Source organism: Harmonia axyridis, chromosome 1 (genome assembly GCF_914767665.1).
Source record: "Harmonia axyridis chromosome 1, icHarAxyr1.1, whole genome shotgun sequence".
Classification (NCBI taxonomy): domain Eukaryota; kingdom Metazoa; phylum Arthropoda; class Insecta; order Coleoptera; family Coccinellidae; genus Harmonia; species Harmonia axyridis.
Window position 1 is genome coordinate 275,359 of NC_059501.1, and position 105,207 is coordinate 380,565.

At 35.2% G+C, this 105,207-nt stretch overlaps 14 protein-coding genes and 1 non-coding gene across 30 annotated transcripts; 7 read left to right on the plus strand and 8 right to left on the minus strand.

The window, feature by feature from the left end:
- Positions 1-211: 211 nt before the first annotated feature.
- On the minus strand, positions 212-39,079 carry LOC123683028 (immunoglobulin superfamily DCC subclass member 4-like). Of its 6 annotated transcripts, none has more exons than XM_045605097.1 (17): positions 38,834-39,079; positions 13,484-13,831; positions 12,927-13,065; positions 12,733-12,801; positions 12,472-12,674; positions 12,054-12,383; positions 11,213-11,431; positions 11,086-11,151; positions 9,624-9,764; positions 9,370-9,564; positions 8,654-8,969; positions 8,465-8,595; positions 8,219-8,406; positions 7,397-7,592; positions 5,912-6,204; positions 5,224-5,325; positions 212-4,441 (listed from the first exon to the last, which is right to left on the minus strand). In XM_045605097.1, exons 1-17 carry the CDS (start codon positions 38,898-38,900, stop codon positions 4,124-4,126), a joined length of 3,321 nt encoding a protein of 1,106 aa, XP_045461053.1. In that variant the 5' UTR covers positions 38,901-39,079; the 3' UTR covers positions 212-4,123. The 6 variants fall into 6 exon arrangements, with proteins under 6 accessions (XP_045461053.1, XP_045483502.1, XP_045460321.1 ...); XM_045627546.1 differs by having other exon boundaries at positions 212-4,483; XM_045604365.1 differs by having other exon boundaries at positions 11,086-11,154.
- A 1,115-nt stretch (positions 39,080-40,194) lies between these two features.
- Positions 40,195-41,229, plus strand: LOC123672844 (MICOS complex subunit MIC13 homolog QIL1). Its single transcript, XM_045607531.1, has 3 exons — positions 40,195-40,355; positions 40,602-40,758; positions 40,966-41,229. The coding sequence occupies exons 1-3, from the start codon at positions 40,342-40,344 to the stop codon at positions 41,173-41,175; spliced, it is 381 nt and encodes a 126-aa protein (XP_045463487.1). The 5' UTR covers positions 40,195-40,341; the 3' UTR covers positions 41,176-41,229.
- A 745-nt stretch (positions 41,230-41,974) lies between these two features.
- Positions 41,975-44,526, minus strand: LOC123688588 (proliferation-associated protein 2G4). Its single transcript, XM_045627174.1, has 5 exons — positions 44,365-44,526; positions 43,785-44,019; positions 43,366-43,708; positions 42,990-43,257; positions 41,975-42,578 (listed from the first exon to the last, which is right to left on the minus strand). Exons 1-5 carry the CDS (start codon positions 44,450-44,452, stop codon positions 42,352-42,354), a joined length of 1,161 nt encoding a protein of 386 aa, XP_045483130.1. The 5' UTR covers positions 44,453-44,526; the 3' UTR covers positions 41,975-42,351.
- An 858-nt stretch (positions 44,527-45,384) lies between these two features.
- Positions 45,385-46,226, plus strand: LOC123670996 (zinc finger CCHC domain-containing protein 10). The gene is made up of 2 exons (XM_045604619.1): positions 45,385-45,576; positions 45,631-46,226. Exons 1-2 carry the CDS (start codon positions 45,539-45,541, stop codon positions 45,950-45,952), a joined length of 360 nt encoding a protein of 119 aa, XP_045460575.1. The 5' UTR covers positions 45,385-45,538; the 3' UTR covers positions 45,953-46,226.
- Positions 46,227-46,609: 383 nt separating this feature from the next.
- LOC123670995 (eukaryotic translation initiation factor 4E type 2) lies at positions 46,610-47,850 on the minus strand. Its single transcript, XM_045604617.1, has 5 exons — positions 47,665-47,850; positions 47,253-47,601; positions 47,117-47,194; positions 46,882-47,063; positions 46,610-46,754 (listed from the first exon to the last, which is right to left on the minus strand). Exons 1-5 carry the CDS (start codon positions 47,682-47,684, stop codon positions 46,712-46,714), a joined length of 672 nt encoding a protein of 223 aa, XP_045460573.1. The 5' UTR covers positions 47,685-47,850; the 3' UTR covers positions 46,610-46,711.
- Positions 47,851-48,062: 212 nt separating this feature from the next.
- On the plus strand, positions 48,063-50,165 carry LOC123670990 (geranylgeranyl transferase type-1 subunit beta). Its single transcript, XM_045604610.1, has 5 exons — positions 48,063-48,266; positions 48,320-48,444; positions 48,503-48,670; positions 48,729-48,895; positions 48,949-50,165. Exons 1-5 carry the CDS (start codon positions 48,154-48,156, stop codon positions 49,426-49,428), a joined length of 1,053 nt encoding a protein of 350 aa, XP_045460566.1. The 5' UTR covers positions 48,063-48,153; the 3' UTR covers positions 49,429-50,165.
- A 101-nt stretch (positions 50,166-50,266) lies between these two features.
- Positions 50,267-50,479, minus strand: LOC123671760. Its single transcript, XR_006746178.1, has one exon. It is a non-coding gene; the product is annotated as a small nucleolar RNA U3 (small nucleolar RNA).
- Positions 50,480-50,919: 440 nt separating this feature from the next.
- LOC123670992 (tumor necrosis factor alpha-induced protein 8) lies at positions 50,920-56,895 on the plus strand. 4 transcript variants are annotated; one of them, XM_045604615.1, is made up of 5 exons: positions 50,925-51,132; positions 52,649-52,746; positions 53,323-53,410; positions 54,604-54,764; positions 55,195-56,895. In XM_045604615.1, the coding sequence occupies exons 3-5, from the start codon at positions 53,398-53,400 to the stop codon at positions 55,606-55,608; spliced, it is 588 nt and encodes a 195-aa protein (XP_045460571.1). In that variant the 5' UTR covers positions 50,925-51,132; positions 52,649-52,746; positions 53,323-53,397; the 3' UTR covers positions 55,609-56,895. The 4 variants fall into 4 exon arrangements, with proteins under 4 accessions (XP_045460569.1, XP_045460570.1, XP_045460571.1 ...); XM_045604613.1 differs by lacking the exon at positions 53,323-53,410 and having other exon boundaries at positions 50,920-51,095; XM_045604614.1 differs by lacking the exon at positions 53,323-53,410 and having other exon boundaries at positions 50,921-51,132.
- A 538-nt stretch (positions 56,896-57,433) lies between these two features.
- Positions 57,434-59,418, minus strand: LOC123670991. Of its 2 annotated transcripts, none has more exons than XM_045604611.1 (2): positions 59,268-59,418; positions 57,434-59,195 (listed from the first exon to the last, which is right to left on the minus strand). In XM_045604611.1, the coding sequence occupies exon 2, from the start codon at positions 59,171-59,173 to the stop codon at positions 58,307-58,309; it is 867 nt and encodes a 288-aa protein (XP_045460567.1). In that variant the 5' UTR covers positions 59,174-59,195; positions 59,268-59,418; the 3' UTR covers positions 57,434-58,306. The 2 variants fall into 2 exon arrangements, with proteins under 2 accessions (XP_045460567.1, XP_045460568.1); XM_045604612.1 differs by having other exon boundaries at positions 59,359-59,377.
- Positions 59,419-59,430: 12 nt separating this feature from the next.
- On the plus strand, positions 59,431-61,916 carry LOC123670989 (general transcription factor IIF subunit 1). The gene is made up of 7 exons (XM_045604609.1): positions 59,431-59,655; positions 59,712-59,884; positions 59,949-60,496; positions 60,558-60,899; positions 61,211-61,304; positions 61,368-61,487; positions 61,548-61,916. Exons 1-7 carry the CDS (start codon positions 59,635-59,637, stop codon positions 61,753-61,755), a joined length of 1,506 nt encoding a protein of 501 aa, XP_045460565.1. The 5' UTR covers positions 59,431-59,634; the 3' UTR covers positions 61,756-61,916.
- Positions 61,917-62,566: 650 nt separating this feature from the next.
- LOC123688762 (alkylglycerol monooxygenase-like) lies at positions 62,567-67,701 on the minus strand. The gene is made up of 8 exons (XM_045627418.1): positions 67,338-67,701; positions 66,132-66,259; positions 65,224-65,375; positions 64,894-64,994; positions 64,475-64,637; positions 64,236-64,387; positions 63,728-63,976; positions 62,567-63,265 (listed from the first exon to the last, which is right to left on the minus strand). Exons 1-8 carry the CDS (start codon positions 67,551-67,553, stop codon positions 62,987-62,989), a joined length of 1,440 nt encoding a protein of 479 aa, XP_045483374.1. The 5' UTR covers positions 67,554-67,701; the 3' UTR covers positions 62,567-62,986.
- Positions 67,702-76,738: 9,037 nt separating this feature from the next.
- Positions 76,739-89,133, plus strand: LOC123671097 (PDZ domain-containing protein 8). Of its 2 annotated transcripts, none has more exons than XM_045604780.1 (13): positions 76,739-77,472; positions 77,540-77,743; positions 77,805-77,997; positions 78,048-78,258; positions 78,315-78,469; positions 78,541-78,770; positions 79,334-79,559; positions 79,617-79,819; positions 80,189-80,556; positions 82,335-82,569; positions 82,780-83,026; positions 84,351-84,637; positions 86,501-89,133. In XM_045604780.1, exons 1-13 carry the CDS (start codon positions 77,314-77,316, stop codon positions 86,702-86,704), a joined length of 2,922 nt encoding a protein of 973 aa, XP_045460736.1. In that variant the 5' UTR covers positions 76,739-77,313; the 3' UTR covers positions 86,705-89,133. The 2 variants fall into 2 exon arrangements, with proteins under 2 accessions (XP_045460736.1, XP_045460737.1); XM_045604781.1 differs by having other exon boundaries at positions 76,746-77,472; positions 82,780-82,960.
- Positions 80,589-82,089, minus strand: LOC123671099 (venom allergen 3-like). The gene is made up of 2 exons (XM_045604783.1): positions 81,287-82,089; positions 80,589-81,117 (listed from the first exon to the last, which is right to left on the minus strand). The coding sequence occupies exons 1-2, from the start codon at positions 81,814-81,816 to the stop codon at positions 80,652-80,654; spliced, it is 996 nt and encodes a 331-aa protein (XP_045460739.1). The 5' UTR covers positions 81,817-82,089; the 3' UTR covers positions 80,589-80,651.
- On the minus strand, positions 89,124-92,169 carry LOC123671098 (histone-lysine N-methyltransferase SMYD3). The gene is made up of 7 exons (XM_045604782.1): positions 91,632-92,169; positions 91,319-91,572; positions 91,138-91,265; positions 90,886-91,062; positions 89,941-90,223; positions 89,703-89,865; positions 89,124-89,344 (listed from the first exon to the last, which is right to left on the minus strand). The coding sequence occupies exons 1-7, from the start codon at positions 91,745-91,747 to the stop codon at positions 89,146-89,148; spliced, it is 1,320 nt and encodes a 439-aa protein (XP_045460738.1). The 5' UTR covers positions 91,748-92,169; the 3' UTR covers positions 89,124-89,145.
- A 103-nt stretch (positions 92,170-92,272) lies between these two features.
- LOC123671096 (neuropathy target esterase sws) lies at positions 92,273-103,939 on the plus strand. Of its 6 annotated transcripts, XM_045604776.1 has the most exons (23): positions 92,274-92,470; positions 92,883-92,967; positions 93,043-93,239; positions 93,292-93,478; positions 93,535-93,680; positions 93,736-93,945; positions 94,084-94,275; positions 94,333-94,530; positions 94,791-94,996; positions 95,616-95,871; positions 96,108-96,264; positions 96,326-96,487; positions 96,563-96,975; positions 97,039-97,194; positions 97,451-97,570; positions 97,627-97,813; positions 99,176-99,292; positions 100,739-100,855; positions 101,815-102,026; positions 102,259-102,503; positions 103,199-103,298; positions 103,398-103,451; positions 103,622-103,824. In XM_045604776.1, exons 1-22 carry the CDS (start codon positions 92,369-92,371, stop codon positions 103,437-103,439), a joined length of 3,807 nt encoding a protein of 1,268 aa, XP_045460732.1. In that variant the 5' UTR covers positions 92,274-92,368; the 3' UTR covers positions 103,440-103,451; positions 103,622-103,824. The 6 variants fall into 6 exon arrangements, 5 of the variants coding, with proteins under 5 accessions (XP_045460732.1, XP_045460731.1, XP_045460734.1 ...); XM_045604775.1 differs by lacking the exon at positions 103,398-103,451 and having other exon boundaries at positions 103,622-103,939; XM_045604778.1 differs by lacking the exons at positions 99,176-99,292; positions 103,398-103,451 and having other exon boundaries at positions 103,622-103,939.
- Positions 103,940-105,207: the final 1,268 nt, after the last annotated feature.

The window sequence follows — 105,207 nt, forward strand, 5'->3', positions numbered from 1 at the left end:
GCAAAAAACTGATGGAGTTGGCAACCATTGTATTTCCCTGATATGACTATGTATAGTTGAACTTTGTTTACCACTTCAAAGCACCTGCTTTCAGTGAATTTAAGAAAAAATATAAAAATTGAAGTGAAAAATTGCAACTAGATTCAATTGAGTATTTATAATCGGATCTTAAAAAAAATATTCTGCTGAAGGGATAAAAAACAACTAAAAATAGATATTGAATTTTTTTTAATATTGTAATCATCCAAGCGTACAAAAATATATTATTACCACGTTTACACAATCCGCTTTAATATTTTAACCTACTATACATACATTACAACTGAATAACTAAAGTATTGCTTCAGAATTACACCTGTGCGAAGTAAAAATGTATTTAATAAAAATAAGTAAATCTGTTATCACATTTTATATTATAGACATCTGTTACATGTAGAATCGGGATTGAACAAGTGGGAAAGGGGCTTTATCTCACAGGTGGAATTCCACAACATTAATAAGAGTGCAATCCAAGTTTTCGAAACGTTTGTGGAACTTTTCTCTCATTGTTTTGCTCTTGGTGAATGAAAGAAGCTAATGTAAAATTTAGTATTGAATTTTTCAAACGGAACTATTTTTCAATCGTTGGCTACAAAATAAAACTAGCAGCCTCCTTGATCAGACTTTTCGTTAATTAGGAAGTAATTTTCCAAAGGTTTTTTTTACTGTTCAGAATGAAACTTCAGAGCACGAAACAAGTACCAAATCTTTCACCAGAAAACACCAAAAGAAAACGTCTCTAAATACATGCTACCAATAAATTTCATATAATTATCGAAATATACATCAATTCCTGATTTTTGTTGTATTTATGCGATAGGTCTTCAATAAAATTGTTTTCTCTGGAAACTGGTTGTACCCTGAGACACGAATGAATAAAATGATCGGAAATAATAATTTACTTAAAAGTAAAAATCTACATAATAAAAACGAAAAAATTTAAATGTAATGAGGTAGATATTAAAAATCCCTAAGAATACATATACGGTTAACTACCAACTGCTTAATCAAGTATCATCTATAAAAATGTACAAATATAATCACTAGTAAAAATAGAATAATATAATAATATAAACCAGAGCAGTTGCAGGGTGAAAACTTTAAGTCCTTATAAACAAAGAAATAAAACAAATTATTATTATCGATCGACAAACACCAACTTGAACCATCAAATATAAAATTAAAAATATTGATGAAAAATAAAATCATTTTACAGAAATAACGTTATTTTTACTTTCAATCAATATCAAAATGAAATTCCTGAAAAAACCAAATATAAAAATGAAAATTCATTCAAAAATAAATAATGGCAAAGTCTTTAAACAACTGAAAAGACTAAGTTGAACCATCAAAGATAAAAGTAAAAATATTGTGCAGAAATAATGCTTTTTCTACTTTTAATCAATTGCAAAAAGGAATTTTCTGTAACAATCGCAGATAAAAATGAAAATTTATTAAAAAATGAAAGATGGTCAAGTTTTTAAAGCTTCAACAAATAAAAAATATAGTAACAATACATGGAAAAATTTCCACTTTAATCTTGCATGAGTGTCTATCGATAATAAAACATTAAACATTAAAAATAAAACAGTAAACTGATAATATTGAAAGTACTAACTGCATGAGGTGTTTGAGGTCAAAAAAAGTTGGAATGTTATAAAATACAGAAGGTAACTAGAAATATTCAGAAAATGTAAATATAGAGGAATGTTAAACTGAGGTAGTTGAAGTTAAAAAATCGCCTTGAACAAAGACATTTTCAAGGAAATTCTTAATGAAAACAGCTTATCGTCATTGAGTATTACGGATATAATCTGAAGAAATGGAAATTGTATTTCTAAATATTTTGTTGAAGTAGATACTAGAGAACTTTCTCGAACTTCTCTGGTCTAAGAAAAGAATCAATTTTACATAAATATAACATTTAAGATTAAACGATTAGAATGTTTCGACTACTAAATTCAAAAATATACAAGAGCCGCAAAAGATTCTGGCAAAAAAATTACACACTTTGAATTGAGATTTCTACACAGACCTCAAAAATTGAAGAACTCTCATCCGATTTCAGAGGAATCCATGCAAGTACAGTAAAGTACGAGCATATTGTGTACTTCAAGAGGAATAAGTAACCTAGGAATGAGCAATGTGGAGTGTTCCCCCAAAAAATCGATATTTACAACAATTTTCCAAAAATCATCATTTTGTACAATGTAGTTAAGGCATAAGGCTTATAAGAAACGACCGCTGCATCATTAGGCTTACTACAACCACTGAGCCACTTTGGATTTTGCTTATCTCCAAACTTGCTCAACAGTTGCAGCTGTTGACTTAACTTTCTTCAAAGCTGAAGTAGCTACAATCTTGTCAATGGAATTATTTCAATCATTATAATCTCTCCGGTATAGACGTGTGGAGGTGTATAAGGCAGGGACCACTGAATCCTGAGCTAGAAACCCCTTAGACAAGAGTGTGGTCACTTCAGCTTTAAAGTTAGTAAGGATTCTGCAGAGAATCCGAATTATTTCATAATTAACTGTTGAATTATATAAAGATGTTTGTACCTTAATCCAATGTTTCTTTTTTCAACAGATCATTGTAATCTTTGGGTATACATATAAGTAAGTATTATAAATAAATATATTATGGTAACGTTGAATCATGAACAGTTAACATTTTTTTTCAACATCAAACATTTTCAACAATAATTATTATTTTCATGCATAGGTTTTTTTTTTGTTGTCAATACAATCTCACATACACCATATAGTTTTTACTGTACAGAATTAATATCTTACTTGAATGAACTAACTATAAATATATTACGTCATCAGGTACTGGTTACAATAGTGAAAAACAGATCACCAAAAGTTGGCGGCCAAAAATATGTATTCATCGAAAACTGCTAAAGAGTCCGCAGATGGTACTACTAAGAAGAAAACACCATCCGAAGGACGTCTTCAAGGCCAAATTTCGCAAGGCGGCAAAACCAACACGGAAAATGTGCTACTTGAGCAATTGCATCATGACCGATGAAATTAATCGTTGTACCATACACCGAAATATAAAAAACCAACAAGGTGCAAACAAACTATTTGAACTGAGAGGTTGAATGAGAGCGGAGGTGTTGAAACATCGAAATATCATCCTGAAGGAAAACAATATTGCCATGGATACATTTTTCAACTTATACGAAATATACAGAATAGCGAAATCAGTCTGTTCATCTTTAACGATTAGTCAATTAAAAGCTATTTTGATTCATTCGGATTGGTTTTGACGAGTTCTGGGATCGAATTCAATCGGAATCAATGCAAAAATGCATTAATTTTTTTTTATTTGCACTGGGGTTCATGGTTACCTAGCTACGCCACTGTTTAATGTGTTTTTTGTACTTTTCTTTAATTTTTCAGGTATAAAGAGATTAATTGATCGTTAATTAGAGTAATTAACATTCTATTATGTGTATGTTAGCTACTCGTTGATAAGAGTTGACGGAAAAATAATCTCTCTCTTGGATATGTTGAAATCTACAGGTAGCAACAGTAAATTTCATTATTTTGAGTTTTTCTATGAATTTGAGAATGTTTTATTCCAACAAAAAATTGACGAACACAAAAATTCGAAAATATTAAATTTATAGAAAATTTAAACACAAATTGAACATATTTCTATGTTGGCATCCATGATTTCCTCCATTCATTCATTTGTTAACAAATGTCAGTCACCCTGTCAATTTCTGTTCAAGATTATTAACCTTGATAAGATCTATCAAACTATACATCTATCATGAACAGAAAAATAAACAAAGACACAACAACTCACCGACGAAACCTTCAAACAATAGGCCAACTGACACTAAAGACAGATCTTCATAGATGCCAACGTAAGAAACACAAACATCCAACACTTTCTCGTTGGGGTCAACCACCAACGATAGACTTAAAAACAACAAAACAACTTAAAAGAGAAATCTATAACGTCAACAGCTCTCAGAACTCGCCAGAATCCGACAAAAACCCAACATTTCGCGTCCTTAAATACTAAAACAAACAAAAAAGACTCAAAATTCGAGGACCTGCGCAGGTCAGACGTTGGGCCCCAACAACGGTGATATTTTGCGGTGCTGACCTATGATGAAAGGGTCGTCGAACAGGCCTGATCCGATCTGCGTGGTCTCCAGATCTATTCCCTTGCCGGAATAGGGCGTGATCTCTTCGACTCCGCCCTTTAGGAGGCCGTTGCACTTGCCCCGCCTCTTTGGAGATAGGTCGATGTAGGGATTGTGCTTAGGCGCGGCGATCATCCTGTTGGAGTTGGCGTCGTCTTGGAACAAGGTGTATTGGGGCGTACGCCTGAAACCATTGGTGCGTGGCACCTCCCCATTCTTTTCTTTTTTCTCAAACTGAAACGGAGGATGATCGTTCAGTAGGTTATGCTTGTGAATCTGAAATTATTCGTTTTCAATTGGGAGCTATCTATTTTTAACAGTCCTTTAGTTTGAAAGGGTATCCCAAATTCGATGTGAAGCATAGAATTTGGGACACCCAGTACATATTTTGAAACAGAAAATCTAACACTCAAAACGGTGTGTAATTACTTGTTTAAAATTTCGTTTTTGTAATGAAGAAGTATTTTTTAAGTTTCCAATTTTGTTTTTATTTGTACAGAGTGTTTGATAGCAATGTTTTAAAACATGTTGCTTTTTAACCAAGTTTATGTTTTATATAACTATTTATAAATAAATTTGAGGGAGCAATTAGTCACTTGAAAACAATGAAAGCAACATTAGGACCAAGACATATATACAGATAGAAAATCCAGGCAATAGTGGAGGTAGACACAATGCTTATACTGAAGTGTATTGAAAGAATTCTGAAGTGAAGAATTATAGACTAGAAGGAGTGAACACAAGGCAAAGTCATAACTGTATAATACTAACCAAATTTAAATAAAAGTCCTGAATTTTTTTTTAATTTGACACTCTCAACTTAGTTTCGATAAATTATGTATAAATTTGGCTGATTATAACAGTTAACAAAAGTAAGAGGTGAAGATAAAGCATTTTTGCTAGATGACCAGTCAGATAGTTAGAACATTCGTTTGAAAAAATTTCAACTTTCCCCAACATAAAGGAGGAACTGATGAAATTACCCCAAACCATAGACTTCCACACATTTATCTCACCTGCGGGTTTTCAGTAATGTGGACAAGCCCATTTGACAAGTGACCATTCATCAAAGGTTTATCTAAACCATTTACTTTACCATTCGGGATTTCATCTTTTTCCTAAAGAAATTTCCAGTTGATCAACTAACCTCATTTTCAAAACGGACTATATGTAGAAATTATAAAATGATCCCTCCCAAATTCATAAGGTTCCTTCTGAAAGCGAATCTACAGCAAGTTTGTTACAGTTACCAACCCGCTTACAATTGGCATGTCTCAAATACAAATTATGATCGATTTCAAACTGTCTGTGAGAACAGAAAAGTCCTGACCGAACTGTTCAATTTTATTTTGAAACAAACCAGAAATTTTTTACTGATAACTAATCTTGAACTTGTTAGGACGAACCCTAAAGAGATTGAGTAAAAAATTTTCCAACAAAAGTTTTCAGAACCACCTGTACTTAGTCATAAAAAAATCATTAAAAACTGTTATAACGGGTGTTTTTTTTTCGAGGTTTATAACTTTAAGTTGGTATTACTGTTCAAGATGGCGACCGATTTAACAGCTGTCAAGTTCTATAGCTCTAAAAAAACACCCTTTATTTCCTTTTAAGAGCCGATCAAGTGAAAGAACAGAGGTTCTAAAAAAAATTGTTTTGCATGGCGCATCCGCCAAATAATTATCATTCAAAATTTTGTCTCACCTTCGGATCCAGATAAACAGGCTGCGGCGAGGCGTCGTTCCCGGCGTCGTCGTCGTCGACCACCAAGCTCTCCGTCTCCGCTCTGGCGTCGGCGGCGAGACAGGCGTTTTCCAGCCTCACCTGCACCGTACTGCCCTGGGTGGCGTAGTGCGCCGACGCAGGGTAGTAATTGTTGGAGGCGGCCAACCTGGCGTGGGCAAGATTGCGTCGCTTCACGCAACGCCGCCTCATTACGATGCAGCTCACGCAGCAGGCGATGCAAATCAGGGCCAGGATGCAGCCGACTACAACACCTGCAAATGGATTATTATTATTAATATTTGAACTGGGGTCGTTTTGGTTCGGTAAGCCTTCCGGGAACTGCGACCATGCAGATCTTTTGTTCTCTACCCTACTCATTCATAGAAACCCAAGAAGGCCGTCAATGACGTTAATAAAATTGACAACCTCCTTAGGGGCCTTGGCCTTTACCTCTCGGGTATCAAGGACGTGCTTACCCATGTGAATGGTTCTTAGGCCAGCCAGCTCTGGATACTTGCATACCATGTGTTCAGCTGCTTCTGCCTCACAAAGCCTGCAAATCTCATCTGCTGACTTTCCCATACGGTACAAATGATGTTTGTACCGACAGTGTCCCGTCAGCAGTCCCACCATCACCCGAAGCTCGGCTCGCGACAGCTTTAGGAGCTTTTTGGCGTAGGTAGGTGCAATCTTCACGAATTTCTTTGCCTGAACAAGTCTAGGGGTGTTAGTCCAGTGGATTGCCCTGCTGTTCAACTCCCATGGCAGACTGCATTTGGTCTTTTCCTAGCCCACAGAAAGACTCAGGTCCAGCAGGTGTTAACCTTTTTGCAAGTTCATCAGCTTTTTCATTTCCTTCAACCCCACAGTGCCCTGGTACCCATAATAGAGTCACCTCATTTCCTCTGGCCAGTTGCTTTATGGTGTTACGGCACTCCCAAGTCAGCAGAGACCCCTGGCAACACGATTCCAGGGATCTCAGCGTGGTTTGGCTGTCCGTGGTGATGTAGATATGCGCCCCCTTGAGGTTCATTTTGAGACACTCCTGAGCGCATACGTAAACAGCCATTATCTCGGTCTGTAGAATCAAATGGATACTTCAATGTAGATTTTTGAATAGAAGATCTACGCCTTAATTCACTCCGCTGGTGGTTTTTTTTTTTCGTTGAACAGGTTTCAAATCGAAAAAATGTTCCAGACGGCTAGTCCAATCACTGACACATTCATTTTAGATATGCAAAGGTCATGTTTCAATCACTGTGCAAGCATTATATTAAAATAAAAATTTGATCGATATTCTAAATGAAAGTGTGTTTTATTTACATTTACTTTCAACACCACAAAATGGATAACTCTGGACCTCTTTATCATATCGTTTTAATTGAGTATCAAATTATTTAGAGTTTGCATACGTTATTCTTAACTAAGATATTTTAGAATGAGGATATCCATAAGTACACTTACCCATTTTCTGCTTTCCAGAGATCACCTCCTGTCTTCCGGTCTTCATGCTGTAAGCAGTTCTCAACACAATGGGGAACGTAGGATTACTGAGCCCGTTGTCTGAAGCCGCCCGAACGATAACAGTATACGCTTCTGTCAGCTCCAGATCTTTCAACATCACGGAAATTGTACTCTTCTTTTTGTCCAACCAGCAGGCCTACAAAGAAGAAAAATAATTGTATCATCAGCGAAAAGAAGAAACTTACTATGCTTTAAAACTAGTAGACCTTACAGTTTAAGAAAAAACTGAACTCGAAGTTTGGGAAAAAAACAGTAAAAATCGAAAATCTATATCTCCTAAACTATTCGTCACAACCATTCAAATCAACGTTTTTTGAAGATCGAACTCCGATCTAAAACATAATGAGGTTTCAAGTTCGTATCTAACGTCCGGAAGTGGTGGCAGCCTCGAGAAAATTATCAAGTTTTTTTTGGAAAATTTTAGTTTATAACATATAATTTCTGAAATAATGGACTTATCGCCCAACTGCAAGAATTTTTGTAATCTACAGAATCAAAGCAATCGAAAGAAAGGTATGAACTTCTCATGAAGGAAGTTCATACCTTTCTTTTGATTGATTCTTGCGTAACACCTGAGAACGGGAATATAATAGGAGGAAACATTCTTGTACCTCACCGCCTGCAATCTACGTAAAACTGAGTTAAACAATTCATACAAAACACCATTTATGCTATTTATACTTGAGTACCAGCAAAGACTCAATAAAAGGTGGGTATGTGCATTTCGATATAAATTAGGACTATTTTCCGATGTGTACTCACCGAATCAGATGCTCTATTAGCAGGTACTGTAACGTAGGTCCATTCTTCAAGAGGCCTATTTGCGTTTGACGTATAAGTGACAATATAGTTCACGAGTCTACCGTGAGTATAAAGTGGGGGTAACCAGGCTAGGCAAGCCGTTGAATCGTTGATGATTTCATATTTTAAGTCTAATACTGTTGAAGGCACTGCAAAACAAACATCGATATGTAAGTGTTTCGAATCAGATTAGACGAACACACTCACCATCTGGATGGGTTTTAACTTGAATAGGAGCCGAAAAAGGCCCATGAAAGCCTTCGGCATTATGGGAACGTATCCTAAACTCGTACATTGTATTTGGTTTTAAGTCTTCAATGTGTTTCAGGTTGCTCGAACTGAGAAAAAAAATTATATCTAAGATCTTCGCTTAGAAGTGTAATGGGGTCTTACTACCTCTTGACAATATTTCCTGTCTCGCAGTCCTCAGTTCCCAGCTCAGCGTAACAGATGGCGTAGGACACTGCTTCCCTATCTGACGCCACCCAGTTCAGGGTGACCGACTTGGAGTGGATGTTGGTAGCCCTGAACCCCTCCGGATTGGTCGGCACGTTCTGGGCGATCGTCTTCTTGTCGAAGCTGATGTAGGTTTGGTTAGAGGCCATTTCTTCGGTGTCCATCTCGGGCAACTTCAGCAAAACCCAATTGGTATCACCATTTAGGTAGGAGGAAGACATTACGCGAATATGGTAATTGACTTCCGGGTTTAGGCCTAGAGAAGACGAATAAACATGTTCATTCCTAACTTACAATATAGTAAAATAATATTGGTACAGTCCATTCAACCTAACCTAACCTCCAATACCATAGTTGACATGCATTAGTTGAGAATAATGGTGGAATCTATTTAACCTATCCTAACCTCTGAAATAGTCTGGGTGGAGTCCATTTGACCTAACCTCGAAACAGTATGACATTACATACAGGGTTATTCATAACATAGTCCGGATTTCACAGCCTTATTTCAATTGTAACACTCTATATCCCAAAATAACTTCATGAATGAATGAACAATAACTCATATCTAAAGATCTCAATTCCTTAGGCAACAGGTTAGGTTAGGTTAGGTAAGAAATTTTATACAGACATATAAGATTCTTGTTTCAACTTACCGGTTAAATTGTACTTTAGGGTTTCGGTTTGCTCAGAATTGACCTTATGATCTAGATCTACCTCGTTCTTCCACTGAACAACGTAGGAAGTATTTGTACTACCGCAGGCAATGTCTGAGCTGATTTCAGACCACACCAACTCTATTGCCCCACGGTCCAATAATCTGAACCTGAGGTTTCTCTCTCCTTTAACAACTGAAAAATCAAAACGACTTTCAAAGTTACTACACCCAACCCATAAAGAGATCACATACCAGTTTCGCATGTAACCCAATTGGAGTCATCGCTGGCCCCCCTGGTGTACATTCTCACGTAAAATGTATAATTTGTACTACTGTTTAATCTATCTGCCAAAAAATAGGTACCGTTTGTGATCACATAGTCAAGTCCCGGCTCTGAAACAAAATTGTTGAGTTAACACATGTAGAATAGTCTAAATAAAAGAATGTACAGGGTATCCCAAATTCGACTGAAAGCATCTCGAGAACAAGACCGTATCAAGATATCCATGATCTGCTTTCTGATATCTTACTATAGGGTGTTCTTTTTTCGAGGTATATAACTTTAAGTTGGCATTACTATTCAAGATAGCGACCGATTTAACAGCTGTCAAGTGATTTATTCTCAGTTTGGTTTGGCAATTCTTCATGAATAGACTCACGCCTGAACAACGCTTGCAAATAGTGCAATTTTATTTCGAAAATAATGGTTCTGTGCGGAATACGTATCGCGCACTACGTCCATTTTATCGTCGACAAAATCGTCCATCAGAGCAGTTAATTCAAACAAAACTGCCGCATTTGGAGTGAAGCTAATCCTCAAGTGTATGTCGAAACACCGTTACATCCAGAAAAACTGACTGTTTGGTGTGCTTTATGAGCTGGTGGAATCATTGGTCCGTACTTCTTCAAAAACGATGATGGCCAGAACGTTACAGTCAATGGTGATCGGTATAGAGCCTTGATTACTAACTTTTTCATTCCTCAATTGAACAACCATGTTGTCCAGGAGCTGTGGCTCCAACAAGACGGTGCAACATATCACACAGCTCGCGCCACAATCGATTTATTGAAAGACACGTTTGGTGACCGCCTAATTTGAATTGGCCTCCAAGATTTTGTGATTCAACTCCGCTAGACTACTTTCTGTGGGGTTATGTAAAGTCATTGGTCTATGCGGATAAGCTACAAACCCTTGACCATTTGGAAGACAACATTCGCCGTGTTATTGCCGATAAACGGCCACAAATGTTGGAAAAAGTCAGCGAAAATTGGACGTCCAGATTGGACTACATCCGAGCCAGCCGTGGCGGTCATATGCCAGAAATCATATTTAAAATGTAATGCCACAAGATTATCTTGCGGATAAATAAAATTCATGTCAATCGAATAATCCATCATTGTTTTATTGCAATTTAAAGTTCTATAGCTCTAAAAAAAACACACCCTTTATATCGAAGAAAGAGATCGGGGTCCTTGAAGTCATAGCTCTAGAGATGCTTTCGGTGAACATCGAATTTGGACACCCTGTACCAACTCTTTCAAAGACCATAGATTGAACCAAGCCAAAGACCATATAAATGAGGTTAGAATTACTTTCCTGGTCGTATATTGAAATTTTTTTACATGGTCCATAACTTTTTGCAAGTGACAAAAAGTTCTACCATGTCCTTTATACAATGATAAACCGTAAGAAAACGAAAGAGCTTCTCCTTACCTTCATGAGAACCGTCTTCACAGCCTATAGTATTATTTGTACCTTGGCACTTTTCGCTTAAGCACTCTTCTGAAACAGATCCGGCGGTAACAAAATATAGAAGGAATCGTCGTTTGGGTCAACTTACGGCTAGTTTTGTAAAAGGAGAAGATGCTGTAGGCCAGTATGCTGTCGCCGCCCCTGATCTCCGGTTCCTTCCACGATATGCAGACGCTCTTGCTGTCGTACGAACGGCACTGGGCGTTCTGGGGCGGCGGTGGGGTTGTCGGGGTGTTCTCGTCTGCCACCAGTTGCGCAGGCGCCCAAATGGTGCCTGCAGAATTGGACGCAATGCATTGGTAGATGCCTGCAAAAAAATAACAGGTTCTTAGCAACGTTGGGGTATATTAGAAGGAGCCTAGCAAAGTACGCCACTGGTACTGCATAGACAAAAAAAAAGTCCTATAGACATGGGTCGCAAAGGCTTTGTTTTCGAGATACAGGGTTTTAAAATTAGATTTTTTTTGCAAGTTTTTTTTTCTTATAGCACTTTTCCTTCACAAGATATTCAACTTAAACACATAGTTGTGAATGTTCTAAATTTAATATACAAGAGCAAGAGATTGCTCAGTAGAACAACGACTGCTCATTTGGCGAAGTCACTACGGAGATGTGGAGAGGTGTATAAGGCAGGGCCTTACTAACGATTCCATCAGTTCACCTGGGATGAAAACCCGCAATATCCTATGATATTGGGGCGCTTAAAATATTGGCTCAAATGCCTCAAAATGCTTCGCCAAAAAAAGAATTAATCCTAAGAGATAAAATATAGTAATCTACTTGCATATTATGAATGCAGTTATTCACTCGGTGAATAATTAAGAGACGCCTTCGACTATTATTCCCTCTGGTGAATAATAATATAATATAATATATAATATTTCTTTATTTAGTAAAAATTACTAGTTATAATAACTTCGTTTTCTTACCAGCGTCATTCGTGAAGGTGTGCCTCATGACCAAAGTCCCGTTCGATATCTTGATCCTGGCCCCCAGTTCCACCTTCTCCCCGTCCTTCAGCCACTGTATACAGGGCGTCGGGATGCCGCCTGCCGCACACGCCAACTTCACTACCCCCGCCGTGACGTAGGAAAGTGATGTCGGAGTTTTGGTGAAGTACGGCTTCCTCTGCACCATCACCTTGTGGATCTGAGACGCTTCGTTCACCTCGTTGCGAGCCCTGCACTCGTACGTGATCTCCTCGTGCTGAGAGTCCGGCATGATGCTCAGGACGCTCTGGTTTGAGACGATCTTGCCATCTGGAAAAAAAAATTGTTATATTTTCGTCACAACCAAAGTGTTTACACATTGTGTATTATGAATCTTCATAGTTTTATAAGTCTTTACCTCTCAACCATTGTACAGAAGGCAGGGGCCAGCCTTGCGCAACACAGTAAAGAGAGGACCTTTGTCCCACTGTAACCGTAGTGTTTAGAGAATCAGGAAGAGGTAGGAAAGAAACCGGTTTCTTTTCTTCAAATCTTGGCACAACCACCAAAGTTACATCCTTGTACTTGGACTTCTTCATAACGGGATTGGTCACCGTACACCTGAAATAAGGGAAAGTTTAAAAGGTGTTCCTTCAAAAGATAAAACTTCTATACTTACTTAAATACACCATTGTCAGATTGCTGAGTCTTAAGGATCAGTAGGGCTCCAGAAGGGAGAGGAACATATCTGAAATTGACAGAATCTAATATGAAAATAACAGAAATATAGGGTTTTTAATATCTTAAAATATTCTTTTTTAGATCAAAATGAAACCTCTTATTGGAAACCCCTTTAGAAAGCATGGAACATACCTTGAATTATGAGGTAGAGGTCGTTTGTTGAATTCCCATCTGAGTTTCGCCTGTGGTACTGAGTGGGCTTGACACGGTAAGAGTACAGGCTGTTGTTCAGGTATCTCGATAAGGTAATTTGTGACATTGAAATCCAAGGCTGAAATCGGAGAGAGAGAAACAATAAGTTCGATGCTAATGCACTTTTACAAATAGAAAATATATTCATTTTGCTTTTATAAGATCATTTGGCGTCCGTGTATACCAAAAGGTAGAGGACTCATTGTGATCAAATTAAAGATTAAATTAACAGGAGAGTATTATTCGATGGACCCTTCAGGCCCTTCTCATTATATACTGAAATAATTCGTTTTCATTTTCACATAAAAAAAATTCTTAACATGCAAATATCAAGATTTAAGGCTCTTATAATATGGAAAAGAAAAATGAAAAAGAAAACGAGAATTAGACCGACTAACTTCCTCGATTCAACCCTAGGAGCGTCTCGGACTATCGCACCTAGTCCCGGACGATCGGAAGGCTGCATCAAGGTCAAGAGAGACAAGCACTGCACTCACAAGCGATCTGCACCTTGGCTTCACCGCTGAGCACGGCGCCGACGTCGTTGCGTACCCTGCACCTGTAGCTGCCAGTCAAAGGCCTCCTGCCGCCGGTGACCCTTGCTATGTGGAGACTACCATCCTTCTGGACCTTCCTCCTAGAATCGTCCTCCGGTATCGGCTGGTTCTGGTGTAGCCACGTCGTCGTCAGCCGCGAACCGTCGCCCCCTGGCGGCCTGATGTTGCAGCTCAGGGTGGCCGGCTGGCCCTTGAGCACCACCACATCCTCCGGATCCGTCACATTGTGGCTGTCGGCGATGTTCTTCACGCCGGACACGCTGTTTATGTTCGCTACCTGTGTCTTTGCTGCAAAACGAAGAGAAAACGGGGAATTAGTCGCTTTTCAAGCTGGTAGGTCAAACGAACCAGTAGTTCGTATGACCCGGTAGTTCTAATAAGCTAGTAGTTCCAATGAGCCTTGAGATCGATTACGTCAGTAGTTCAAACGAACCAGTAGTTCGATTGTAATGGTAGTTCAAATGATTCAGTAGCTCGATTGCACGGGTAATTCGATTGAATCAATAGTTCGAAGCAACAGTCGAGAAAATGTTGACCTTATGTGGAATTAAAACGAAAAAATGTATATTATCGATCACGCTTGACAGATGACATGGATTTGGTGAAATTATTACCTCAAGATGTTTACGAATCTCTTGTTGTATTCGAATTTAATTCCATAATCGAAGAACCAGTATTTATTATTTTCGTTCTTTTGCCGTCAGGATGTTTACAATTACTTCCTTTCCAATTCTTAAAGAATATTATTGAGGACCTTTGATTTCGTGTGAGTCAGTTCGTGAAAAAAAACGTCCAGGATTGTGGAAAACAATTTACATTACGATAACGCACAATCGCATACAGTCATCCTTGGTATTTAATCAAAAACTAGCACGTATTCGTCAGATCTAGTTCCTCATTTTTTACTTAAATATTCACTTCGGTTTAAAGAATCAATAGATTCAATTTAAAAAAAAGGCGACAATTTCGAACCTGCTAAATGAAATATAAATTTTCAGTAACGATTCTTGTTGTTCTAGGATTTAATAGATGGCGTTGTCAGGTAGCACTTTATGTTGACCAACTCCCCTATAGATCTGTCATAACATAATCAAGTGCCGTTACAAAAATCAGAAATTTGAGGAATCGATTCATTAAGAACGTCCAATCTCTGAATTCTGGATAGTAGATCATAAAATATGATAATTATTCTGCCCAACATATCTTATACAAATATTACCGAAATACCGGGTGTTAAAAGTTTATAAATGAATCTTGATGTTCGCCAATTATCGTGTTTACGACCGGCCAGAGTATTCTCTTCATACGTAACGTAAGATGCGTGCTTAGGTTCGTGGTTGGTACGATCTGGTCCCTTCGAGGCGGATAGCCGAAGTGAAGGAAGAAGAAGATCGGTGAAAGTCATCAACCCGAGCCGTTAGGAATGTCGGATCGGAATCGACATATCTGCCGGTATGACTGTTTCTTATCTCTCGGTTCCCTTCGCGGTCATGGGAAAGTCTCTCTAGGAATTTGTGGAAGGATGTTGTGTCCCCACCTCCGATCTCGGATGACAACGAAGTGGTCCAGGATTAACAGTCTCTTCCGGACGGACATGTTTCGACAGGCAGTAGAATTTTTCAGGTCAAAAAAGATGAAGACTAGGCTGGTTGATGGGCAAGACGATACCAAAGGTTTCAGAGTCATCGCCATCTTGAACTTTTATTCTGCATAATTTCGATATCTCAAAAATTTTATGTTTTAGTTGTACAACTTTCCTTTCGGCATTTTGCAATAGATGGCTCTAGCGTTAAGTAGTCGAAATGAATAGATCGTAGATGTCAGCTTAGGTATTTGTAAACATAATGCCAACAAAATATTAGTCGATTTGTATTTGTATCCTAAAGTAATTCTCGATTAAACATGTCAGCTTACGAGCCAAATTCTCATCATTTGTTGGAGGTTTCAATTTTCTGCTTTAATATGGAGAAATCTGCGGCTAAGGCTCATCGAATGCTCTCAAATACCTATGGTGAGGCCGCTATTACTGAAAGAATATGCCGAGAGTGGTTTCCACGATTGAAGAACGGTGATTTTGACGTTGAAGACCAGCATATTGGTGGAAGAGAGAAGGTTCTCGAAAATGCAGAATTGGAGGCATTACTTGATCAAGAATCGTGTCAAACGCAACAAGAATAGGCAGGATCATTGGGAGTGACCCATCAAAATATTTCAAAGCTCCTGGAAGTCATGGAAATGATCAGAAACAAGGAAATTAGGTGTCGTACGAGTTGAAGCCGAGAGATGTAGAACAGCGTTCGTTTGCTTGTGAACAGCTGCTTGCAATGCAAAGACGAAAAGGATTTCTGCATCGCATTGTGACTGGAGACAAAAAATGGGTTCATTACGATAATCCCAAGCGCAGAAAATCATGAGAATATCCTGGCCATTCTTCCATGTCGTCGGCCCAATTGAATGTTCACGGTTTGAAGGTCATTCTCAGTATTTGATGGGACTAGCTCGGCGTAGTGTATTATGAGTTGTTAAAACCGAGTGAAACAATCACAAGCGATCGTTATCGAACGCAATTAATGCGTTTGAGCCAAGCATTGAAAGAAAAACGGCCGCAATACAACGAGAGACATGATAAAATGATTTTACAGCATGACAATGCTGGACCCCATGTTGCGAAAATGGTCAAAACATCAAAACGTTGGAATGGGAAGTCCTACCCCACCCGCCGTATTCTGCAGACGTTACTCTCTCGGACTATCACTTGTTTCAATCAATGGCACACGGCCTGCCTGACCAGTACTTCCGGTCTTATGAAGAAGAAAAAAATTTGATCGATTCGTGGATCGCTTCAGAAGATGTCCAGTTTTTTCAACGCGGGATTCGCACGCTGCCCGAAAGATGGGAGAAAGTAGTGGCCAGCGATGAACAATACTTTGAATCATAAATGTATAACCAGTTTTTTACAATAAAGCCTCGAATTTCGGAAAAAAACGGCGGAAGCAAAGTTGTACGCCTATGTAGTTTCTGCATGTAATTTGGAAACATCATGAATGAAATCCGTAATATGTAACTAAATTTAAATTTTCATTCAAAACGGGTTTCATAAAACTTTGATTGACAGATGAACTCGTTGATTGTAGTTGGAAATCTATGGAAGTGTCAAAAATGAACTGGAATTGAACACAGAAATGATTTGATCGAGCAAAATCAACCACGATAAAATTCTGTGAAACCCACCATATGGCCAGTTGCACCATTTGCCTGAACATTGATAAAAATTTAAACATTGATTACTTTCTGATTTCCCTTAAGAAATTAGAAAATAATCAATGTTTACATTTTTAATCAATGTTTAGGCAAATGGTGCAACTGGCCCTGTGAATAATAACCCTAATCGAAGAAAATTATCAATTATTATTAGTAGAGCGCCTAAAAGCTTCCAATCCTTCATCAGTAGGTACTATTTTAAAGCATTTCCTTCAATATTCCACGCAATTTTTCCACCCGATTAACCATTATTAATATTTTGATCGATGAATCCCAACCCGTCTCAAAAACCGATCAGAGATCCGTTCACACACCGGTAAAAAAAAATCGCACCTGGCTGTGAGAAAATCGCGGTCGCCCAAGCGGGCCCCCCCGACCTTGGGGGGCCTGACGCACCGCCGAATTTAAAAAGTTTACGCACCAGCGTCTTCTTGCTGCACGAGCCGTGCGTTGTTTCTGCTAAACAGCTGACTGCCAGTTCATTCACAGGTTGTCGTCGTCGCCTACTTTTCGCACGCTCGCTATTTTCCCGACGTAATCGAGACGTCCAGATGAGCACTTGTTTCGGGGGGAGGAGGGGGAGCTTCATGTAGAAGCAGAGGCGTGCGTTCGATAAAAAGTATGATGATTAATATTTTTTTATTGAAATTTAATGACAGTTGTTCTTGTTCCGCTTTTCAATTATTTAAATAGCAGTTATTTCGTCTTTTCAATTATATAAATAACGGTTATTTCCAATATTCAATTATATAAATAACAGTTATTTCCACTATTCAATTATAATAAATAACAGTTATTTCCACTTTTTTGTTATATGAATAACAGTTATTTCCACTTTGAATGATATCAATAGCAGTTATTTCTACTGTTCAATTATATGAATGAAAGTTATTTCCTCTCGTCAATTATATCAATAACAGTTATTTCCTTTTTAATTATATAAATAAAAGTTATTTTTACGGTTCAATTTCATTTATACCAGTTATTCAATGGATTCGGTCCTCAATTGGATAGAAATTTATTACAAATTGAATAAAACTGATGTTTAGTTTCGCCAACACAGTGGCTTCCTCTGGTTAGTTTTACATTTCCACTGATACAAAACAGAGCTTGTAGAACCAAATGAAATTTGTATTTTCTATAAGTAAGATACATAATCTTCATTTATAATTAGTTTGGTCGATTCTGTTCCAGTAATTTCGATATCAAAGATGCACCTCGCACTGGAAGGCCAATTATCGAAAATGTCGATAAAATCATGGACATTTTTCGAGTCCGACTACCATGTTTTGATTGCCCAAGAGCTAAAGATTGCACAAGAATCCGTTTGGAACCATTAGATATGGCTGGTCTCAAGAAGATCGATTAATGGATACCATACGAGTTAACGCAAAAAAAAACCTAATGGACCGAATTTCCACCTGCGAATCGCTGCTGAAACGCCAAAAAATCGACCCATTTTTGAAGCTGTTGGAGACTGGTGACGAAAAGAGGATCACTAGCGACAACGTCAAGCGAAAACGGTCATGGTCGAAACGCGGTGAGCCGGTGGAAACGGTGGCCAAGCTAGGATTGACGGCCAGGAAGGTTTTGCTATCAGCAATTGGACAGTCTGAAGGAAGCAATTGCCCATAAGATGCCAGCTTTGGTCAATAGGAGAGGAATTGTTTTCCATCACTAGGCCACACACATCGATAGTGACTCGCTTCGGTATTTTGGTTGAGTCGTTCTTGTGCATCCACCTTATAGTCCAGACCTGACACCAAGTGATTAACATCTGTTCCTACCCATGGCAAAAAATTTTGCTGGTGTGAAACTCGATTCAACAGAGGCTTGTGAGAATCGACTGTCTAAATTTTTTGCCAATAGCGACGAGGGCTTTTAGAGGCTCTAGAGGCACAATGATATTAAGATGCAAATGGCAACAAGTTATCTAACAAAACGGCGCATATTCTACCCAAATCGAATCATTCTAACAATGGTAACTAAAGCCTTGTTTTTCATGCAAAAATATTGGATTTCTTTTAAGTACACCTCATATAATAAAGCATTGTTAGAAATTTGCAGTGTTTCTTCCAGGAAAGTGGATCGAAATTGTTCCGTCTAGAAAACGACAGCATGTCGCGTATATATATCTAGTTACATCTGACCGGATGTGACGGTTTGACGACCAACCGATCCTCAGTTCGAATTTCGCAACCGCTTTTTTTTTATTTGGTACGCACTTCCGCGGCAAACCTGGTGCTGCGAACGTTGCAACGGAAAACGAGTGACCCAGACGTTGCGGAGGTCAGAATCCCTTTGCAGCATCCCTTCGTTCCCGATTTATCAAGGATGGGTGAATCTCTAAGGAGATAAAAAAGATTCTTTTCAATTGATACTTGACAATTTCATTGTGGTTATTTTGGACAAAGGTAAAGTGCACCGAACGTTGAATGTTGTTAATGTTATATTTACTTCTTACAATTTCTTATTTCATATGATAAGAGGTTTCATTTTGAATAGCCCGCTATCTGGGTAGCTGTCACTCTTTGACATTCGACAAATAAAACTACGTCTCAGAGTAATAATCAATATCACTACCAAACTTTCTTTTAAAGCTAATTCGAGGGCGAGATTAAGAATATGTAATCCGATATTTTTTTAAAAATTTATATTCGAGCTATGGCGGTTTGAAAATACGAAAATTTGGATCTTCGCGGAAAAAATCATATTTTCCGAACTTTTCACAGTAAATAATTGAAAGTTACACCATTGTATTCGCAAAAGATCGATCTACTTGTGAAAAAATTAAAAATTGTCTTTTCAATGATATAAGTAACAGTTATTTCCACTATTCAATTATATGAATAACAGTTATTTCCATTTTTTAATTAGATGATTAAGAGTTATTTCCACTTTTTAATTATATAAATAACAGTTATTTCTACTGTTCAATTTTGCAAATAACAGTTATTTATACTGTTCAATTATATGAATAACAGTTATTTAATTGATTCTGTCCGTATTTGGACGGAAATTCATTATCAAATAATGACTATTGTATTCGCAGAAGATCGATCTACTTGTGAAAAAATCAAAAATTGTCTTTTCAATGATATAAATAACAGTTATTTCCACTATTCAATTATATAAATAACAGTTATTTCCACTTTTCAATTATATAAATAACAGTTATTTCTACTGTTCAATTTTGTAAATAACAGTTATTTATACTGTTCAATTATATAAATAACAGTTATTTAATTGATTCTGTCCGTACTTGGACGAAAGTTCATTATCAAATAATGACTATTTAATTCGCGAAAGATCGATCCACTTGTGAAAAAATTAAAAATTGTCTAGGATTGTTTTTTTCAGGAGATACAGCTGTTGAAAGTAGGGAAAATATTCGGAAATTTCCGAAAAATTAGGATTTGTCGAAGAAACTACGGACCATAGGACAAAATTAATTACATATTCGTAAACTACAACTTGGAATCTATAAGGAAACATAATTTAATAAAGATCTTATGAAGAAAAATAAAGTTGGATATCAAAATTTTACAAGTCCGAAACAAAACAAAAATTTCCATAGGATCTTTATCAAAGTCCGTTGATTAAAGGATTCGAGGTCGTAGATTACGAATATGTAATCAGTTTCTCCCTACGGTCCGTAGTTTGAAGACAATTTTTCGAAAATTTCCAAAAATTTTCCCCTACTTTGAACCGCTAAAAAAATAATCATAGAGAATTGTTGATTTTTTTTAAAGTAGATTGATCTTTTAAGAATAATGTAACCTTTACGTTACGTACCAACGTTGTGACGAAATGATTAAGCGATGGTTTCGAAGAACGAACGCTCCAAAAAAAAAAAATGTAATTTCGGCAAGCAACTGCCGACCGCATTGCAGAAGCAACGGCATCGAGAACGTGGAAAGTTTTCATCATTTATCGTTCTGGGTCAATAATTCCGCCCCCATTTGAGCGCCGCCCCCGAAGGGTTCGAAGCCTATTTACCCCCCCCCTTCTTTCCCTCTCTTTGCGTATGTTGTTTTATCTGTGTTTGTTCGATCACAGACGGATTCCGGCTGGTTCTCGTTTTACGAATCTAAATATTGGATTGATAATTTTCCCTCTCTGGTCTGCCCACCTACGAAAGTTCTGAACATCAATCGAAAATAACTAAATACGTACATTTTTTTTTGTGGTTGTGAGATTGTAACTGATAATATCCGATAAAAATAGACGGATGACGTAATTGGTTTTATTACGTTGGCACTATTGATTATCTGTCATTATGAACTGTCAGTTTACGTTTTTTGCAAGATGGTGGGTATTACAAAATTTTAGTCAACTGATTGATTCATTTGATAGTTGTATTGTAAGAAAACTATGATGAATTTGAAAATAAACTGAAGATTATTAACTCGGAGAAGTTCTATGAATTTTTTATTTGCTTGTAGGTACTATACATCATTATTGATTTAGGGAAAATGACGAATTAACCGACATAACATAAAGAGAAAGTTTTTGAAATAATTATTTAATACGTCAGACATTCGAACAATAAAAATATTTGTGAATTTTTTTTATTGTTTGAGTGTTTGATGAATCTTTCTGAAATGTTCAATTAAATGCCATCTGAAAGCGTTATAATACACCAAGTCAATTTTTGTACTTTCATTTATCACTAATAAAAAAATTTGAAAAATTAATTTTTGTAGATTTTCGTGGAAGTGTTTTGTACTCGATTATCTTGAAAATGGTATATTCTATGAAAATAATCCGAGAGACCTTTTTTTAGTGAAGCTCTGTTGATTTCAGAAATGGAATGATTATCTCGAAAAAAGACAGTGGTGTAGATTTTCGATAAGAAAAGGATCTTCGAACCCTATATCTACGCCAATGGATAAGTTTGGCAGGAGACACTTAGCTAATTCGAAATATTACACTATCAATACTAATATATAATACTAGAGTTATGATTGAAAAAACTGTTTTTTTTTTCAAACTTCAATACCCTGTATGTCGAGAAGTTATTGCACTAAAATCTGGAGCACCCTATGAAAAAAAAATTAAGTTCAACAGCCGTGATTCGTGATAAAAAAAGTACTTGGAAGAATTTCTTATTTTAACAAAACTCATAAAATTATGACCTGAACTTTTGATTCATCCTATATAACAAAAATACCAAGGCAAAAAATCAAATGTGCTTGCAAAATTTCCTGAATAAACTCCAACTCCTGATAGAGTTAGAATAGAGTAAACCCAAAAAGACTGCCAACATTCTGCCTGCAGGTACTTGGCAGTAGAGACAGATAGGTCAGTGATAATGGCCAGTTTACATGTTCGCGTGCATGAAACCAAGCGCCACGCCTACTTAGCGATTGATACGTGCGATACGTCTAGGGAAAATTCGAAAAAGTTCGCCTCGCGATTTCTGGGAAAACCGTCGTTTTAGGAAGAGGTCAAAGCAATTAGTGCCCGGCCGAGTGTCAACAGCAATAACAACAACAACAACAGTAATATCAGCGCGTTGGTAATTAGTTTCGATACGGTTGAACATCAATTCTTCATTCGAATGACTTAATCTCTCTCGGAGTGAAAGCAATTAAGATTATGTTTAATTGGTTGCGATAGAGAAAGAGAGTCGACAGCGGCACAAAATGACACACCGAAGGCGCGATGTTTTATTTTTATTTTATTTTTTTATTTACACTTCGCGGCTCTCACATCTAGAGAGCTCTGACTGACTTAGAAATCTGAATGTTGGAGGGAAAGAGGAAAACGCGGAGCTTTTTGCATTATCGATTTAGGAAAAATCCAGAAAGGCGGCGATGCCAGTCAGTTCGATGATTATTGAATAAATTGCACTGATTAAGTCGAAATTTTTTGCCAGAAGACATGGTCAATCTTTGTTTAGTGTTAAGGCTTATACAGGAAAAAGAAGAAAACCTCTGTGGTTCTACTGTGTGGTTAGGCGTACCATTCTACCTCCATCGAGTGCTCCCACAATATTATTATTCATTCAATTTATGTGTTCTCTCGCTTAACAAACTAAAATTAGACAAGTCACAATCATTTTCGTATTTTCTTTCATTTACAATAATACTTTGGGGTCTCGCGTTTTCGTAGGAATTATTAAAACACTAATGGACGACGGACGAGAACTTTATTGTGGTACAGCACTTGGAAACCTCCTTGAACACTCTACTAACTCAACTGGTCATCACCTCGTAACTCCCAGTTTTATACCTGGGTTAAAAACATAAAATAATATTGTACACCTTGAATTTCTTCTTCCTTTTCTTATTCTCTAAGTTGTATGCCTGATGCGCAATGGTATTGGTGCCTGCACACTAATTAGGGTAGGGAAAAGATATTATCTATTGTATCTTTCTGAGAACCTTATGAATGAGAAAGTTGTATGCACAAGTACCACGAAAGACCATTGTTACATTAATGCAGGTACATTTATATTAAGTATTGTGACGACAAATTCGGCTAGACACAGACATTATGTCTAATTGCTTTTTGTCGCTACAATACATTTATTTAGTCCTCCAAATAGGATAACCAACATTTTATAGTCCTTCGAACAAGAATCATCACTTTTGGTACTACAGAACAAGCATTTATTTAGATTCTTGATGTTTCTTACTCTTTGTTCATGTTAACTTTTCTTCGTAGGAACCATTCGTTCTCGAATTAAAAAAAAAAGTTTTTTTATTGTATTAAGGAAAATGTTTGGACTTTAAAGATTGTATTTGCCTTCAACAGCAATAAAAAGTTTTCGGAATGTACATGTTCGATTTGAACATCAATAAGAGTTTTTTTTGAAAAACGTATCACTAACTTGTCCTTACTACTCAAATTTTTCCACCAGTTTCTCTATAGCCGGCCGAGAAGGTTTTTCACAACGACCAAAAAGTGTTATAGTTAGCGAACTGAAACTATGAATTTTTCACAATTTTTTAAGAGAATATGAACAATATGATTGCATTGTTGAAGCATGTATCTTTTCATTTTCAGTAATGGCGTAGTTTTTACTTGTCAAATGTCAAAAGATGACAGGTCCAAAAGTGACAGCTGCCGATATATCGGGCTATTCAAAATGAAACCTCTTATTGAAAAACCTTTTATGAACAAACACTTTCAATTGTGTTTTTAATTTTCAAAGTATACTTAACAAGATTGACAGTTATCGACGTTTCAAATTCGGATACGATCCCTTCGGGGCCCAACCCCGTGCAAATAATTGCCCGATATGGTACAAACATTGTTCTTCCGGTTGAATTTACACCGAAGTTCCCCGTGTGTTGTTACTCGGATGAGTCAACAAGTTATTTCGTTGCGTACACGATAGATCTTGCGATACGGTGCTGCTATCTGGCGGCGTTCGATCGACGGTAATGAATAAGTAATTTCGACCGTGTAAATAACGACGGCTCGTGAATGAAATTGATTCAATTTTCTGATAACGCGAATTCAGAACTTTCGGTTTATTGTTTTTATTGGGGGTGAAGTCTGAAGCGTTTGAGTGCTTGTTCAAATTTCCATTTATGTAGTTTTTCTATGACTTTCTTGAAGAAGTCATGTTATGACTGAACAATTGTAGAAATTAAGATAGCACAAGTCAAATATTGTAGGATATAATGGTTGTTAACTTCTGTATCAATAATAATACATAAAGGGTGTTTTTTTTATAGAAATAGAACTTTAAATTGCAATAAAACAACGATGGATTATTCGATTGACATGAATTTTATTTATCCGCAAGATAATCTTGTGGCATTACATTTTAAATATGATTTCTGGCATATGACCGCCACGGTTGGCTCGGATGTAGTCCAATCTGGAACTCAAATTTTCGATTACTTTTTCCAACATTTGTGGACGTATATCGGCAATAACACGGCGAATGTTGTCTTCCAAATGGTCAAGGGTTTGTGGCTTATCCGCATAGACCAATGACTTTACATAGCCCCACAGAAAGTAGTCTAGCGGTGTTAAATCACAAGATCTTGGAGGCCAATTCACAGCTCCAAAACATGAAATTAGGCGGTCACCAAACGTGTCTTTCAATAAATCGATTATGGCACGAGCTGTGTGACATGTTGCGCCGTCTTGTTGGAACCACAGCTCCTGGATATCATGGTTGTTCTATTCGGGAATGAGAAATTTAGTAATAATGGCTCTATACCGATCACCATTGACTGTAACGTTCTGGCCATCATCGTTTTTGAAGAAGTACGGACCAATGATTCCACCAGCCCATAAAGCACACCAAACAGGCAGTTTTTCTGGATGTAACAGTGTTTCGACATACACTTGAGGATTAGCTTCACTCCAAATGCGGCAGTTTTGTTTGTTCACATAGCCATTCAACCAGCGCCAATTAGCGCTTCATCGCTAAACAAAATAAAATGGACGTAGTGCGCGATACGTATTCCGCACAGAACCATTATTTTCGAAATAAAATTGCACTATTTGCCAGCGTTGTTCAGGCGTGAGTCTATTCATGATGAATTGCCAAACCAAACTGAGAATAAATCACTTGACAGCTGTTAAATCGGTCGCCATCTTGAACAGTAATGCCAACTTAAAGTTATATACCTCGAAAAAAAACACCCTTTATATGACGGCATAGCAGACAATTCCGGAAAAAGTACCTCCTCGAACGGGACTCGAACCCACAACCTCCGAATAACTAGTTCAGTGCTCTCACCATATTGGTTAGTTTGAAATATTTTAAGCAGCTTGTTACTACAACCAGTATGTGAATAACAATAATATGAGTACTGCCCTGAAAATATTGAAATTACATTAATCGTTTTGAAGGGTTTCATAAAGTAAATAAATACACAAATTTCGAACAAAATTGGACTGCTGATTCCCAAGTTATGGAGATCAGAAATTTACACCAATTTTCATTAATCGTATCTCCGAAAGTAATAGTCTTAGGATACAAAACAAGTTACTTTTCTGAAGGTCTGAATGACTTGCATCCACCTATGCTATGGCCAGTCACTTATGTTACACCCCGTATATATGAACTTTTTTTCATGAGAAGAGTTGTTCTATCAGACGCCATAGTTATTGAACTAAAATCTGGACCACCCTGTAGAATTTCAGTCAAGAACCGAATCAATTAAACAAAAATCAACTCATCTTTTTTAATCTGTCCGCGTATTAACCCAATTGAAAAATTAACCAACACCCGAATTGCGCCATAAAACAATTCCCACATTATTTAAACGCCCGGAAACGCTGATTTACAAATAGGTCTAATCGCGGAATCTAAAACGCCATTACAAAACCCATATTTCACAGAACGACGATCTGTTCTTTTTTTTCTCTCAATCTTGACCCGTCTTTCCCTTGGAATTACCTGAAAATAACGCCGCTGTTCATAATTGCGGCACGCTTGGCAGCCCAACGGTGACCACCAAGAAAAAGAACTCGATGGCCGGCTGAGTTGTTATCGCGAGGGGGATTCTTGAAAAACGTCCGTTAAAACCGATCTCCAGTCCAGCTTGCAGCGCAAATCATGTCGAGGAGATTAGATATATTCCCCAATTAATAGAAATGAGATCGACTTATAACAAGCGGCGCGCTTGAAAAAAATTGTAATTGGAGCGATTATTATCATTTAATAATTCTATCCTCTGCAACAATTGACCGTGTCTGATTAGAAGAGAGAGGAGATTCTCGAAGACGTATTTCTCGTTGTTGCGTTGGTATCGATGAATAGCTGTCATCGTTGACAGTTTTAGTTCGTTTGAACTGTAGATAAGATGTCTGAAATAGTGGTGTGTCCACTGATTAGATATTGTTTAAGATAATTCTGTCGAGTAGGCTCGGCATGGATTCCTTTTCCCTTTTCTCCCTTAAGGTGGCGCTATACAAAGAATTAACCAATCAACGGCATAATTTCAAAATTTTCATTTGTTCTGTCAAAAGTACATAGGCGTAAAACTTGGCTTCCGCTGTTTTTTTTGGAATTTCGAGGCTTTATTGTAACAAACTGGTTATACATTTATGATTCAAAGTATTGTCCATCGCTGGCCACTATACTTTCTTCCATCTTTCGGGCAGCGTACGAATCCCATGTTGAAAAAACTGGTCATCTTTTGAATCGATCCACGAATCGTTCCAATTTTTTACTTCTTCATAAGACCGGAAGTACTGGTGAGTCAGGCCGTGTGTCATTGATCGAAACAAGTGATAGTCAGAAGGAGCAACGTCTGGAAATTACGGTGGCTGGAGTACGACTTCCCATTTCAACGCCTCCAAGTATGTCGCGATGTGTTGATATAGTTTCTTTCTTTTTTTAGACGGAAACTAATCCAACAAATAGAAAGAGCGTGAAAATCGGTCCAACCGTTCTCGAGTTGAAACGTTTCAATTCACAATGAAGAATAATCTAAGATATTTCCAAAACCAACAAAATTTCCTAGTCGTTATTCTAAAACATTTCTTGAATATTTCATAATCGATCGAATTCTCTGAAACATAACCTAGGTTAGCTAAAATGTACAAAGTTACTCCTGATGTAGTCTTCGTATTTGGTTTCAAAACGAATTTCGGAGGTGGTAAATCAACTGGGTTCGCTCTAATTTATGATACTCTGAATTTCGCTAAAAAATTTGAGCCAAAACATAGGTTAGCAAGGCATGGTTTGTATGAAAAGAAAACACAAACCAGGAAACAACGTAAAGAAAGAAAGAACAGAATGAAGAAAGTTAGGGGTACCAAAAAAACTAAAGTTGGTGCTGCAGCCAAGAAGTAATTTTATGGAGAACGTCGGAAAAATATGATTCTGTACAATATTTTAACAGCCAAGGACCTGAAGATATTGCACATATTGATGTTTTGATAATTTAATAAAAAATAAAAAAATATCAGCATTATTGGAAAAGCCATCCAACGGATCGATAACGAAGAAATGGCGAATTGTAAACGGCCATTTGGCATCGTTCTCGAAGATCGTTGCACGCGATGCTCGGAATGTTATCGTTTCCTGTCTCGGAAACTGTACAGAGAGAAGAATAATTACCTGGAAGAAATGCGCTAGAACGGAAAGTGAAGATATCACGTGCTCTAACCCACCACCACCTATCTCGTTTTTGGCGTTCCTAGAAAAAATTCCATCCGCGAATTGTTATCATCGTATTTCTCGATCTTAATATGCTTGAAAGGTGACATTTTGTTTGCAAATTTCCATATAAGCATTTCTTAAAGTTCTATGTTACATAAATTATATATCAAACATTCACGTCCATTTTTAGTCTTAAGTTTTATGGAAGTATTAAGTGTACAACCATAGTATAAGCAAAGGATAGTAAGCCAACCGCCGTTTGACGGCAAGGAAATAGTCACCAGGGGTCGCTACTGTAGTTGGATTTGGAGAAGTAACTCCATAATAGATGGCACTGAATCATGAGCTATAGATGGCGCAGAAATAATACGATAATTAATTCAGTGGCGTGGTTGAAAAGGGGTCGCATGACATTGCCAACAATTTTTATGTTATTATTAAGTTATCACAAATACACGCCACTGGCGTAAATGCTTATTACAGAGCTGAAGAAATATCGAAATATACAAATCTTCTGACCACTCTATTTCAAATATTTTAGTTCTTCAAAATAACACCGATTTTTTCAGAGGGCTCCACTTTACGGACCAATTTTTGACAGTAAAATTCGAGTAAAACGTGAGTACAACTAGATGGCGCTCAACATCAACAAAATCGAAAAAAGTCGGCTTACTATCCTTTCCTTATACTATGGTACAACTTTGCTTCCGCCGTTTTGCAATAGATGGCTGTAGCGGTAAGTGGTATTCGAAATAAATAGATCGTAGATGTCAAACAATAAGCTTGGGTATTTGTTAACATCATGTCATCGAAATATTAGTCGATTTGTGTCTGCATCATAAAGTTATACTCGATTGAAGATGTCTGCTTACGAGCTAAATTGTCGTAATTTGTGGAAGGTTTTAAGCGCCACCTTAAGGAAGAAAAGGGACCTGTGTCGAGCCGAGTCGCCAGAATGTTCTTAAACAAAATCTAATCAGTGAACACACCAGTATTTTAGACATCTTAGATTTGACTTCAGAAATTTTGGGAGACTCATGGAGAATTCAATAGGTATATTATGTTCTTTGGTCGGTCAAGTCTATGCTCCTATCACTTGACCTTGGAAATTTTGACAGGTTCATAGAGTTAACATACAAACCATCGAATTTAAAAAAATAGTTATCGAAAGTAAACGCAAAAAAAGATGGCGATCTCGTTAGAGCAGGAATTGCATCGGTCCTTTAAACTTCTGAGTCGTCCTCCTTGACCTCGGACCAATCTGAATTCGGACATTTTTCCAAAGTCGCGTAATGTGGCAATTGAAATTCGTCGAACGCCGACGCATTTCATAAATAATTTACGGCCCAACGAAATAAGAAACAAATCACGGCCGGCCGATTATGCCGATTTAAAGGGCCTCACATCAATTCGTCTGTAGAATCCCGAATTATTCCAAGAATAATCTCCATACCATCTGGCCACGGACCGATTTGCATCCGTCAGGTTGGTATCCCTTCTTATTCTTCTTCTTCTTCGTCTTAGTTGAAATTCCACGAGCTCGCGCTTCCTTCCGTCACGAGATCAAGATAGCTTATTTCGTTTTTTATGCCGAAAAAAAGTATGCCAATGTAATTCCTTCACTTTTAGTTCATATAAAAGACTTGAATATAAGAAAAATATTGATAATTCATTAAATGTCAAATCTAGTTATCGAAACATCGACTTTTATTTTCTTTCTATGTTTACGGGAGTCACAGACTTCTCCACACAGTTAGAAATTGCGGTTTTTTCTTATTTTTAGTTTTTCCTCGATAACTCTTGAAGTTTTCATTTTAGGTATAGAGTTTGCTCGAGTAAACCCCCTTTTTTCAAACGTAGAATTGACTGATATAATAAAAAAAATAGGTTCTCATTCGAAAATCTTGAATTTTGATGAATTTGAGTTGTCCAAGTTCATGATCTTCGTATAAACACCTTGTAGATTTTTGGTCCAAACTGCAAACAGTCTTATGTTACTACGTATTGACAGGATCGAGAATGAAAAAGATATTTCCTAAAAAAAACCTTTTCAGCAGAAATATTTAAAAAAATGTCTCTATCTCAACCATTTTTTTCATAGGAATCTCATTAATTCATGAACCGTTGAGTTTTTACCCAAGGTAAAATTTCAGCGATATGCCATTTGCGGAAATTGTCATCAAATAAGGTAACTGATTATGCAATAATACTACTTTTGAAAATTAGTCTGTTTCCGGTATAAACGGAAGTTGTATAGGTCTGAAAATATTTTAGGGAGAAACATCATTGTCTTAAATAACAGTATTCAAATTCTCAGCAAAAAATTATTATTAGTTTTTAGTTTAATAAGCCATCACAGTGAATCACCCTGTATAACAAAAAAAGGAAGTAACCGAGGTCGACATATGAAAAAGTATGTTACAATTTAAGAAAATAATAGCTAAGAGTTCAACAGAAAATGTGCTACAAACTTCGTTAAAATTTGGTCTAGATTTTCAATAAGAAAAGGAACATCGTACCCCTATATCTACGCCTCTGGATAAGTTTAGCAGGAGACACTTATCCGAAACATTACATTATCAAGACTTCAATACCTAAAAAGTAAAACAATGAAAGTTAAAATATTTACTTGAGTTAGGGTAAAATCTGATTTTTTCCTCAAACTTCAACAGCCTGTATCTTGAGAACGAAGCTTGATAGGATATATGTTTATAGGAATTTTTTTCATGAAAAAAGTTGTTCTATCCGACGCCAAAGTTATTACACTAAAATCTCTACAACGGCTGTATTATAGAAATTCAAAATAAAAATTTTGGCTTTTCATTGAAATATCAACATTTAGGGTATAATAGACTCCAATATTAAAATAATATTGCTCCGAAAAATGATCTACTACCTGATTCTAAGACGATAAATTTTCCATCGGGCATTATCTACACGTTATGCCTTATTTATCGGCTTGAGCCGTAAAGAAAATATCTGGTATCGGTTGTCGGTACAATCTGTTGGCATTTTTACGATGCAATTAAAACGGTATCGGAATATTTGCCCTCCCCGGTGTGAAACATCAATTATCTCATATAAAAGACTGCGAATGTCGTGCGCAGAACGTCTAAGCAGGTATTATGCGAACATAGAATTCGTTATCGGTGGTTTCACGCACGCTACCTCTCAAATATACGACTGTTCTGTAATAACGAGCCGGCTCAATGCGAGATTCATGCCCGCTTATACTCGGTTATGATGAATTATATGCTTCGAGATCGGGATTGTATGGAAAAATCACCGTTCCCACTGCCAGTTTCATGATAATGACGCTCTCAGGTTAAAAATCAACTTTATCTTCTATGATACATTGGACTCTATGATTCTATATTCACAGAAGTGTTTCGAGTCAGTCGTCTATGGTCAAAAGTTACACAGAATTGGGAACGAACACAAAATACGACTGTGACATTGACGATTTTAGGTTAATAATCAATTTTATCTTCTATGACCTATATTTGACTGTATGAAGAACTGTGATCACAGAAGATTGAGTCACTCATCTATGTTAAGTAACACAGAATTCGCATGGACACAAAGTACGATTGTGAAACTGGCATCAAATGAGCTTTGATCTGAAGGCAGGACCATAGAAATTTTAATGTAAATCAATTGCGCTTAGTTGGGACGATCAATTGAATAATCAGGGCAGTAATAAGATTAATTTGGAGAAATATACGAATTGAGACCTGAGGAACCTTGAAAACGCAAACGTTCTCCCCTGTTGTCCGTTGAATATGGCATGAATTATTCCAATTTTCGCTATGCCAGACTGAAACCGTAGACTTTGATTATGCGCATATTCACCGCGTGTTTCGGAGATGGGTGCAATCGTTATTTATCCCATTTCGGCTCATTATTCAAATTAAAAACCTCTGAATTGTTCGAGAAAAAAAAAGGATTCTATCCCGCCTGGAATTTTTCAATTCGGGATCATTTTTGTATGAAATACAACTAGAGATTAAATTTTATCTGCTAGAATTTAATCTGGAACATTATTCGACATGAGTATTTCAGTATTTCACGAAAAAATTAATCGAAAAGTGATATTATACTACTTTTATTTTAACTTATTTTTATTGTTTCCACGCCAAGATGTTTGAGAAACTCTTGTGTTCACTGATTAGAATTTTTTTAACATAATTCTGGCGACTCAGGCTTGACATGGGACCCTTTTCTTCCTCAAGGTGACGCTATACAAAGAATTCACCAATCTACGGCATCATTTTGAAATTTTAATTTTAATCTGTGGTTAAGTAAAAGTGCACACCAGTGTTTTCGACATCTTATTCTATGATATCCCATAACCTGTAGTTTCAGGTCATAGATCTGAAATGACCCTAGGCACTGGCAGGATCCACAGAGTTCAATCCAACTTCATAACCTAGTTCCAAACTCAAGTCAACTCTATGAACTGTCAGGATCCACAGAATTCAATTCAGCGCCATAAAATAGTTCTAAGATGTCAAAACTGATGAAAATCTATGAACTGTCTAATTCCACAGATTTCAATCCAACCCCATAACCTAGTTCCGAGTTGTCAGACCTGAAGAAACTCTATGAACCGTCCAAATCCACAGAATCCGACCAATCCCATAAGTTATAGTTTCAGGTTCACAGAGCTGAAAAACCAACTCGATGAAATTTTCCCGGATCAATTTTCTTGTTCGTCGAGGCCCGATTCGGAGAGCTTTCCCCTCCCCGCTGAGGAAATTGACCTGGATTCCGAGCTCTGGGGGTTATGACCCGAGGTTTTGGTGGAAAACAAGGCGATTAACCGAGCACAGAGTCACGAACATTTTCCTGTTGTGTGTCGCAACAATCCAGATCGAGTTATCCATCGGGAATGATCCCGATCGTCATCGTAAACGATACTATATTTAGGAAATGCGGAATAGGCGAATTTTATTACGTCGATCAACTACTCCGCAGTTGTTTGTAGGATCTACGCCCGATTACCGAATGTTTTCCAAACTCAAGGTTAGGTTAATGTCCCCGTTTCGTATTTTTATATTGATTTACGCTAGGCCGGCATTTAAACAAAGAAAAAAACCATAATATCAACGCCGGGCGACCTTCGGAGTATAGGAGATTCGAATTTACACGGAAGACAATGAAAATTGACGTTCGGGAATATTCGAACGTCGTCATTTTCGCATTTTTCAATTGTTCTTCTATGGTTTGCTAACAACTATCTGTGGTTCTGATGAATGTCTGTGGCGGGGTCATAGAGTTGGTGAGGAAGGGTAGTACGTGTTCTGTGGTTGAAAATCAATTCTTTGCTTTAAAAAAATCCAATTCTTCTTCAAGTTTAATAACTTGAAAAAGTCATCACGTTGTTTTCCCAATTTCTCGCAAGATGTAAAGATAAATCATTCCAAAATACTGCGACTTGACAATTAAGTCACTATATTCCAAAATAAATGCAATTGCAAAATCGGATCAGATTTATTTGGCTCATTGCATTTGTATTCGTTCCTTTTAAGCATCGGAAAAATTCCACTATCTGTCTATAGAACTATAGACAACTCCAGAAACCACAGAAATTATCATCAACATGGCCGACTATTTAAATAAATAAATAAATAATTTATTGAATCTCTTAGGACATAAGAAATTATGTATAAGATAAGTCAATTAAAAACAATATAATTTGACATATACTGGCACTAATAAAAAAAATATGTTTATTTGACAGTAAACGTGAAAATAGATATTTTCAAAGATTTTATGGTTTCAGTCCTTACTTGATATAAATTCATATTAATTTGATAAATATGAACACAGATTTGGAATTTGAGGAAATTAAAGGGTTCATTTTTATGCAAAAAATGCACCGACAATCACAGAGCTTGTCAGAAGAGAGCATAGAAAACTGCATGATTTTATAATCCCTTCTATGCCTCGACCATCGAATCCCGAATTCACGTCGATGGTTCTCACGTCGAATACCACAGAAGGTCATTCTATCGGCATAAAAAGATGATCAAATATTGATCTGGATGGGTGAAAAAAGTCAGGTGATAAGTAGCCGAGAGAGCGTGGAAAAAGAATAAAAGATCGTCATTTATTGTTCGATAGAAATAACAATAACCGAGAGATGGTAGAGGGGAGGGGAGAGTGAGAGATACGCGTGAATGTGTTTTAATACAAGAGGCGACTCGAAAAACCTGTTCATTCATTCAAGAATCGAGATCGGGACCAAATACGAAATATCCAAGCGCAATTAAAATATCTTTGGGACGGTTTGTATCGCGAAACGTTAGAAGGTAGTCAGGGAGACTGTACGTGAACTGGGCGAAACTATTTTTTTTTTTCAAATGCGTATGGCGATATGACTGTAACAATGAATTACTGAAAATCATTTCAAAATATCTTTCGTCTTTTTAGGTGGAAAATTATAACCTTTTTTCTTTTTGACATTGAACAACGTCGTCTGACGTTTTAAACCGAAGAGTAATAAACATAGAAAGAGGGAATATACGCAATTTTTATATGTCCCCAACATGGTTAGATAACGTTGTCGGATTTTATTATATTTTCAAATCCACAATTTTACTATATCGTTATGAATTTATATTATATTGAATGAAATATATTTATTTGAGTGATTCCCGATTAAAAATGCAAATTTGAATATTTGGAATCTGTTATTTTTCCTAATTGTCGAATTTATAGTATTAGGCAAAATATTTATTATTTTCTGTATCTACCTGCTGAAACTCAAGGTTTAGCAATTATTGCTATCCTAGTGTCACGTTCATTTGGCGCGCTTTAAGTTTGTTTTCAGAATTTCTGATATATTTGGGTTTTCATCTCAATATATTTTGAGTTGATATCAAACGTTGTTTGACTATGGGACAGAAGAAGTGCGTTCTTTGTGGATAAACTCGCGAATTCAGTGAAATATCGTAACACTGATATGTTTTTATTTCCGCGCGCTTCATGCCAAATTTTATAGTTCATGTTGGGAACAAAATTTGCTTACTGAAAATGACATATGCTACCTCTATGTTTAATACTCTGAGGGCGAAACAATTTTTTTAAATACTTATGGCATATGGCTGTTACAATGAATTACTGAAGATCATATCAAAATATCTTTCGTCTTCTTAAATGGAAAATTATAACATTTTCCTATTTGCATCGGACCTCATGGGGCGTTTCAAACCGATATATGTATGTATTTATGTTTGTGGAAAATGAAAAACCTGAAAAATGTATGTTGAATTTTCATTGGATAAATCGCAAATATTTTCACGCTATGTCAGTTTGAAAGTGGAAAATTGAGACCTTCACGGAAAAATTAATATTTTCCAAACCGTTCGGAACAGGTGATCCAAAATTACAATATTGTATTCGTAAAAGATCAATCTATGATGAAAAAATCGACATCTACCCAGGATAATTTTTTTGGCAGATACAGCAGTTGAAAGTTGAAAAAAATTCCAAAATTTTCCACAAAGAGTTTATTGTTTCTCAAACTACGGACTCTATGAAAAAACTATTTGTATATTCGTAATCTATGAACTCGAGTCAATAATATAGCGAACTTTGATCGAGCTCCTATCATAAGGACCTAATTCAATTTTGATCTCAAATTCTTAATTTTTCTCGAAAACAGTATTCTTAGCGGCATTCAATGTACCATTTTTGTGGATAAACGTCGGGAAACCAAGGAACTAGCTCTGAATAGGCACTATTCTCAATGACACTATAATTCCGAAAAAACTACGCCACTGAGGTATTGAAGGAACAAAAAAATGAAAATATTGGAAATCCCCTGAGTACAATTTCCAAAATTCAAACTCTTAAAAAAAAAATTCTTTTTTTTGCTAGAACCATCACATCCTAAAGTTATGACCTGATCTTTGGAATAGAATATATTGAATAACAATTTCTTGCTAAATTTTATCATAGCCGAGGGTACAATTGTTGCTTTCCTCATTTTTATCAGTACCATTTTTGCTCGTCAAATTCCTAGCGTAAATTATTGTACTTCAACGCATGAAAAAAAAAACACATTTTAGCGAACGTGTTCGCACCACGTATAGACATTGTACCAACAGCACGGAATAAAACATAGGTAAAATGAACCGGCTAGAAATTCCACAGTCGATTCCAGTTACACAATGGTGTATTAAGTGGTTTCTAGTAAGCAAACATTGAGGGCCCTGTGTTATGGTGCATGTTGAGCTCATACATGCAGGATCTGCGGAATCGTTGAACTATACGAGGTCAAGGCTGCTAAAAATGCATTCTGATGGAATACCTTTCTGTATCGAGAATACATCCGACGATTGCGCTGCGTCCTTTTCTCTCATTCCGACTCTTATCATCTCGACAATATTGTAATTTGACGAACCTAATGGAATTTGCTCATTTTGCGGAAAAACTCTATGAATCTGCCATAAATTCTATGATCTTTTCACACGTTAACGGAAATATCTATGAGCTTCACACAGATTTCAACTCTGTGATTCTTCTATGAAATTGACTGGCTGATTCATTAAAAAACTCTATGAATCTGCCGTATATTCTGAGCTTCTCACACGTTAACGGAAATATCTATGAAATTCACACAGTTTTCAACTCTATGAACTCGATTGAATTCATTGGATGCTTCTGAAAATTCTATTAAATTGACGGATTGATTCATCTAAAACTCTATGAATCTGCCGTACATCTATGATCTAGTCATACGATAACCGAAATATCTGTGAGCTTCCCGAGTTTTCAACCATAGAGTAATAAACATAGGGGGAGTATACGCAATTTTTACGTGTCCCAACATGGTTAAACCACGTTGTCGGATTGTGATATATTTTTCGGTATTACTATGAATGTATTTTACTCGGTATTTTATATTGAAATGAACTTATTTGAGTGATTCCCGATCAAATATGAAAACTTCAATAGTTTGAATCAATCTAAAACTATATGAACTGTTTTCAACTCTATATGAACTCAATACAATGGAATTCTTCTGATAATTCTATGATCCCATTTAAAATCGTCAGAGTTGAATATAGAACATAATATCAAGATTCTTCGAAATCTCTATGACAACAGTTTTTAAACCCATTGAAGAGATCAATGTACACAGAATTGGTACGATTCACAACTCTATGATCAAAATTGAAATAAGAATCGATATAGGTATATTCTGTTGTTCAACGGATCGAAAAAATTTAATTATTTTTTTGGATAGGACACAATATAATACCCAGAAACCAGAATTCCAGTGATATCTCACAGGTAGATTCTGAGTTATGGAAATTTAATTGATCGGATGGGATTTTCTCAATTATTGAGAAAATAAAATTTCATATGGATATAACAGAACATTGTGTATGACTCCGGAATCAGCGAACATATTTGCCAGATTAACAAACTTAACGAACCTTGAACCAACCCTGAAGATGTTAAGTCTCTAGAAAATTACGTTGTAAGTTATAGTGTACACGGCAGACGGACAAAATGAATTTTGGGCTCGAATTTTTCATCAATGAGTCAAAACCAATCATCTAATATCATTCTCGACTCAAAATTTGACAATTACAAACATTTGGACTAAATAATAGCTGTTAATTATTTTTTTATTATTGATATGTAGCTACATATTCTATGGTCTAGTCTAAAATTTCCAAAACCCCAGAGCCCACTCTGGAGGAACATAGAAGATAAATCAAAAGTTCTCCCAAAACTCTATGGACTTTTCGATTCTATGAAAGGATCCATGTTCACAGAAAGAGTCCTAATGATCTCTCTATGGTCAATATTAACATAGAATTTAGAATTGTTGAAAATTTGTGATCTTGACAAAATTGAAAATTTCTCAGGTCAATGGTAGATTCCATCATTACTTAGAACCGGTCACAACATAGGCAAGGTGAACCGTAAAGTTCGAAATTCGCAAGGTGATAAATTAATAAAAAATTCGGAAGTTTGGACAGAAACGGCAACGTCGGTCGGGGGGCCAGGAATTCCGTGGTCTTCCGGAAAGATTGAAAGTAAGCACGAAATGATATCGAAGATTGAATCAGCTGGGCGTGGAAGGCTGGTACGTTCAATGGTTCTTCACTTGACCCCCTCATCCTCTTGTTACGGCATTAATTTGGAAGTTTATTCAGTGAGGCCGCAATCGCAAATAAAATAGAAAATTCACACAAGATAATAGTATTTTTCGAATCAAAGTTTTCTCCTTCTCAAATATCTTAATAATCCCACCAAATGAATACAAAAATATTTCCCAAATAGAATCAAATCTATAAATTATAAACGACAGAATCCAACGGTGTAGAGTCAAAAAAAACAACAATCACAACATATGTGTTGCTTTTTGATCCTCAAAACTTCCCAGCCTTCTTTTCTGAATTGACAATCAAAGCCAAAAAATTTATGAAAATAAGTCAACCAGAAAAACCCATTTTGACACCACAGAAAAAATCACATCGTAAATAACAAACAAAAAATGTTTCAACAACCTGCGATTACCCCTAAATTAAAACCGTGAGCCTACCTGGTCTCGACCCTGCATTATATTGTTACAAAAACAAACTAGATTCTCCCCAAAAACACCCCCTCGAACCCTAAAACACCCTCCTAAACCAGATAGAAAAGAATGCACCCACATACACATCTCGGTTTGACAGATCAACTGCGTCATGTTTTCAGATTGACAGCAAATACGAGAATGTTTTCGCGGAAGAAAACTATCGGAAACGAAAGTACACATCATAGCGAATCCCAACAATTCATCTACCGTTGCTCGAACGTAGGAAAACACGTAATTATTGGTAATTTAGGATTGTAAACTAAACAACCGCCATATTGGCATTCAGAAAGCAGTCAAGGGAATGATGTGTTGTTTCTCATAATTTACTGGATTTCAATCTTACTTTTGGCCGGACAGACGGACAATATTACTGCACACACAAAGAAGACTCGAAGAAATAGCATAGCCATAAAGGAGAAGTCATTTGGACACTGTTTAACACGGAAAACACTCTTGTCCTACCGCAATGTTCACACGCGGACTAGCTGGTGGAACTGACTGAAGGCTATCGCGACGCTTTTTGTTAGGCGGCTGACTTCGCTCGCTCGCTCGCTCGGTTCCTGTTTGCTTTGCCTGCTTCACTCGACCATTTGGAATTTAGCATGAAAATAAGGTAACGACATGCGCAAATAAGATATATAGTTACTTTAACGAGTTTAATTGGATTATGAGATTACCTGCTTCCTGAAATATGGAATTGCGAATTTTCTGTGGCCGCCGCGCCGCGAAACACCTGAATTCTATGCAACCTGTCAAACAGGTAGAAATCGCATTGCAACACATGTTATTCCAAAAATTTGAAAATAATTCGATACAGGCCACCTGAACAAATATCGCAGTGTATTCAGACTCATTCAAATCGAATTACGCATTATCTTAACTCTTATATTAAATTACGTATGAGGAAGGTCAGTATCTAAATGAAATTCACTCTACCTATTTTGAATTAATTATTGAAATTATTAAGTTGGCTTGAAAGTTAAAGATTTGAAAACATTCTCCTTTGAAAACCGTAACATTTGAGAGAGTGAATAAGAATGAAATGCAATCAGAAAATTAAATCTCGAAGTAGAAAATAAATTGCTATTTCCCACCAACAAACAATTTAGATAAAAACTGTTTATTTCTGTAATCTTTACGTGCCATCATCTGAAATCGTATTTGTTGCTTGCTAAGGTTCAGGCTAGACACCGTACATCCTGAAGACACGTCTTGAATTAACAATTAGCCTCTTTACTATGTACTATGTAAAGCATCAATTCTTAAATGGATACTTCCTCTTGACTATCGGTTAGATGGTCGATGTCTAGGCTAGATGAGCTTGGAGTGAGTGCCCTTCAATAGAAGGCACGAAAAACAGACAAGGCGGCTCTGAAGAAAGTAAAAATCCGGCAAGTTGACTGGAATAAGAATGGTCGGTTCTCAGAATCGAACTAATTCAATAGAATTACCTATCAATAACAGGATGTACCTGTCGAATTTATGTATTTGCTTTCAAAGTATCGTAATAAATATTTGGATGCTCCTAAGAATTTCAAATGAGAGTCAAAAATCCAATGAATGAATGATTTGTCAACCTACCTCACCTCATAATTATTATCTTATCAGAAATATTTCCTCATATGCGAATAAAATTGCTTGAATTATCTACAGTCTTTTTGCCTTCCATTTTAGATTATATTGAATTGAATTAAGCGAAATATCATGTTATAAAATTAAAATTGAATTTTAAATGTTCTATGATTGTTAGTTCCTTATGATGTAACATCTAACCTCGAATTTTGACTTTTATTCAGAGTTCATCTGTTTGAAAGTCCTATATTTTGATAAGTAGAATAAAATAACAATAATATGGGTCTCATCAGGTAGGACGGATATTCCTTCAAGCCCTCAATTTATTAACAACCACTCTATAATTGAGAGTAAATATCGAAAGTAATAATAATTGACTATTTATTAATTTACCATGACAACAAAGTCTTCTGTATAGAACATTTCTCCTTTCATTCTGTATGTTCAGATAAAATGAATTATTCCTATCGAAATTTACTGAGTGCGATTCAAATTCAACTGGGAACTGAAAATACTAAAAGTGCTCTTGAATATTGCAGTTTTGCTGTCAAACTTGGTGTAGCAGGCACCGCTATTTATTATATGAAGAAAGAGGGACTATGGGATGATAGTGAAGTCTCCCTAAAAGCTTTGGATAGGTTGAAAGAGGTTTCTCAACCACATTTGGAACAAATCAAAGCACAGGTTCCCTTAGATGTGAGTCATACCTACATACAATTTGTCTCATTCGAAAAAGACATACTAACAGATATTGCAAAAATTTGGAATCTTTTAGTCATTCAAATTGTAGAAATCTTGAAAGATTTTTAATTCAATTTGTTTCATAGCTCATGAAATTCAATAAAAAAATTATAGGAAGAATGTCAATAATCAGCTTATATCATAATAAATTTTTAATTATAGTTACCAAAGCTACCAGAGACTGAACAAATGCATCAAATGGTTGGAGTGTACTGGAATAGAGGCATTCTAGCCACTTTCGACTTTTTACAGCATCTTCCTACACATGTTTCAAATTGGACAGACAAAGGAATGGATATGGCCCTAAAAAATGAGGAAGTTAAAAAGCTTATCGAAAATTTTAAATTGAGTGAAGCTCCCAAACAACAGTAAAAAAAATTTGATAGTATTGTACATAGATAATTGCAATAAATTTTGATTCAGTGATTCAACTGTTTTGATTTCAGGTCAAATTCTTGAAATTTCAATAATAAACTGTGAAAGTTTGAACAGAAAATGGTCATAAACGATTAAGTTTGACTTGGTAATGAAGAATCAATGTCAAAATCAGTTCTGTCCAGCTGATATGACGATATGTACATATTACTCCTTGAAACTTTCAGGATCCAAATATCTTGATTCAGTTCGTTGATAGGCCCTTTGATCTTTTCGGAGTTATACCAATATGAAATTTATCATCTCAATAATTGAAAAAGTACCAATACAGTTGAAATTTAGATATTAGTTGCAAAATGATAGAATGATTGTGTAAAATTTTATGAGGATTGTATCATTGGAAGATCTAAAAACTTTTTTGTGAAAATTTTAGTATATCAGAATCTACCTGTCGAATTTCCTGAAAATTAGTGTGTATATGAAGTTCCAGGATAAAGTGCGTTATTCAAAAATTCAGCTATGCAAGTTTTACACCCATAGAAATAATAATTTTTTTTTATCTGAACCACAGAATCATAGTGTTGAAAATATCACATTGATATAATTCTATACTTTTATAATATTTTGGAGGTTAGTTGAGTCATAGAATGTCACTAAAATATATTTTTTCAGATGAAAAATTTTAGAGCCAATTTCTATAAAATATTTGCGTGAATTCCAATTAAAAATGTCAGATGTATTAAAAATTTTATTCCTATGAGGACTTCTACTAGGATAGATCATTCAAAAAAGAAAGAAAAATACCAAATATTTTATTTGCTATCTCTACACAACAATCTTAACTTTTTCGTGTCCTTATGCATTATGTCCTTATCATGTAAAATAAACAATTACTGGTTTCAACAATTTGCACTATATGAAAAATTCTGGCGCTTGACAATTAAGAAAATTTTAAAAGAAAAAAAAATTACAATTTTTTATTATGAAAAAGTAGACTTATTGTGGATGAACAATGATGGAAACAAGGATCAGATTTGACTAAATGGAGAAGTTGGCTATAAAATCAGAGATTTGTCTTCCGGCGCCAAATAACTCTGTTTTCTGTACAGGATTGTTTCATTATTTTCTTCTTCCACTTGTCGCCAAATGGACCCTTTAATGCAATCCAAACACTCATGCAGAAGCATCAACATCGCCTTGCTGTTCAGTCGTTTCGGTTTTCTTCTTCTTTTTCTTGGCAGACTTGGGATTTGCGGAACTATTCAGGATCGTTTTGAGTTCAGGGGATGTTATCGAATTTTCAGATTGGAACAGTTCTGTCTCAAACGGCAGACCGGTTATCTTATGGGGCCCATTGGGCATAAGCAACACAGTGAACTTGAACTGGGCCACAAATTCTCCTGAAAATAAAAACATAAAAATAAAACAAACATCTAAGCCGTTTAAGATATAAATGCGCAAATTGGTTAAATCAGCACAATGGTTTCCGTGTTTTAATAAGTTTAAATTTGTATTACCAACATGGAATTTGTAAAAAGCTGATTCCACAAGGTTGAAAATATTCGTTTTGAAAATATATATCTCAGAAATTGTTTCCTGAAATGTTATGATCACAAAGAGGGCATCAAAAAAATGGGCGATATAAATATACAGCTTCATATCTTTTATTAATAAAAGGAAAATAGGATTTGAAAACAACTGCACCACGGCTAAAAATCCTGGAATTTTTCAATTCTGTTAATAACACTATTAATGACCCATCATGCAAAAGCTCCTGACCCGTTATTTTCTGGGAAGAAATTCAATCTCACCTGACTTTTCATACAAGACTTGGAAAGGCTCGATCAGCTTGTTCTTCACGCATTCAACAACACCCATCTTGGCTTTGGTCTCGTCTTGGAAAGACCTCAGATTGAAAGGCATGTTGCCATGCTTCTGTCTCACTTCACTGAAGAACGTCCTCGAAGCCTTCAGTTTGAGCTGATATTGTTCTTCCGTCTTCTTGTAGATAGAAACTCTAGTTTCCGTTTCTTTACCTACACCCTCACCTGTACTGATTAGTACGTCCATGGCATACACCTGAAAAACGACAAAACTGTCAATTACGTTTTCTCTTGTTTCTCTTCTTTTAATTGATTCTTGATTAATTGATCTGATTTGTTTTCAGTGTGAAATTTTCTGTCCTACCTCATATTTGTCAAATTCAAATTTTTCGTGTTCCTTTTTCTGTGCGTCATTGGGATTTTGAATCACTGTCTTTTCACCATCGATCTTGAACTGTTTCAGCTGGTGGCTCAACATGCCTTCTACCGGTTTGCACTTGTAGGACTCTGCCACCTTTTGCACTGCATCGGTGACAGCGTAAGTTTCATTTCCAGCTTTCATCAGCCTAAGCGCTGCTTGTGATGCGTAATGGGCAGCCAATACGACATCAGCACGTCTTCCAGTCACTTTATTTTCACTGGAGGCGCCTATTACAATGGTATGTGCAACGACAGCGATAAATCCATCTATATGGGCTCCCAAATCACTATATGAATGAAATTATTACAGAATATTCGAGAGAAGACAGAAAGAAGTGTAATAATTGTGAAATATTGACTTACACCTTAGTGACATCTTCATCTTTGAGAGTATAGTCGGGTTCTGTAGGGACTGGGGAATAATGGCAGATACAATTGTTTACGGATATGCAAGTGGGAAAAGCAATGCCCTTTTTGAGTTCCTTCTCCTTCTTGAACACTTTGCTGGTTTCGTCTGTTAAAAGCTGGTCACCATATTGACATATTTCTCTAACAGAAGCTCCAGAGACACACTTGTCTATTACTTGCTTCAAAACCCCTATGAAGGATATTATGTATTAGAAATTTCTTGACAATTTCAAATTATCATGCACTGCTCATAGATTAATTCATTGAACTTGTTTCAATATGAATAAATACAGGTTCCAAAATCCTAATGATATTTATAGAAATGGATAACAAGGATCTAATTTACTTCTACCAATTTCGAAGGGAGATCATTAAAAACTTGGTGATTTATAGATTAGTCTTTTGTTTACAACTATTTCAAGAGGTGCAGTGCACATGTTTCACATGAATACTGTCCATATGGGGTAAGCGTTTCCAATAGTATTTTGAAGATTGACTGTGGAATTTTTGCAAGCGTATTACTGTTTGAACTCACTGTTAACAATTTCTCCTGCCATTTTATACTTGGTAACAACCAAGTCCTCGGCAATAGTTTTTTCGACCACATCTTTGTCGTCCGCCATCGTCAAAAAAATACAAGTTATGCTTCTCCAGCACAGAACAAGACGCAAATTCGGAATTAAGTCAATTGTCAAAACTATAGAACTGGATAAGAACGCGGGAATTCATTTGATCTACCGATATATAAAACTTTTGCAACTTTCATCATTAATTGTAAAAAAAGTCAGATGATTTCACTTCGAAGGTAATGTAAATGTTTTGCTTTATTTTATCATTGTAAATATAAAAATATTTCGTACAATAAGTTCTTTATAAAAATTATTTCATCTTAAAAATATTGTTTTGTTTGAAATCTTCTAGATTTCACGTATTGATCCTCTGAGGAATTAGGAAGTCCATTTTTGCGCGCTTGTCCCAATAGTGGCATCTGGATCTGTCTGTAATTTCCGAATTTTGAGCAAAAAGTAGTTTTAAATTAATGAGTCGACTCACTGATGAAGAACTCGAGGTCAAAATCGAATCTATCCGTTCATGTATCGTGTAGGTACACGACGATAACTCGAACCAAATGTACTACACTTGAAATTTTCATAGTATGTTCAAGGCCCGAATATTTTGGTTGTGTTCGTTATAATTGGATAAGTCTGTTTGATGATTTCGGAGTTATAACCATGTCGCATATGAAATTTTTTTGAGTCATAAATTGAAAAATACCCATTTGATCAAATTGAAACAATAGAATTAATGAAACCATCATGCAATATTATTTCAATGATTGAAACAAATGTAGTCTTCTACATCTACACTTCTAGAATTACAGAGGTGAATGCTCTTAGCATAAAAACAAAATATTTTCTTATTAAGAAGGTGCATATGAATTCACTTCTTAGTTATAAATATAAATAAATATATGTGATATTTATTATTTCATTTATTATTAATTACGAGAATTCTTCCAAGAAGAAATATACGTTTATTCTATGGTTTCCGACTTTGATGTGATCTGTTGTCATCACTGCTTCTAATAATTGATATTTTCGTTTTTATGGATAGAATTCTACCGATAAAATAGTACTTACATTTTCTTGAACTCGTTAGTTTTATATCGAAAAACAGTTATTTCAATTTTCATCATATCTTCCAACGACATGACGATCGGTAAAGAAGTAAAACCTTCCAATGCTAAGTAAGTAAATTGTATAACCGTATTTTGAAATTTTCTAAATTATAAAAATTTCAGAAATAAAAATGGATATCCTCCTCAAGGTGTTCGTTGCCAAAAATGTCTGGAATATGGACATTGGACGTATGAATGTAAGGGTAAAAGGAAATATCTTCATAGAGAATCTAGAACTCAACAACTGAAGAAAAAGATCAAGATAATGGAAAACAGTGAAAATGGTGGGACAAATCAAGTTGAACACTCAGACAGCAGCAGTGATTCAGATAGTGAATCAGACTCAAACAGGAGCAGTTCAAGTGAGGATTCTGAAACTAGTGATACTGATGATAGTTCATGTAGTAGTTCTTCTGATGACGATGATGCCTTTGAGAAAGAGTGAATATGCTGGATAAGTTTATTATGCGATATTCTCCATGAATGTCAACTGTATAGTTAATCAATGGTTTTACAAAACAATTTATGAGTTATTCTAAGAATAATGTCATTTATAATTGAAGATTTGGATTGGAATATTTTGATTCCACGAAATTATATAAATAAGTAATTTTAATTTCATAATGATTATCTTATATTTATTGAAATACTGGTTAATGAACAAGGAGTTATTAATCTTTGTATTTTATTATACAAGTAATAAATAGTGTTGCTGTTTATCCTCTTTATTATGTTTATGTTTTAGCATACTTGACAATTCTCACCCAAATTGATGTGGAATTTGGTAAACATAGTTCTTTCAGGTATATTCTGAAAAATCTATTAGGTATGAAAGTGGAATGATATTTTTAGTTCTGCTTGTTATATACTTAGAAATTTTTATTTTATTGAATAAATACTATAATTCAAAATATATTTTTTTTTATGATGTCATATCTAAACACAATTGTATATCGTATATAACAAGTTTCTTTAACAAGAATATATATATGTCTATAAAAAGTATTTTTTCTTAACGGCATCATTTGGATCAGACTATATAATGAAACTAATTCAAGTTATTGCTGAATTATTCAATGAAATAGGGATATTAAGTAAAATGCATGTTTTCATCATATTTATTGGCAGAAATTATATTTACTTCAATCAGTATTAACGAAATTCCATCAATTCCTCTATCTTTCATTCAACAGCTGACTTCAAGTCAACTTTTAAACGCATTATTGGAAATAACTGTTTTTGAAGCTCTGAAACAAAAAAATATTTTACAGATTTTTCTTGTCAAGCAAGATCAAATATATTCAATGAAATGTGTCATTTCCAACATCCTACCCATTGATTTAAAACCTTCAATATGAATTTTAAGTTACTCACTTGAGACAATCACTATGTACTTTGTACTCCATTGTGGCACTTGCAGGCATATTTAACAATCGTTTTAAAGCGTCCCTTATTCTATTTGTTGTTACCATATCTGATGCTGTCCGATTCCAAATGTTCAGAAGACATTCTTGATACCTAGTGGATACAACCACCCCACAAATTTCATTACCAGCCTATTGAAATATTTAATTAAAAAAAAACAATTAAATATATTGAGAGCATTTACCATAAATTGTTCCCCCAACATGGCAAGGCAAAGGTTCTCCCAAGCTCTACTCCCATAGTCCTTCCTTAAGCGTATAACCTAAAAACGATCCACTTTAAAGAGCATGCCTTAACAAATACTCTCTATAATGTCTCACCCATTTACCCCCTTTTCTATTAGCAGGGTCTTCCCACATAGGCATAATACCTTTTTTAAAGAGATGTACATCCCTATGCGGGGCTATATCTTGTAATCTGACGATATGAGAATAGAGAGCCCACCATTGCTCAACGGTACCTACTTGCCCTACCAACCTCAAGGATTGACTGTAACCTTCTGTGCCTTGTTGTAATCTACTAGGCCTTCTAGAAAACCATAAACAATATGGATGTTGTAACCTATGTTCACCTGGTGGGTATTCCACCGGACCCAGATCTGTAATGTTGGGCCCCAATTCATCATCTCCACTATCGTTATCTGAATTTTCTGCTGGGTGGTGTTTGAGTCTAAAAACGAAAAGACAACATGCTGTAATAGATATTTATATTAGGAACAACATGGTAACATACGCTTCAAATTTGTTAGACATTTTATTAAGGTAAGTATTGTATTTATAAATTTATAAAATCAATATATCACAGCCGATCTCTCTTAGTAATACTTAATAAATAACTTTGTTTAACAATTATTATTTAAGTCGTCTCCAGTAGTCAAATGAGCTCAAATTTTTTTGTTTGGTTCGATGACATTCAGTTGACACTCGAATTGATAACCAGAAAATTTTACACTGAATAATGATTTCCTTCGAAGAAACATCATTTTATTTCAATTTAATTGCATTAAAAATTGATACATACCAATTTAAATTTGAAATCAGAATTGAATTACAAGCTTGATAACTTGTGAGTTAACTCTGATAATATAATATTTCTGTGGGTAACCACAGATAAGATCTATATCCTGTGGATTAACCTATATATCCCAAATTTATAAATATATTTTTGTTTACAATATTACACGCCCTTTTCCAAAAATAAATTTTTCAATACCTTTCAATCATGAACGAAGAGTACTTTAATTGTCCGGAATTTAAGCCAAAAATGCACAAAAAATTACTTAAATATATTTTGAGAGAAATTCCTAGAAATGATGGATCATCAGATGCTAACAGGTAGTTTCTATTATGTTCTGTGTCATTGTTACTAATCTCTTATTTATTTAAAGGGTTGTTATCGCTCATTTTGCCGTATTAGGATTAGGAATATTAGGAGAACTGGATAGTATAACTGAATATGAGAAGGAAAAATTAATTAAATGGATTTATTCATTACAAGTAGTTGATGACGAGGGCAAGTAAATATTTTAGAAACCTGATTAAAAAGAAATGACATATTTTCATATTTACAGAATTGGTTAGTGGTTTTCAAGGTAGTTCAATCATGAACACTAAAGATAATAAAAACAAGAATTCCCCATACAAATGGGGACACATTACAAATACATATTCTGCCCTAGCTATTTTATTATTGTTAGGAGACGATCTCTCTAAAGTAAATAAGAAATCAATCCTCTTGAGTAGGTGACAATTGATATTGAAAAATTTGAACTTTCAAACGAAGTTGCATTGTTTTAGGTTTACGAGCTCTACAGAATGATGATGGCTCGTTTACTGCTACTCGTCTTGGGGGTACTGAAAGTGATATGAGATTTGTGTTTTGTGCAGCCTCTATCAGCTACATTCTGAATGATTGGTCTGGCTTAGATATGAAACAAATGATTGAATATGTACATAATTGTATTGTATGTTTTTTTCAATGTTGGAGTGCATGTACTAATCAATTCAAATTTTGCAGTCTTATGAACAAGCTTTCGGCCAAGTACCTGGCTCAGAGAGTCATTCAGGATCAACTTTCTGCGCTCTAGCCTCTCTATACCTCAGTGAAAATATGGATAAACTTTCAGAGTGTCAGAAAGAAGGACTCGTAAGATGGCTTGTAAACAAGGTCGATTTTGGTTTTAGCGGCCGAACAAATAAACCAGTTGATACTTGTTATTCCTTTTGGACGGGGGGTTCTCTTCAACTCCTTGGGGCCTACAAGTTAATAGCTCCATACGAAAGACAGAGACACAAGTTGATGTTTGCACAACACAGAAATGGCGGTCTTTCCAAGTACGAGGACTTTCCTCCTGATCCGTTGCACACTTCTCTGGGACTTGCTGGGCTGAGCATGATGGGGATTGATCATTTAGAAGAGGTCCATGTTCCTTTGGTGATCACCAACAAGGCCCATGAACACTTGAAGTTCTTGCATAACCAATGGAGCCAATTTTAACGATATCGTCTTAGGAAATGAGCAAGTAAAAAGACAGTCAATATCAAAACGAGCAATTTAGGTGAGGTTGAATCTATCTGAAAAGTTATGTGGAGACATCATAAATATTTTATTCAATGACATCAGAAGCCTACTGTTAATTTATAGTGAATTATTTGATTCTTGCGGTCTTGGTTTGATGAAAACTATTTCAGAATTTCAACAATTTCTTAATTTTTTATTTATATTTGCATTTTAAATATTACATGTGAAAGATTAGATGCCATTTAAGATTTAAAAAAGAATTGCCATTATTAAACATCATTTTTAACTTAAGATAATAGGAATACAACTTATTTTAATTTGAAAAGTTAAAAAAGAAATCTAACCGGGAGGTTAATTTAGTCAATTTTATAGACCAATAATTATTATCAGATTCGAGTATTAATAATGACAATTTTCATTTATTGCAAAACCTCATAGAAAAAAAAAACTGAAACAAGGAATCACATAACTGGTGTTTTTGTTTTCACAAAAAATCTTGATTTTATCTAATGTGAATTTGAAAAATTTATGATATCAATGAAAAGAAAAATATTTAGGAATTCCGATGTATGTAATCTTTTCTGAAGACATATGAACAAGCACAAAGAAACCAGGAAGATAATTTATATTTATTTGGTAAATATGTAATATTCGTCAAGATATATATGTATGTAGATTTTTTATGAATTGAATAAAAATAATTTTTGCTTGAACACTTCTTTCATTAGAGATCAAGTTATGTAATTATCGTTATTTATCACATATCAGATGTGATTTACTTGAAATTTGATATTCATTATTATAAATATTTGCAACCTCTCAGAATGTTCCGTTTCCGTAACCTGGGATTTAATGCCAGGTGAACGATCATCGATGGCTATAGAGAACATTAAGAAAATATTCTGAAAGCCTGCCTCACGCTCAAGAAACGAAACTTCGCCTCATCGTCGAAGTTGCAACCACTCTCAATTTGAGTTGAGAATGTGTGAAGATATACTACAGAAATGATCCTGTGAAGTATGATCTTGAAGTTTCTTAAAAATTTTGAAGTTTTGTTAGGACTGAATGGTAAGTATTCAACAATATATAGCATTTAGCGCCATCTGAAGGTGAATTTGGCAAATTTTAAATCCATTTTTTATTTCAGACACTGAAGGGTGCTGAAAACTTTTAATTTATACAGTGACTTATAATGTCAAGCACAGACAATTGTGATAATTAGATTAGATAGCAGTATAGATGGCGACACGATTCATGCTGAGAACAAAGTTTTCTACCTTTATCTTAATCGATGCGTCGTTGTCACGTTTTCAGAACTTTTCCTTAGATGGGTGAAATGAAAGAGACGGAATATTCCGATTAGAATGAGCGAAAATATATTCTTCCGTAGATAACAAGAAATTCAAGAATCTGTGACGCAAGTAACTGAGGTTAAATTTTTCTAGAATATTTGACATGACAGCAGTTCGATTTTTTGTTGGATTCGCGTGTTTGTAAGCAGTCTGTGTGTTTTACGTCTTCGTGCTTCGAAACGTCAGATTAACTAATCAGATTCAAGGAGGTTCACTCGATTGAACGGTATCTGAAGGACATTGGCAAAAAACACTTTTTCACGTAATTTCGGACCAAAAAATGTGCCTAGTGTAAGTTGTCTTCAAGACTTCAAGATCAACAAGAAAGGTAGGTCTCCGATAACCTCCTTTCTGTAAGATCCGAGTAGTCTATTTTGTATTTACATTTTTGAATTTTAGCTCTAAATAATTATAGTTCATCTATCGTTTTCGTTATTGCAATAAATATATATGTAGTTGGAAAAGAACTGATAGGTTATTACTTATTGAATTTTGGGAAATAATAGTTTCAGATGATTCATAGAACTCGATAATCCATTCTTTTATAGATTTCATTCGATAGTAGCAAGAAAAGCGATATCGTAGCATTAACATACATAAGATCATATAAGGTTGTTAATGATATAATATATTTATATAAAAAAAATTAATGTTTTGAAATGAAACTTCGGTAAAATTGCATTTGTGCAGTGTGGATGTCCGATAAAATCCATAATTTCTGATGACTGACACTGAAATAGTTTCCCATTTATACTAATCTAATACATAGTAGAATTAGTCATAACTCTATGCAATAGAATTTCAATGCAGATTTCAGTAAAGAATTATAATTGCATAAGTATGTAGATAAGATTTATTTCGTTCACAATTCTTGTAGAAGCACCAAGTCCTAGAGAGACATCTGGCACGAAAACAAATCTTTATTTGAATAGACTTTGGCGGGAATGGTATAAAAGACAGGTGAGAAATATACGTTAAGAAAGAGACTTCTTGCCTGCTTAAAGATAAAGAACATCTGCAACGACAGCTGCTCAATAATATCTCCTAAAAATAAAAACAATAGGGGAATAGGTAGCAGATTTGTTGTTTGATATTTTCACATTTCGAAGCATAAATGAAACAGATATAAAATACATAGAACATGAGTTAAATATTCTGTGTAAAATTATCCTTCTCCTGTTTTAAGACTATTAATTCATAATTAAATAACTTTTGGTTCTTTGCGATTAATTACTTTAAATGCAACCCTGTTTTTTAATTTACTAAATTACAGTTTACTCAAATAGTTATGTTTTGCGATAAATATCGACGTTTCACTTTTCGCAAAAATTGGCTGTTACAATTCAATTTTCCGATCGCAATATCGATAATCTAGTTATGTCCGTTTAACGATATGTAGCTTCAAAGCTTGGCGGCCTTGACCCGACCTCGGAGCTTCCGAATCGACATAAATTTAATGGAACGTGCCCGTCGGATTGACAGAAGGTGAGACGGAGACAGACACAGAGGGTCTAGAACAGAGATCTACGTGTTTCGAATATTTCGCCGTCCCGAATTCCGAAATTATTCAATAAAGCGGAATATTTTCCACCAAATGGAATGCGTTTAATAACAGTGAACGGAGAGGATGTAAGGTTGTTCGCTAGACCGCTTTTGTTAACTGTTATTCCATTTTTTCGGCGGTTTTGTATCTACGTCCGTACATATTTTATGGTTGATACAAAGTTGCATAGAAATATATGATATCAATTTTTTTCTATGTGCGGAGAACCATAGATGAACGAAATTTGAAACAGGAAAATGATGAACCCCTAATATAATTTCTATTTGTACGATTTTTTCAGACCTGAAACAATTAGAAAATTCTTCAAGATGTCTATGATTGACTTGGAAGCCTGGGTTATTTATCAGTGCGTTTGTTCAGAATGCAGCGACTGTCTCTGTAAGTATTGAAAAAGGATTTAGCATGTTTTTTTGCATGTATTATATGGAGTTTTCGATTGTTACCTATCCTGCACTTTCGATGTTAATTTTTTTTAACATGCAATTTATTTTGAATTTTCTGTTTGCGTGAAGGAAAGTGAAGACTCTTTGAATCGAATAAGAAAAAACTAGGAAATGTCTTTTTAAAATTTTGTAGAAAAATTAAAGAATAAATTTGAAAAAAAATTGAGATTTGTATGAGAAACGAATCACCCCGGGTTCGATTTCTTACACTGATATTCATTAAACTATTTCCATATTGAAAGTTTGAAATTCTCAGTTTGTCTACGACTCGAACGGATCACCCAGTAGATATGTAATTCAACTCACATTTCCTATTCCCGTTATCGCTCGAATATTTACAAATCTACCACAATTATTTAATTGTCAGAGCGGCGAAACATGTCTATGTTATCGCTGTCGATTAATTTCATTCCATTCTAGACGTTGCAGAGTGCAACCTAAAAAAAAAGATCAGTTTTTGCACCGTATGTTTTGTTTTTTTCATTTCGAGTTTTGTTTTCTCTCGTTCTAGGATCTTATGCTTTCTTTTTGTTGTGTGACCCGCCAAGTTCTGTTAGTAGTTGTGCACTAAACTCCAAGAATTATCATGGGCGACAAAGGTAAGGATATTGTGATTTTTTTTTGTATTTTTTAGCTGCAGTGTTATTTTCTATGAATTTATGTTATTTTGTATGAATCGACCCTAACCCCGATTCGCTAAATTATCAAAATCGTGAAAATCATAGAGCAAATAAGTTTGCTTCAACTTTTAACTGAATCAAAAAAACTGGGTAGAAAATTTTTTTTTATTTGTCCTTAACGGGTTCAACGGCTTTGATAGAATTTTTGAGTATTAGTTTAATCTCTCATTGAGAGGAAGTCGATCTATTTGTTGTCTTTATATGAGTAATCTTACAAATAATGTGGGAGTCTCTGAGATAACACTATAGGATTAAATAAATCATTTGATGTTGGTAAATGCTGCAAATTTACGATTTAAGTAAATTATTGTTTTTTTCTAGATTCAAGATAATTTACAGAAAACCAAGGTCTTTAGTTTCATTTATCAAACAAAATATTGTTCTCAGTTAGAATATTCAAACTATGGTCTATAATCAATTAAAAATATCGCAGAAAATGTTTAATTACATAGTATTACAATTTCAATAATTTGAATTCCTGATTAATCTAGAGATTCATATACTTCAATTACCTTCATATTTGCGAAATTGATTCAATTGGACAGAGATCAATATCATGCGTCATTCTACAGAACTTTACTAAGTATAGGATTGATCTCACTCATTTATTGAACATTATTATAGTTATAATTGTTTAAAAATTGCTTAAATAGTAAAAGATCACTGATAACACAAAATGTCTAGAATAGCCATTTCCCTAATTGTGTAGCAAATTCGTTCATTCTACTGAATCTTGTAGAACGAAATCGTGCGGGAATATCTCACAAAACTCAACAATCTCTCAACAAAGATTTTTTTCATTATTATATGTTGGTACTCGGAACTCCCCTGTCGCAGATTTATTTATTTCATCTGTCAAATTTGTGATACAGACAACAGTTCTGCCAACCAACATTTTTCAATGCAAAAAACACTAAACGACATCTATGGAGAAATATTCCGTTTATTTCAATAAAACTTCAGTGTATTAGAGAAAATAATGTATAATACTAGTACTGAAGGTTCATTGTAACACTCATTCAATTTGAAATCGTATAAGAGCATCAATGCCTTCTCTACCTGTTTTATAAATAATAATTGTTATTGTTTCTTATTATTTGATATTTTTTCAGTTATAGCCGAGAGCACCACCACCTTCAAGGCTAAGGATTTCAGCCTAAGGGCCCAAAAGAAAATCTTATCAAAGATGTCTGGCATGACCGTCTCTAGGGTGTTCATAGATGACCAAACTTCGACTCTACTAGACCATTTGTACCTTCTCGTAAAAAGATACGTAAGTTGAGAATCAAAACTTTAAATGACGAATTTCCGAAATTGGTTATTTTTTTTTTATATCGATTGTTTTCATCTACGTTTTTGTTATTTGAAATAATCTACTTTAAATAGCAAAATCATAGATGATAACAGTTAATAGCAAACAAAACCTTGCTATTCATTGTTATCATCTATGTTTTTGCTATTTGAGGTAGTCTACTTTAAATAGCAAAATCATAGATGATAACCATTAATAGCAAACCAGATATGTTTTTGCTATTTCAAATAGATCACTAATATCAAAAACATAGGCTGTGAACTATTTGAAATACAAATCTATGTTACAGAGGTCATAGCAAACCTAAGCATTGATAGCAAACATTGCTATTCATTGTTATCATTCAAGTTTTTGCTACTCCAATTGTTAATCTTCCTCCTCGTTGTTCCAGTTGAACGATAAAAAAGAGTCCCAGCGGATAGTCAAGAACATTATAAAGACTGTCATCAAGTTCGCCATCCTCTTCAGAAACGACCAGTTCGACGAGAGCCAGAAGAGGATCATACTCAGGGTCAAGGCCAAGCTGAAGACCCTGGCGATGAACATCATGACCTTCTACGAGATGGACTTCACCTACGATAGGGCTTTCTTGTCGCGCAGCATCCGGGAGTGCCACGACGGCATCGTGCTAGTGGCGCGTGCGCACCTATCCCCGAAAAGTCTGACTCGCATCAACAGGGTCTTCGACTTCTTCTGTCAGGAGGACTTTCTGGACCAAGTGTTCAACGCCTCCGCCTACAAGCCAGACCTCAAATTGGTGGTTAAGGACCTGAACTTGGCCATCGACTCCCAGGTCTTGGGTTAGTTGGAAGATTCTTATTTATCGCTCAGAATACGGGTGGGGACAAAATATGGATGTGTTTATTAATTTTTTTTTTATTATTTATTTTTTTTTTTTCGGTCAGAGTTTGTGCCCCCCACGATGCAGCGTGGATTTAGAATGATTTATCGTGGTCCTTCTAGTGTTTTTTTATGATGGGAACGTATGATTTGTTGTCTCGCGAACGTCGTTTTAGATGAGGCTCAACTGTTCCCGATTATGCCTGGGTTTTTATAACTTCACCGTGACAAACCAGTCCGATGTGTTTTATGAGCCGTTGCCCAAACTGGAGTGTACAAGGTGTCCCAGATTCGATGCTCGCTGAAAGCAACTCGAGAACTATAAGATATCTAAGATCTGCTTCCTGATATCGTTTCAAAAAAGAGATCTTGAAGATTTTTCTCTGCGTCTTATAGCTCTCGAGATGCTCGCTCAGTGAGCATTGGGACTACCTGTACGGTGTTTTTATGCTCTCTTGGAGTTGCACTTGCCATTTTTATAGAGATGTAGCTATTTACAAGAACAAATCGTATTTTTGGTAATTCGCCTGTTGGGTCTTTTTTACTATAGCACTGCGCTAGTTGTCTATCACCAAAAACACACCCACTCACACAGGGAAATATTTTTAATCCTAGTCGTGTGCTCCACCATGCAAAATCACGATAAGCTGGATAGTTAGTAACTTGTAACTGCCATTTTGTCACGAATTCAATAATTTCGGCATATCAACGAGAAAGCAAGACCAATAATGTAACAATATCGGATGTCAATAAATGTAAGTCTACCTTGATTTTTATTCAGCTTGTCACAGTTTCCTACACTGAAGATCCTAATTTTTCTAATGTTGGCCGAAGTGGAATCAATGTAGATTGAATCGAATCTGTGTGATATCTTGATGAGGTTCAATGTAATTTTTTTTTAGCCTTTCGATAGCAACATAAAGTTCTTATCAGGTGAGACCAAAAGTAGTCAATAAGAGAGATTGTTGTATGTGAATGTTATGTGTTCGTATTTATATTAAATGAGAATATATAGTATGTCGTAATGAAAAATTGATGGATATACAAAGGTCTATTTGTTAATTTTATTTGCACTTGGAATTATTTCACTAGTCACGATTTTTTCAAGTTACACTTGCAATTATTGCCCAAGTCAATAATGTACTGTTAGCTTTGTTTATATTTTCTATCGTAATCCGAATGATATTCACCAACTCATATTTCGATATTTATTTTACTATTGTATAAAAGTAATAAATTTAAATAATTTGAATGTTTTTTATTTATTTCGCCCAAATGCATGTGATTTCTCAATTTTAAGCCATATTCCACTACCTGATGAATAAATCAAAGACAAAATCAATTGTCTCCGTTGTGAACTCAATATCCCTCAAAAGAAATGTGATAGAGACTTGAAATTTCCAAGGTAGGTTCTGGGTCCAAATATATCGGTTGAGTTTGTTAATGGGCAAAATCTGTTTGATGATTTCGGAGAATATGAAATTTGATTTCCCAATAATTGGAAAAAACACCCATCTGACTGAACTGAAAAATGTTTAAAAATCATGTAACGAATGTTCATATCATTGAAAGATGAAACATTTTTGGCATAACTTCCATTTTTCAAAAATTTTGTGTTTATTTGACTTTTGTTCACAAAACTGAATCGAGTATATTAATGTAAAAATCTAAATATGTAAAAAACTATTTTCTTTGAATACTGAAGATTGAATTTCAATTTCTTTGACTACAATCCATCATAGCATCTCAAACGAACGTAATAGGTAATAAAGAAAAATGAAGCACTTTAGTTCTTCAAGGTTATTTTAATATCAAAATTCCAGATCCCACATATTTATAATTTTTTTTTTCAAATTACAAAATATTGAGTAATGCTTACGCTATAAATGCTCAAATTTCATCGGTATATATGAACATATATTCTATCATAAAATGGAGAAAAAGTTGATCCATTTCATTGAAGAATGTTTCTTAAATCTATGACTTTGTAGGTTTTGGTTTCAATAATTTTTGGAAGTAAATCGGACCAAAATTAGAGCTGCAGTATTTAACAATTTCTTTCCTCAAAGAAAAATTCTGTGAACCGAGTCATGGAGGCTCTAAAAATTGCACAAAATGGTAATCTTAAGTATCACAGTCAAATTGAAAGTCATGAAGTTCATGAATTGAAAAAACGCACTTTTAGAACAGTCTGGCCACCATAGAATCTATAACGAATTATTTATAAAATTGTATTGTCAAATTGAACAATGTACTAAAAAAATTTGATGTATCATTACAACTGAAAACAGATAAATACAGTATGCAACTTTTCAGAAATGTATTTAATATCAACAAAAATACTTCTGAAATAAATAATGGAAATCACATTCAATAATTACAATTTCCTCACCTCCATTACCGTGAAAAATTAATTAAATTCTAAATCATGGTAATACTTGCAATACTAGGAACGATAATGGAACTTGTTCCAGTTTTTTCCTCGTATAAGTTAATTCTTGTGAAAAATATATATTAATAATACATTCATTTATGTTTGGAAGCAATTATCACCCAACTATCAAAGATTGTATATGTATGTACAAGAAATATCACTTTTCATAAATTCATCCAAAAAAAATAAATTCATTTAGGGGACGTAAAGCTTTGAAATGTCAGATAAATCATTCTTTCAACTCCGTGATTACCACTGAGCTTTTTTGTGGATAGGAAAGAGCTTTATATCTATTTTCATAGGGATATGCAGGTTGATAATATATTCTTTGTGTATTTCGAATATCATTAAATGAATATGGTCTTCTTTTAGACTCTCCACCATTCCACAAAAATGCTATCAAAAAACAAAGATAACCAAACATCTTACTAATTGTGTTGAAAAGTGCAATTATAATTGGCGTTAAGACTTCCAACAATTTCAATATATAGTCTAGTAGATACTTTATAATCTGTCCACTTCCCGTCACTAGAGTTAAAATTAGTAGAAAAATGAAAACTGAAGCATTTTTACAATTTTGCCATGTCAAAATCTGGCTCTCGATGTCTTCCATCAAACTTTCAGAATCATCAAGGTTAAGAGATCTTGACTTATTACAACTTAAATTTTCAGAGAGTTTTTGCTTACAAGGGCCGATTGTCTCAAGTTTCAAAAGAACTTGATCTTCGTTGAAAGAAACATCTGTTACACGAAATCTATATACACCAAAGATCTCTTCATCGATATTCACCCATATATTGAATCCTACAGGTGCTCCAGGAGTATCTGTGGTTATACCAATCCATTTTGAGTTCTGATAAAAATTTTCAAGTCTACGCTTGATAATCGATAAGTTCTCAATGAATATTTCATCATTTTTAGATATTTTAATAATTTTTTTGTAACAGTTCAAATGAGGCACATATCTCTTTTCTAGGTAAGAACCAATGAAATAATGATTCTTTATCATTTGCCTAACAAACCTCTTGAGAGCTTTCTCATCCGATAAATAGTTTTTGGGTGCTTTATCATCAATTGGATTAACCATTTTTTTCATTTATATACAAGAATAATTAGATCTGAAAGAAATGATTTTTAACATGAAAAAACACTGAATGTTCAATAATTAATGATAAAAATGAAAAGCTCACATTTGAACAGATATGCAATAAATTATTACGGTAATTATCATCACCAGTAGGATAATGGATAAAAACTACCATTAAATAATAAACATTGGACCTGACAATCCTGACATTCCTGACATTTCAAATCAGCCGGTGACATAACAGCGAACTAAAATAACAGCATGTCTGAACTGACAGTCAGCGAGTCAGCCAGTTTTCTGTCAAGTCTGTCATAGTGGTCTTGTCGCATCTGTTACGTTAATATTGAGTTGAGAGAAATTTTTTTAAGTTTTGAGAATTTATTTGTATAGGAAGTATCAGACCGCAAAAGTTTTATAATCTTATATCTCCTATTGGAAGCCATCTAAGTTAATCATTTTTAATCTGCAACATGGCTGCCGCCCAAGCAGCAGTGAGTGAGAAAATTATGAAAACATACGTTAGTAATTGAATATTGATAATTTTTAGGCACCCAGCGTGAGGGAGTATTCTATAAGGGTCCCAAAAAATTCTAAGAAACGTTATCATGTGATGAGGTTCAATGGAAATTTGGAAGTCGACATAGGAAAGTGGTCACAAGTGAAAATGGAAAGAGAAAACAATATGAGAGAGTATAAAGGAATTGATGAAGATCAGCCTAAGTATGTATCTATATAATTATTGATTCATAAAATGATAACTTTTTGAAAATTATTCTAATTAAAGATTTGGTGCGGGTTCTGAGTTTGGGAGAGAAGCCAAAGAAGAAGCCAGAAGGAAGAAACTAGGTATAATAGCTAAAAAATACAAGGTGGACGATCAACCTTGGATTCTTAAAACTTGTGGAAGCACAGTGAAGAAATTTAAAGGTATCAGGGAAGGTGGAGTTTCTGAAAATACCGCCTACTACGTTTTTACTCACGCTGAAGATGGGGCCATTGAAGCATTCCCTCTTCAAGAATGGTATAAATTCCAACCAATCCAGAGGTATAAATCTTTAACTGCTGAAGAGGCTGAACAAGAATACAGTAAAAGAAATAAGCATATGAACTTTTTCCAATTGATGTTGAGGAAGAGACTGAAGGGTGATGAAGACACAGAGATTGATGAAGAGGAAAAAGGAAAGAAACCTAGCAAATCCAAAGATCTGAAAATATCAGAAATGGATGAATGGATGAACAGTTCAGATGATGACTCTTCTGACAACGCTGAACCTAAAGAAGAGGAAGGTGAAGAAAAGAAAGACACTAAGAAGAAGGGAAAAGGCAAAAAGAGTAAGTTGATATATTATAGCTTTGGAAAAATGTAATGCGACTTTTTTTCTCATGATTTTAGATGCACCAAAGAAGAAAAAGCGGAACACTGATATTGAGGCGTTTGAAGACTCAGACGATGGAGATGGAGAAGGCAGAGAATTAGACTACATAAGCGACAGTACTGATAGTGAACCAGAAAACACAAATCTAGACAGTGTTGCCGAAGAGAAAGGTCTCAAAAAACTTCTGAATTCTGATGAAGAAGATGAAGATAGCGATAAATCAGACAAAGAGATGAGTAATGAGGATGAAGATAAGGAAAAGGAGGGAGAAAATCAAACTGAAGAGAAGGGAGATAAAGATAAGAAGAAAAGTAAAAAGAAGGTGAAGAAGGAAGGAAAGAAAGAGGTCAAAAAAGAGGGTAAGTAAAAGTGATTTGTCTTTGATCTTCTGAACATTTTATTCTGTGTTCTCATTTATTAATAACTTCTTTATTGACTGTTTCGGTAGTAAGGTGGACTGAAGAGTCTACTGTGGTGCCAAAGGTACCGGGTTCCAATCCTGGCTAGGTCATGGATGTTGTATATGTCTGGTGATGGCTAATGAATTTGAAAAGAGTCTAATATAAAAAAAAAAACTTCTATACCTGTGCTTTTCAGTAATTCTTTCATCTGTGATTTCTATTTGAATCTGTCAAAAAAAACATTAAATAGCCTTGAATCTTTCTTTCAGAGAGTTTGACTGACTTCAGTTCAGATAGTAGTTCAGAAGACGAATCAAAGAAAAAGCCTGGCGGAAAGAAAACAAAGAGAGAGGATGTTAATAGGTATTAGCTTGGTGCTTTTGTGAATTTGTGAAATAAAATATAAACTGTTCTGTTTTTCTGCAGTGAGAATAGTTCGAGATCAGCGACTCCTACAGATAATAAGAGGAAGATAATAAGTGACGCCTTGGCAGGACCATCCAATAAGAAAATGAAGCTCGATCTCAATGCAATTCCTGGCTCAAGGTATGATCTACATTCGATTTATTATTACAGGAACTGATTCAACTTTTTTTCATATTTTAGTGAATCGGGTATCACGGAAGAAGCTGTAAGGAAATATCTGATGAGAAAACCGATGACAACAACGGAACTACTTCAAAAATTCAAATCTAAAAAGACTGGTTTGTCCAGCGAGCAATTGGTCGCTATAATGACTCAAATCTTGAAACGGATAAACCCAGTGAAGCAGATGCTGAAAGGCAAGATGTATCTTTCTATAAAACCGAATTGAGGCAGTAATTATTGTTAATCATTTTTATTTTCTTTCTGAGTGGGACCGATGAGTGTGTCTTATTAGAAGGATCGCAACATCAATTTTAAATAATTATTTTATATGTTTGTAATTATGTTAGAATTGAAAAATTTACAGAAAAGTTAAATTATTCGAGTTTATTCAGTCTTTTTTTTATTAGTGACTAGTGGACCCAAAAAATCGATTTTCGTTGCGGTGCATAAGTGATTTAGAAAATATGGAGAACATATTGCATTTTTGAACTAATTATCATGTCTTTCTGTTTATGTTTGATTCCGATTTTGAATTCTGATGCATGCAACTTTCGAATGTGAAACTCATTATAATTCACACTTTTTCCAAATGTATAACAGTTTTTGTGGATCAATTTTCATCCCACACCATTCTATCAGGTAACATTGATTGTCAAAGTTCCATAATAAAGGTCAACAGAATAAAAAAAGCCACCAGGTTTTTTTCCTAAGCTCTAGTTTTTGAGACACTTTTTTTGATATTTGACAAGTAAAAACTACGCCATTACTAATAATGGAACGATACACGCGTCAACAACACATTGAAATTGTTAAAATTCACTACAAAATGGTGACAACTTTAAAGTCACAGTTCGCAAAACTAAAGCACTTTTGGGTCATCGTAAATCACCTTCTCGGCCGGCAATAGTGGAACTGATAGTGATGTGAAGAATCGAAACCGTGTGCATTGCTCAAGATACCGATAAGGTACAAGCTCTAATCTTCAGAGGTTTCATGGAAGTATAGGAGTGACAGGATAGAAATAATCGAACAATAAATAAGGTTTCTGAATTAAAGTCAAAATTTATTCAAATAAATTAAGTCTGACAGAATAAATATAAATAAATTATAGTATCACTTGCTACCTTTTAAGGTCGTCAATACGCAACCTTATTGAATATTTCAATATTGGAATAAATATTATTAATATTTTAATGAGATTTCATATAGACATTTTGAAAATTTTGTAAATAAAAACTTTCAACAGGGGCTAAACGATTGCTAATCTTCTGCACGTCATCAACCAATCATATATACTCATTATAACAATAAATAGTCAGATAACATAAAATCACAGATTAAAAATACCAGAACGGAAATTCTTAAAAAACTAAGATGCTGCAGTAAAACCCGCAGACTCCTATCATAAATAATTTTCTAATAAATATCTACACAGTCGATCAGTCTTCTCGTTCTCATCAGGGTGTGTTCTGCTTTTCGTGAGGATCTAGATGAAGCACATTCACAGTCTTCAAGAACCAGAAAACGCCTGAAAGTGAGAACAGCACTTCCATAGCTAGCAAGAAGTTCTGATCGAAGGCCAGAACTGGAACGTTCTGTATTGCTAGGACCAAGGACAAGCAACGAACTACTTCGAGGTTGCTGGCCAATGGATGGTTATCGAACAACATTCCTATTGAGGTTAAAGTGGCGAAAACTAGGATGATCGACGTGAAGATGAAAACTGGAGAAAGCTCCTGGAAAAAAAAAAGAGTTGGAACCATGATCTTGCTATTGTTACTCGAGTTCAGCTGCTTATAGGTTATGTAGCGCCTACTACCTTAGAGTATATATATATAGACTATATCTGTTAGTATGTCTATGCCTACTACCTCTTGCTTTCGAGTCTACTGAAGGTGGTGGCTTTGTGATCAATTTTTGTTGTCAGTATTAAAATTTTTACAAGGACAATGCATTTCAGGTCATTCTAATTATTATCTGTATGTCAGTCTGTGTGTCAGCAAAAACTTGGAACAGTCTCAACTTCCGATTTTAATGAAATTTGGTGTTTGGGTTATAGCATTGTATAATGTCCTATCTTCATACAATGGTTGTAGATGGTCCCATGCAAATTTAAGCTTCCAGATATATCGCAATATTTTGCGTATTCCTAAGACCAGTCTAGGCTAACTAAATATTAAGAAATCTAACCAACTCACCGAGTAAAGTGACATGACTGTATGATATCCGTAGAGTATAACGCAGAAGTGCACAAAAATGTACAGGTTGCACCACTGGGATATCTCCACATCGTACTTTTCTCTGGGACCGACCTTGATTTTTTCTTCGTCTAGTCCCAATCTAGGGCTACCAGGTCTCCAACTTGGGCCCATAAATAAAGCGCAAAGCTTGAGCCTCCAGTTATTCATCTCCCTGAACCTTTGCAACACATATGCTGTGTAGAATGTCTGTAAAGTAATTTTTCTAGATTAAAATCTTGAACCAATATACAACATGGAAAATTTCAGTCTTCCTAGATGTGTTCTAATTGGTTTTTCACAAGATGATTCGCCTGCAACTGTGGTAGGCATTTTCAACGCTTTCTAGATTGTAGATTGTTACTCTACAAGGTATTGGAATGCTTTTGATAGCTTTTTTTGTGGCAAAGTTAGTTGTAGACGAAACGTCAACTCAAAAACTATCTATAAGTTGAAAGAAAGTTCCTACCTGCAATCTGAGAGGATTGAAAGAAGGCTTGTTGACCACCAATCCATAAATTATTTCTTCGTCTTTCTTTTCCCCAGCGAAAGTGCCAAAGAGTCTGTCCCATATTATAAGAACACCCCCATAGTTTTTGTCCAAACACCATATATTACTTCCTGTGAGAAAAGAAAACAAAGATATAACACAAAAATCTCAAGAAAATAGAAGTGTTTCAGGCTGTAAGATTTTATCACTCAGCTTACCATGGTGTACCCTGTGGTGTTGAGGAGTGTTGAAAATGTATTCCAAAGGACCAAGAGTCCTTACAGCTTCTGTATGGATCCAGAACTGGTACAGCAGGTTGAACTGATGATGGGTTATGAACAGAGATGGAGGAATCACCAGAGCCATAGGGAGATAGAAGAACTGAAATAAATCTAAGTTTAGTATGCATTTATGCTGCATTAAATAACATATATCACTCAATAGTTATCACTTAACAAATAGCTAAAATTAGAGTGTGAATTTATGCAACCCTAAATAACAATTAATAAAAGTTTTTATGTAGCCAAATTATTATTTGTTTCATGATAACTGCTATTTGATTTAGCATAAATTCACACTTATTAAAGCGTATAGTTGTGTTGAGTATAGGATACAGTATCCTGCTGAGTATACTTACAAAGCTGAATCCCTGGAAAACAGACTGCCTTAGACCAACAGCTGTGTTGAATTCTTCAGAACTGTGATGCACTTGGTGTTGAGCCCACAAAATGTGTACTTCTGAAATTTCAAGCCTTGTAAAGAATTGTAATTTTGAATTATCATTTATTATTGGAAAGTTGCTCAACGTGGCATGCAGTAGGAGTAAACCTAACTTTTAAGGAACCGCTCTTCTTGAAGTAACGAAAATACACCAAAATAATCAATAGAAATCTACATATTAAATCAAGATTGGGGCTGACAAAATGACGTAAGGAATTGTGTAAAGGATGACTGGTTTTTTGCTTACCATGACTTGCCCTGTGGCCCCAGTAGTAGAAGAAATCCATCGATAAGGCTGCTAGATACCAAGTCATCTTATCGTTCCACTCCAAGTCAAAAAGCCTGAATTTGGTGTAGATTGAAATGTAACAATAGCTTTCCACAATTCTGAAGGCAAACCTGGAATGAAGAAAATCTTGGGGAAATTTGATATATATGCAATTCTATCAATCATTCTACGGCAAAGTCGCCACGCTCCGCTTTCGAGATGGTGGGTGTATAAGGCAGGGGCCATCACGATTCCATCAGTGGTTCCAGGTTGAATCACCAAAAGAAGAATCGTGATGCCAAACGTGGCTTTATTGGAAAAGTATGATAGTGTATCAAATTTAGGTCTAGAATTAGCTAATCGACCAATAGAGGAGTTCATAATTTTTTTGTTATCAATAATATGGTTGAAAAATGAGAAAAACACTGACCTATTAAGTCATGTTGGAAAAGTTTGTCAATTTTAATTCATGTGGAAAAGATTGAATTTATTGTCTTAGGAACACAAATGTTGAATGAAGGTTTGGGTTATTGATAGAAAAAGATTATTTATTTATTCTAAAAACTAACAAATAAATAATCGATATTCGATTGCTGACGTCAAATTTGAACAATGCAAAGATTGCTGCATTTAACACTTTCACAATAGGAAACAACAATCTTCAATAGTTATGAAGAAATAATTTTCGTGCACAAATATCAGTTCATTGAACTATTGGCTAAAATTGATTAAAAAAATTAAATTCCTGGTTTCATTCTACGCAAAGTAAAAATAATTATTAACTCGTAAAGTTGGCCACCAAATAGGGAATCTTGCGAATCTTGCATATCAGTAGCAATTCAAGTCAAGTTCAAGGTAAAGAACATAGTTGTAAAAAGGTCACTTACTTGGAGCACTCATGGGCAAGGCCATGGGACAAACTTGTGATACCGTCATTGAACCTCATCGTGGGTTTCTTCTCTAGCCATAGCACAACATTTTCTAGGATAATAAACATCAGGAAATAGGGCCATGCCTGAAAAAAGTTTACACTTATCAAGCTTTGATCTAGGAAATTAATTATAACAACAAATTTTTTTCGCAGGATATTTTAAAGAATGTGATGAATATTGAATTGTAATTTTTTTATTGTTTCCTTTTCACCTACATTTACTAAAAAGTTTTTACGTATTCAGTAAATATTGTAATGTTCGACGAAAAAAGTAATATCGATCTGCAATATTTTTTTCCATTCAAGATAAACTCACGAAAATTGAACGTTTAATGGCAAAATAATCTTAAAACCTTATATTAATTACCACGGAGACTTAATCCAAACGATTCTGTTGCAATAACATTTCGAATATTGACTTTTTTAATAGACTGCGATAAGAAAAATTTCAACTCCCTGGAATTTTAAAATATTTCTATTTTTAATCGGTGGAATCAGGAAATTCATGAAAAACGCACACGGTATTTCATTCTTCATTTTTGTTGCATGAAAAATTCCATCTTGTATAAAAAAAATCGAATAAAATTTGAAAAAAAATCGTAAATGCAAAACTTCAAACAGTAGGTAAAGGTCATTTAGGTGAAAAAATTATCAAATTTGGTATATAAATTAATTCAAATTGAGGATGATACGTTATCAATTATTAAGGAAAGTTTTTTTGAAAATTGATTGGTTACTCGATTTTTAGCCGTTAAATTAATTGATCAGCTTATGCAGCTGAAAAGGACCAACTCATTTTCCTATAAAATTTGTTGAAAATACACATGGTTGTATATGCATGATTCAATTTTTGGATTTAATACAATTCAAAACGTAAACTGTAAAACTTAGATCATTTAAAAAAATTTTTTCGATGTATTATTTCGAAAAAGTTAATAATTAGGAATAATAAACTAAAAACATAGTGGCGGTAATTTTGGGGAGCTTTTATAGCAGGAAATTCAGTTCAAAATTGAGTTCATATCCGGAATGGATCACCCTAAGGTGAAAATCGTATCGCAGATATTTAAGGTGTACGATTTTTCCTTATTCTTATGAAATCTGGACATTCAAACAATAAAATTTCCGAGGCGTCTTCGAATTTCCAAAAATAACAACTCACTTGGGCATAATAATTGGGCACTTCTTCCACAGTCTCGAAAGTGGTCTCGTCAGGGTTCACCATATAAAAAAACCTCCCCAACCCCTTGAAAAACATTCTAGCGTCAACTCCATCGAATTTTCCCTCATTTTCACCGGTTTTCGCAAATTTCCTCCAGTCCAAAATCAACGATCTTATCGAATCGTTCGCATTGAAAAAAATTTCGTCAGGATCCATTTTTTTTCGCAAACTATCAGAGGATATCGCACATACGTCCTATACGCAAATAGGTCGCACAAAAATATAAATAACAGATTAGACGTCCGTTTTAAAATAGCAGTAGTGTGTGAGCGCGTGGAGGTCTGTTGTGAATTTGTTATCAATTCAGAATGTTGCACCTTTTAAACGATCGCAAAGAGATGGAGGTGGGATTGTTGTTGTTTTGAGGAGGCAAAAACAAACGGGACGCACAAAATTTTGAGGGGGTTCTGTCAGAAATTACTTCAATTTCCATTATAGTAGTACAGGGTGGCCCAAACTCGATATTCACTGAAAGCATCTCGAGAACTATAAGACTTGGGGAAAAAATCTTCAAGGAACCTTGATCTCTTTTTTCGAAATAATGAGATATCAGAAAGCAGATTGAAAAAATATTTATTCGTACTCGAGTTACAGGGCGATTCTGAAAAATTACTGTTTCAAATATTTCGCTATATGTATATTAGTTTATATTCGAGATATTTGAAAAATTATTAAACGTTATTTTCCGTAATTTCTAAGGTTTATGATACCCATTAGGTAAGTGTCTCCTGCCAAATTTATCCAGTGGCGTAGATAAAGGGTGTGGTGATCCCTTTCTTAGTGATAATCTACACCACTGAATCTATCGCGAACTGATCTAGTACAAAGCAAATACTATAAAAATTAATTTTTCAAATATTCCCATTAGTGATGAATGCAAGTGAAAAAATTGACATAGTGTATTAAAACGCTTTCAGATTAAATTTGATTTCAGAAGGAATATGTATCAGACACGATAAAAAATATTCACAACATTTTTTTAATGTTTGAGTGTCCTTCAGAAATGTTGAATTAAATGCCGTCTGAAAACGTTAAAACACACCACGTCAATTTTTGTACTTTCATTTATCAGTAATGGGAAAATTTGAGAAATTAATTTCTGTAGATTTTTGTGGATAGTATTGGCTTTGTACTCGATTATTCTGAACTTGGTAGACTCTATGAAAATAATTCAAGATCCCTTTTTTAATGAATCTGTGTTGATTTCACGAATAAATCAATTTTTTCTAAAAAAAACACAGTAGGGTAGATTTTCAATAAGAAAAGGATCATCACACCCCTATATTTACGCTACTGGATATGTTTGGCAGGAGACACTTACCTTATTCGAAATATAACATTATCATGACTTCAGTATCTGAATTATAACAATGAATGTAATTAGAGTTATGAAGTTAAAAAACTGACATTTTCTTTCAAATCTCAACACCCTGTATCTATAAAATGAAGCTTGTTGGGATATACGTTTATGGGAATTTTTTTCATGAAAAGAGTTGTTCTATACGATGCCAAAGTTATCGCACTAAAATCTGGACCACAGTAATTATAATTTCTATGATCTGAACAGACATATTCATCTTAAAAAATCCATAAAAAATTTCATTTCAGCTTTTTTTCAAATGAGAAACATTTCATTGAATTGTTTTGTAATTTTCATTCAAATATTTAAACTGCCTGTAGTTTCATTTTATTCCATCTCTTTTCGTTGCCATCATCACGAGGTATATAATTGTAGTGTATTTATGTATTTTTTGCGTTTTTCCTTATCCCTTTAACAAACACGGCCAAATGAGGTTATCTGTATTAGAGTTCAAGTAAAACTTTTTTTCCCGCAAAATGTCGTAAAATTTTCCTTGTGGTTTAAAATATCTAGGGTCAGTATTTACGCTTTATCTTTTGAACTGGATGATTGTTGTAAATGAAAAATTTTTCGGCGATCTAAGAACAAATTATCATTTCATAAATTCCTTTAATTTTGTTTCAATAATTTTCCCCTCTCTTAACATTATTTTATACTCAAGAATCTTACGTTTTCCAAAAATGTCTAAACCGTCGAAATCTATAAAAAAATCAGTTAAATTTTTCCAAAGAGCCTTCAAAAGTATAGAGATACAGGGTGTTCCTTAATTGGAGGTACATATGAAAATGACATATTTCTCGGATCATTTTGACAGAAAAAACTTTTTTTCTCATAGCGCCTCCCATTCATAAGATATTCAACTTAAATTTGTTATAAATATTTCAATGATATTTTTTCTGGAGCAGTCTTCTTTTTTCCTCCAGGACTTTTTTTTGGTGGACTACTGGTAGTTTAGAAAAATGTAAAAGGGAACTTTGGTCCTGTATCACACTTTTTAGTTTCTTGTAGGTTTTTCGTATCTGCTTCCGATTTCGAGAAATAAATTTCAAATAATTCTCCAGTAATCCTCAGGAAAAACCAAATATTATGAAGATCCAGTTAGTAAGCTGTGATGAATAAATTAATTATAAGTTTTTGGTACTTATTTACCTAATCTGTAGCGAAGATTGAAAAAAATTCGATAAATTAGTATAATCATCACAAAAAAGCGGGACTACAAGAGACACCCTGTATCTTGAAAACAAAGTTTTTAAGAGTCCCTGTTTATGGGGCTTTTTTTCAAATTATCCAAAGAATCTCTCATTTTCCTTGGTACTTCTTTTTTCGAACACTCTGTATACAACATTTTTAGATATATTTCAGAATTCAAAATATTCCAAGAAAAAAATCTTCCAATAATAAAACTTTGCATGAACATTCGTTTCACTATTTTTCAACTTATGTTATTTGTAAATTTCAGTTCGATTGAATTGATATTTTTTAAACTACTGAGATCATTGAGAAAGCAAAGTTTAGTATTAAATTTGGAGAGAAAATAGATTTTTTCCATCTAATATTTTTTTTAATTCTAAACTCAATGCTTATAAATATTTGAAACGATTATTATCAACTGCTTTTTCCACCAATAGAATTCTTGTTTGCAAGTTCCCACCTATTCTGGTCGTTGAGTATATCTGAACATAATGAGATCAATTTTTTTGGCGTAACGTGTGTTTCACTATCGTATTCAGAAAAACAACGGTGAAAAAAAAACAAACAGTCTGCTATTCTCGCGAATAATGACTGTTTGAAATGGTGATTTTATTGCCATATCTGCGATAATTATTCATAAGAATATTGTGGCCCGAGGTGTCCACCTCTCTAAGAATATTACAATCATATCTTATTAATTTTGTTATGAAATCAGTTTTTGAATTCGGATTTCGTAACTTGATTTGGGCTTTGGACAGCGTTGACGAAATTCGACTGGAATGGGTCTAGGTTAAGGGCGGAATTTGCCCTGAATTGCTACATTCTGATCTAAAATCTAATGTACGAGGGTTGTCCATTAATTATTTTACCATAACAAGGTATTCCTAAATTAGAGGTACAAAGGAAAATGTTAGATTTATTGAATAAATGAAAAAAAATTCTTCAAACATGGGCCAGTAAACGTTTTGTTTTTTAGATACAGGGTGTTCCTTGTAGTCCTACTTTTTTGTTATGATTATTACATTTTATCGAGTCTCTATTAATCTTCGCTACAGATTTGGTAAATAAGTACCTACCAAAACTTATTATTTAATTTATTCATCACAGCTTACTAACTGGATTTTCATAATAATTTGGATTTTCCTGAGGATTATTAGAGAATTTTTTGACATTTTTTTCTTGAAATCGGTAGCAGGTACGTCAGAACTACTAGAAACGAAAAAGTGTAGTGTTGGACCAAAGTTTTTTTTTACATTTATCTAAATTACCATTTCTCAACCAAAAAAAGTTCTGGAGGAAAGACGCGGGCCCTATTCTAGAAAAAAATACCACTCTGTATATTTGCATTCAAAATTACCCTACCACATGATGAAATCTTTGAATTGGAATATCTTAAATTCCAAATTTAAGTTAAATACCTTGTGAATGTAGCGGAAGGAAAAAAAATGAAAGAAAGCACCCTGTATCTCGAAAACGAAGCGTTTGTGGCACTTTTTTCTCAAAATGATCCGAGGAATCTATCATTTTCGTTTGTACCACCAATTTAGGAAGACCCTGTATGATACTGTAGGGAATCTATTAGGACCACAACCCACAATACGAAGAATTATCTTACTATTTCTCTGTGAAATATAATTCAAAATATCTACGTGCTCGGTACTTAAAAGCTAGACCCCTTCGTTATACACCTCCATACATCATAGCGGAGCCTGGTAACTTTGCCAAACAACATTTTTTCCCAGAATCCCAGAAAATTTACCTGATAATTACCCAAAACTATTTCCATATTTGAAGTTTTAATATCCTGATGGAGATTTTCAACATTTTAAAGATCCAATTTTGATCCAATAGCTAAATTGAATCCATGTTTCGTAGATATTTTCATGTCGTATCTAAAAAATGATATTTTTAGCTCAAAATTACCAGTAAATTTCAAGATGCTTGCCTTTCTGAAGCATATGGAAAACTAAATCAATTTCTCAATTATTACATCAATAATATATCCACCCAAACATAAAATTCTAATTGGAAAAAGAAACAATTAACCGCAAAACATTCTTAGACCTTTCAATATCACATTCGAATGAAAAAATTGTATTTAACGTGTTTACAAAACCCATAACTACTGATATATACATATGCATTCACTATTCATTCAAATCAACTTCACACAAATTAACACAAAATTTCAGCATTTCGATCTATGATTCACAGAGCTTTCACTGAATAGAGACTATAGAAACAATAGCTGCAAACAATGGATTCAAACTTGCAATTGAAGAGAATTATTAAGTTAATCATAAAATATCAGGAATAGCCATAAATCAACTATACCCCTTCATAAAAAACAAAAAATTCATTTCTCTCTCGTACTTTGGTGAAAAAGTTGCTAATGGTCTTTCCAAATTAAATCTGAATATTGCCTTCAAACTAATAAATGAAATATCATCGTTATAAACAAATTCTCCACCTTTGCAACAAATTGCATAGATATTAATCACCTTTTTCACACAATATTGACAACATAAGAATCATACATATGCAATAAAAAGGCAAGATGAGACTTAATTATTTAGTTATGAATGAGTTAGTGAACAGAAATAGTCTCGAATATATGAATTAACAAACAGAACTTTATTATTCCGAAATATTCAACGTGTTCCAATAATACCTGAAAATCTAGACATTTGCATAAAGGTCAAAAATGTTTTCAACTTCTTTACCAACTTTTATAGCCCTCTTTGGTTTTTCTTATCACCTCTTTTCTACCTGAATTCGTATAAATAGTATATATTGTCAACGTCAATATCCAATTTTATTGACGGTAAAAACATCAAACTTGTCCTAATCATGATCAACTAGCAAAAAAAAGTTAGTGATGACTGAAGCCGAGGCTGCAACAGATCAATATTTAAAAAAGTTGATATATTTCGTTTTCTTCTGAAACTTTTTGGACAGCCCCGGTACCAGCACCACTAGAGAAAGGAACTAACGGTGATATAGAAATAGAAGACTTGCGAAAGAATACAAATCCGATTTTGAATCCCAAATGCATAAGTGCAAAGGTTAATGATCATAAATTGTCCTCCTTTCTTTTCAAGTTCAACTAGAAGATGTAGGTACTTAATTTAGTCGAAAATGAGTTTGCATCTTGTGCAAGCGCCAGTAGGTACAGGTTTTATCATTTTGAATAATTAATATTATGTTTCTCTAACTATTTATATTTTTTTCCTGAACTGAAGAACTGAAAGCGTAAAAAATTGTTGGAATTATATGTTTATCACCCTGTGTTGATTCTGTAAACCTGATATTCTTATTCATCAATACAGAGACTTAAAATTAAGGAATCCAATTCTAAAAAAAATGAAAAGTTCTTATAAGTTCTTTGGATAATTTTAAGAGAAAAAAAGTCCTATAAAGATAGGCCTGCAAACGCTTTGTTTTCGAGATACAAGGTGTTTCTTGTAAAGGGTGTTTTTTTTTAGAGCTATAGAACTTTAAATTGCAATAAAACAACGATGGATCATTCGATTGACATGAATTTTATTTATCCGCAAGATAATCTTGTGGCATTACATTTTAAATAATATGATTTCTGGCATATGACCGCCACGGCTGGCTCGGATGTAGTCCAATCTGGACGTCCAATTTTCGATGACTTTTTCCAACATTTGTGGCCGTATATCGGCAATAACACGGCGAATGTTGTCTTCCAAATGGTCAAGGGTTTGTGGCTCATCCGCATAGACCAATGACTTCACATAGCCCCACAGAAAGTAGTCTAGCGGTATTAAATCACAAGGTCTTGGAGGCCAATTCACAGGTCCTAAACGTGAAATTAGGCGGTCACCAAACGTGTCTTTCAATAAATCGATTGTGGCACGAGCTGTGTGACATGTTGCGCCGTCTTGTTGGAACCACAGCTCCTGGACATCATGGTTGTTCAATTCAGGAATGAAAAAGTTAGTAATCATGGCTCTATACCGATCAGTGATCACCATTTACTGTAACGTTCTGGCCATCATCGTTTTTGAAGAAGTACGGACTAATGATTCCACCAGCCCATAAAGCGCACCAAACAGTCAGTTTTTCTGGATGTAACGGTGTTTCGACATACACTTGAGGATTAGCTTCACTCCAAATGCGGCAGTTTATTTTCGAAATAAAATTGCACTATTTGAAAGCGTTGTTCAGACGTGAGTCTATCCATGATGAATTGCCAAACCAAACTGAAAATAAATCACTTGACAGCTGTTAAATCGGTCGCCATCTTGAACAGTAATGCCAACTTAAAGTTATATACCTCGAAAAAAAAACACCCTATAGTACTACTTTTTTGTGATGATCATACCTTTATGAATCTTCGCTACAGATTGGGTAAATGAGTACCAAAATTTATAATTAATTTATTCATCACGCGTTAAAAAGTGGATCTTTAGATTTTCCTGAGAATAACTAGGGAATTATTTGAAATTTATTCCTCGAAATCGGTAGCAGATACGACAAAACTACAAGAACAAAGCGTTTGCGAGCCCATGTTTATAAGATTTTTTTAATGATCCTAGAAATCTGTCATTTTCATTTGTACTTCCAAATTAGGAACACCTTGTGTATAGTACTGTGATCGGCGCATGCATCAATTAAGGAGCGCTCAAAAGCTCCTGACGCCAAGTCAACGCTCTCCGAGAGGTTTAATTTAGAAGAATGGATATCGAATTCTTCAATTAAATCAAGTTCACTGAACTATCATCGTTCAAAATCTTATATTCTGACGTCAATGCCTTCCGAGTATTTTTACAGAAAAAAGTCTATCAAACTTGTCACGAAATCCAAATATTACGCACAATACGAGGAAAAACGTTCAACATTGATTAATAATTCAACTTCTATCATCATTTACGTTTGATTCCTTACGTTTCCCTATTTTCAAACACGTGGATACATGGAATTGATTAAAATTATTCAAATCCAATCGGATAGATAATCGTGACTAAAAAGGCTTTAAAATTTCATCATAAGAGAAAAAAACGTAGTCTAGATCCTCACAACAGCTGAATATTCATAAGGTGTGGGATCTCTTGCAAGAACCAGGTGAGATTCCGTCAGAACTTCTTGTTGTTGTTCTGAGTCTCTGATTCAACAATAAATGATTATCATTATAATTTATAGACCTGTTTCTACCGGTCGTTTCTTTTCTTTCTTTTCTCGATTATTGGGTATATTTCCATTAGATTTTATTCGAAGTATTCAGCGCTTTGATTGGAATATTAAATGACATTATTAATTTTGGTTTTAATTTGTAGAATTTCGTTTTCTATTCGAACTCTTCAAGGCCTTTTTGTCTCTTGTTCTTGGAACTAGTTGTTTGTCCCGTGCAGTTTTTGTTACTGTGTAACCTAGCTACTTGAGATGCAACACTTTTAATTGTTTACCCAGCACCAAACATCAGCAAGAAAATTTCAACTTTGACACGGAGAGAAAAACCAGAAGCAAAGTAAGCATGTTTTGATGGAGTTATGTAGGTTGTAGCGCCATCTACCGATTAAAAAACACAAAGCCTGGTATACTTAGGACAGCACAATTTATTGATTTTATGAAGAATGTAGAAAAAGAATAAGCATAAGATGAAATAATGGAGGGATTTCCAATAAGGGGTTTCATCTTAAATAGATCGCTATCTGAGCAGCTGTCACTTTTGAAACTGTCATCTTGTGGCATTCGACAAGTAAAAACTACGCAATTATTGAAAATGGAACGATACTCGCTTCAAAAATGCACTAAAATTGTTAAAATTCACTACAAAAATGGTGAAAAGTTTGCAGTCATAGTTCGCTACCGCACTATTTTTGATTTGTTTAAAGCCGGAATTGAAAAATATTGATATAGACGGCTTTTGTATTCAACAAGACGGCGCTACCTGCGGGATTTTGGATTTTTGCAAGAAAAGTTTGCTGGCCGTATTATTTCTCGAAGATTGATCACAATTGGCCAACGGGATCTTGTGATTTAACACCTTTAGACTTTATTTGTGAGCCATGTGGGAGATATAAGATCATGCCAATGCTCCCAAAATCTACTCAAGACCTTAAAAACGGAATTCGTAAAATTCTTATTAGCAAACCCTTTATAAAGTAAGTTTGGCAGAAAATGATCCTATTTTGAGGTCTATATAATCAAGAATTCAGAGATAAGGCATTGTAAATGCATCACCCTGTATAATAGATGTCCTAATCAAACCTAAAATTCTGTATAAGAGGCTAGATTCTTATTTGTTAAATTGTGATTTCGAATGCTTTTCCCAACAGGAAACTGATAAGTTTGAGCTAATGCATTCTTTAAGATGATAAAAAGGTTGCACTTGAGGCCATCACCAACAAACAAGGAAGAATGAATTGAAAAGTTCATGAACTGAGCTATAAATTAACACGGTTATAACCGATTCAAGGTGCAGTATGTGATCGCTTTATGTTAATTCACACTGTTCTCTTCATGCTTCAATGCTTTCGACTAGCATTTCCTGAAAATAAAAGGGAAAATTATTGTTTTCTCCGAGGGAACGCAGAGATTTTGTCAAATCATATTACGTTTCATTTGCGGAAAATTTCGTTGTTATCTCGTAGATCTAGTGTTAATTGCTTTTACAATATCACAGTCAATAAACGAAGGAAATATCAGGCGATAAATAGTTCTTGTTGATTGTGTCCGACACAGAATTTTATTCCGTTAACTCAATGTGCCAAGTTAAAAATAATTTTTTTCGATGAAAATCAATCCATTATGGTTAGCGTTAATTAACTTCTACGTTTCTACGAGGTGGCAGAAGTAAACATTAATGTAAACTAATTTATCATTTTCCATCTTTCTTGTGCAACATTGCCTTAATTGACATTGGCCAAAATCCAAAGATGTATGTACACTTACTATTAGTTCTTCCCAACTTCAAGAACGTTCAAATTAATTGATGATTCGGAGAATTTAAGAGGAAAATCCTCCACGATCTGTAATTGTTATTGTTTATTCTTCTATAAATAGCTACCAAAATTACTAATCCCCATGTTGACAAACCTAGATACGGCCCTGGAAGATGTTTGGGAACCTTTCACTGTTGACATTTGATGGCTGGTTTTCAATTTTGACAGAAAAACATTTAGCCCCGTGCAGTGAACTCTGGGAGACGAGAATCGTCAATAAAAAAAAGTCGGATGGGAAGATAAAGTACGTGCGAGTTTAAAGATGTCGTAAGAAACCGCAATGGAAACAGGAAGTATTCTACGTGTACGAAAAGAACAATCACTCGGACTTGTACGAAAATCCCATTTCTATGACGCATAAATTTAGTAAATATTGTGATATTGATTCCTGAAAATGGATTTTTTCGGTTTAATTTTTCTCTCCCTCGTCTCTGTTGTCTTGGGTATCGTTATTACTTTGGTTGTACAGTATTATATATTCTACGCTTTTTTTAAGAAGAGCCCTTTGGCCAAAACTCCAGAGAAACCAACCACAAATTATTCACTGCCAGAGGTAACTAGATTCAATTTTTTATTTCAAATCAAATTTTCGACTTGTGTCTATTTTATTGTCGTTGCAGGCATTGAAGAAACAAATAGAATCTGAAAATTTGAATTCAGACGGAAAAGACTGCAGTTTACCCATTAGTTTAATTTTACAATTTTTATTCCATGAATTGAGACATTCAGAGTCATTGAAATGTTGGCTCTACAAAAAATTGAGCTTGGAATTTGACGAATTATTGACGAAAACAACAATAGGAAAATTTTTTGACAGCATCAGTGTAAGCAAACAGCTGTCTTGATGGTTCTTCCAGTTTTCCTGAGCTTTCTGTATAATTTCAGATTAAAGATATGCATTTAGGAAACCAGTTTCCAGACATTAAAGAAGTCAATGTACATGAAGTAAAACTAGATAAGAAAGAAGGACACATTGAGACTATTGATTTATGTTTAAATGTAGATTATGCCGGAAACTTTTTGTTGTGCATTGATGGCAAGATGAAATTTTCCAAAGCAGCTTTTCTATCTATCAAAGGTATATGAATTGTGTGAAAAAGACAGGGTAATTCTAACCCTTCATTTCAGTGAAGAAAATATGTGGCTTGGTTCGTCTTCAATTCACAAGAATCCCATACACTCATTGGTCTTTCAGCTTTTATTCGGATCCATTGATAGAATTAGCTGTTGAATCTCACTTTCAAGGGAGACAGTTGCAATCGAACATAACAAATTTGATAGTGAATCAAATCAAGAAGGCTATCAAGCGTAAACATACCTTGCCTAATTACAAAATAAGGTGATTCAATGTGTATTACCAATTTTGTTTTTCTAATCAAAATGTCATCGTTGTAGGTATAAACCTTTCTTTGTCAAGACTGATCCTAGCCAATTAGATTTAGACGATGGTGAGATAGTACCTCAAGGGCAGCTTGAAGTGAACTGTGTCGAAATAAGTAGGCTTGCTATACCCACTGGCATCCAAAATATTTATTACACTTTTGCTGTTGGTGAGTAATGATAACATTGGAAACCTTGGGCATTTAAAACAACATTTAATTCTAACACAATATCCCTTCAGATAGCGCACCATGGATCTGCGTCTATCAAAAAGACGACAATTACTATATGACTCTGGAAGTCACTTTGGTCAAACATAGACAAGCTACGCTAGGAGTCGTTTTCAAGCAAGAGCAGGGCCAAGTCATCATTGACAGTGTCTCGTCACACAGTTCTGCATCTCAGTCAGGCTTAAAGCCTGGCGATATTGTGCTTAGTGTGGAGAATAAAGTTATACTTACAATGCCCCAGGTGAGTCCACACTCCCATAATTACATTTCCATTTTTGAATAGATTTACATCACATGAAATCTCAAACTTATATTGAATTCCAGTTTTTGAACCTCGACATCCCAGAATTTCATGTCAAAATTCATTTTCGAATGCAAAAAAAACCTTTTTGGACCAATTATAATACCACTCTGTTCTCCGGTCGACAACCAACACGTCAATCTGACATTAACCTATATTCGGCAACTTGACATCGATTGTCAAAGTCACATAACCTCTAAACTATTACTCATCCTGATGTGTACTGTCAAATAATATTACATTACCTGTGCCAGCTATATTGTTAATAAATTTTTTGGTTTTTTGGAATTGTCAGAATTTGTCTATTATTTTTAATCACACCTGGTATCTGCAAAACTAGCAATATTTGTATGAGGCATGTTGTGCAAAATCATCATACTCTTAGGTCTAGAATCTACAATTCAGAGAATGGAAATTCTCAATGAATCACACTGTATACTTGGATTCTGTACACGAATTGAATGAATTTAAAACCCTTATTATTTATGTGCAATTTCTTCCAGGTGTCAAAAGCAATAAAATCCATTTCCGGAACAAATGTCACCCTAAGAATAGAAAGAATAGCTGATAATTACCTAATGAAAAGTACAGAACAAAATGCAGACAAAATTGAGAACAAGAATGGTGAAACATCAGAAGAAGATTCCTCCCATACCGATCAAGAAACCTTTGTGATTGTGGAGTCCCCCAGGAAGGAGAAAGAGACAGATAAAAAGAGCAAGATTCCCGGTTTGTTTTTGAGGTGATTCAACGCAATTCGGTTTGTAGTGCATGTTAAATTTTCAGGAATCGACAAAACAAAATGTTCAGATAAACTCTTGAAGACCAGCAGCTCGGAGAACATGTCCAAAATTGCTCAAACGATCGGCAACTTCAGTTTGAGAAGAAGGAAGACCTCGGTGTCTGATAAGCCTTCAAACGAGAGCAGCGCTAAGAACACACCGTCTTCTAGCAATCCAGGGACACCACAGCATAACACTTTCAAACAGGTTAGATTAGGTTAGGTATCATAGAATGAGGCAATAAGAAATTTTGAATAGAGCTATGTAATATTTTATTGAACAAACACACAAGATAGAACAATTTCATCCTTCAATAAATTATGTAAATTGAAAGCTCAGTGTACCACAATACCATTATAAAAAAGAAAATGTCATTAAATAGAAATGATAAGAGAATGCAAAAGATAAAACATCTAAACATGAGTGCAACAAAGAGAGAATTACATCTATTATAATTTCTCTGTTTAAAACACAATGGCTTCAAAACAATAACATCTAAATAAAGTATTAGCAGTATATTCATCAGTTTTCAAAGTATTCAATTGAAGTAAACTCAATAATAATCTTCATTTGCAGACCATCTCCATTCCGGGCTTCTCTTCGAAGAAGCAATCCATCTCTGAAATACCGGAAATCGTAAAAACTGACACAGACCAACAAGAACAATTACAGCAGTCGGCTCCTTCAGTGGAAATCTTCAAAAGCCACAACCTATCCCCGAACACCCTGTTAACATTGAACAACGAATACCAGTTTAACCTGAAGGAGAACACCAAGTATCTTAACGTGAACGTGTGGGGCACTTGTCCTGATAGCACAGATCTGTTGTTGGGCTACGCAAATATACCTCTCAATCACATACTCAACGAGTGCTGTAATAGTGTTTTGGGCCATTACATCAGGAGGTACTCTTTTTTGCCGCCCACCAACGTTCCGCCTAACAAGTGAGTGTAACCTTGTTTAATCAAAAAAGAAACTCTACTTACATATTTAATCCACAAGTATACAATCACAATACCTGTAAACCCTAAAATTACATTCAATAATCAAAGTATACCAGTCCCACAATATAAGGGTATAAAATGAGGTTACTTAAGCTGTAAATGCCGTAACTCCCGTTGAAATTCATATCTGGATCGAAGACGGCCATCGCCCCTCCTTCGGTTACTCCCTTCTTCTCCTCCTTTGTCTTATACTTACGTGTCGTCTTGTAGGCGTGTCCGTCGTCGCCACGCCTCGCGCACAGAGAAGGGTACTCCGCCTCGCACTCTGTACCGGCTGGACATGCGCTGCAGGGCGTTCCCTTGGCGTAGACCGGCTGCCCAGGTATGTTTCCGGCTGGGCCGTAGTTGCATACTAGAATCTCCTTGTAGACGACGTCCGCCGGCCGGTCGGGACTGTCGGTGGACTGGAAGACGGCTCGGGCGCAGCCCACCACGTACGACTCCGCCCACACGAGCTGCGTGTACTCTGGCGACGATGGGGAGTGGTTGGTGTTCCTAAACCTGCGCATGAAACGCATTTTAATTGGTTGTCAAAAGTAGCCAAAAAAATTATTTAAACTACCCCCAATATTTTTTATCATAGAATATTGAGATGAATTATTTCTCATTAATTCTTGGACATCCTGTACGTTGTTATTTCCCAATTTGATGGAATAGAAAGTTATCCTACCAATCACGCACGAATCCTAGATAGTTGCTCTTGGACGCGTAATCCACCGCGATGTTCTGCCCAACCGGGAACCTCTCCACGTCCCTGCACCTGTCGTGGGCGGGGTTACACTGCGCCGCCCACATCTCCGCCACCTCGGCCAGCTCGTCGTCCCACTCCAGTCTGCGCATGTTGGCCGCGCCCACTAGCACCGCCTTCCCATTTCTGAGCGTGTTGTGCGCATCCAGAATCGTGTACTTATCCGCCTCGCTGAAGGCCACGCCCATGTAGCCCTTACAGTGCGGTTGCGTGTAACGGCATAGGGTGTGGTAGCCGCAATCCTTGCGCACGCCCCCCGTCGTTATATTGAGGCAGCACAGGTTGCAGTAGGGGTTGGTGGCGGACTGTCGTTCGGACATGCGCGACAGCCACCTCTTCGAGAAGTTGCGGGTGAGGAGGTCTCGGTATTTGAGTAGGGGTACTTGTTTCGCCGTCGACAGAGCCATCAGTTGGGTTAGGAGAAGGTAGATAGGGACGGTGGGCGTAACCATTGACGCTCGAAGTGACGTTTACGCTTGTCGGGTTAACCTCGATAGAATGACAGTTCATTTCTGTGGGATACCTTTCGAACTCTATGCCCTACATCGAAAGGCTGTTTTTGCTTTGTTTTCTTTATCTTTGTCATGGCGTGATTTTCAATTTTTTTGTACATACTTTTTTTTGTGAATTGATTCAATAAGTTCCAGCTCTCACATCTCATAGGTCAGATTTAGAGATTGTTGCTTATTGATAAACACTGGAGAAATCTACAATGTAGGCTGTAACAACAAAATTCTTCATCAAATTGTGAAACGTTCAGTCAAGTGTTTTAATTCTTTTATGAATAAAGTTCTTCATAATCATCTCAGCTAAACTTTCACTATAATTTCTCCTCTAGATTGAATTTAAGGAATAGGTACTTTCAACTCGCTGACTGTATATTTTGAGAGCTGTTAGCTCTGCATGGAATTCAATGTTAATACGCCAAACTCTTCTTTTTTATATTTATGATCTTTCCGATATGTTTCAGTGTAACCCATCCGCTATTGTCTCATTCGGGATTCGAGCATGTCTTCTGTTACGGCGACATCCTGCTGTCTTTCATTTGGAACCACGAAGAAGATGTCGAGCTGAAAAGGAAAGCCTCTATAGTCAGTATAGAGCCAGATGGGAAGGAGCCAGAGGCAGTGAACGCCTCCTTCAAGCACGATTTCGTCAGGAGGCAGTTTCACAGAACAACGCAGTGCGATTTTTGCACTAAGAAGGTCAGTTTCCAAAATATTTCTTCGGTTATCGACAAGATAAGAAAACTCTGATCAACCGATCAACTCGACAATCATAGTTTGAATTCTGAAACTGCAAGTCTGCATGCAGGTTATGTTCGCGCGTCTAAACGTCAATAATTAAGTCTATGAACGCCATTGGCGTCCCAACCTGGAATGAGATATTTCTAATAAGTATTCTCATGTTTTCAGATATGGTTGAAAGATGCTGTCCAGTGCAAGAGCTGCGGTATGTGCTGTCACAAGAAGTGCATAGTGAAATGTCAGCTGGCCTCAGACTGTCGTCAATCCGATACAACCCTGGTCCCTGGGGGCATCCAACCGGAGATAACCACAACGGAGTCTGACGATTTGAACGTGACAGATTCTGAAGGTAAAACCACCTACCCCTCGAGCACTATAAAGAGAGTTAACAGTGTCAATAATCTGTCCATACCAGGTATGTTGGGGCGCCATCTTGGGGAGCTCTTTCTGAATGCATCTTGCCTCTACCAGCTTAGTACGGATGTTGTATTTAGAGAATTAGTTGGTTCCATTGGATCATTTCTGAATTCTGAGAACAGTTGTATTATTGGGGATTGTGTCGATGTTTTAGTTGCTACTTGGTATAGTTTTACTTCGAGTCGGAGATGCTGATGAGTGTGTATCGGGTTATGTAGAAATTGCTATATGGATACAGTTTTAGTGAATTATTCGATTTTACCATGTTTATTGTGTCTTTTAAAGATTTAGTTTCTTTAGAATCGTCAAAATTGGGCGTTACATTTATATTTTTCTTATTTGAAAATCTGCACACTTTTACTTATACATATATGCACAAATGTGTATAGGGAATGTTTCTTATACTTTGACTTTTGGCACTTTCAACTATTTCTGCACCATCTTGATGTTAATACTTACAATTTCAATGTGAATTTTAGAAACGAATATTCCAGGAAATCTCTTTTGAATATTCATGAAAAATATTGAATATTATTGTATAATTAGTTCTGAGAAGTTTTCATTAGTTGGTCGTTTGAAGAGAAATCCAATATTTGAATATTGCTGTAGAAGGTTATTCTATATTGACATGCTTTATTGATACTGTCCACCTAAACTTTGTGTGAGTTTAAACAATATTGGATATCAATTCATTCTTATAGTCTTTGATATCGATTCTAGCGTTTTTAATATTGCTACATTCTGATTGGGCTGGCTGAAATTAGCTCATTAGCTTTTCTAACATTCTACTGCTTCAACATAATAAGATAACAAGTAATATGTTTTTTTTTTTTTGTATATTATCAGGTTGGCTGCTGAAAGGTTGTTTGGAAAGTTTCATTCAATTGCAGGTATGAAAGGTTAGGTAAGGTTATCCAATAAATGGTTCATTTTGAATAGCCCACTATCTGGACAGCTGTCATCTTTTGACATTTGACAATTAAAAGCTACGCCATTACTAAAAATAGAAAAATACACGCTTCAAAAACGTCAAAATGAAACCTCTTAATGGAAAAACCTTTACTTGCCAGGAAAGGAGCGAAAACGCTTTTTACTGGCACAGAACTCTTCTGTTGCGTAGAAAATTATGTGTCCAAAATATGATAATAAACTCGTACAATCTTCGGATAACACGTTTTTTGTAAAATTATCAGTGATTTTCACTGCAATTATGACCGAAAATAATCGCCAAACAACCTCTCGGCCCGACCCTAAAGGCGACCACCGACGGTCGGACTTCAACGAGGCGAAAAAATTAAACCCACTTCCCCGCGATTCCTCAGGCTCCCAGCTGTCGACCAGCCAGTCCAGAAGCCTGCCTCCCTCGCCCCAGAGGACGCCCAGCAGGAAGCAGTCCCTGACCACCGTCAATCCGTTCCTCATGTGTCCCGCGGTCCTCGAGGAGATCCAGAACAACCCGCAGGAGTCGATCGAGGCCATCAACAGGCTGCTGGAGCAGGTGCTGCTCTGCACCGCCGACGAGTTCCTGATGGACGCGGCCAAGGAGACTGGACAGCAGCTCTACAACCATCTCACCTACAACGAGAGGGCCGATAAGATCAATGTCATGGTGAGCGGCCATTTTTTTTTAATGGGCGAGATAGATCGCGTCGTGGGGCCGAACCTTTATTTTTGTGCGTGTGTGGTTTGCTTTAGGCGCGATGGTGGGAGTGTTTTTTAGCGCTCTTTCACCAAGTTATGATATTATTGGATGTTTCCTACTGCGTATGTTTGGGACCTAAGTACAGGGTGGGCACATTTCGATGTTTTAGCACTACAACTTTTAAACCAGCGGAGAAAGCCAAAATCTGATACCCCATTCTCGGTCTCTTTTTCTGAGAAACTAACTAGAGTAGTATTAATTTTTGGCCATCCATTTTTGTTTTCAAGTTATAAGCGAAAGTTGAAAAAATGGCGATATCGAAAATAATGTATATCTCCACTAATAAAGGGTGTTTTTTTTCGAGGTATATAACTTTAAGTTGGCATTACTGTTCAAGATGGCGACCGATTCAACAGCTGTCAAGTGATTTATTCTCAGTTTGGTTTGGCAATTCATCATGAATAGACTCACGCCTGAACAACGCTTGCAAATAGTGCAATTTTATTTCGAAAATAATGGTTCTGTGCGGAATACGTATCGCGCACTACGTCCATTTTATTTTGTTTAGCGATGAAGCGCACTTCTGGTTGAATGACTACGTCAACAAACAGAACTGCCGCATTTGGAGTGAAGCTTATCCTCAAGTGTATGTCGAAACACCGTTACATCCAGAAAAACTGACTGTTTGGTGCGCTTTATGGGCTGATGGAATCATTGGTCCGTACTTCTTCAAAAACGATGATGGCCAGAACGTCACAGTCAATGGTGATCGGTATAGAGCCATGATTACTAACTTTTTCATTCCTGAATTGAACAACCATGATGTCCAGGAGCTGTGGTTCCAACAAGACGGCGCAACATGTCACACAGCTCGTGCCACAATCGATTTATTGAAAGACACGTTTGGTGACCGCCTAATTTCACGTTTTGGACTTGTGAATTGGCCTCCAAGATCTTGTGATTTAACACCGTTAGACTACTTTCTGTGGGGCTATGTAAAGTCATTGGTCTATGCGGATAAGCCACAAACCCTTGACCATTAGGAAGACAACATTCGCCGTGTTATTGCCGATATACGGCCACAAATGTTGGAAAAAGTCATCGAAAATTGACCATATTCACCGTCGCCATATTGTTATGCGACAATACCAACTACCCAGTGTTCCCAACGGAGAAATATTGAGTTTACTACAAAAATACCGCTAATATCAAAAATACTATCAGCCATGAAGACTATTCTTCCACTGACTATTTCCAAAAATGGAGCGAAGCATTCATTTATACACTCGGCCACAATTAATTTGTTCAGAAAACCACCTTTCACTAATCTTTTTATTTTCAAAAGGTGAAATTTTTGCACAATGTTGTCCCAAACAAGCCTATCTGGCGTAGCAGCCAGAAAAGGTACACATAAACCTCACTTATAAACTTTATATTGTGGAATTTTTCTAGTAAACTCAATATTTCTTCGTTGGGAACACTGGGTAGTTGGTATTGTCGCATAACAATATGGCGACGGTGAATATGGTCAATTGGACGTCCAGAATGGATTACATCCGACCCAGCCGTGGCGGTCATATGCCAGAAATCATATTTAAAATGTAATGCCACAAGATTATCTTGCGGATAAATAAAATTCATGTCAATCGAATAATCCATCGTTGTTTTATTGCAACTTAAAGTTCTATATCTCTAAAAAAAACACCCTTTACTGATGATAGAGCTCTGAAATTAAAACATTATACAGGCTCTTTTTCACGTAGAATCTAGTGGCGTGCTCGTCTTAGCAGGATTTTTATTCACCTATCCTATAATATTTATCTCCCTCAGATGGTAGAGCTGAAGAAGAGCCTAGATCACATCACAAACGAACATGTGGAGCTGTCCAAACAGATGAATGCAGAGAGTTCCGAAGTGGAGAAGACCAAATTGGCCTTCCTCTTGGGAAAAGCTGACGCCAAAGTGCATGGCCTATCGGTCCTCATGTTGCATTACTGCTCCAGCCTTCAACACAGCCAAGACAAGATGATTTAAGCAGAAGAAAAATTGTCGAAGAGGCACTCGAATTTTTTATTGCCATTTCGGTATGTTTTTTTAACCTAGATGGAGATGATAACCAGGAGTGTACGGAGAACACCAAACATTTTTTTAACGATGTATACCCATTTATCGGGCGAAGAAGGAAATTTTAGAAGATTTTTAGTATGTACACGTTTTTTGTAGATAAAACTCACCAAAGAGAGGTAGAAGTAGCACCTGTCAAGTGTTTGTAAACGGAAATTGTAAACAGTTCTGTAGTAGATGCGCAACTGTACGAAATCGTAAACGGTCAAGTTCTCAAGTGCCTGAACAATGGTACGAAGTGAAATTGTTTGACATGACATTTTTTTTTATCTATACAATAGAAGATTTTATTTTGATTTGAATCTCATTTTACTGTTTTCAGTAATATAATTATTTATTATTATTATATCGAGAGCTGATATGAGTAAGGAAATACACCACAAATACACCCTTTTTATGAAAAACCAATTGATTCAAATATTAGATCAGTTGGATTTCAATAATTTTTTTTCTGCAAGGAAACTGAAAAATAGTATTTTACGTGATCATAACTGGTGCAATATTTTATATATACATGCTTAAAATATTTTATGTTAATTTTTTTTCATACAATGAATTTTGGGAGATATTTAAAAATATTATTTTGATTTTTTCATCTCGATGTTAAGCATTTGGCTTACATGTAACATCGCATCCATATCACAGTGGTATGTTGTACAAATACAAGCATATTTTTAAGAAAAAAGTCAATTATTGGATTTCATACGATTTTGGGTCTAAGATCGTAAAATAATTTTCGAAGATGTCTATTGAAATATTCAGGTGTTTATGTTTATTTTCATGTTATTTGCTCTACTTTTTCGAGACTTGTCTTTGATTGAAAAAATTCTTACATCTCTGAATTGAATGTTTGGAAAAAAACATGTTGATGGTTACAACAAATGCTATCAACTCGACTGAGAAATAAACATATATTGATTTTTGAGGAGGTTTATACACCTGAATATCTTCATTATTTGAATTTGTCAGGAAGTTTTGAAATTTTATTAGCAGTGTTGATTAAATATCCTTAAAAACTCTAAATTCACTACTTTAAGTAACACCTACATATCTCAGAACCTGTGCCAACATTCTGATTTGTTAAAAACTTTACACAGTCACTTCGATAGATAGATTTGAGGCAAGTTGTTCATCTAGTCAATTACATACAAGCTTTTTAGTGGAATCATATTGAGTAACCTGATTAGAATAATCATTAACCTTTCTGGCAAGAAGAATTTTCCTATTTTTCGGTTTGCCAAATGGCAAATTTAAGTCAATCAATTCTCCAATTGATAGACTATTTGACAGTATAGAAATATTGTCCCATTCATTGACATTATTTAATAAACGATATACATTAATTTAACAAGAAGATAAGTTATTAAATATGCAAAAAAAAAAAATTGAAATCTCGAATAATTCATTTATTTTGTCACGTGATAAGGAAATAACTGGATTGGGCCAACTTACGATGACGTCAATTTGAAGTAAACACGTGTGTCATTTTCATTCCTTTGCGTTTATTGTTTTGCTGCGAACTTCTTAATGCTAGTTATTTCGAGAGTCTGAACAGCTGTATTTTCCCTGAAGAAAGAACATTGAAAATTCAGAGCATTTGAAAGACTATTAAATTTTAACCTCAAACAAATTACTATAATAAGAATGTAATGACTTAAAGTAATCTTTACAATGAAATGAAAATATTAAATTTTTCGCTACCAACAAAACGATTTTTCAAAAGAAAACGGTTGAATCAATAATGAAAACATACTCTTCCATATATGGCACTTGTTTATACTTCCAAGTGACGTCACTAATGGACGAAATTGAGTTTTGGCGACCTCTATGAATCCCACATTTTTACAAATTCGTACGGATTGAAGATATCCACTTCTTATGTGACCAATCAACATCACTGAATAATTTGAGAGGATTTGAAATATCTGTCGAATAGCTTATTACGATTTTTCTGGATTAATTTGGAAATTCTTCTGTCCAGTATATATGACCTTAGTAGTATTGGTAGTAGGAAGAGTTGGCAATTTTAAGTTTGGAGCTACTCAATTGTGATAATTAAAATTTCTACACTTACTACAAATGTGATTTTATTCGGTTGAAAGTACTTAATTTTTATGTAAATTATTGAAGGGTGTATTCAAAAAAGTTATCAACACGAATTTGAAGGAAACAATTAAGAATCTCACAATTTCTCTTGAAAGTTGGAAAAAACTGATGGTTGTAAGGCCCTTCAAAAACGTAGAATGTATGTTTTTGAATACACCCGATAATTTCAGGCTTCTATCAGTTTTGTAAATCAAAAAAAGGGCTATTTATTCAATAAAAAAGCTTTAATTTTTCCTCTATTTATTTTATTGAGAATATTGTTGAAGAAGAGGTAACAATTCTTCCCTGAAAACACCACTTTGGACACCGTGTGTAACTTTCAGTATTTCATAAGCCTTTTTCAACTGATCTTTTCCTTCGTCTAGACGATTGAGATACACAAGAATTTTCGCTAGTTTCAAGTGTAGTAGACCTGTAGATGGGTGGAATTTTCCATAGTATTTACTGGAAAATAAAGAAGAAAAGACAGTTAAAAAAAAGGTAAAATCTCAACTTTTTTCAGTGAGAATTCTCTTGTTTAAGGAATTTTTTTAATAAATGTTTGACGCGCATTGTCAATCATCAGTTACCCCTCTAGAAACACTAATTTACCCTACTGCTGGCTATAACTTTTACATTTTTTTTTATTAAACTAAGTATATTATGGATTAGGGTGCTAATCTAACCATTTTGCATTTTAGTTAGGTTAGGTAGGGTTAGATTCCAATGATGACAACTTTTTTTTCGAAATGACGTCAAACACTAATTGGAAAAGAGCGTGATAATTGCAGAACGAGAATTATTTCATATTTTTCAAACTTACTGAAACGCTTCTTGTAATCTTCTACCTATTATCAAAGCTTCTCCGAATTTGTTAAAGTCTATACAGCATTCGAAGGTCAAATCCAAAGTTTTAAGATGTTTCGTGTTAAATTTATGCAGTACCCCCTCCTGCTGATCCAAGCATATTCTACAGGCATCAAGAACTGCTAGATAGTTAAGGAAGAAATTTCATAAACAAAAACCTTGTTTAAAAACGAAAAAATTGAATGAAAGGATACATGCCATGTCTTTCATTTTCTGTAAATGCAAATCGGTAAGTTCTGTAACTTCTTTATATTTGTCAATGAAGTTTTTAGTCACCGGAGCCCCACACTTCGAACAATCCTGTACTTCAATTGAGGTTATGGGGTTATCACAGTTAATGTTGGGACAAGCAGCTGCACTTTCTTCAAGAACTGGCGTCAAACACCTTTGACATTGACAAGTGAAGTAATATACTCTTTTCAGGTCTTCTATTCGCTCTTCTGTTGTACTTAAGGTGTCAATGTAACTTATGAACACCTGAAGCGAAAGATAAGGAGTTATTGGTAGAAAAAGAACTATTGAACAAAAAATAATTATACAGAGTGTTTGGTGACCAATGTGAAGATAGAGGACGTTTGTGTGAAATTGGAAAAGATATAAAAAGTCACTTTGAAAAATTTTTTTTTGAGATACAGAAGGTTTTTGGAAATTCGAAGGAATTACAAACAGCACTAACTTTCGAAACAGTCAACCGAGTTTGGTAAGTTTTTTTAAGATTGGTGACATTGAAAAGTCGATTTTGTGATAAAATTCTGTAATTCTAATTCTGGAGTGAGGTCTTTCTGACATACCTTGTAGAACAAAACCGTGCGGGAATATCTCAGTTTCATGGTTAAATTTCATAAGTTGGTACTTGGAACGCTCCTTCCATCTATTCATCTATTATCTGTCAAATTTCTGATATAGAAAACAGTTCTGCCAACCCAAATTTTTCAATGCAAAAATCTCTAAATGATATTTATGGAAATATCCCATTAATTTAAATAAAAATTCAGTAAATTAGAGAAAATAATGTATGAAACTCATAAAGAAGGCTTATTCTAACACTTGTTCATTCAAAAACTCGCCACTTCGCGGTTTGTTTTTGAATTTTGGACTTGTGGCTTTTTCGGTCATATTATGAATAACTATTTTGTTACCTCAGACCAGTTTAAGTATTCCATTGGTTTCAACGCCCTCACATGGATGGTGGTACCTTCAAATATAGCTACAGCATTTGGATCACATGAATGGTCCAATACAGATGCGCCTAGATAAAGTCCGGTGCCCAGGACTTGTTGCTCTTCATTGCATATATTGAAACTGTTGATGCACATCTGAATTACATATTACTTTTCATTATTCACTTCATAATATCAAAATTTCTTTTTTCTAAACTTCACAATACTTACCCTACCAAATATACCCATGAGATCGACTGGATTCGGAAGTACTTCCTCACTCATAAATTCTTTTAGCACCACCTGAAGACACTCAAAATGTTCCAACCTCTTGGTGTCATTTCTCATATCCGGATAATCTAAGATTGATAAGTCATAAGAGATGTTAGTAAAGATTGAGAATGGTACTTACGAGACATCAAATCTTTATACATTCTAAAGTTGATATCAGTATAGTAAGATCTTATTGTTTTCCCATCTTTGTTCAGTTTTTGAACCATTCGGGCCAACATTCTAGCAGCATCTGGAACTTGTCTTGGTGCGATTTTTTTCAAGTTCTGACATTCTGCTTTATGGAAAGACCATCCTTTTTTTTGACAACCGTAGCCACAATAACAAACATATTTGCAAGCAATACATTTTCGAAGAGCCTCTTCAAGTGTACCTCTGGAAAATTAATATTATCATGCTTCATTTAATTTCAGCAACTTTAAAGTTGAACTCACTTCTTAAAGCAATAGTCACAGTAATCTGATCTTAATTTCGAGCTGAGGCAATATACAAAAGGTTTTTCTGAGAGCAGAACAGAACCAGGAGTAATACGTTCTGTTGATTTTCTCATTCTTGAATTAAGATGAATGTTTACTCAGATAATTAAATTACAATTTATGTTTATTCTTTGTGGAGACACTTTTCTTTTCAGGATATCTTGAACTCTGGGTCACCTTGGACTTTACTAAGGTATATTTTTAAATATATACACCTGAATTACGCTAGTAGAATATATTTTTGGAATGAATATCATAAATATAACTTGCACTTGGCCTTTCATGCCAGATTAGAAGGTATGTTTTTGAAAATAACTCCACTGAAATGAATTGAATAGTAGACCATACTCTTCGAAGGACATGGAATGTATGCTGCTTTTGAGTAAATTATATAAAGATATTGTTATAATTATATAAATTTTAAGATATCTTTGATAATTCTTGTGTATTTGAACTTCAACTGAATCAGCTGACACTGACAGTTACTAGCTGGAATAACCGAATTTTCGGTATTATTTTCTGCTAACCTTACAGAAAAGCACCTGCTAATCCTGCTATCAAAACTATGTCATTTTTGACAATCTAATCATAAATAACATTAATCATTCACATGACAGTTGATGTAGAAAGATGACTTTGTTTCTTTGAATTATATTTTCGATTTTTCGAATATCTTTAGTGATGAATGTATAATAATGGATGTCATGAATTTGATAGATAATATTCACACCTCTTTTGGAAGTATACTCGAAACGACATGGATTACAACAGTTATATTTTTTATACAAGATCACAAGGTAGGAAAATATACAAATAATTCGAAGTTATCCCTGGTTTATTTATATTCCACAAATCTAATTATTATTATTATTACATAATATACTACATAGTGTTGATGTTTGTTTCCTTTAATTTCAAAATTCAATTAAGCTTATCTTCGTAGATCTTTCATTATTACAGAAATATCCAATAAGAAATATATGATCGTTTCAAGTTTCCTTTATTATAAAGTCAATTAATTGATTAACCATTGTTATCAATGGTAATTGACTTTTGTAATGCTCATAATATTTGTAATATCCAGTATCCTGATATTCTCTGGTTATTTCAACATTTCATAGAGATATTATTTATCGTCAATTGTTTTGAAATGGTGGATGAAACTTGAAAAATTTAGGAATTAAAATGTTCTTTATCTCTTTGTTTCAGGTGTTCAACTTTGTTTTAGCTGTAGTTTTATTGGTTTCAGCTACTATAGTTGTCATAATATGTGTCAAGAAATTGCACAAAAAAGGTAAAATCAATCATTATAACATAATTGGGTAAATTTTTACACAATTGGGTATTTGTCACTTAAATCTATTTACAGCTTTTTCTCTGAAAGAGGAAGCTTCAGAAGAATCAATTATAAGATTTCGTAAAAGGGATAAAGCACTGTTTTATGGTAGAAAAATGCTGAGGAAAGTCAAAAACATCTCGGGACAAGGTAAAAAACGTAAAATGATGATGAAACTAGCCAGAAAAATACTACACTTGAAGAAAGAGAGTGATGCAGAGCAGTTGAAAGTAGGTACACAGCACAACTTATTTAAATTGTATTATATTTGTTTATTTTCAGGTTATTGAGCCCCCACCTGAGTATCTCCAAGAAGACATGCTAACTGATGATAGAATGCCTCCAGATGCCCTCATCATGCTACAGAGTATAAGAGTCTTTGGCCACTTTGAGAAGCCTGTCTTTTTGAAACTTTGTAAACATACAGAGATTTTGAACGTTAGTGCTGGCTCATTTTTATTCAAAATAGGTAGGTCAAACTGATTTTTCTTCATTTTGGACATGTTATTTTAAATATTATTTTAGGTGATGAAGATGAAAATTTGTACATAGTACAAAGTGGAAAGTTAAACGTCTATATTGCTTCAAACGATGGAGCAAACTTGTCACTTAAAATAGTGAAACCAGGGGAATCGGTGACCTCCTTGCTTAGTTTCACTGACGTACTTACAGTAAGTTCAAAAAACCTCTTCAGGTTTTAACAAATACTCACTGGTTTTCTTCTAGGGTCATCGCAACCATTATAAGACTGTATCAGCCAAAGCCGTAGAAGATTCTGTAGTTGTTAAGTTACCCATGGCAGCCTTCCATGACATATTCCAGGAATACCCCGATATCTTTATAAGAGTTGTTCAGGTCATCATGATCAGATTGCAGAGGGTCACTTTTACCGCTCTGCACGAGTACCTCGGTCTCAGTTCTGAATTATTCAATCAGGTTAGTGATTTTAGTTGCTACATTTGAAGGAAGTGAAATAATAATTTTTTTATCTCAATCTTCTTCCTGTATATGGTGCAGTTACTGTTCCAAAAAAAAAAAAAAATTAATGAGTTAATGTTTTCTTTCATTACCAAGGGGACAAAGTTCAAAAGCAGTAGGAGCTTTATCATCAACAGCTCCCCGTCTAAGAGAAAAAAAGAAGACTCGATAATGACCGATCTTCCCAGTGCTGCCACCATATCTCAACCCATACCCGTACCTCATGGGAAGAAGACTAGCGAGTACAAGTTTTCACCAAATGACAACGAATCACTGGGCACTTCAAATGTGAGCTGATTTTTCTTTCCCCGACTGATATTCTTACGGTCGGTGTGTATTTTTCAGATGGGGGAGTCCACCATGAGCCATCAGAAGAAACGTGCCTCTGTGCACGAGATCACGGATTCCGATTGTTTAATTGAGATTGCCACTGAAGCTTTTGTTAAGGAACTGGGACTGAAAGACGATAAGAAACTCACTGGAAAGATAGAGATTAGGGAAATGCCGGCAGGCACGTTCTTGGTGAAGGAAGACTCCAATAAGGTATGATTTACAATAAAAGTCCATAATTTTTCATTAATTTACTCTACAGAAATAAATCTGACATTTGTCCTTTTAGGTTAGAAATTTTAGGGATATTTGTATTTGACTTGACAGCTGTCAACTGAAATAGACGTACCAACCTTCAAAATAAATAGAAACATCAATATTTATAGAGCCTTTTTTTTTTTAAATACTGCCCCTTTAATTTTCGTCGTATAAGTAGTATAACATTCACTCAATAATGCTGTTCATATTTTTAGGACGTGGCTTTGGTGTACATAATATCCGGGGCCCTGAATGTACTACAGAGGAACACCACCGAAGAGGAGGAGGAACATTTGTTCACTTCTTACTCTGGCGAGATAATTGGAGGTCTTGCGGTGTTGACGGGTGAACCCAGTTTCTTTACAGTCAAGGCCAAGCATTACAGTAGAGTTGCCATGATTTCCAGGAATACGTTTTATTCGTGAGTTGTTATTTTCGTACATTATCCAGACATTTTGATTAACATTTTTCACAATTACAATACTATAGCTTGATATAGTGGATGTTGGAGCTATAGTATAGCTACACTATGCAAGATTTTCGCTAAAGGTTCACCCTATAGCTTCATTTGCTATGTATAGCTGCATTATACAAGAATTTTATCAAGGATTTACTGCACTATACTATATATCTATAATATGCTATAGTATAGCCACACTAAACAAGATTTTTACAATACTATACTATAGCTTCGTTTGCTATGTTTAGCTACATTATACAAGATTTTTACTGAGGGTCAACTATACTATAGCTTCGTGCAGTGGAATTTGGAGCTATATTGAACAACATTTTCACTAAGGATTTACCATACTATTACCATAAACATTATTAATATTAATTATACTATAGCTCAAACATTGGAAGCTATATTAAGTGTAGAGATACTATAGCTCCAGCTTTTACCTGAGCTATAGTATTCAAATGTTCGAGCTTTTAACTAAGCTTTTTATTGAATAATCTTTGGATTCGGAACATTTTTCGAGCAGAAACAAATTATGATCCATTTTGTAAAATTAGCGGTGTTTTTTTTATCTATCCAGTTTGATGAAAGACGATCCGAAGGTGGTGCTGTACATAGCTAGCATGATTGTGAAGCGACTGTCGCCTTTCGTGAGACAGGTCGATTTCGCACTGGACTGGCTGTTCATAGAGTCGGGTCGCGCCATCTACCGACAGGACGAGGAGAGCGACTCCACCTACATCGTTCTGTCTGGTCGGCTCAGGTCTGTCATAACGCACAAGAACGGCAAGAAGGAGCTGGTTGGCGAGTATGGCAAAGGTGACTTGATCGGTGTGGTAAGTCTTCTTTCATAGAATTGAAATTGTACTAAACTGTATTCTAGTGGCCTCAGCAGACAGAAAATTGGTGGCACATTTCAAGATTTCTGATATCTCATTATTTCGAAAAAAGAAATCTGGATCCTTGAACATTTTAGTCTTATATTTCTCGAGATGCTTTCAGTGAGCATCGAATTTGGACACCCAGTACAGTTAAAAAAAAACCTGAAGTTTTGTTAATTTTTTTTGCCAAGGTGGAGATGGTGACCCACACGATACGTAGCACAACTGTGATCGCAGTCAGGGATTCCGAACTGGCCAAACTGCCCGAGGGATTGTTCAACGCTATCAAGCTGAGATATCCGATAGTGGTAACTAGACTGATTAATCTTTTAGGACATAGGATATTGGGTATGTCAAAGGCAGCCGGTACAATTTCTGTTTCTTACTAACTAAAACTGATTTATCGAAGGTTCCTGGAAAACGCCCAGTATCAATATATCTGCAAGGAGTCCGACCATCGAACCTCGATCTTCGCTGAACAACTTCTCAACAGTCGCAATCATTGCAGCCTCAGAGCAGGTACCGTTGGTGGCCTTCACATACGAGCTTTACCACTGCCTGCATGTGATAGGTGGGTAGAACCTAAAGAGAATTTAGATAATGCGGTAAAAGTCAAAGATCTATCGGTATGTTCCAAAACTTCCAGGCCCCACCTTGAGGCTGACCTCCGACGTGATCAAGAAGACCCTGGGCTCTTCCATCATGGACCCGAACAACGAGTATCGGCTTACCTCTTGGTTGGCTCAGCAGGAGGATCAGCACAAGATCTGCCTGTACATGTGCGACCACACCGTGAGCGCATGGACCCAGAGGTGCATCCGTCAGGCGGACTGCATCCTCATAGTGGGCTTGGGCGACCACACGCCCACCCTGGGCAAGGTGGAGAAGGAGATGGAGCGGTTGGCCATGAGGACGCAGAAGGAGCTGGTGCTGCTCCACAGGGAGGGCGGCAAACCCTCGAACACGGTCGTCTGGCGTAACATGAGGAGTTGGGTGTCCTCCCACCACCACATCTTGTGTCCGAACAGGATGTTTTCCAGGAAGTCCGTCTACAGGATTGTAAGTAAAGCTTTGGGGTAGTGGGAATGGCGGTAAGATCGAAGATATTTTTATTATTTACAGAATGAGCTGTACTCGAAGGTGTGCTCGTCGGAACCGAACGTACATTCGGATTTCTCCAGATTGGCCAGGTGGCTCACTGGCAAGTCGGTCGGATTGGTTCTAGGAGGGGGCGGAGCCAGAGGAGCCGCCCACGTTGGCATGATCAAGGCCATACAGGTATTGGTTGACTTAACTAAAGATTTACTATAGACTATTCACTTAATTCAATAAGTGCCGGATCTAACCAGTAAAAATACATGTTTTTCCTCAAAAATCCCACAACATTCGTCAACATAGTCACCTCCAAAATTGATACTTGTATTCAAACGCTTCTCTAATTTATCAAAATCTTTTCTGTAGAAAGATTCATCTTTGTTTTGAAATAGGATTCACTAGAGTGTAGCTAATCCTGAAAAGTATGTTTTTTTTTCAGGAAGCTGGAATCCCCATCGACATGGTGGGCGGAGTCAGTATAGGGGCGTTCATGGGCGCGCTATGGTGTCAGGAGCGGAACATCACAACCATGACTCAAAAAGCCAGGGAATGGTCCAAGGTAAAACCAGTTGCTTTTGTTAAAGATTCAATGGATCAAATAGAAAATTATTGCAGAAAATGACTCAGTGGTGGAGGCAGATCCTTGATCTAACTTATCCGGTTACTTCAATGTTCAGCGGTAGAGATTTCAATCAAACTTTAAAATCAGCCTTCGGAGAAACTTATATAGAGGATCTTTGGCTTCCTTATTTTACCGTAACAACAGATATAACCTCTTCCGGTATGAGAATCCATTACCATGGTAAGTTCTCTTGATTTATGTAGATCAGATGTTCTGTAGTACAAACGATCTTTCGAAAATAGTATTAGGCACTCCTTTGTGCAGGAATAAAGAATATTTAGTTTTTCAAACATCATAATCATCTATCAGTATTTAATTGGAAAAATAGTTTTACTTTTTTTTGAAAGATTGTTTACATACTTTCATTCATTCACTGTGTTGAGTGGTTTACACTATTACATGTACTTCATTGTTCAGAAAAATTCATTATTGTGATTGGTTATCCTGTATGTTTCACAACATTAACAATTAGATGATAATAGATTTACCTACAAAATTTAGAATATTAGCTGCACACAATGTTTCTTTAAATTTTTAACAATTTTTTTAATTTTTTTGGAGTAAACTTGTAGAAAGGAAAGTGTAGGGATAGTGCTCAAGGATCAAAATAAATCATCTGTCGGTGTTTCTCAGGCTTCAATTCCTGAAGCCTGAAGGATCACCTGACGTTTGATGCAAATATTTCAATAAACCAAGAAAACTATTGGTACAGTCCTTGAGCTCTTCAATTGTGGGACAACTTTTATGGTTAGGTAGGTCGTTCAAAATATATATATCATCTCATTTTTGTTTATAGTTCATTACGTCATTGTCACTGTATTTAGTACACAAAATATAAGAACACACATCACTTGAAGTGTCCATTTATATAGCATCAAATAACACTTAACAATTATTGAGTAGCAATAGCAAATAGCAGTTAGTGAGTAGCAATAATAGCAAATAAGAGTTACTCATGTGTACAAGTCTGTTGCACGTCATTTAAATTAAGGTAACCTCATATTTTGTTATAAATATTGGGAAATTGACAAATAAGATTCACAAGGATAGCACCATCAAGATCCATCTCAACATAATAATAATACATCATTAATAAAAGCAATAACTTTAAAATGATATAGTACTTTAATGATTATTCATATATGATCATGATAGAAGTTTGGTTACATGACTACTTGTTGGTTATCTTGTTAATTGTTTTTTTTTTAATTTATTTATTGCTGTTACTATTTGTTATTCGTTATTTGATGTTGTCTGAATGAATACTAAACTGCTAATTGTAAAGAAAGCTTCTGAAATTTGTGAACATCGATTTATATATTGAAACTGTTCTAAGTATTTGTTGTAACTGAATAGCACGGGACAAATTACTTTTATTATTTTACTATTAGCTTCTGAAACAGTTTGGATGCAGAAAATTATCCAAACGAACACTATCCCTTCCATTGGCGCCTAATGTATGTGATATTGTTTGGTGGTTTTATGCATCTAAATTGAGTAATATATCTGAAGAGGGTACGTAGTTATAGAGCTTTTCCGTAGGCTCACTATGGAGGTATATCAGAGCTTCAATGTCACTTTCTGGCTATATGCCCCCACTATGCGATCCAGTAGACGGCCATCTGCTGTTAGATGGTGGCTATACCAATAACCTGCCAGGTACTGAACACACTCTATGCTATCGTTACTCCCCCTCTTCTCTCTCTGTATTTAGATTTCTTCGTGGCCCTATCAAGGTAGGTACCAGTCGCTTGCTCAAGGAACAGGAAAACAAGGTAACCAATCACAATATTCGGATGGATGGAATTGTTTTTCGGAGGTAGTTGGGATGCATCGTCAACAACAGGTGTAGAGTTTGCTATCGACAGAAAAGAAATAGTGTTTGATGTGCTAGTTAGTCATTTTGAAAGTCTGAACAGATTTATTTTCCCTACAAAAAAGGACATGAAAACTTAGGGCATTTGAGTTCATTTAGTCCAGAATGATTTTCACAAAAGGAAATAGTTGAATTAATAATTGAAAATAAACGCTTTCCTTTATGGCACTTATACCTCCAAGTGATGTCACTAAGTCATGTTGAGGAAAATTCCAATTTGGCGCGCTTTTTATGTTGTCATAAACACCAATGAAAAAGTGGGAAGGATTTGGAATCTCGTGATGAAATTGGACGATTTTTTTTTCTTTATTTCGAAGTTACATACAGGGTGTGCCACCGTTGACGCGACGCTATATTCCGGTTAAGCGTTGAATAAGTTGAAGTATTTTCAATATCAACTGTACGATTACGCTGCAAATCAGAAAGAGTTTCTCAAACGATTCTGTTCATTTTAAATTTACGGACCATAAGTGTCACTTGTGTAATCATGCAACAAATTAAAAACGATTAGCAAAACTTTGTTCATTTAAATTTGGAGGAATTTAAATATCAACTGCTTGATTATGCAAATCAGAAATAGTTATTCGAATGACATAAAAAATCAGTTGATTTGAAATTAAAGGACCATAAGTGTCACTTGTGTGATTATGCTACAAACGGTTAGCCAAACAACGTATAAACTGTGTTCATTTAAATTTGATGTAATTTAAATATCAGCTGCATGATTATGCTGCAAATCAAGAAGAGTTTATCAAACGACAATCAGATTTTTCCATTTTATAATAAATGACCATAAGTGTCACTTGTGTGATTATGCTACAAATTATGAACGATTAGCATAACAAAATATAAACTCTGTTCATTTAAATTTGATATCAACTTAAATATCAAGTGAACTTGAGTTCATTTCTTCCATGCTATCGGAAAATTCAATAAAAAACATATGTTTGGTCATCTACCCTTTTTTGGCACATCCTGTGGATTGCTTAACATTTTGAGAATATAGCTCTGATGAATAAAATTTCAGCGTTTAACCGTAATAGAGCGTCGCGTGACTGGCGGAACACCTTGTATGTTAAATGTCAACTGTCAGGCGATCAACTGTCGAACTAAAGCATTATTTAGCCCTACACCACTTGTTGATGCATTCCGTGGACCGTGCCAGCACATGTCTCTGAGAGTTCACCCGAAATCTAAACGAATACAAGGAAGTCTGATTGATTCCGCAGGTTCTATGTGGCGTTACGTACGTGCCAGCATGACCATTGTTGGCATTCTTCCTCCTTTGTGCGATCCAAGGGACGGGCACATGTTGGTAGACGGGTGTTATACCAACAACGTACCAGGTAATGTTCTAGAACGTAACCTTTCAAGGTCATATGGGTGACATTTGCAAAAATTACCTTGATACGTCAAAGACGGTTTCGTCTTGCATGGGCATAACCCAATTTTTTCAATTCATTTTTAACTATTGCTTCATTCTGAATGTTTTGGTGGTGTTTGAGATTTTCTTTTTGGAACTGTTAATGCATGAGGTAAGTAAATATCTCACGAATTTTTTATTTGAGTGAATGGATATGGTTTTGTTTGGATTTCTCTTATCTTATTACATTACGACAGAAGATCAACTTTAAAAATTATAAATTTTAATGGACATTTCCTGTTATTGACATTTTTTAATCACAGATACTTATAGAGCAAGTAAAAATTCAATAGTTGAAAGAGACCATAATGAGTGTAGTGAAGTTAAGGCCTTTAGTTAACCTTGAAGATATTTATTGGACTAGAATTTTTTCATGCCTATTTCTGAATCTGCCTGTGGATGCTTGAAATGCGCATGCCTTCAATCGACTTTTCTCCCTGAAATGTCTTGATGCAGGTCGACCATCACAATTTTTATTTGTTTGAATTTGCATAACTTGAATTAGGAAGAACAAAGTCTATAACTGTTATGTGTTAAGCTTTTTGTTATTTCATTTTATGCTTTGTTGCTTATATCATTGTATTAATACAGAAAATGTGATATTAATGTTTCAAATATTTATAAAGGAAATATAAATATAACCCCAAAAATAACTCCAAGGTTTGCGGCCCTGAAATAAGCTTCGAAAAGACATATTGCAATCAGTCCAGAAAATCGGAAATAGACATGAAAAAATCCTAATAAGGGGTTTTAGGGTAATGCTTTCATAGAATCCATAATATCTAAAATTATTGGTGATTCACTGCATATTTTTCAATTCTTTCAGTTTATACTTTTTTTGAATTCTATCGATAGATTTCTGATGTTTTCTTCACTTTTTAGCCGACATAATGAGAAGTTTGGGTGCCAACCACATATTAGCCGTAGACGTGGGCTCGGTTGATGATCAAGACCTCACTAACTACGGAGACGATTTGTCCGGTTGGTGGTTGCTGTGGAAGAAGTGGAACCCTTTCACAGAAAACGTCAAAGTACCAAACTTGCCCGATATTCAATCTAGACTGACGTATGTCAGCTGCGTTAGACAGTTGGAGGTGAGTATCAATCTTGCTTGACAAAAAAATCTAACTTTAAAATCGGGCTTAATCCAAATGCCACACCCTATATTTTATGTTCTAATTTGGTAGACAACCAAACCAAACCCTATGTATTTCTGAACAATTTTAGAATGTAGCTCTTATGATGCTATATCGAAAAAAAATTTGAAAATGTCAGAGCGTCGCGTCAATGGTGGAACACCCTGTATATTCAAACATTTTTTTTCAGGAAGTGAAAAACAGCGACTATTGCGAATACATCAGACCTCCTATTGACAAATACAGAACGCTACAGTTTGGAAGTTTCGACGAAATCAGAGACGTGGGTTATCAGTACGGTAAAAGCTATTTCGAAGACCAGAAGATGGTGGGCAACCTCCCCAATTTCAAGTCTGCGGCCGACATTCAGAAAGGTCCTGATATATCCAACTACACTTTTACCGATCTCGCCCAAATGGTGTGCAAAGTGTCGAAGTAAGTTCATATGTCGTTTGGCTAATAGTAATCACATCAGTGACACTTATGGTCTTTTAATTCAAAATGAACAGGATCTATATGTTGTTTGAGAAACTCTTTCTGATTTGCATCATAATCATACAGTTGATATTTGAATTACTTCAAATTTAAATAAACAGAGTTCACAAGTTTGGCTAATCGTTCATAATCACACAAGTGACACTTACGGACCTTTAATTTAATATGAGCAGAATCTATATGTTGTTTGAGAAACTTTCTGATTTGCAGGATAATCTTACAGGTGATATTTATATCAACTCAAATTTTAATAAACAAAGTTGATATGTTGTTTGTCTAATCGTTCGAAGATACCAGTGGCACTTATGGTCCTTTAATTTAAAATGAAAAGAATCTATAAGTCGTTTGAGAAACTCGTTCTGATTTGGATCATAATCATACAGCTGATATTCAAATCATTTCAAATTTAATTAAGCAGAGTTCATATGGCTAATCGTTCATAATTTATAGCATAATCACACAAGTGACACTTATGGCCCTTCAATTTAAAATGAACAGAATCTATAAGACGTTTGGGAAACTCTTTCTGATTCCAGCATAATTATACCGTTGATATTTAAATCACTTCAAATTCAAATGAAAAGAGTTCATAATCATTCGAATTACAAAGTTCACAAGCTGTAACTTTTTTTCAGGCCTTACGAAGATGAATCCTCAAGTTCTAGTACTTCCGATGATGAATATGAGGATGGCCGAGGAGGTTATGCTTCAGAACCCACTGGTAGTCGAATAGATGTGAGTAGAGTGGCACCCTTATCAAAGATATCTTTATTTCTTTACGTTTTCTAACAAATCAGAAGAATTTTCTATAACAGTATGTTTTGTTCTGTATAGATATCACCTTCTATTAGGGAATATGGTTACCCAAGTTTTTAATACGAGTAATTGGTAATAACCGTACTAACTTTATCTAATTTTGCTAGTTTGGTGGTGGTTTATGATGAATTTGTTCGCTTTTGCTTTGCTTTTTCTAAGTATCGCAATTCTAAAACACAAGTGCTAATTTATGTTGATGCCAATTTTTAATAAACCAACCGTGACCGGAATATTTTTTTTAGATGAATAAGGAGAACCTTTTGAGAAGAGCTGGTGGATCTCTGTCCCTCTCTGAGAACGAGATGGAATCCGAGGTAGAATTCGATATTAAACCTATCAGAAAATCAGATGCTAGTCTTAGTCTTAAGTAGAAGGTATGAAATGTTTCGTATTTGAATTTAATTTAAACAAAAACTATAATATAAGTATACTTGATATATGAAGTTACCAAACCTTTTGTTATTTAGATCAAAACGTTTTAGGTTTAGGCAGTAGAAAACGTGTTTATAATAACAAGAGATCTCCTGTATATTTTTTGTAAAATATATGTTTATCTTATATTTTTTCTTATGTGTAGTACAAGGGGTTGTAGTCGGTTGAAGGGAATCATTAAAACTCATATGTTGTCTATATGTCACTTGAGATGCTCATCCGAATTTGTAGCATAATCACACAAGTGACACTTATGTTTTTTAATATTTAAATGAACATAATCTATATATTGTTTGAAATACACTTTCTGATTTGAAGTAAAATCGCACAGGACACACTTATGTGTTTTCAAATTGAATGAACACATTTGGCACATTTTCTGATGTGTAACATAATAACACAGGTGACACTTATGTTACTTTAATTTCAAATGAACTGGTCGGAAATGAACTGTCGTTTGAGAAACTCTTTTTTTTTAAGCATAATCATGCAGTTGATATCTGAATTCCTTCAAATTCAAATGGAAAAAGTTTAAATGTTGTTTGGCAAATCGTTCGTAATTTGTAGCATAATCACACAGGTGACACTTCTGGTCCTTTATAAAAAGAACTGATTCTATATGTCGTTAGATGAACTCTTTCTGATTTGCGTCATAATCATGCAGTTTATATTTTGTTTTGCTAATCTTTCATAAATTGTAGCATAATCACACAGGTGACACTTATGGTGCTTCAATTTCAAATGAACTGATTCTTTATGTTGTTTAAATAATTCTTTCTGATTTGCGGCATAATCAGGCAGTTGACATTCAAATTGAATCAAATTTGAATGAACAGAGTTCATATTTTATTTTGCTAATCGTTCATAATCTGTAGCATAATCACACAGGTGACACTTCTGGTCCTTTATAAAAAGAACTGATTCTATATGTCGTTAGATGAACTCTTTCTGATTTGCGTCATAATCATGCAGTTTATATTTTGTTTTGCTAATCTTTCATAAATTGTAGCATAATCACACAGGTGACACTTATGGTGCTTCAATTTCAAATGAACTGATTCTTTATGTTGTTTAAATAATTCTTTCTGATTTGCGGCATAATCAGGCAGTTGACATTCAAATTGAATCAAATTTGAATGAACAGAGTTCATATTTTATTTTGCTAATCGTTCATAATCTGTAGCATAATCACACAGGTGACACTTCTGGTCCTTTATAAAAAGAACTGATTCTATATGTCGTTTAAGAGACTCTTTCTGATTTGTAGAATAATCATTCAGTTGATATTTGAATTCCTCCAAATTTAAATGAACCGAGTTCATATGTTGTTTGGCTAATCTTTCATAATCTGTTCATAATCACACAAGTGACACTTATGGTGCTTTAATTTGAAATG

Coding starts and splice junctions, on each gene's coding strand:
- LOC123671099 (XM_045604783.1), bottom strand. CDS start 81,816: ATGGTTACGCCCACCGTCCCTATCTACCTTCTCCTAACCCAACTGATG. Junction 81,118..81,286: donor CTAGGATTCGTGCGTGATTG/GTAGGATAACTT, acceptor TTTCATGCGCAG/GTTTAGGAACACCAACCACT.
- LOC123670995 (XM_045604617.1), bottom strand. CDS start 47,684: ATGTCTAACAAATTTGAAGC. Junction 47,064..47,116: donor TGTTGGGGGAACAATTTATG/GTAAATGCTCTC, acceptor ATATTTCAATAG/GCTGGTAATGAAATTTGTGG. Junction 46,755..46,881: donor GTACATAGTGATTGTCTCAA/GTGAGTAACTTA, acceptor TTTTTGTTTCAG/AGCTTCAAAAACAGTTATTT.
- LOC123670991 (XM_045604611.1), bottom strand. CDS start 59,173: ATGAAAAAAATGGTTAATCCAATTGATGATAAAGCACCCAAAAACTAT.
- LOC123670990 (XM_045604610.1), top strand. CDS start 48,154: ATGAACGAAGAGTACTTTAATTGTCCGGAATTTAAGCCAAAAATGCAC. Junction 48,445..48,502: donor ACAAGTAGTTGATGACGAGG/GCAAGTAAATAT, acceptor TCATATTTACAG/AATTGGTTAGTGGTTTTCAA. Junction 48,671..48,728: donor TAAGAAATCAATCCTCTTGA/GTAGGTGACAAT, acceptor GCATTGTTTTAG/GTTTACGAGCTCTACAGAAT.
- LOC123688588 (XM_045627174.1), bottom strand. CDS start 44,452: ATGGCGGACGACAAAGATGTGGTCGAAAAAACTATTGCCGAGGACTTG. Junction 44,020..44,364: donor GGCAGGAGAAATTGTTAACA/GTGAGTTCAAAC, acceptor TATCCTTCATAG/GGGTTTTGAAGCAAGTAATA. Junction 43,709..43,784: donor GATGAAGATGTCACTAAGGT/GTAAGTCAATAT, acceptor TCATTCATATAG/TGATTTGGGAGCCCATATAG.
- LOC123671096 (XM_045604775.1), top strand. CDS start 92,369: ATGGATGTCATGAATTTGATAGATAATATTCACACCTCTTTTGGAAGT. Junction 97,195..97,450: donor GCATGATCAAGGCCATACAG/GTATTGGTTGAC, acceptor TTTTTTTTTCAG/GAAGCTGGAATCCCCATCGA. Junction 100,856..101,814: donor TTATACCAACAACGTACCAG/GTAATGTTCTAG, acceptor TTCACTTTTTAG/CCGACATAATGAGAAGTTTG.
- LOC123671098 (XM_045604782.1), bottom strand. CDS start 91,747: ATGAGAAAATCAACAGAACGTATTACTCCTGGTTCTGTTCTGCTCTCA. Junction 89,866..89,940: donor GAAAATGAAAGACATGGCAT/GTATCCTTTCAT, acceptor ACTATCTAGCAG/TTCTTGATGCCTGTAGAATA. Junction 89,345..89,702: donor AGATTACAAGAAGCGTTTCA/GTAAGTTTGAAA, acceptor TTTATTTTCCAG/TAAATACTATGGAAAATTCC.
- LOC123688762 (XM_045627418.1), bottom strand. CDS start 67,553: ATGGATCCTGACGAAATTTTTTTCAATGCGAACGATTCGATAAGATCG. Junction 64,995..65,223: donor GGGCCACAGGGCAAGTCATG/GTAAGCAAAAAA, acceptor TTGAAATTTCAG/AAGTACACATTTTGTGGGCT. Junction 63,266..63,727: donor CAGTCATGTCACTTTACTCG/GTGAGTTGGTTA, acceptor TTTTTTTTCCAG/GAGCTTTCTCCAGTTTTCAT.
- LOC123670992 (XM_045604613.1), top strand. Junction 52,747..54,603: donor AGAATGCAGCGACTGTCTCT/GTAAGTATTGAA, acceptor ATATTTTTTCAG/TTATAGCCGAGAGCACCACC. Junction 54,765..55,194: donor ACCTTCTCGTAAAAAGATAC/GTAAGTTGAGAA, acceptor TCGTTGTTCCAG/TTGAACGATAAAAAAGAGTC.
- LOC123671097 (XM_045604780.1), top strand. CDS start 77,314: ATGGATTTTTTCGGTTTAATTTTTCTCTCCCTCGTCTCTGTTGTCTTG. Junction 79,820..80,188: donor AGCATAACACTTTCAAACAG/GTTAGATTAGGT, acceptor CTTCATTTGCAG/ACCATCTCCATTCCGGGCTT. Junction 80,557..82,334: donor ACCAACGTTCCGCCTAACAA/GTGAGTGTAACC, acceptor GATATGTTTCAG/TGTAACCCATCCGCTATTGT.
- LOC123670996 (XM_045604619.1), top strand. CDS start 45,539: ATGACGATCGGTAAAGAAGTAAAACCTTCCAATGCTAA. Junction 45,577..45,630: donor GTAAAACCTTCCAATGCTAA/GTAAGTAAATTG, acceptor TAAAAATTTCAG/AAATAAAAATGGATATCCTC.
- LOC123670989 (XM_045604609.1), top strand. CDS start 59,635: ATGGCTGCCGCCCAAGCAGCA. Junction 59,656..59,711: donor TGGCTGCCGCCCAAGCAGCA/GTGAGTGAGAAA, acceptor GATAATTTTTAG/GCACCCAGCGTGAGGGAGTA. Junction 60,900..61,210: donor GAAAGAGGTCAAAAAAGAGG/GTAAGTAAAAGT, acceptor TCTTTCTTTCAG/AGAGTTTGACTGACTTCAGT.
- LOC123672844 (XM_045607531.1), top strand. Junction 40,759..40,965: donor AAGCACAGGTTCCCTTAGAT/GTGAGTCATACC, acceptor TTTTAATTATAG/TTACCAAAGCTACCAGAGAC.
- LOC123683028 (XM_045625366.1), bottom strand. CDS start 38,900: ATGGCTATGCTATTTCTTCGAGTCTTCTTTGTGTGTGCAGTAATATTG. Junction 9,765..11,085: donor TGAAGACGGTTCTCATGAAG/GTAAGGAGAAGC, acceptor ATTTTGTTTCAG/AGCCGGGACTTGACTATGTG. Junction 5,326..5,911: donor CTGTTTATCTGGATCCGAAG/GTGAGACAAAAT, acceptor AAATTTCTTTAG/GAAAAAGATGAAATCCCGAA.